The 144179-nt window shown below is 40.9% G+C and overlaps 1 long non-coding RNA gene across 1 annotated transcript; it reads right to left on the reverse strand.

The window, feature by feature from the left end:
• Positions 1–47590: 47590 nt before the first annotated feature.
• On the reverse strand, positions 47591–118953 carry LOC146309493 (uncharacterized). Its single transcript, XR_014772499.1, has 5 exons — positions 118339–118953; positions 91468–91838; positions 69173–69220; positions 50893–50957; positions 47591–48324 (listed from the first exon to the last, which is right to left on the reverse strand). It is a non-coding gene; the product is annotated as an uncharacterized LOC146309493 (long non-coding RNA).
• Between the last annotated feature and the right edge of the window lie 25226 nt (positions 118954–144179).

Consider the following 144179-nt stretch of genomic DNA (forward strand, 5'->3'; position numbering starts at 1 on the left):
TCACAAGTGATCACATAACTCATCTAGTTAGCTTTGCTAGCAAAACTTACATTTAGCTTATATTTCTTTGTTTTTCCTTTCTAAGTACAGATAAAAGTTTAACATGGTCCCAATAGTGTTAGTGTGATGGCCAAGGCCACACAAATGGACAGTTGAGGGTAAAACCATGAACACACTTACCTCACTTCTTTGTTCAATGCACAGGTTAGTTTAATTTGCAGCCAGCCACACCCCAAACAATTCAGGTCCACACTACAGTTTATCTGAGTTATAATTTCTTTATTTTACTTTAGCTTTACACTGTTTAAATGGAGTGCAAACATTTTCACACTGTAAGGTTAGATTTAGTAATTTTCTGTTGTACTAATCATTTTTCTTTGTCTTTTTTTGAGTTACCATGCTGGTGGGGGTGGTTTCCTCCTGGATGGGCAAAAGGTGTGGCACAGGAGTGGAACCTGTTAAATCCTGTGGCCAGCTCATCAGGCCGTACCATCTGCAGCCGTGTCAGAGGGGGTTTTTGGGTTTAGTTTGTTTTTTCTGTGTATTAGTTTTAGTAGATACCATTTTGTTTTCCCCTTTTGTGTTAGTTGGTTTGGCTAAGCCGGTATATATGTTCCCTCACATTTCATTTTGTTAGGTCAGTTTGTTCAGTTAACACAGTTTTGTTGCTGTCATTTTTGAGTATAGTTATATTTTGTTGACCTCTTCTATAGGCCTAATTATTAAGTTCTTGATTTATATTGTTTGGCATTATTTTTGGGGTAAATAAAAACCCTCTTTTCAACAAATTCCTGTTCTCCTCGTTGCCTTACTGCTTGGTCCCTGACAGTCAGTATTCTTATTGAAAAATTTCAAATTAGAAATGAGTCAAGTTATTGGTTGCATATGAAGCAGAAAGTTTTTCATCCAGTCACAGTGATGATGTTTTGTGATATACCTGCAGTTGGGGTCTTGATCATTCTTTAAACAAAACCCTGAGTCCTCTGTCTGGGACTGAGTAAAAGTGCAGTTACTTCTGACAGAGACTGTGACCTTCAAAAAGATGTGTTGAGATCATTCTTGAGACCAAGGCCGATCTCAAGTACTACAACACTAAAATGAGACTGTGGCATTTCTCTGGTGTAGCTCCTATAGGTTCAGACTCCATCAGCATAGCTTTGCACAGAAAGAAATGAACGACCTGCTCAAGCTCCTCTCCTCCGTCTCCTCCGATAGCCTCTCCTCTACTCAAAACATCAATTCACCCTCAGAGTATAAACCCCTCTGTGGATGTTTGGAGAAGGGGGCTCTCCCCATAGTCTACTTAAATAACCACTTCCCCTGGAATGAAAACAGATCCATTATAGGACACTGGTATCTCCTCTCCTACTGGGGCACCTCTCGCGGTCCTGACTGAGTTCAGGGTCTGGGCTTAGTGATGGGCGCTGTGATGGCGGAAAACTGCCCCTTCTCTGTTGACTCAGAGCTGGAAGAGAGTAAGCTGAACTCAGGCCTTGTCTCACTTGGGACCAACCGCACCCCGCTAATGACATCCAGCCCTTGACATTCTTAAAAAGTCTCTGGTTATTAAGGAAAACAAACAAGGACATCAGACTCACTCACTCTCTGTGCTAACAAACACCGTCCCCAAGCAATCTGGTGGATTGCTGGTGCAATTTAATAGTCCCCTGTTGAAAATCAGATCAGGTTATGGTGATTTGGAATGCACGGTGAGTAAAGCCCAGCATTTATCCTGTGAAGAGAATGAAGGAGACAGGCGTAGATTTGATAACACAGGAAGGGAGTGTGCCTACCTGACTTTGAGACTCAAGTTTTCCAGCTACTATGCTGGGAGGAGCAAAGGGAAAATGCATGTCCTCATTGCAAGGGGTTCTGTGGTGGGATGTGGTTCTCATCCCATTGGAGGGAGCTCTTCCACTCCCTCCACCTGCCCCCACATCCCAAGCTTCTATTCCCCTCCTTCCCCTCCTTCCCCTCCCTCCCTGCCCCATCTTGCCACACTTCATTGCCCTGCTAAACGCTGACAATTGGTGACAAATGGACTGCACTGCACACTGTGCGTCAGTTGCCCCGGGATACGGTGGCGGACTCGGGGCAGGGAAGGAGAGCAGAGGAGGAAGGGAGCGGGGAGTCCTTGCAGCAGCAAGGCGCCTGGCACAGGTGGCTGAAAATCAATACAGATCCGGCCTCTGATTGGGCCTGACAGCACAAGAGCAGTGGAGTGTGGGAATCCGCTGAGTGCCACACACAGCTAAATTGGATGATGGAGGGTTAGAGAGCAGAGGAAGAGCAGAGGGGAAAGGGAGGGGCGAAGACACGTTATTCCACATTATCACAATGACATTCTGACATGGTGACAAGGACACGCTCCAAATGCATGCACAGATAATACAGGATAAATGAGAAAGACACTTTAACAGATGGCATCTGAATACTTGCACACTATTCATATTTTGCATGTTTCTGTCGCCTGTTTAATTATGCTGCAGTCCCCAGGGGGAATGACACTGTTCAGGGTTAACAATGCAGCTGTTGACAGTCGCATGTTGAGCCATTAGGAGACTAAATGTTCTGGTTTAGTGCATATAACAACAACTCATGCATGGATATATTCATGCACTTGCAGGCTTGCTTTCTGTCATGCACAAATGCACAGTTGCCGAGCTTGCGGTCACCCTGGTTTCGCCTGAGGCTGAGTGCACGCATAAGTGTGGCACTGTGGCCACTTTGCCGCTGCTTGGCCTCGACATGTGACTGGTCGTTCCTGCAGGCCCAGAGAGGTGCAGCTAAATGAAAAAAGGAAACAAAACAGTGAAACATGAGTCAGTGAACAAATGAATAAATGAAGAACAAGTACCACAAGGAACTCATTTTAAAATGATAATCAAGGCTTTTAAGACTTTCAACACCTCTGTCATGTCCTGGAAGAAATACATTGGCAAGTACACACTAACAATCGACAACATTGTTTCAACACCTATAAAGCAAAAAACATGTTTCTGCATTTTCCACTGTTTACTCGCTTGGTCATAATTCACCAACAGACTTGTTCATGGAATAATTCTAATTTCCTCTGGGAGACAGATTTAGCTATCATATTAAAGGAGCAATATGTAACAATTGTACGCTGGCACAGACGGTATATTAAATAGGTTTGAAAGCCTAATTAATGTACAGTCTATGGTTGAAATGAGTTGTTTCCTTCCACTTCCTCCTCCCCAGACATAGGGAAGCTCAGGTGGGCCACAGCAAGACTGCAGGAGTCCAAGATGAGCACAACATTGTAATCTGATAACAAGTGGCGAGTCCTGCACTGTTAGTCAATCAGCTGTTTATAGCTCTCAATATTGTCTGTCAGTGTAAAGCGAAGTCCACTGCTCCAAAAAACACACTCTGGAGATTGAGTTCAGTGACATATTAACATATTGCTCACTTTAACTGTTATCAATTCCTTCAAAAACATTATTAATAATTTCTTATGACTTATGCACAGACAATTACTCATTTGGCAAACATTCAGCATTAATTTGATCTCTAATTACCATAAAATGAGCAAAGGACCTATAATAGTTCTTCTTAAAGTTTTTCTTAAGTAAATATATTACAGATTTCTCCTTATATGTCAGTGATATCACAATTTAGTTCGGGGAACAAACAGGAAAGCTCTTACAAAGGATAAAAGATAAGTGGCACAAGGATTGAGGTTAACAAACTCTTGCGGGAAAGAATTGACTTAAGCAGTTTTTGGCCTGCACTCAAACTATGATGCAAATCTACACACTGTACTTTCTGGCTGTGGACAAGTTGTTTGTGCAAATTTGAATCTGTACTGATTAACTGAAGCTTAAGCCAAAAGTTTCTTAATCAGATAGTTGGAACCCACTCATGGAGACCCCAGTCCGCTGTCAGTCTATTTGACAGGGAGGAACCTAGAGTAAGTGACATTCCCACCCTGCACCCCCTGGTGAAAGACCCCTCCCACATATGACAGTACAAATTAATCAAGATCCCAGACAAACCCTCACCCTTCATGCAACAAAAGGATTTTCCTCGGCCCTCTTTGGCCTCACCAGGCAATTAAACTACATGTGCAAGTGTATGTGCATGTGCGTATGCTTATATGCAGCTATATCAACAACTGCATCCCATGTCATAAATTCTTGTTCATGCATTAAACATGAGCAAATATCTGTGCCAAACCAGCAATGTATATTTACGTGCGTGTGAGTGTTTGCTTTGTAAGAGTGTGTGTGTGTGTGTTTGTACATGCATGTGGAGGGAAGTGTGTTTTGTGTGAAAGGGGGGCACAGAGGGGCGCCATGATCAGCTGTGTGCAGGTTGCCGTCTTTGAGGGGTGGCTGGGTGGGGGTGTGAGGACATGTCGGCCCTGTGTGTGGGAACCCCGCGCTCCTCACTTCTCATACATTGTTCTCCTGCTCCTACAAACCGTTAATGCCACAAAAGATGCTCAGCCTATTGTGGCCCAGGACAGCTGAGGGGGGAGGGCAATGGGGCGGAGGCAGGCAAAGGGAGGAGGGGTTTGGCCTGAGCCTGAGCCTAGTATGGCTGCCTTGGCTACTTCCCCTCCTTTCCTCTCCTCTTCTCTCCTCTCCTGTCCTCTCTCCTCTCAACTCCCTGTCCTCTCCTCTTCTCTTCTTTCCTCTCCTCTCTTCACTCGGCTCTGCCACTTAGCCCCTCTCAAGAGGATTTGGCCAGGCCGGATTTAGGGGGCCGATGCTTATCATACAAAAGAATTAAACCAACTCAAGGTCCGAGCTTTCTCTTCTAGTCCGCTATGGCTAATCTGAGAATCTGTGAAGGAGGGCTTAGGTGATGTTACATTTTCATTAGACTTCTGATGGCAAACGGGCCACTAATGGTAAGAGCCCTGGGCGCCATTGTGATGCAAATCCTGATTATTTCTTTAATTAAAGCATCAGAGGGGGGCAAGAGGGGAGAAGGGGTGGAGTTGACACTGACAGAACTGCATGTCCTTACCCCTACTAGACAAGGATTCTCACGTCCGTCCCAGACTGGAGATCTGGGGCTCTGGGGGATTTGGCTGGTTTGTGAAAGGCTGGTTGGGTTAGGGGATTGAGGCTGAGCCTTTGAATCTGTGACACAGGTCACTTATATTGCCTGAGAGAATATAATTTTATCTAAGCCCCAAACAACTTACAAGATCTTTGTTTCAATCACCGCAAAGAAAACAGGCTGACAGCATCTCCATTTGAAGTGCACATATTAAATTGGCACCCTGCAATGATCAGTGCCCATCTGAGCTTCTCGCATTTGTGCTCTTTCTATCATATTTTTTAAGTTTGTGTAAAGCAATAATAACTATGTCTTATGTGTTTGTCACACAACAGAAACATGTTATTAATGCAAGATCAGAAACTGTTGTGCCAACACAGAAAGACCTGCGCTACCACAGCATCCCAGATCAATTTGTTGCACTTGATGGGCAGATTGTACTCTCATCTGACAGGACGCAACGCCCAAGACTCCAGCAGGAGGAGGGGAGGAGGACTCAGTGTTTTTGCATAGATGATGCTTCATGCTCATAGCCAAAGTTGACATTGATTCCCAGACATCAAACTTTTTGTGTGAAGATGTAAACCATTTTATCAGCACCATCTTGTTGCTGCTGTTAACATCCAACCTGATGCAAATTCCAAAAATGAACTATAGAATTACCACTATGACCTATAAATGGATGGCCTGTCTAGCAGCTTTATTAGACTTCTGTAGAGCAAGAAGACGGTGACCTGCCAGGTCATTTGAGAATCAGCTTCCTTTCAGTATTTTTTTCTTCAGCAGCAGGTTGTTGGAACTGAAGTGAGCAATAACTGTCAGGTTCTTATGGACCGACAAAGTCACTAAAAGTACATTTGTAACTGATAGTTGGCAAGGGTGGGGGCCGGTGTCATTAGTGAGTCAGGTCATGGGGTTCATATAGTGGCTCCAATGCATCATCGTACCATATTCCAGGTCTGCCCAAAAATGATGTGCATAGAAAGAGTTTGTGGTCTAACTCCACAATTCAGTACTTCACACTTCTCAGTCTTTTTGTACAGTTTTCAGCAACTATTTTGTAAAATGTATAACGTGTTGAGAGGAAAATCACTGAATTTCCTTTATGCAGACTTTAAGGGTAAGGTCACATTACCTCACAAGGACAAAATGTTCCTCACCGCTGTTCATATCTTATCATATTTACAAAAGTAATTCCTGCACCAAACCAAAACCCCAGAGAAGATGGGTTGAGCTGAACTGGAACCGTTCGCAACAAACAAGCAAAACGATTGATAGCTGCGATGACCGTCTGTTACTGCAGGGTGAAAATTAAGACAATTGCTGCTGGTTTCTGTCATGTTCCCTTGAGATGGTGTGCGCCACAAAAGAGGAAGGCAGAAAAACACTGAATGTTGGGTAGATGAGCGATCCACCCTCAGGATCTGTATTGTTTGTCCTCGCCACAGTTCTGGTATTCATGGGAAGACTCTGTGTACCCTGTGCGGCTGTGGACCAGATGTGGTCCTGAGCTGACTGTGGAGAAGGACAGGGACCACTGTTGACACTGGAGACTAGTGATGGCAGTGACTGTAACACGTTACTGTAATTCTACTCCTTTTGGTAGTAACTAGAAATGTAACTAATTACTTTTCTCAAATTAATAACACATTTACAATTACTGAAATTTAAATTGGCTCATTACTCGTTATTTATCTTACCTGAAGCTGCAGACGATAACAGATGTAGCAGAAAAATGCAGCCTATTCCCTGATCTTTGATCTAACATGACCCAACCATACAGTGGCACAAAACAGTCCAGTCAATGTGAGCTTTCATCATAGTATAATATAAACTGTTTATCATATATTTACTAACTATTGTAGCAATGCTTGGTTAACATATCCAGCTTCCTGTAGGTCTTCTTTTACTAAACCATACTGTGTAAACAATAGGCAATAAAAGTGGAACTTCTTATTGATATTGGGTACAATGATAGATAAAAAATTGACACTGGAATAATATAGCTACACTAAAACAATATTGCTACAATACAATAATATAATAGCTACACTAAAATAATATAATTATAATAAAATAATATATTATAGTAATATAATATACTTACACTAAAATAGTAGCTACAATAAAATAAAATAATCTAGTCTGCATTAATAAGAGAAGAGACATTTAAAAGACACACAAAAATTACTTTCCTTAGTAATAAATTACTTCTATAATTCAGTAATTGGTACAGTAATTCAATTACTTTTTGAGAGAAGTAAGTGTGTAAGTAAGTAAGTGCAAATAATTACTAAATTTCAGTAACTTGTCCAACAATGCTGGAGATGCCGGGAAGAGAGAGAGAGAGAGAGAGAGAGAGAAAGAGAGAGAGAGAGAAACACCTCTGATCAGCCTCCAATAGTGGGTGAGAACTGTGTGTGTATATATGTGTGTATATGTGCACACACGTGTGTCATAGTTGGTGGTGAGTGCACGCTGCTGGTGATGACTGTTGGAGGTGGAGGGATGTTGGGGGGATTGGAGGGCGGGAGAGGAAGGGGTGTGTGTGGAAACCCTGAGAACTTTTTTTTTTTCTTGGCGTAGCTGCGCTGCTCTCCAGGACCACGGAGTGTTGCCCCCCTGCAGCTTAAGCCTCTGTCTCTTTTTGTCCCCAGCACAACAGCCTGTGGCATTCCATGGCAGCAAATCTGGCTGTGCTGTCACATGGGGGAGATTAGCCAAACTAAGACCTCAATAGAATGCTCACTTTACTCACCCATTCCAGCAGTGGCCGCCCCCCGCGCCCAAACACCCTCACACACCCAATTTAACCGTTCCTCGTCTAGACAGAGTGCAAAGCGATTATTATTGGCATTATTAAGACTTATATGCAGTGCTCTTTTTGTCATTGTCACATTCCCAGCAGTACACATGAGCTGCCAAGCAATGAGCCCTGTTTCCCACTGTGAAGGACACTTCCGTGTTAGTTGTGTCCAACACGTTCTCATCCCAACTTGTCATAGACCAACGATTTGTCACTGCCCTTCTGCATCTGATACTAAAACATAAGCTACCCTTTAGTGGCTCTATTTGACAGGGCCAGAAAGCTTCTTTAATGTGTGATATATATATATATACTGTGAAGCAGTCACAATTTGGTTAGATTTAAGCACAGAACTACTTATTTAGGCTAAGGCACAAAATCTACTTGGTTATATTTAAGCAAAAAAACTTCTTAGGTTTAGGCACAAATACTACAGAACTTGGTTGAATTTTTAAGCACAAAAAGTAGGTTAGGATAAGATAAGAAGCTCTCTGACCAAAAAGTACAGAGTGGACTAGTAGCTGAAGAGGGTGCCAGTTTCATTTCCTGGGGACTGTCGAGGTACCCTTGAGCAAGGCACTGAACCCACAACTGCTCAGGCCACCTGTTTCTGGGCAGCATTCATCGCACTACCACTGCCACCACAAAAACAGCTCGCAAAATGAAACCCTGGTTCTTGAGTTTGCTAGACAATTCCTGAGCCAGGACGTCTTATACAGGCACGGATGGGTTTACATTAAAGTCACTTAAAAAGCCACTTTTCGTCACTTTCAGCTGAAACGGGTACGGTGGGGGCTGGTGACAAATTGTCAGTATGTGACATGTCGGGCATGAAACCGGGCTGTTGAATCTGTGAAGCGCTCCACCTGGCCGAGCTGCAGCTTCTGGAACCAGACGCAAAATATCTTGCAGTGGATTTACATTTATTTCCTATCCATTTTCTTCAGTGACTGTGGTTTCTCCTGCCTTCTGGCTCCTCCGGTCCACCTCCCCTTCATAATGCAGTTATTCTGGACTTGGTCACAGATATTTAGAGTTATTCTAGCCACACCGCCACTACCCACACACACACACACACACCATCCTTATCTGGCTGGGGACACTTGGAGGAGGATCTTCCAGGAAACGAAGCTCCAGCAGGCTGGAGAGGGCTGTGGCTGCCTGAAGGGACCTAGGATGAACTGGGAAGGGGGAAACAGGGGAGATCTGGGTTGAACAGAACCTACTCCTAGGGGGTACTGCAAGAACAAAGCCATCTGACTGCATTTATAGACAAAGAGGGAAACACATATGGTTCATGTTTGTAGCATGTCAGACTTACACCATTTGCCCCTTTTACGCAATCCCTCCAGCCTCATTTACATATGTATTCAAGCTCAAATGGGAATTATTAGATTAAGATTTACCAGATATATTCCCTGGTTATGTTTTTTTCAATCCCGCTTACATCAGGTTGGAGTTAATGCACTGAAAGGGGACACTTCACAGATTATTATAGAAGACAGAATCTGATGATGGTTATGATTTTAGAGTTAAGACCATTGTTCCAGTTATTGGTTAAGTGAATCAATCTTACTCTTTGGGTTAGCTTTACAGAGATGGTGAAGCCTGAGCTTCATGAGGCCCAGGAGCTGAGGCCGGAGCATTAGTCTGAATTTGCAGCTGGAGACCGGGGGCCACAGTTGCAGCGGCACAGTGAATAATTAGGTTTATTTTCACGTAATGGTCTACTGCCCAGAGCAGCACCATTGCTAAGCATAGGCAAAAAGCTATTTTATCGCTGCCACATAAAAGGACCTCTCTTACCGCCTCCCAAAATGGATGTCATTAATGGACCAGGTCTGGTTCTAAAGGGGTGAGGGTAGGGACATCGCAGGCAGGGGGAGGGTCGATACATCAAGGGAGGATATATAGGCAAGAGCTGCCCAGTCTAAACTGGTGAACCACACAGGCCTCAGTGGCACTGCCTCCCTCACCTGGTTTGCATTATATAGGCAGAGCAAAAGCAACAATAAACCATGAACCATGACGTTTAACCATTAAGCACTGCAATATAATTGCCGTCTAAAGTATATCTGCTCTGAAGTCACATACTTGACACACATATTGCTGAACAGGAACATACAAAATCTGAGCTGCATATAGACCAGGAGGGAGGATACTCAAAACCTACACTACAATACAGTCAAATCACAATCTAATATAAGAGGACACTGCAAGCCATATGTCTGAATAGTCTTGCAAGCTAGCTATGAGCACATAATTCACTGAAATTATACCTCACAAATAACAATATATTGTTTACTTTCATCAACACATAAATATTAAATTCTGATTTTAATTCTGCTTCAAACATGCTGGGCTGATTTTGTTTATTGTATCACTCAATGTGTTGCTTGGTTCTGACGTAGCTATCTGGCAGCTGCAGCGATCTGCAGCCACCACAGTGCACTGCGGCCCAGCACAGACCCAGCCAAGCTTAGCCAGATCTGCGGCAGCAGTGGGCCTTCTGGCTTTTACTGGACAAATTAAGTCATGCTTTTGCGTCTGGGAGACATTGAGACCCAGCGATCATCTAAACCATCAGTGACCCAATACTAGCAGTGACGGGGAGCAGCAGTGACGTCCGTAAACCACATCGTTCCCCATCAAGAGCAAAGCCCTGTATCTCCAAGCCACGGAGAACACTCCAGTCAGTGCTGAGCTCACCTTGCACCCCTGGCTCCAGAGTTGGACTTGAATCTACATGCAAGTCATGTTTGTCAGCGATTTTTGCAATAAAATGCTATATAGCCAAGAAGTGGCAATAATAAAGTATGATGAATAGGTCCAAGATGAAAGTAATAGCTTTGGATCACTGCAGAGCTGGAGGTCATGGGCGTGTAAACGATCAGAGAGGGTGGGGTGCTCCGCCCGTGTAGGTCTATGGGTTTTGGGCGGGTGCCTTCATCTTTCACCTCCATGAGAAATAAGGCGCCTGAGTTAAGTTTACCTCTCTTTGTCAGGCTTTGGGTGCCTGTCAAACAGACAAACCTTAATCACCTCCTCTTGGCAGTTGACCCAGTTCTTATAGGCTGGCTTTGCAACATGGAAGCTGTGGTCATATCCAACATATCCATTAAGTATGGATTAATCCCAAGTCGTTACATCCCCAGGGGCATGGGATTACCAAAAAATCTAGGAAAATAAGGACCGGATTATTGATGGGGAGACCAAGGCATGTTTTTGTCACAGATGACCTCTTGCCACACTTGTGACGCACACACAGAAACACACACAGTCAGTAGCATGAGTGAAGTCAGTGCTTGGCACAGCGAACTAGCGTGGGTACCTGAGATGTCAGGCTCCTGGCTCCACTGATTCAGGCTGTTATTGCCCCTTCCTATTCCTTCAATCCTTCCCACTTTCCACTCACAGCAGCAGTCCTTTGCCAGCGGGGTCACCATCTCACACAACAGTTTCACAATGCTGTATTGTCCGTAATATGCTAATATTGGTGGTAAAAGCAAGTGACTTCATACGAAAGTTGACAGAGGTTTGTGATGTTGCTCAAACAACAGTTTTCCCCCCCTGTTCAGCAGATTCTGCTATCAGGCATTTTCCAGCTGTCTCATGTGGTAGCTTTTTGGCTAATAGCACCAAAATTAGTATTCATGAAGCATTGTACACTTCCTTGCTTGTTTGCTCTCTGCTGTGTTCTCACCATAAATTTGGCTCCCAGAGCAGCAACTCTCATTGGTTTAAATCAGGGATACTCAACCTGCCTTGCCTGGGGGCCACTTTTGCAAGATTATAGGAGGCCAGGGACCATTTAATAAACAAACATGAATAAACATTAAAATCCACATAACTTATCTCTCTTTAAAATTAGTAATTTCCCAAATCAAACAACTCATGAACTAAATTAACTTGGTGCAAGCACTGATAGATGCATTTGATATCTTAGTGTATTTAATAACTGCAACTGCATTTTAGTTATATAGTATTATACAGCATTAAACATAGACCTGGAACTTCTTCCATCATGAAACCACTGAAACGTTGAAATTATTCATAAACAAAAAACTTAAACATAAACTGTTCCTGCAGGTGGCTAGGATATTTTTTATTGTGTGTAACACATATGCAACTTCATTAGTGAACAATTACTTATTAGTATAAACAAAGAAAAAATGCCAGTGTGAGGCAATTTTTCATTGTGAATTAGAAAATGGACGGTGGGCCACTGAGCATCCTATAACAGGCTGAATTTGCCCCTGAGCTTTATGTTGAATCTCAGTGGTTTAAATACTTCTAGTTTTGTGTGTGTGCATCTGCATCTGTGCACATGCCAGATACACAGGCATGATGTTATTATGTTTTTATTCTTATTTGAGAAACCTTTTGATAGACATTGCCCCACAAAAATTTGCAATCTAAGAAGGGAATCTGGAATTTCCACAATAACTTGTGTGACCTTTTGATGTTTGATTGTTTTTGTAGTTTACAGGAAAGCTTTTGGAACTGTCTTTCAGTTCTGTTCTTGTCAAATTTCTGACCTTTTGCATGAAGACACAGACTCTTACTGCAACTCTGAGAAACACATTTACGGCAACTTTGAGGGGTAATTTTTAACTTTTAACCCGTGCTCTAGTCTGGAAAACATGCAACCACAGTGGCAGGCTGGACATGGAATCGGGGTTATAAGCATGCTGAGACAGAAGCTGTGAATCCCCACTCCCAGCAGGTTATAGCTAGGAACGTGTGAAGCTTTGTACTACCCATGGCAAAGGGAATCTACCTCTGGAGGCCACAGGACACTCCCAGCCATCTCTGGAGAAAAGAGAAGCACAAACCACAGAGGTTATAACAGAATCATACACACACGATCATCACGTCACTACACAGTGGGAATGACTGACATGCCTGTGTGTTTAGACTCAGAACTTCCCCTTTAGAGGTTGGTTAGCAATGTGTCTGTATGATATCACCCATGTCGGACAGACGTGACAAAATAGAGAGAAGTGAAAGTGCATAATGTCTGCGTTCAGCCCACAGTGATGATGTCAAAGAGCCTCATGAAGACATCTGATCAGGCTGAGAATGTCACTAACATGAAACATGACTTGGAAATAACATGAAAAAAATCTGATCGTGGTAATTAGATTGTCTAGTTTTCCTGGATTTTATGAGGAGTAACTCTTTAAATTAATAGTCCTATTAAAAGTGTAATATAGTGAGGTACGTGTTTCTGACAAATAGTGAGTCATTCTGTGCTTGTTAAAATGTATTGTTTATTATTTTTTTTATTATCTATTTACTTCTACTTATGTAATTATTAGTTGTATTTTTTTATTAAAAGTCTCCTTTTAGGCAAACTTCATAACTTTGGGGATGAAGTCATGTAGCTGCTGAAGCCTCTGAAGCATGAATAGCCCTCCCACACAGTGCACAATCACCCTCACACAAAAATGTGTCTCAGTATTCACAGATTCAGAGAACTCAGCATGGCCAAGGACTGATTAGATTTTGGAGGTGAAAGGTCAGGGTCACTGTGACTTCACATTAAGTTTCATTCTCCTGAAACACAACATATCAGGAACACCGGTTCATCAAATTTATTACAAACGTCCACTTGGGATCGAGTATGAACTGATTAGAATTTCTAAGTCAAAGATGAAGGTCACTGTGACATTGCACATTGCATAACTCAGGAATCAATATGCTTATTCTGACAAAATTTCACACAAATATGTAATAGGATAAAATTATGATGTGATGACATTTCATATCCAAAAGGTCAAAGCTCAACTTCACTGTAATATCATAATCATTTGACTTTGTTGCATTTCTGGAGAATATATTCCCACACATAGCTTTGTTTAGCACACTTCAATTTTTACCTCAGACTGTGTGTATGTGTGCACAAATTAACCTACAGACCAATGTGCGTATCTAGTCAAAAATATTCTTTGTGGTTAACTGTTGACTTCCTAAAAGGCACATGAAGGAAACAGACATAGAACAGATGGAAAAACACTTTTCTTCAGCTCGACTCTCAAAATGAACCATAACTGGTGTTTTTGGATGGTATTTGAAGTTGCTGTATGTGTGAACATTATACATCTTCCTGGGCCTGTCATGGCTATTGACATTAACTGTAATCCCTGCACTGCCTGTACCTGTCACCGGCCCAGACTCCATACTCACCCCACCAGTGTCACTGACTTAATACCAGCTATTGCGTCAAAAAGTCCTCAAGCAACAGTGCACTCACTATGAGAGAAATACAGCAGTCGTGGTACAGGGATTTTTCCAGCACCCTTTCGTGAATGCAGTGGAACTAAAGTCTCATACCGGGTATCAGTTTCCACTTTCCAGCTCCCTATAATTGAACAAATTGCTTTGAATCAGATTTACTTGCACGGTCTGTTCTTTGTTATATGGGTTCAGAGTGATTACAGGATCATGACTGAGCTTTGCCTCAAATGATGACAAACTACATGGATTCACCTACTAATGTGTTCTGTGTTGGCCAGCTTTATGTTGCTATACTGCTGGCTTGCTGCTGTATGAAGAGCCATGGCGACCAGTTCAGGTCATAAAGGAAAGACGAGGAAGTTCATTATTGTGCAAAAACTTAATGATTAAAAGCAACAACCCATTTAAGTCAAATGTTTGAGGAATGGCCCTTCAGTATTCATTGAGCTCTTACTGGCTCCAGGAAGCTGCACTTGAATTGAGAACAAATGTTTTTCACAATAAAATGATTTGGAAAATGTTTCTCAGCCAAGCTGGTAAGTTATTAATTGGCCACATGCTGCTAGTTACTAACCAGGTTACTACATTTCCTAAAAATGTCTTATTGTGTGATCGTTTGCCAAATGCATATGAACCTCCATCTGAACTCACACTTCTATCTAATATAGTTTAACAACGGTGCACATTTTACACACATTCAGATACATGAAAACAAACACACAGAGTATATTTATTGCAAAGTGATTGCAGCCTGTGATGATACACTGGATGTTGTTGGGTTGTCTGTCCCGTTCTTGTGAACATGATATCTCAAAAACATTTTAATGGATTTTCTTCCAGTGAAATTAAATTAAATGAATAGATTTTGGAAGGGCCACTGTGACCTTACCACTCTAATGAATGCAATATCTCAGGAACATCTGGGCGAAATTTCTTCAAATTTGGGAAAATCATCCACTTCGACTCGAGGATGAAGTGAGTAGAATTTTGAAGTCACAGTTCAACGTCACCACACAAAACATGTTTTTGGCCATAGCTCAGGAATTCATACTAATGCTAGTGCTAATTTGACACCTTGTTCTGCAATTCACTCGATGCTTTGCATCAATCCTCTGCAACAACAGTCTGTAAGTGAAGACAGCATGCTTCTCACTGGAAATTATTCCCTCGAATCATACATGTCAATATAGCAGTAACTTAAAGTTTTGCCAACAAATACGCTTCAGTTTTTTGTCTATTTTTTTTCTCTTTGAAGGTGAGTATCTTTATTGCAAAGTGATGGCAGCTTGCGAGGAGACGCTGGTTAACAACAACAATACATCCACTTTTCATGGCCAAGCACATCACCTCAGAAAACCTTTAACATTTAATTTCACCATGGAACTTCAGAGGGACAAATATTTCAATAAAGCTTTACTTTATATCATATTACTTTATTGAAAAGAATAATTATCTTCAGTTGTGTAGTGAAACATGATAAAGCATTTTTTTTATATTTACTTATTTCACTGGCCATTTTCTTTCTTTCTTTCTTTCTTTTTGAGGCATAGCAGTAAATGCAGCATGAAGTTTCTGGCTTTACCAGTGAGTGTCGTTTGAGGAACAATCAGGCTTACACTTTGCATCACCAGCTGCACTGTCCAACAACAAATCTGCTCCCATGTAAATATCAAATGAAGAACAAATGATTAAAGAATAACAACAATGCACACAATCCACAAATCTTGCGGTTCATTACAGTTTATACCAATTGCCAGGGCACGCTTAATGAAACTTGGATCTACTTGATCTTCATCATCACCTTCTCGGGACAACAGAAGTCTTTTCTTGCAAATATGTTATTCAGAACAGTATTTTGATGATAGTGTTTTAAATGTATCACACCAGGGTTAAAATTGATGCTCTGGGAGATGCTCGTATAGCATTTGAAAAGACAAAGAAACATGACTTTGAGTGCAGTGTTTCATTTTGCAAGAGGTTTGTGGAGTTTTAACAAAATGGTTAATTCTTTTAATTTTTGTGTTTAGAGTTTTGAGAAAACAGCAACTTTCAGTTTAGGTCTGCGTTCAAAACTCAAATGCAACTTTTGAATGGACAAACGTGTCCAAGCAAATTGAAAAGAAAACTGTAGAAGCCCCAGCAGGTCCTCTTTTCCCATAAGAAAACCACTACAACAATGTAAATGCAGTAATACTGTTCAATGTAACAATAGAAGTGCCCTGAGTTTCTACTGGATAGACATTCCCATGGTTTCAGCTGTCCCAGGTGCCTGCCAGGATGTTGCTGGCCCATGCAACAGACAGCGATTTCCTCCCAGGGCCAGGTGATTGACAAAGACACAACAGGCCACAGAGCCAAAACGACCCACTGCTCTACTGCCAAGCACTCTGGGTAATACTGTAGTGCCATTCCCATACTAAACAAAAGCGACTGCAGATAGAGAACCATATCAATTTCAGTTTTAATGAGCACCTTCTGTGCTCAGGGTTAATAAGTAGAGTCAGCAGCTATCATCTGAGTGGTAACCTTACGGGAACATGAAAAAATGCATTTTATGATTGCGGTTGTTATTCTAAGAGCAACGTGAAATCAGCCGATGGCAGATTTATAGTTTGATAATGACAGTATAGTTTATATGGAAGTGAGTAAATTATATCTCTAAGCTATCATATTTACATCAACGGTGTACAAAATAGGATTGTGAAGTGACGTGCATCGGAAGTTCATGGCAGTAAAAATGTAAAAAGCAAGCGGACGCGACAGAGAACCCGACCCTGGGATTTTGGGCTGCCTTGTGATGTAAACAAATGCATGTTATCCAACTCACAGCAATGAGACGTGACCAAACCACCCTCCCATGGTGCATCATCTCCAAGGATCACTTCGAGGTTAGATACCATCAGGCGGTAGCGATAGCATCAGATGCAGGCCCCCAAACATCCCTCCGCAAACAATATCGCTAATTTGTTCCTCTCGCTGTCTCACTTCCCCAGAGTTCCACTTAGAGTACGTAAGCTTTTGTTTTGTCAAGCAGAGACAGCGAGACAGATTCCTTGTCAAAACTCTTTTCCTTCAGGCCTCTTTCATGAGGAGTTTGACTTCCAATCTGTTGACTGCACTGATGACTCCACTCATCTGTGATGATCTGTGTGTGTGTGTGTGTGTGTGTGTGTGTGTGTGTGTGTGTGTGTGTGTGCATGACTGAACATAAGCCTGCACACTTCCTCGCAGTAGCTGTTGAGCTCATCAGGTTTGGAGGAGACGGCTCCTCTGACAGGTGTCGTTAAAGTATGAGTAAGTGTGTCTGTGCGCGGGGACGCTCACGGGCTCACAGTTGCCTATTATTAAAGAAAACATTCTGCAGTCACCATAGCGATGGCAGCGCTCTGAGATGGCTGCTGGGAGTGCTGACAGGCCCGTGTCAGAGCAGAGTTTCCACGTCGGATCACTCCATCTCTCCACCCCTCTTCACATTTCTTTTGTCAAACCGGTGAAGCGTTCTCTAATGCTACTTTTCTTCCTGCCCCTACATATATTGTCATTTTTGTTCTTTTCACTGTACTCCCCTCTGTCCACATAGCCTTTGCTTGGCAGCCCTACCAGTTTCTAACACACAAACACACTATTAGAAATAAGGGCTCCAAAAGGGTTCTTCCTGAGGGGTCAAGGTTCTATGCAGAACCATTTGCTTTTGAGGAGTCATTTTTTGAAACAGCGTTCATCAGGGGTCCTTTCAATCAAACAATCCTTTATAAAAGAAAGAGGACTTCAAACATTGAAGAACTCTTTTGTGGATGGTTCTTTGTACCATAATATGAAAGTGTTCTCAGTAGAATCCCTTGGTTGGGTTCTAGATAAAACCCCTGAAATTTAAAAAACATCTTCTGTTGAACCCCCTGAGTATGTTCTAGATAAAAAACCTTGGAATATATAGGGAAGCTAAAATATCACCCCCTACATAGTCCCTGAGTGTGTTCTACATGAAAACTATGAAAACTTTTGAAATATAACGAGATTCTCAGTAGAATCCTATGTTCTAGATAAAACCTTTGGAATATAAAATGGTTTTGGGAGAACCCCCTGGGTGGGTTCTAGATAAAACTCTTTGATTATGAAAATGTTCTTGACAGAATCCCATGGTTGAGGTCTAGATAAAACCCTTGGCATATAAAAACATTCTCTGTAGAACTCTTTGAGTGGGTTCTTGTTGGCACCCTTAGAAGATGGAACGGTTCTGGGTAGAACCATTACACCATGGAGAGGTTTTCTGTTGCAACGAGGGGGTTCTGGGTAAAACTTTTCACATGTATTTCTAGGTATAACCCTTTATTTGTTGGGCTCTCAGTAGAACTCTCTGAAAGGGTTCCAAGTGGAAACCTTATAGGATCTACCAGAGACCAAAGAAAGTTTTCTTACAGGGGACAAGCTGAAGAACCCTTTATGGTTAAAGTTAGCGTCTATATTTCTACAAGTGCACACCTAGATTGGTTCTCCAGAGACAGGCAGCAGCAGGCAGAGCCACTTCAGTTTTCACACCCAACTCCAGGCAACTACCGTGTCATCTTAAAGTACACCGTCATATTTACCATACAGTCCCATTATTTCACACTAAACAAAGCTGTCATGTCCACCTGTCTCCATAGATCAGAAACAAGGGGAACAAGTTTGTGCCTGAAAGGAACACAGATGCAAAACTGTACTCACATGAACAAACCTATTATATTGTAGAAGAAGTTTAAAGCAGCTATATTTAAGTGTTCTTGCACTTAATGAACGCTGATCTGAGAAACTGAAGAACTAAACAGAAGAGGTTCGATTTGTTGCATTCTCAGAGTTAAACTGGCAGGTACACGCTTAGAAATAAGGGTTCAAAAATAGCCCCTTCTGAAGGGCTGAGGGTTAGAAGCTGTATGTCTCGGAGTGTATAGACCAGCATTCAAGCTGTCAGTCTCTTCAGTAGGCAAATAAAGGTGACTTGAGACACTTGTGTGAGCGTGGCATAAAGTAGCACATACCGGTTCATGTGTCTCACCCACCCAGCACAGTTTACAGGGCACAGGCTGTCAGCTTATGTGTTCTGCATGACTCAGATTTTCTGATTAGTGGCCTGTTTGCATAGATACAGCACAGCAAGAAACAAATGGACCTGAGGAGTAACTAATGGCGTGCTTAAATGAAAGGAATGATTTAATGAAATTGAAGGTTCAAAGTACGGTCAGTGACAAGTGCCTTCAAAGTCTCACATCAAAACCGACTGTAATGTATGTGTTCATGTGTTTGTCTGGTCACATGTGTGTGAGAGGGATGAGCGTGTTTTAGCCTAATTTCATCATTTCAGCAACAAGACGTCTAAAGAAAAATCCAAACAACATACAAAATATTTGTAGGACACAAACTTACTTATATGTCACAAACAATTAATCATCACTTTTATCACTCAAACAGAAAAAATGGATATACCTGATTAAATTACGTGACTTAACCACTTTTCTGCTCTTTTTGATATAAATGCCTACTTAAATTAACTTGTCATGTTCAATAAGCTTAAATTATTAACTTACCAACAGCTGTTCAGTCAGATGAACTATTAAAAAAAGATCTCCTCTCAGAAAAGTCAGTTCTTCATTTCAGAAAAAGAGCTTACAATTATTACATTCTCAGTGTTCGTGGGAAGGGACTGAATTCAATAATGACTACCATAGTTTGCAATGTTTTTATCATTCTGAAAATAAGCAAACATGACTTAAAAGTCTTGAACGTGTATTAGAAACACACAGTAAGTTTGCATCAAATATATTTTCTTCAAACTATAAAAAAAGAAGGCTTCCAGGAGTTTTAACTCTCAAACAATGCATGCTGGAAAGTGTGCTAATGTGCTGCTCATCTTTAGAAACTTAATTTAATGAGATGATTGGACACTACGGTACATTCATTCAAGCCAAAACACATCAAATAAGAACTTGTTTTTACATTCTTAAGTCTTCTATAAAGAAAAGCTAGATTTTTTTTAGGTTGAATTAACTTGATTAAATAAAAGTTATATATATACATGAAGTTAGTGAGAAAAGATTAGTTGACTCCACTAAATTTCCATATGACTTTTTACAGTATATATATTTTTCCTCCTACCTGTAATGTTATTGAAAGTATCAGTCTAGACTGAAACAGGGTTTTGGGGATATTAGATGTAGAGATGTCTGTCTTTTCTCAAATATAATGGAACTAGATTTCATGTAACATTAGCATCACTCAGCTAGCTAGCATGGTGAAATGGTTGGTGGGTGCAGCTTTATAAAAAGAAAATAGTTCCCATGTAAAATTGTTCACAACAAGGTTTGTGGATTATCTTGAGTAACCAGGTCATGATCACTGTTTAGTTTTTCATTGTATATTTTTATTAATTTATTCTTTTGTCTGTGTGTGTGTGTGTGTGTGTGTGTGTGTGTGTGTGTGTGTGTGTGTGTGTGTGTGTGACTCAGCAGCTCATACCAAAATGATTAATAGCACTACAGGCCAGAGGAAAAATATGTATTCTGATTTGGGGGTGAACTGTCCCTTTAATGGAAATTTAGATGCAATTTAGATGTTAACCGTTTCACCTCCTGCAGGATTGGGTTCATGCATGTCAGTCAACACATGAGCCCTGTGATATACTGGCAATGTTAGCAGAGTTTTCCTTGTATGGATATGCAATTGTCAGACATTTGTAAATGTAATACAGAGTTAAATATGACAGATAAATGAAGCATGTATGTATGTTGTGGTGTATGCTCAATCTACCATCAATTTGTTTGCCTGGTGTTCTCACGTGCATGATATTTTTGAAACACTACAGCAGCAAATGCAGTATGTATTTCATTGTACCTATGAAGTAAAAAAGGAACACTGCACTTCTATTTTTATGGGTGGTGTTTTAATTCAAGTCAAGCATCAGAACACCAGCTACAGTTTGTTGTTTCATTTCTTTCAAAGTTTGTTGTAGTTACAACGCAAAAGAAAACAGTGTTGATGTAATGCACCTGTAGATGTGTTGACATGTCACCTTGGTGAAAGATGACAAGTCTCCACCCCTTTCAAGTGGGCAAGCTTGTCAGACTCGGTCTAATAACATAACTGAGGGGGTGATGGAAAAGCTGCGTGGGCTCGGCGTGGATTATGTTCCTTAACACATATGATGCAGCCAACGTCCATACAGACATCCAATCAGACAGCATTATCTTGCTATGGGACTAATACACATGTAGGGATTAAGAGACGAGCTGTACCTCGCTGTCAACAAACCTGTCCAAACAATGCATGTCTATAAACGGCTTATCTATCTTTGATCTGTTATGACTGATTATGACAGCGGAGGAAGTTACAGTCACACCTTCGCTTGTTCAAAGTCTCTTAATATCTTAAATAAACTTAATATCCTATATTGATTTGTTATTCAGTGTTGTCACATTGATGCTTATTATAGTTTTGTCAAGCTGAATTCAAGCTAAAGTCAAATTTTGACTCTTGATTGCAAATACAGCTGCTGACCTACATTCAACTGAGTACAGTACAAAGATATTTTATGTTCAAACTGATTGACTTCATTGTTCGTTGAAAATATACACTCATTCTGAATTTGCTGCCATGCGTTCCAAAATGGTTGGGATGAGGTCATGTTTACTACTGTGTTACATCACCTTTTCTTTTAACAACACTCAGTAAGCATTTGGGAACTGAGGACGCTCACTGTTTAAGTTTTGAAAGTGAAATTCTTTCTCATTCTTGCTTAATATACAACTTCAGGTGTAAGGTCTCTGTTGTCATATTTTGCGCTTCATAATGCACAACACATTTTCAATGGGAGACAGATCTGGACTGCAGCCAAGCCAAACTCTTTTACTACAAAACCATGCTGTTGTAATACGGTCAGAATGTGTCTTGGCATTGTCTTACTGAAAAAATCGTCTGGTTGGCAGCATATGTTGCTCCAAAACCTTGTACCATGTACTTTTCAACATTAATGGGGCCTTCATAGATGTGAACAGATTGTCCGACAATGATTTTCTGAAGAGATTTTGAGCTTATTTGGTATCTAGTTATGTGAGTTTTCAATGCAGTTTTTGATGCAGTGCCATCTGAGGGGTCAAAGGTCACAGAAATTCAATCTTGGTTTTTGGCCTTGTTCCTCACATGAAGGGACTTAAAACTGCATGTTGAGAAACATTGCTCTTAAACTGTTGGACTATTTTCCAACACAGTTTTTCACAAAATGATGAACCTCCATCCTTGTTTGTGAACTACTGAGTCTTTCAGGATAATAATAACCAATCAGCTGTTACCAGTTAACCTGTCAAATCTTTCAAACAGGTGTTTTTGAGCATTCCACAACTTTTCCAGTCTTTTGTTCCCTCTTTACCAACTTTTATGAATTGTGTTGCTGGCCTTGACATCTGAATGAGTGTATATTTGCAAAAACAATAAAGTTTATCAGTTTGAACTTTGCTGTACTGTACTCAATTGATTACAAGCAGAAAGCACTTGTAAATCATTGCATTCTGTATTTATTTAGGTTTTACACAGTCTCCCAGCTTTCTTGGAATCAAGTTATAATTTAATGTAATTTTACACAGCATCAGCATTTACTTTTGGGCTTGCTGCCCTGCACACATTAATTTTGCTCCCCCCTGATAGGAAAGAATTTGTGCACCTCTGCTCTACAGAATATCTGTCATGTCTACTTCAGCATTACTTAGACATGACGACATTTTTTCTGATTAATCTGTGTTTGAATTTTTCAGGAGTTGTGGTAGCAGACTCACCTTACAACATCCACCCATCTTCCTCTGTGTAACCTGTCAAACTTTACATAGTTCTCTTTTATTGGTATCCTGGTGTATTTGCAAGTCATGGTCATGCAAAAGGCAGATTTGTCATAGTGCAGCTACGTGATTTATGAATAATTTTCCACCAATGTGAAATCATCACCAGTGTGTTTTTACAAGCAGGATAATATCATAAAACTTTGGCACCCCCACCCAAGTTCTTTCATCTCAATCTCTTTTCCCCCCTTAATTTTCCTCTTAATTTTTTAGGCGCGTGGTAATAAAGTAGCTAGTAAGAATTGGAACAGCTGCAATCTGATGACAGATTCATGGTGAATTTAGGAAGAAGCTTTTCAAGTGACGCACAATGAAATTGTTACATTTCGAGGCATGAATGGAGTTTGGAAACCTTGCTGGATCCAATCTGTTAACGAGCCACGACTGTCAAAACACTTATGGACGGGGAACAACAGCAACACGTTCACTTTATTTCTCTTAATCACCCACCTTTGCTCTCTCACCCAGCTCACACTTGCAAGCCAACACATGCAACTGTGCAAACAAACACACACACACCATGCACAGAGGCATCAGATACAGAGCTGCTGACAGTTCCTTTGGACTGATACTCTCCAGCTACAGTGACAGGCCAAACAAGTCTGAGCAGCGTATATTCATACACTTTTCATTACCCTTGGCCTGAGGCCTTCGACACAGTAGGCAGTCGCAGCAGGGTGGGGCGCACGTAGCTTTTACTGTGGCACCAGACCTGGCAAGAAGGCAGCACAAGACTCACACTGCTCAGCAGTAGATAATGAAGTCCTTCAGGCTGGGCTGCACCAACAAAGAATATGTTTAATGTTTTAATTTTAAATTATGTTGCACCAAACTCTTAACCTAGCTTTCAAGTAAGAACAATTAAATTTAAACCACACTTTAAAACTGAGTTTAGTTTTTACTCCAAATCCAGATTAAATTTGAAAAACCTTTAGACTCCAGTTTACCTTATTTAACTTATTTAAACCTAAACTCTAATTAAAATTAATCTTTGTTCATGCAACCCAGACTTAGACTTAGCACATAAGAGTTCTTTGTTTTAACCATGATTATTTTGACAGTTCTGTATTATTTTGCTTATGGAGGTGAAGGTTCAATTGCTTCATGCTCCATAACCAAAATACCTGAATCTCAAATCCTTGAAAAGCTTTGTAAAACTCGAGACAGCATACACTTTCTTAAGTCACCAGAGAAACGTTTTATCACAAAGAACTGCACCATTCCCTCTTACTGATTACAGCCATACATGACATCCCATAATTTGAATCTTGTCTCATTCCCAAGTGGTTGTGTATCACCAAGACAACATCTATATAAGCCTGTCCTCCCAGTGAACTGTGCTCTGTGCCCTGACGAAAGCGAAGGGGAACAACAGCCCTCATGGCTATGGGACAGGTAAATTGCACTGCGAGACAAGGGGCTGTTTGTGTGAGACAGAAACATGACACGTACTGATGCAGGAAGTGAGGTCTTTTTTTTTCTCCCACTGTAAAATAAAGAATTAAACCCTGGGAAGAGGGAGCATTATAGAAACAATACTGGCACCTTTGTGTCTGTGAAGGTGTTAGAACAAGGTAATGTATGACTGACAAGCAATATGTTCTCAAGCCGTGCATGTCTCGTCACGAATAAAAGTGCAGCACAGTTTGTACAACAGAGGGATATTACCGTTCAACACTGTATGGTACAACAAAATTGTCCTTGGAGCTTTCCCAGGCGGTAACCGAGCTGTGGAAGTGTAACAGTCTTCTGTGTGCAAGTCACTGCAGAGCAGACATGGAAGGAAATCTAAAGTTCTCCTCTTTCCTATTTACAATTGCTTGGCATGCGCTGTAGCACTGGGCAACACTGTCAGACCAAATACTAAAAAGCAGGATCCAGCATGCATAATATCTAATTTGTAGGATTCAGCTATTTTATTTTACCCTGCTGCCACTGATCAGCTTCCTCTTGTCCCCTGAGAGAAGTCCTTGTGTCTCTGAACACGTAAACTAACACCCTCACCGTCCACAGTAAATCACTGTGTCTTTATGCCTGTCTTATCTTATTGTAAAAAAATACTTTATGTCCAGTTTAACAAGACAGCAATGAAGAAACGTAAGGAATATGCTGCCTTCTAAGAAAGCTATAGTTTTGGCTCAAGAGTCGATACCCTTCTGTGACGTGTAACAGTATCTCAATATAAAACTCTGTCAGCCTTACCATACAGGCCCGTCTGGCAGCATTGCTGTTATGCTAACATATTGCGTCATAGAACCATTTTCTAATGCCAAGATGCAGAGACATTAATGATTTGTGCTGTGTGGGAAAGCTGGTGCAGCATTCATGGATGGGATCTTGAGAGATTCAAAGATGAGTAATATATGACCGTGATATAGATACCATATGTTCTGCTGCCTCTCCACGAGACCAGGAGCTTGAAGGATGATGAGGTGCTAGAACGTCAGATCCTTGACACTCAGAAAACTGGGTGACAGGGGAGAGAGACGGAGAAGAAAACGACAAGGGGAAAGGAGGTACGGGTGCTGAGAGAGATTCAAAGACAGTTCCCATGCATCATGCCAAGTATTAGGCTGGGGCATACAGTCTATGACCTCACTGCTCTGCGGCTGGGTAGAGCTGCTCGGCAACCTCACTGCATTAGCTCCTCCACTTTTGTGGTTTTGTTTGGGACGGATCAAGAAAGCCCAAATGGAGCACAGAACATGGAGGTGGGCTGGCAGCCCAAAAATGAGCCGGAGCCGGCCAAGTGCTTGTGGTCGTCTAGTCAGGTCACCCCTGGTCAGGGCAAAACATCGCCCCATCCATCCAGCAAAGACGGCTTACCCTGGCCTCTGTAATGGCTGCGTCACAAGAGAAGAGCCCCTCTCTCTGACCCAGGCCCTTAGTATGTGCAACCCCTTTGGACTGAGCTGCCATGCCGCTGCACTGGTGCAGATGCTGGAGCCGGAACAAGGATCACAGCCAACTGGCAGTGGAGGTGGAACCACTGCTCTAACCCTGCACTAATGTGAAAAGTAAGGCTGTATGTGAGAGCAAGGGAAAGGGCCATTTTGGGATTAGGGCACTGTACCCTTAGTGGATAAAGTGAAGTGGTGATAGAATACATCCTGGTGACACACAAATGGAAAAAAGAAAAATGATGAGGGATAACTGTATAAAAAATGAGCAGGAGATGTGCTGGGCAGGAAAAAAAAGGTGCTCCAACCTAAAATCCTGTTAAACCTACAGTGAGGCTGTTAAGACTACAAACCATCCTTTGATGGTCCTGCTCCTAACCCTAACCCTCAAGAACTGAACACATTCCAAAATATGTAGTCATTATTCATTGTAGAATCCTGAAATATCTTTTGTAAGAATCTGGATCACATCTGGACCATGTTTGGAAATTTCTTGATATGCTTTATACCAGGTCAAATACCTGGTATATACTTTGCCTCATACAGTAAAATGTGTCCAACAGTATCCAACATGAATTTCATCAAATGTGGATCCTGTCCAGGCAAAACCATCTCTGGATTCTGGGGTGTTTTGCACAGTTTTGTCCCATTTCTTAGTTGCAACTGTTAATTTGACAACTGATGAAGTGTGTGTGCAAATTTGAGTTTGTTGACAAGCCTTAGATTAGTAGCTAAGGTTAGTTGAGACAGTCCATTGTAAAATGCTTTGCGGGTAGTCTGCTGTCACGGATACTACTTTCCCTATGGAGTGAATAAATTCTATCCAGCTAACCTGTTACCTTGGTAGGTTGGTGATACAGAATGAGTTTGGAGGTGGTGAACATCTTGAAGGACCATTAGAGAAACTCTTGCTTTCTGCTGATATATTTATTAGATATCAGTGTTTTGTTTTTGATGCTATATTTTGTTGTTATGGCAGTGGACAAGAGGAGCAAAACAAAACAGAGAAGTTCCTTAGCTTGTTAATTATGTAACAGCTGTACTGTATCTCTCTTTTTAGGCCATTTGTTTTATATTATTTGCACATCCTGCACATCTGTATGCAGTGGACCTGCCTACTAAAATGTGGTTTTAAGACAGACATGTGATGCAGGTTAAGCGTGTAGACTACTGTAGATGAAGTATAGAAATAAAGAGATTACGCTGTGCATGTGTGAATTGATTTGTAGGTTTGACAATGCTCGTGGGACGTGTGGCAACATTCACGTCATGCTTACAATAGAAAGCTCTTTCTCTCTTTGTAACTTTTATTCCTCTCCCACAGAGCTGAACTGTGTCCAGCAGCTCTATCCAGCTCTAGCAAGGATGCTAACCAGTCCCAGGTGCTGTCAGAGCTAAGCTAACACAGTAGGCCCACCTAGACTGTGAGGCCTTGGGTTTCACCTCAAACCGCAGGCAGCCCTCACTCAAAGATCCAGACTATACCATAAAAGTGCTGTGGCTAAATCGAGCTAGCCGTTGTCCAAGCACATCCCGTCATTTATTATAAATCTATCTATATTTCCATCATGCACTATGAGTCTCAATCGCATTTCTAAGTTATACGGACTGAGCTTGTTTTCTCTTGTTAAGTCCTCTGTAAGCTTTGAACAAAAGGGATTGCTCAATGCTCCCTGCCAACCAGCAGAGCAGTAAATAAGAGATTAAGGGATACCAAGCCTGAAACCATGCAGGCTCTTTCAAACCGAGATATATTTGTTGTTTTCTTTCATTTTTTTTTTTTCGTAAATCCTGATCATGATGAACCAGCATAGAGTTACAGTCAATGTTCAGACTTCCTGTATTACACACAATACTTCCTGTTTCTTTTTAAGGTACACTGTATGTGTCTGGTTGATAAAAATTAAGAGGCAGGCCTGACCAGACTTGCTGCTCTGGAAGCTGTCGACATATTTTTTACTCTTCAAGAAATGTATCCAGTAAGCACCAACCCAGATTTCGATATTGACTTTCAGTTGAAATCGAAAGTTCAAATGAAATTCGATCTTAAAATCTGAGATCTTTTTTCAGCCTTTTTTCAACCAGCTAAAATGCTGTTACAACAATGTCTCACAAAACACACTGTTTAATAATACTGATAATATTTATAGTTGTAGATTGAAAGAGACAAGATACTGATAAGTGTGAAGACATTTCTCCAAAGTCATAATTCACTGGAAGGTGAAATTGTGTCTACACTAAGATGTAATTTCAGTGCATTTAATGTTTCATGTACAAACTAAATACAAACTATACAGGCTGTGTGCTGCCAACAACAAGCTTCCATGCTGTTTGCTGTTGAAAGGTAAAACAATGCAGCTGCTACTTTGGTGTTTGTAATTCTCTACCACCGTTGTGCCATGACAGTCTGTCAGGTGTGGGTGTTCGGTCATTGCCTACATGGTCTTTTGCCAGCAGTGTGTGAGAGCAGTGTACTTGCAGACACAGGCAGGTGAAGGGAGGGGTGCAGCAGCTACGTGCAAAATGATTGTACAGGGGCCAGGCTGAGGGGACAGGAGGATGCCATATGATAAATCTCCTATAAGTACACTAGGCTCTGCCACCATGCTTTGCATATAGCATACATGTTGTGCACGAGTGCATACCAAGAACAAGCTAAATATCACGTAATCCCTTCCATATCACTTCGATCGCAGCCCTTCCGAGTGCACACACTCGTATAAACTCCCCTCCACCTCGCCTACAACCTCCTCGAGCCCTTTCCAACCCTTATCTCTCCTTCCTCCCCCTTTCGTCTTCTCCTCAACTTTAAGTTGCCACCCTCCATGAAACCAGTGGTTCTAGGCAGCCGCCAAAACGGCTTAATGACATCATGTTTTCCACAGCTACTATCGCCCCCATTACCCAAAATCCTGTTCGACAGTGTCATTATCTCACCTGGCATCGGGCCCATGACTTGTTGCCTGTGCTCCCTGCCACTCCCCCCCTCCATGCTCCACTAAAATACACAAGCACGTACATACACACACATGCAAACACACATTGCCACCTCTACCCTGGAGTCTGAGCCAAAGCCTGCAGCAGGCAGTGCTGTGAGAACATGTCCCCACACATCCACTTTCTTGGAGGCCATTTTAGCCTGTTTAGCTTGTCTAAGCCTGAGTGGAGGAGACAGCACAAAGCTGTTTGTCTTCCAACACGACAGGAATCTTTGTGATAACACTTTACATCAGCAACACCATGCAATGAAATGCACGGGGAATGGTATACATCTCTGTGACTTCAGCTTTAATGCAAAAATTATGTCACTGTGCCAAGCAGGTCCCACCCCACAGCTGCACAGCTTTTGGCCTATACTGGAGGCACAGACACACATCAGGGATGCAAACCCTCGAAGACACATACCCCAACACCCAAGGAATATATTCTAATCATTGCAAGAGACACGTCTCTATTCCAACATAATGAGGTAATTCCCTTCATCCTTTTATGTCTTGCTATCCTAACCAGAGCTGTATCACTTCATCTTAAATGTTTGATGATTCCATTGGGTTTTTATCTCTCTGTTCCTTTTGTCAGGGTCGGCCACAGGCTAACTGATGTCATCTGATTGTAAAGTCTGATTCTTGTAGTGTCTCTATCAGCAGTCATCTTATTCAGCTACTGTTTGCTTTTGCATCCCACACAGAGACGAGTCTCTTGTCAGCACTCACATGACATCATGAGTGAGAGGCAGCTCATTAGGGTGTGAATTGTTGAGGCAGGACAGTGTTATTTTTGTGCGTAAGACAGAAAGAGAAGCAGGGATGCAGAGGGAAAGAATCAGCAGAGACGCAGAGCACGCAGTAGGTTGTGAGTTATGGGGAAATGAAACATATGATCCCTTTTAAAGCCGTGTCCTGTGGAGAGGAACCCTGCAAAGAGCAAGGTAGAGACTTCTGTCATCTCTTTCACAACAAGGAACCATCCTTAACCCTTAACAAATACAGGGATCTGCCTGATCATGCAAACTACATTAAAAAGCTGCAGATTAAAGTCATTTTAATGCAATACCAACATTAGGGAAATGTTTGTTTGAATCAAATGTGGAATTCACCAACGGCTTATTCAGGTTTATATTATATTTACATAACAAAGTTTTCTAAGTGAAAAAGCACCTAAAATGTCCTAAATTTTCACCCAGACTTTCCGCACAGCTGTTATGGGGCTTTCTTATCTGAACATGTCAATCTAACGTTAAATGTCTCATTGAAAGTGCTGTCTGAGTTGATTAGCGGGTGATGACTGACTGCGTGGGCGAGGAATTAGAAAGAACATGAAAAACAAGAATTGTTACCTGCCTGTCACTGGGAGTTCTACATTTAGAAAAAGAACAATAAAGCACTTCCGTTCATGCACCTCTGGCAAACATCCATTCACAAATAGTGCTCAGTTATGGGGGCTGCTGGTGACGTGACCAGTGTTTGTAACAGACAGTGAGCAAGGAAGAAAGACTGCACTGAATTTGTATGTGAACTGATCAAATTCAGAGCCACACAGAGTATGTTGATGTGGGAAATCATGTCAGTCCTGCAGATAAACGTGTTGTTATAATGTTTTAGATAAGTTTAGTTTAGTTGCACAATAAAGAGACATAACAACCAATATAAAAGATAGCAGTTGCAGTGCAAGAGAGGCAGGAATGGTTTATTTACAGTCCACCGCTATAAAAATATAAGATTACTGCAAAACAAGCAACAAACAATAAAGAGCATTTAACAAAAACTATCTATATACTCAAGACACACAAACAGAAGAAAAGATATAAAAAGTTTTAAAAGGGGGTGGGGGGAAAAAAAAATAGACGTGCATAAATGAATAATGAAAGTCAGAATGTCAGAATGTGACATGGTTGTCAGAAAAATGGTTCTGAATTAATAATATTTTTGTTAGATACGAGATGATGTGAGATGGATGTTTTCTTATTTTATTGTTAGGTTTGATGGTTTGATAAATAGTGGTAATTATGTGCATGTAAATATACTTTGTCAAGTATGCTACTCACACTTCACATGCAAACATCAAGTAAGCTGTCATAAACACTCTGATCTGGGGCTTGTGTTTCAGCATCACCACCTACAGTCCCAAATATTTTTCATTTGTAGCAGTGGGAGTTAGCTAATTGGATTTTTGTGGAGCTAACATTAGCGGCTGGTCTAAATGTTTCTTCAAATTAGATGTTGAGTTCTTGGATGATGACAGTATTTTCACAACTGAAGGCAGAACTCTCACTGTACTGTGATGTTGTTCCTCTTTTCTGATTTCAAGCCAAAATAATGGTGAAATTTCCAGCCAGTGAAAGCATTTTTTCATAAGAAAGAACTGACTACAAGTGGTGTTGTGAAATGCGTGTGCACTGTAGACGGTGGTTTGTTCTTTATTTTAAAATGTACTTTAAAATTGTAATTCTGCAGTTTTACTAAATGTATCTGTAATCTGATTATACCTTTTTGCCTGTAAATGTAATGAAAATTGTAATTATGTAACTCCATTACATGTATTCCATTACTCCACAAGCCTTTGTACGTGTGTGTGTGTGTGTGTGTGTGTGTGTGTGTGTGTGTGTGTGTGTGAGGGAGAAGGTGAAGTACTGCATTGCAAGGAGGCAGTGGGTGGTAGGGGTGGAAGTGCAGTGGAGATAATCCCCGGCTTTTGCCCTAAGTCCTGTGCACGCTGGGCAGATCAGGGACTGAGGGAGGAGTGGTGCTACCCCGTGGCAGTCACCCAGCCCCGAGCCTTCCACCTGACCGGCCTGGCAGCCCTGCGGCCTGCAGGCCGGGAGACTCAGCCTTCAACTTCCATCATGAGCTGCTGAACAGACTTTGAGCCTGCTGTTGGCGTGACTGTGTCCTAAACTGCCCTCTGTCCACTCAGCATTAGCATGCTCTGAATTTTTGCTCACATGCAGAACCTCTCTTTCCTGGTCACCTCAAACGCTTCGTCATACTTCACACTTTAAAGGGCCGTTGTATAGCAATTGTGCATCTAAAAAATGAGTGCTGCAGTTCAAATAGTGGGTTGGAGCCATAGATGGTATATTAAATAGGATGAAATCCTATTTAATATACCTTCTAAAAGATTGTTAATGAGTTCTTACAACTCATAAACAGAGACTTACTCATTCAGTGAACATTCAATATTAATTTGAACTCTAATTTGCATGAAACAGGGAAACTAAAACTGTTATTCTGTCCTGGAATAGATATTTTAAAGCATGGCGCCTCGGATTTAGCGTTGTTGTATGTTTCTTTAATCTCTGATGATATATGTTAACTTTATTACAAATCATGGTAAATATATTACAGATTTCTCCTTTAAGTTTCATACTATTTGCAAACAAGTGTCTTGGGGCATGTAATAATAGCAATTGTTACTACTGAGTGAGGATGAAGAGTCTTGTGTATCAATAAGCAGGACAGAGCAGGTCAGTGGGTTAATGCGTTCAGTATGGCTATGCGTTTGGCCCTGGGGAGAGATGAAGTTGAGAGGTTAGGCCGGGGTCAAAAGGTCAGGTAACCCCAGAGCACTACTCCAGGCCGAGCCCCGATTCAGCTGGAAACCCTGAGGAGAGACCCCTTCAACCCACACATCACCCTGCATGCAGTTAGGAGCACCAGCTGTTAAGAGGAGTAACGGAGGGAAGGAGGGAAGGAGAAGTAGAGAGGGAGCTCAGCTGACAGGATGTGCTCTGCTCCCAAGACACTCTTTCACTCCCATCCATCCATCCCACACTCTGTGCTTGTTATCAATCATATTTCATGTTCTTTTAAACTATTTCCCCCCATAAAAGCAACATTTTTCTGTAGTCTAAAACAGCTATAAATAATGCCTTTAAATGGCTTTAAATTACACCAATTTCTGGATATGAAACCAAAAAAACACATTGTGGTGTCACAGTTAATTGATCCCCCCAGTGGCAATAAACTGTGGCTCTTCCTCAGCCGGTCGTAACCTCTCTGTAACCCCACCGCCACCGCTGTCATTATGGCCATTACTAGAGCTCTAATCATGTGATATGCGAAGCTTGGCTCCAGCTGTGAAGCCACAGCAGCTTCACACCCATTGTCCATCGGCTTGCTGAGTGACTCCAGCATGCCCTGGTTGTAAACACATAAACAAGAGCTGAGCACATTGCTATGCTGGAGGGATTCTTTAGATAGTTGAGCTGAATGTTTCCCCATTCTACGCCACAAGGTCACTGTTACTTCCCTCTGTTTGCTCGATGAAGAAGTCCCTTTCTCAGGGGAGTTCCCAGGTGCTGTAAATGAATCCAGGGTGTGAAATGTGAGATGACTGTATCAAAACAGGAAGGACTTGCCTGATTCTTAGTATACTATGTCAAGTACAGCAGTGTGATCCGATTAGATTTGAGTTAGGTCTCTTAGGTGTAGTCTTTAAAATGTAGATAGATAGGGATTATTTTAAGTGGAGCACTTCAAAGTCAGTGTATAATCCACAGTAACTGTGGTTGGCAGAGAGGAGGAATATTTTCAATCAACAATGTGCAAAACGTCTTTCATAAAAAACAATGTGGAAAATACACGTTTCCATGAGCCCAGTGGGTTGGGTGTTGGATCACAACAATATCTGCAGATCAGCTGGACGCACCACCGCAGACCACCCCAGGAGGAGTGGAGGCAAGCCGGATATTTAATATATAGCCTTTGGTTGAAACAAGTTGTTTCCCCCTGCTTCCTCCTCTCTAGAGTTGTCAAGGAAGCACAACATTGCAATGTAAAGCAGTTATCTTGAGAACAAAAGTGAAAACAGGGGCTTTTTATGTTTTATTACAGTAAAAATATTCCAGATTTCTCCTCTGAGTGGCTAAAATAAGTTTTGCTGCTGACCCTGTCCATAGCAGTTCACTGCTTAGCTGCTGTGCTGATACCTCTGTCTGTCTCTCCAAACCACGGGTGTGTTGACAGCTATCTACTGTAGGTAATACATACAGCTCCACTTCAAATGATCTGAACTACCCCTTTAACAGGTGAACAAAGGTTGTTTAGCTGAGTGAAATTAGGATAATTGGATGATTAGATGTGATCCTAACACCTAGGTGCCAAATTACATTCACCTGCAAAGATGACAATGTCATTCACACTCCTTCAGGTGTAAATGGGACTGTTTGCTAATGGCCGTTCTCAGGATGATTCAATGTGGGAATGCTTTTTATCCACCAGTGAGCACAATGAAACGTCTCATAATTGCATCCATGGAAAGAACTGAATCATACTGTGCAGTAATTTACCAAGAAGTTTTACTCAAACACACCTGACAGAAGTACACAAACAAAGCAACAAATGCACAATTAAAAGTTCCTGCATTTTCTCAAGCGAAACAAAATACACAATCATCAGCCAGTGCAGGCAGCATTTTGGCACGATGGTCTTGCAACCAGATTTTCAGAAGGAGCTGCGCCTGCTCTCCCACACAAACATGTCCCCAGAGAGAAGACACACGGAGCCAACTGCTGGAAAATTTTGCACACTCTCAGCTTAGTCACATCAGGCAACCAACCTAAAACACCACTCACTGTCAGCGACTGATGTGTGTTCGTGCAGGCCGCAGAAAATCTAAACGTGCCTCAGCATATGAGCGTGTCACACAAAACATCCATATTCAGAGGGTCTTTTTGGACTGACAAAGTTTTTTTTTTTTTTAGCGCTACACTTTGCCTGATCAGGTTGTATTATGTTGTCCATACATTGCCACTGACAGACGCTACTGCTGCACTTTACTCATGAACTCTCACTGACTGGACAAAGGCCAGTGCAATGCTATCCCCCATCCAAAATAAAATTCCCTTAAATGAGTGAATTCATGTTTGTTTCTGAGCACAGTGAAAGTAAACTCTGTGGAGTAGCTCAGCTCAATTACTGTGTTGTTTTAGCAAATGGACTTGCTGAGTCGTGTCCAAGCACTTTTGAACTGCTAAAATTCACAGAGTTCAAATTCTAGAAATACTCCACAGATGGTTTGAAAATGTCAATAAAATGATTCATGATTGGACTGGCTTTGAAATTAGCATCATTTGGAGGACATTACAGTGTCACACTTTAAAAAGTTACAATTATAAAATCCTTATTGCCTACCCCTTACTTGCTATTCTGTACCATCTGCATCATTAATAAGTGTCTAATTTGCACAATGCAGTGATTTAAATCAACTTTGTCCAAGAATTTGTATTTCTTGCAGTTATTATATGTCATAATATGGACAGCTGCACATGTGCATTAGTCAAGATTTCATTACTTATGATCAACAGTTATGAACTGACACACTAACGCAGCCAAACATCAAGCAAGTGCAACAACACAAGACATAGCAAGCCAGCTAACAGCACTTGCCTCTCCAACAGCCAGAAGCTCAGTTCAGTCTGTCTTGCAGCCTTTTATTTCACAAAGCTCTCGCCAACAAGTGTAAGCCAGTCTGAGGGGGCTTTCAAATCATCAGGGACCCGGGCCCAGATCCGAGTACACCCTGACCCCAAAGTCTAGTTCATTTGATTAGTGTGAACACTGCATATCACGCTCGGGCACTGATCAACACGCAACTTAAAAATGTGGCTGGCGAGCACTGAGAACACTAACCACTGCTGAGCTCGGTTATGTTGTCCACCTGCGGTTCTGGTCTGCTTTTACAAATTAGTTTTACACTAATGACTGTATATTTTATTACATTTTGAGTGTGAAAAATAAATTACACTTAATTATCACATAATTGTGAATTTAGACATAAAGCCTATCATCCTCTCCTCCACTGACAGTGCAACTATTTCAGGTGTTTTTCACGCTTCTTGGCTTCAGCAGGTCCGTTAATTCCACTGCTGACACAAAATTATAGATCTTTTATCCTGGATCTCTGAAAGCAGGACTTCAAACTCCAAACTCAAAAAAATCTTCTGTCTATTCTTTAATGTTTGTTAGTAGATTGTTGCCCATTGTTGACCATCCCATCAAATAAACAATTAATATGAACTATATCTGATGTGTATGTAAAAAAAAAAAACATTTTGAGGCTCTCAAAATGGGTCAACTACTGTTAATAATTAAGTAATGTGTGAATGTGATAATTATGTAATGTGTTACTCATCTTACTCACAATGCAGCCAAAAAGGATTAAATATGATACAAAATGATCATGAATGGTGTCGACCCCAGAGCTTTCGAAGAAGTAGGAAGCGTTTTGAGTTTCTTTGCGAGGACAAGAACATTCTGGGGCTTGCTGATAAGATCACAGAACGTCAACTCTCCGGGCTACATTTCAAGCAGGATGAAGAGGAAGACAAAGCGGCCTTTGAAATACAAACACAAGTGAAGAAAAACCCTGAGTCTGCAGTATTTTGATCATCCTCTGTTTCAGGATAAAAAAGCAAGCCTAATTTTGTCTTGGATTCCTCAAATTTCTCCCTGCAGGATGCATGCTGGCGTTGACCTTTACCCTCTTTGGTATCATTATCAACCATTAACAGCCTAAATATAAACTCAATAAAATCCGACCACAGTCAGAGCAGCAGTTTGTGTGGCTGTTAGAATATTTAATTTGGCCTCGTTCACTTTTCAACGTATTGTATGAACACGGGGAAACAGAGTGTGCCATGGTCCCTGACAGAAGGTGGGAAAGGAGTAGATGGTGGAGATTTTTTTTCTGTATCTTTGTTATGTCCTTGGCTTTGAGCAAATATGGGTGTCCAGCAGTTATCATGGTGTACAATACATGTGCAACAGGGGTGAAGCGGCAGAATCAGGAGTGTGTGTTGGTGCTGAGGGCCTCACTGGCTATGTAAACAGGGCCTGACTACCTGAGAGTTGATGGCTATCGACGATTGCAGAACGAGGAATGACAGGACTTATCTGGAACTGGCATTGGCCATGTGAGATATGTGTGTGTGTGTGTGTGTGTGTGTGTGTGTGTGTGTGTGTGTGTGTGTGTGTGTGTGTGTGTGTGTGTGCGTGCAACACCTACAGTGTGTTTTAGGTAGTTTCAGAACTATGGTGGGCAAAAGTACAGACTGTGTAAGACTGGGAAAAGTAGAAGTACTGATTTGACTTCCCTTTCTGTCACGTCCCTCTGTTCTTATGTTTGTTTTGTCTTGTTATGTCTTTTACTCTGGTTTTGTCTTCTTATATGGTTACGATGTTTTCTTTTTTCCGGTGATTTTCATCTTTTTATGTTTTTTTGACCTCGTTACATCTTTGACGTTGTTTTTGTCTTGTTATATTTTTTCATATTATTATGTTTTTTTTGCTTTGTTGTGTCTTTAACATTGTCCTCATCTTGTTAGGTTGTTGTCGTCTTGTTGCAACTTTTTCATCTTGTCAAATGGTTTTCACCTCGTTATGTGTTTTACTTTGTTTTTGTCTTGTTATGTCATTTTTTTTTATATCATTTTCATCTTATTATGTTGTTTTCATCTTCCATCTTATGTCATTTTCCTCAATTTGTGTCTTTTTTGTCTATTACATAATTTTTTCCTTTTTGTCTTTTTTGTTTTGTTACATCTTGTTACATAATTTTTTATCTTGTCATGTCTTATTGTTGTTTTTCTTTTGTTTTTGTCATTTCCATCTTGTGTCTGACATGCATGATATGTACTGGTGGATACACTAAGGAATCGTCTTTTCCATGTGTAATTGTTCCATCTATTGAGGATGAAATCTATCTTGATGTTAGAAAGGCAGAGTGCAATGATGCAAAATAAAAATAAGCAATAATTCCCCCTCAAATGCATTAAAACTGAAGTAACAAGTCTGTTTTGAAAATGTTAGAAGTAGAAAGTACAGACAAAAGTATTAAAATGTAGAAAGCAAAAAGATGTCCAAAGTACAAAGTATCTGTACTTGGTTACTGCCCTCCTCTGATGAGAGGTTCAGATTTTGTGCAGGAAAACCACATTGCACACAATACCACTGCATGAGTGACAGATTACCGCCATCTTGTTTGCGCTAACATTGTGATAGATGGCTGTTTGAGTTCTTGTTGTTCCTCACCCCTCTGCCAACTCTACACATCAGGAAACGAAATTCATGTGCTGCATGTAAAAAGGAACTTTGTGTGTGAGGGTTAAGGGGTCACTACTTTCTCTGACCAGAGGATTCCTGTTGTGTAGGAGGCAAAAAACAGCCAAAGACAACATAATGAGATCCTCAGTGTAGACAGTGTAATCACACTGTATGGCCCTCATTCAAAAGGCAAACAAAAATCACTGGGCCCTTGGTGCAATATCATCAGGCAGCATCAGCAACCTGCATGTAATGAAAATCACCATTTTCACTGATTTCTAGGGAATTCATGCTTAAAACAGTCCCTCGAGGAGGCTGCAGTTTTACAAGAAATGACGCAAATTCAACCAGTTTCTGTGAATTATGCATGACTTTCCAATTTTGTCCAGCAGCTTACAACTTGTCCACAAATTTGACCAATCATCACAGCTCTCAGCGAGTTCCACCAATCATAGCGGCACCCTGTGCAAACATTATACATCCACCTCTCAATGAACTTACTCAGTGTTTTACTATTTTCTTTGCTTTTGGTTGCAGGTTCTGAAAAGAACACAAAGTCTGTCATTGTTATTGACATTTATCAGTGCTCTGTGCACTTTTATATTTTAGAATTTTGTAGTCTCAAGGTGCACGACTTCATTTACAAATAAACTTTTTGTAATCCTGAGCCTTTTTGGTAATGTGCAGAGTGCAGGTTGGCCTTTGATTTTAAGATTGGCCTTTCATTGGCATTTCATTGCAAAAATAGCTAAAAAGATTGCAACATATATCACATTTTTTTAAGAAAAGCTGCCATAAAATCAGGCATTAGGTCACAACAATCATGATCATGGTAGAGCTTCTTTTAGCCTGTGCTCTATATGAGATTTCTTTGAACATGTATGATGTGTCTGTGCTATGGGAGCTTCTAACAACAGAAGGGAAGCTTTGCCTACTTTTTTAGCGGCAGTAGAAAATAGTGATTTTAAAGGGAAGGATTTTTTTTTAATATTATTCTGCAGTGTTCGGTCATGACTTTCCAGAAACACAAGTAAAATGTCTGAGCATGTGCAGGAAGTGTGAAACACTTTTCAGGAAAACACATGTGAAACAGACAGCACTTAGATGTCATACATTTACATTTCAGTATGTTGCATCAGGACATTTCACATCAGCATATGTTTTTCATATCTGCTTTTAGGGAAATGTTCTAATGATCAACTAATGCTTTTCCCAACACATAAAATGAGATCAGATTAGATTTTATTTTGATAATTAAACATATATAAAAAAATAAAGAAATAAAGAACTTATTTGTACTTTTACTTATTTTTAAAGAATAAAAACAACAAACTCATCATAAACAATATATATAAATAATGGAGTAAGAGGAAGTGAATACTTGTCAAGTCCTATCCCCCCTTTTAAAAAAAATATTTCATCAATAAACTTCAAACTCATGAATATTCCAGCTTTCCTCCCCAATGTTCACTACACAACTCCATCAAATCAAACAAACAACCAGAATACAAGACATCATTTGAATATAACATTATTAAAATTTAAATATTTTTAGTTTATAATGCTGAATGCATACTAATAATGTGGCCAGTTCACTGTGACATTTCTTTCTGACAGCCTCACTTGAAGACATCATTTGTCCCTGCAGCTGACAGGTTGACACCCTCTGTCTAAATTCACCAGAGGCATAATGAGACATCTCTATCTGACTGTGTTTCCCAAGGTAAACTCCAGAGCTTCTAACGAAGTGGACAAGTACTGACCTGACCTTTGACTTGACCTTTCTTTCAGAAAGAACAGAAATTAACACCACTGTTAGGGAAAACGCACCTCTAAAAAAATTTTAGCCTTCCATTTAAATCAGATCCTTCCTCTTTGCCAGACAGTAAAGGTCAAGCCAGTAAAGCTGCTGAATCACCCCCTGCTGGAAACTTTTCAGGTTTTCGAGTGAAAAAAGGGAGAAAATAAAAAATCATTTGTCATCATTTTCCCTGTCGGACAGATTTGGCTCTTTGGCCAATGTGGGCAAAAGTTCAAACGTGGTGTTCAGCGGGCTGGGAGTGACGTTCTCACCAAGCAGGGACAACCCAGACTGTTTGAGGTGGTCTCTCAGCTGGAATTCTGAATCCAGGAGTGAAATGGCCTGTCAGTGTGATGTATGATGTAGAGGGGACAGAGGGCTGGCATCCTTAACTTGAGAATGTCTACCAAGCCCCTTCAGTCCACGCAGACAGGCAGGAAGCGCACATGAATTCTCTTACTGTCTCACTTCTGTATGATATATTTGCCTGAAGAATGCGTCATAAAAAAGAAAATAATAATGCCATAAATTAAGTTAAGAAGCTGAATTAAAAGGATGGCTCAGATTACTGGAAGTGGGGTTGTTGGAAGTACTTATCCACTGTCAGTCTATTACTTAAAGACGATGCAGCACGTCTGCACACCCTCAGTTTAGAGAAGCAAACAGGACCTAACAGAAACTAAAAAAAAGGACAGCTGTGGATGAATTCATTAGCAAAACACATTTCAGCCACTTAAAGGAGAAATCTATATCTTTGTGCTTTGAAATTTCTATTTCAGAAATCGTCATTGTATAAGCCTAACATTGCTCTCTCTTGCTCAATCAAGAGCAACCAAGCAAGAAAGAGCAATATTTGGCACGTGTAATGGAAGTTTTCCATCGGAAAAGGCTGTCTGATGGCAAGGTAAAATTGTGGAAATCATCTAGATATAGCCTACACTTAAACTGATGCTGAATTTTACTAAAAAACATTTTGCTGCTGACCCTGCCCACAACAGGACAATACTTATCGTCTGTGCTAGAGCTCCTCTCTGCCTCTCCAAACAGACTGCTCATATACTATCAACAAGTACCTCACACAACCCCGCGTCAAATTATCCAGACAACTCCTTTTATCAACACTGACTGTAATTCATTGAAAACATGACTCACCCAGTCACGTTTGACCTAAAACATAAAAACCGTATGGCATATGACTTAATCGGAGATAAAATGTTGATGATTACTGGCTTCACATTTGATATTGTACTGCTGTAGTTCCTGTCTATAAATATTTCTCTTCTTGCGATCACTTCTCCAGAGACCAGACGCAAGAGACAAGTTCTGAATCAAAATGTGCTTGCTCATAAGGTCAAGCTCACATCATTTTTGCCACAGTTGAAAGTAAAACCAAATCACCTCTCTCACTCTCATTACACCCCCCCCACCCCTTCACTCCACACCATCTCGTCCAACCCCACCCCCAAAACTCTCCCACACCCCCTTGCCCCCGCCCCTCGCCTTGCCACTGCCTCTCTGCATTGATGCTAATAATTACCACTGAATGGATCTGCAGATTCCCATGGATGTCAGTGGAGCCTTTGGCCTGTTCTGTCGCTCCCCTCCTCCTCCTCCCTCCTCATCCTCTCCTGCTTCCCGAGTCTCCCCTTCCTTTCTCAATGGGGATTAAGAGAGAGGGAGAGAGGCGAGGGATGGAGAGGGTGAGAGAGGGTGCTTTGCCAGACTGAGGGATGGTTTCCCATGCAACTGCCTCATCGGTGTCACCTTGCCAATCAAGGCTGTCACCATGAATAAACCAGAAACACTGCTGTGTGTTTTATGATTTTTGGGAAGCACATGAGCTTAACGTCACTATGAATTTGCTCTGTATGTATTGAAGTTCTTACTAGGGCAAATGTGGTCATAATAAACTCAAGATAAATCCCAAAGGTGCAACGTAACTAAGTAGAAATACTTTATGTACTTTATGTGTTCTTTGTGAACTTTAGATTTTTCCAGTATCTATACTTTACTTGAATATTTATTTTTCTGACAACTTCTTACTTCATAACAGGCTTGTTACTTCATTGTTAATACATTTATATGAGGGGAAGTATTGATTACTGTGATTACATCATTGCATGCGGCCTTCCAAACATCTAGACCAATTTCACAATAAATGGGTGAGACAATATCAAAGAAAAGACGACTCCTTAGTGGATCCATTGGTGCATATCATGCACAACAGACACAAGGTGATGAAAACCACGAAAAAGATGTAACAAGAAGAAAATGACATGACATGAAAACAATACAACACGATGAAAAAGACACAAAAATGAAAACAATGTACCAAGACCAAAAAGGATGTAACAAGACGTAACAAGATGAAAACAATGGAACAAGACCAAACAACGCAAGGAGATGTAACACGGCGTAACATGATGTAACATGACACAGCACAATCTAACAAGATGTTGCAAGATGAAAACAGCGAAACGATGAAAATCATGTAACAAGACAAAAATGGCGTAACAAGATGACAAAAATGTAACACAGCGTAACAAGCCAAAAACAACATAACAAGACAGAGGAAGACAAGACAAGACAAAACAAACGTAACAGCACAAAACAAAGGAAGGTCACGACTGCAAAGAAAAAGTGAGGTTCAGTTGGCTTTGCACAGAAACAACCTCTAGAGGAGGAAGACTTTTTACATTTCAGAGACGCTACTTTTTCATGTTTCCGTGAGTAAAGAACTTTTGTGTATCTGTTCTTGTGGACTTTTGGGAAATCATAACCCTAATGTCATGATCAATCTGCTGTTTATGTATTGATTAAGTTCTTTCTTGGGCAAATGTCGCCATAATAAACTCAAGGTAAATCCCATGACACATAAGAAAGTAAAAACCTGTTGGAAAATAGGTTACCTCTATAAAGAACAATTGTGGAAAATACAGAGAAAAGGGAAAGTAGTGGATTCCCACCGTTTCTCCTGTGCAAGCAGAGCTGAGTGGATCGACGTCATGGTCACTGGGAGCCCACGCACCCTCAGCATGCCAGAGGTAACCGATACCCAGTCAGTGCTCATCCAAGCTCAAAAACCCACTAAAGCTATGCTTTCTTCCAAGGAAGTCCAAGGAGGGGCCAAGCCGGCACACCACAGTTAATCACATCACACCACAAGCAAGAAAGGGAGAGCATGAAAAGTGTAGAGAGGTGCACTTTAAAGTGGGTTAGAGACTTGGCCTGATGGACAAGATAAAGACAGAAGGCTACATGGGAAGAACAGAAAGAGAAAGTTATCTTACTTTTTCCATTAAAACCAGCATGTAGCACTATCCTGCGTCATACATGACTCTTTAAAGCAATATGTAACATTCAACATGAAATGTGGATCTTTTCCAAGACCAAGTAGTAATTGTGTCATTTTTTTTCTTCTGATGCAGCTCCAATTTGAGGAAATGGTTTGGAGTGTGCTTAAAGACGTCTATGCTGCAGGAGTGTTTGGAACCAACAAGGTTTGGCTCCAGGCTGCATGTCAACCTCACTTCAAATTATCCTCATTAACGACAATTCCAAGGGGAAACGGCCATTTGTATGTGTGTGATACTCTGGTGTACAGGGCCTGTAATAGTCCTGGATGCACATCAGCATGAAAAGTGGCATTTATTAGTCAGGGTCACAGGTTGGACCGAGCTGGACTAGGCAGCCAATAGCAGCTCTTTTGGCTCTGATACTGTGGGAGAACCCTGGATTTGTTACTTGACGTCAGAGACCGATGAATGGAGGAACACCCCAATTACTGGCTTTTTTCAAATTGTGGGTACATAAGAGGGAAAAAGGAGTTTATCTACAAAGACGTGCCATGCATCTCTTACTAAGTTAAAACTACATTTTAATTCAAGAGATTAGGCATTCTAGTATAAAAGTGGCATGGATAAAGATACAATAAAACTCAGTTCTATTAGTAAGTATGTGCTAATACACATGCTTCATTAATTAAATTAAAGCTTACCTTACCTTGACACAACTTTAAATAAACTTATGTTGCACTTTTTCTAAGCAACAGACTTGAACAGACTTCCAATTAAGTGAATTAAAGTACACTTTAATAAAGGATACTAATAGTGTATTACGAAGGACTTGAAAATAATTATTCTTTTATTATTTAGTATTTGCAATTTAGTACACCTTTTAAAAGTGCACCACTGTACAATTTATAATGCACTAAATATTGCAAAATTGGTATGTTAAGATAAAAGTACAATTTACCTGGGAATTAAGGGCAGATTGAGCGGGCATGAATCCTCTGCACTACAACAATGTCTTCATTAATTAGAGAAAATTAATCATGTCTTGTGGGTTGTGCATGAGCTCACATCCCTCTTCAAATGCCCCCCTCCTCCACCCCACAAACACACACACTCCCTCCTTGAACCTCATGAGAGAGAAAGTGAGACACAATGAAACTTGCACCAAAACTTGGCAGAGCTTCAAGTGAGAGCGCAGCGGCCGACACAAAGCTCATGCTTGACATTAAAAGTTTGTGGCTTGACACTTGCTGGAATACTTTTCTTTATTGCAGAACGTTACATCAACACTCCCTATAGGGGAGAGGAGGAATGAAGTGGGAAGCCGCCATTATACCCAAGACAGCGTTCCTCATCCCTCCCCTTGTTCTCGTCTCCTTCTATCATTTCCCAAGACTGTTTACCACAAACACAAGAGCAACGCTGCCCGAGCTCATTATGGACAGCCAAGCTGCAATATACTGCCAAGTCCTGCCCCACAGCCAGGGCCTTGCTCCGTTGTCCTGGCAACCCAGCATCCAAGACCATGGAGGGGAGGGTTGGTTGTGTGCTGGTGCTGGTTGTGATGTGTTGGGAGGGGGGTTGCATGATGTCATCCTATGGCATGGAGGGGGCCAATCAAACCCTGAGAAAATTATGTCACCTTTTGTTGAGCCGGTCCATTCAGGGCTATAGAAGTGCAGTGAATTGGGAGCTGCAGAGAGGTCATTTTTCCCCTGAGCTGTGTATGTGTGTGAGAAAAAGCGGGGGAGAAAAAAAAAGGTGGTTGGGGGGGGGCAGGCAAGCAGGGAAGTCCATTGTGAACATGCTAATGTTGTTGACCATAAGCAGGGCCATAAAGATGTCATGAAGCTCAACTTCCAAAACATCAGCGTCGGGGCCTTCACACTCCCTTTTCTTTTCCAGATGGCGATGACCTTGTCCCGCACAAATTTGATTCTTAATATGATCCCTATGATGCTTTGAACAACTTGTCAGAACATCGTCAAGCACCAGAATAAAAGCCTGAGCACGCTGCAATGGAGCCTAACCCGGTCTGCTTTGTTTCACGGCAGAGAGAAAGACAACAATAAGCAACTCCTTGAGGAATAATTACCCCCGTAGCAACTCTGCCACCCCGCACTCCTGCACCCATGATCCATCCCCAGCCCCCCATCCTAAGCTTGAATCACAGCTGAAATTGACAGCAAAGTCACTGCTGAATTGAACTCACTTGAAGTGGAAACAAATTTCTCTTGCATCACTTTCACTGTGAAAAGTATGTCTCTTCCTGGAAAAATCTTGTCTCCATTATACACCAAAACAGTTTCACACTCTTTCTTCTAACATTACTTCCTTCATGTCATGCCAACCCCTACTGTAGTTACTTGTTACTTTCTTATGCAAAGCAATAGGCTAATGTAGGGCTGTAATGGCATGGAGTTTTTCTTACCACATGAGAAAGCAACATATTCCCGCAGGAGGGTAGTTGACCACTCTACTAGATTTTTTTAAGCATATTGTTACAGTGTAGGTCCTTTAAGGAAGAGGGCAGCGCATAGGTGTGTGCGTTGAGGGAGAACGAGCAGCAGGCGAATGACGGTACCGATTGCAGAGGAGCAGAAACTTGGCAGTAAATTGTCAATCTGGCAGTAAATGTACAGAACAGATTACAGTGTTCCAGTTAATAAATGCTGCAGCTTCTCCACACCAAGAAAAGTCTCGTCTGTTGTGTTCCACCTGTTGGGTTAGCCCTGAAGTAACTGAGCAAGAAAGACTAATGTTAAGCTGATGCTAATGCTAGCATTGTACCTTTACAGTGTTGCTGTGGGGTAACTGCATCCAATTCAGAAGTCTTGTAATCCAGCCTTAAGTGCATTGTCTTTTGTGGATCCTAAGTCCAAAAAAGAATGTTTCTTTGTAGTTATTACTCAATATTTCTGCCTTGAAACAGTTGTTAGCTGCCCACTAGCAATCCAAGATGCCTTGGGTTGAGTCAGTTGGGTTGAGTCTTGATGTATTGATAGGTCCGCAGCAGACTTCACATGACCGCAGTGTTTGTGGCAATGTGGTTATCGTCACACTGACCTAGCCCAGACATTCTCAACCAGTGGGCTGGACCCATTTGATGGGCCTCAGATTGTTATCTAGTGGTGCTGTCAAATGGTTAGATTATTATTGATTTACTTTATGATGGTTGTGATGTGCTCATAAATTCACATAAATAAATAATAAAAATAAAATGTAGAATTTCAATGATCAGCTACATTTTAAAATCACCATGAAAATCACAACCCATCATCAGGTAAAGACCAACATGTTTTGCCACTCTTAGGTACATTCCCTTAGATTTTGAAACAAAAAAGTGATGTAGGAGACAACCCAGTTTTTCTTTCCTCTTCTCTTTTCACTTTCTTTGGGAAGGTGGTCCCCTGAATTTATTTGAACTTTCTTTTTTAGCTATTAATAACAGTTAGTGAGGGCTTTAAGTTGAGAATCCTGACCTAGACTTTGACATTAAGCACTTCTCAGTAATCATACAAAAAAAGGTTTATAGAAACTTAACTCAGACACAGCACACAGTTTCCATGATGTCATCTTTTTCAGGCGTTGTGATAAAAGTAAATGCTGTTTTTTTGCGTATCACTTCAAAATTGACCAATTATGTAGACTGGTATTAGTGAACTAAAACCCTGTGATTCATTTAATCAGCATTTAAATGTCAAAATTTTCCATTTTCACTTTAAACTTAAAACTTTTGCTCTACTTCTCATAGCCTGAGCAGTAAAAAGGGAAAGAGTGATACAGCTCCTAGTAGCAGATTGGCACGTACTGGCCCAACTATAATGAAGCCAGCATGACAACCAATAACAGCAGCCACACATATGAAGACACATAACAAACATCATCAAAGTATCTGCAGCTCCGGTAAGAAAATAAACAGGCAGCAGCTTGGATACAGTTTTTTTTTTTAACATTTCTGCTAATCGGGTTTCACAGACACAACAAACATTCTGGGCCTATAAATCATCAGGAAAACCAACACCTTGACAGGATTATTAAACCAATTACCACAAGCTGTCAACATGTCAAAATGAAATGCGGTGTCAATAACAGAATTTTTAGTTACCATTCATCATGGGCAACTTGATTACAATGGCTTCTTTGTGATCACAATTACAAGATGTCAAATGATATCATGACATTTCCAGTGAATGAGTAATCTCAACCTTCTGAGCAATCTTAATCATGATGATTAATTACATTTGCTATAAAAGATTATGGCGAAAGATAGTCTGATTGTTGAGTTTCATCCCCAGGTTGTAAAATACAAAGGCTTCGGGTTCAGGTTGGGTGGCTCATCCCAAGCAGGTCCCAAAGCATAATTACCTCGTGGTTTCCCCGCCTCTTCTTTAAGTCAAATCTAGATAAAACATTCATGAACTTGAAATACATTTAAACCTATATACGTCACCGTTTATGTGGCAGAAACGGGCTACCTATGAGAGGAGACGAGTGTATAACGCCGTTTGTTTCTTACTGTTAAGAGACTCCAGTCTGCAGCGTAGTTCATAAACTTCACTGATACACCACAGAACTGTAAAGAAACATTAGGCTTCGTGATTAAAGAAATTTTTTATCATGTTGACACTTCTGCTCATGAACATGTGTTCGTATTACACCCGTGCCCATGATTAGGCAGTTTTGGTGCCCTCTATACAGCGTGTGAGGTGCCCAAATCAATCAAGCCTCTGTATCTGACAACCTAGGAATGAGACCTTACAAGCTATCTTTCTAATGCAACTCGACACTCTCTTCACCAGATAAACTTTGTATGCGAATGCACTGGTGTAAAGCCCTGCCTTCAGTCTATAAAAATAGAACTAAAAAACGAAAATAACACACCATGTTTTCCATTTACAGTTCCAGCGCCTGTTGATGTTGTATCCAGAATAACACAGTAGATGTCACAACTGCAGTGTGTGAGCAACAGCACGAATAAACACTGAATATCAAAAGCAGATGTATGTTACGGGAAAATATTAATCCAAGTTCAATTTAGAAAAAGTCAAACAATGTGTAGATCCATTGTGGTAACTCCGGTAAGTGTACGTTCATTGAGCTGACTTTCCTATCGAGCAGCTCTCCAGACAGGGTTGACTGATCTGTTCCATAATGTCTGAGCAGCAGAATACACTCCACTGTCCCGCTGAGTTTGTGTCACTGCTTCTCCAAGTCTCCAAGCTGCTGGCGCTGGATCCTGAGAGTGAGATTGTCAGTGATGGAGCTCACGCTGTTCGCAGCCATGCCAGGAGCAAACATCTGCTGCAGGGGATGCTGGTCCACGGTCCAAACCAGGATTTAGTGTGATCCTAGAAACATAATACAGAAAATAATGATTGACTGAGGCCAAAAACCACTTGATGCTTGAACACTGACACATGTTTCTCATAGCCATACTAAAGAAAATTAGAGGCATTTAATCTTTTCTGGCAGCATTTTTTTATGTTAAAAGTAACAATGACCAGAGATGGGAAGTAACTAAATACAAATACTTTGTTAATGTACTTGAGTAGATTTTTACATTATCTGTACTTGAGTATTTAGTTTTCTGAGAACGTCTTACTTTCACTCCCTACATTTTAAAACAAATACCTGGATTTACTTCTTACATTTTCAACACAGACTTTAGTGTTAATGCATTTGAGGGGAATTATTGATTATTTTTTGATTTCGCATATCAAGTTGAAAACAACAAACAAGACACAACGAAGAAAACAATATAACGTAGCATATAAGATAACATATCACCTAACATCACGTAATGTAACAAGACAAAAGAAAATTATGTATTAAGACAAAAACGATATAAGAAGATGTAAAAGTGAAAAGGACATAAACAAAATAAAGAAATAAAACAAACATAACAAGATGAAACAGAAGGAGAGGCCTGACCACAGAGAATAGGTGAGGTTCAGTTAACTTTTTGCACAGAAACAGTCGGTAGAAATGTACTTCTTACTTTAACACATTTCAGAACCTGTACTTTTTTGACTTTTACTTGAGTAAAGAAGTTGAATTAGTACTTCTGCTTTTACCAGAGTCTTTTTCATATGTGTATTTGTACGTCCACTTGAGTAATGAATGTATGTGCTTTTGCCACCTCTGAAATAACTAACAAACTCGTGCTTGCCTAATTCCTTTGACAGATTTGGCTGCTTTCAGAAATTTTCCACACAAAATAAGTCTTAAGGATTCAAACTGAAAGTTCCAGATGAACCACCCAGAACCTCGTCCACAGCTGAAATTATCACATTATGAGTGGTGGCAAAATCAAGCATGTGTGTTTTACTTCCAGCAGTGTGGATACAAATCACCAGGCCTTCTCACGGTGCAGCTGGAATGAGCTATTTTTAAGTCCAGTACCAGAATTAAGATTTCACCCTCGTATAACTTCAGGCCAAATGAGTCCTGATTAAAAAGATGTGCCTTGTTTCAATAATTTAAGAAATTAAATATCGCTTTTATCTTGAATCTAAGTGTGCAAATAGTTAAGGATGATGATGGGAAAATCATTTTATGTCCGGAACAACAGCTGGATGATTATGTTGTTGATCAGTGTACAACATCTGCTTCTTTCACAATAACGTCAAAACATGTAAAGTGAGGTAATGCAGGTAGGTGGCCTCCGGACAGCTTGTACTCTGCTTCACCTGTGCTTGTGCGTACAAAATGACACTACGCCGCCCCCACACACCATCCACTCAGCCCTGTGGTTGTCATGGCAGCAGAGTGGTGCGACCGGCCTGTCCCGCCTGTTCTTCGCCCGGGGAAGGAAGAACATGTCAGAGGGTGAGTAGTCATCCATCAGTGTTTCTCATCTTCTTTCTGCCTGTCTGCACCTCTGAGCCTGTTTACCTGCGAGGAGTCACGTTCCACCCGCTCACAGGATGCAGCTCCACTCTTTCTTACTCTCCTTCTCCTGGGCCTCACAAATCATCATATCTTCCCAGCTTGCAAAGATACAACCACTCTACTGCTTTTTCTTATTATCTACTATCATTCTTTGTTTGTCTGCTTTTTCAGCTTCAAAATTCAACAATCGCCCTTTTACCTGATTTTGTCTACCTCACCGTTTGCCCTCAGTTCTGGTTTTTCCCTTCCCATGATTCTCTCCTATGCCTCACCTTGGAGCAGAGCCCGTAGAGCAGCATCAGCATACAGAACCAGGTCCCAACCTGCCTCTGAGTCTCAGCCTGCCCGTGTACGCCTGTCTGCGCCTGGGGCTGCGACTGAGGCCAGCCCCTATCGCTCTCCCTCATCAGCACATCTACTGTACCTGTCTGCTGGCACCCTGCCATTTACACACACACAGTTCCCCTTCATTTACCCAGAGAACCTGGTTGGGGAAAAAGAGAAGATAATGCAAGCCTAAAATCTGTAGAAAAAGACTACTCATGTTGGGGTCAAGCATGTTTGACCTCCATTGAGAACACCCACCGCTACCCTGGGAGGTGCACGTATACAGTGCCACTCATTCAGCCTGCTGGCTGCCCCGCACAAGCCCATCAACAGGTTTCTTTGAAGGCCACCGACTCTGTGGTGGGTCATCAAAGCATATCTTCATTCTGTTCCACTGAAAGGATCTGAGGCTCCTGAGAGACGCCGTGTTTGAAGTGATATCTCTGTGCCACTGCATTCTTTACCGTGCTGTCATGACTTGAGTTACACAATTAAAAAAAGCAAGAACATGGGCACGAATCCAGTGCCACCACCCCGATCACGTCTCGCATACATGTGAAGTACCACGACTACCTCTGTTTGATCAGCGGACGTATACTTCGGTTGTTTATAGCAACTGTCAGATCATAATAAGAGTGTAGTGTGAATGATCACATATTCCGCTGAATGAAGATCAAACAGAAAACAGTCATCCCTACCTGCTGAATCTCTTGGGATCATGTTTCCATTAGTCAGCCTCTTCTCAGTGCTCACCTGAGATCATCTGAAAAAGATAAAGGATGGGGAAATGAGATGATTCAGAGAGGAGCTCACTCAAGAGTAGACATAAAAGTCGGCCAAAAACCTGAGGATTCAGATGTCATTTAGTCCAGCCCTGCCCAAACTTGCATCAACACTCCAAGAAAAAATTATTTTCTCACAGTACAATGGGAGACAAAGCAGTTCCTTCCTCTGTATTCAAAGGTATGATGAGGTTACTGTGCAGTGTAACCTTTGTGAGGGGTCAGATCTCATAATAAATTTGAAGAATTGTGAGATGATTAACAGTTATTTAACATTTAAAATTGCATTAATTTTTTTCCCCAACATATCTTTATTAATTTATATTTCCTTGTCAATTACTGTATAATTTCACCTCTTCATGCCTCTAAATATCAAATAAAACATGGAGAAAAAACTGGATGCCTAATGAATGACACAGAACCAATGACAATGGGCCATATTGACACAGCGCATCAGTTTAATGGGGTATAAATCAGGAAGGCTGGGAACCATTGGTATAGAGGGCCAGCAGCCGCAAATGCATTTAAAAATCAAAGTTACTTAACTGACTGCGTAAATGCATAAGTGACAGAAAAAAGTCATTGCTCCACCATCAAGAGCTAGGGCTGTTTTCTTGAACTCTGGACACTGAATGCATTTACATGTGGATTAGTATCCTGGTTTTGAGTCTTATCCTGTTTGTGACTTTGGAACATGAAAAATTCATATCCCTGTGATTACAACAGCATCCAGGTTTCGGATGGTCTGCCTGCTGTCAGCCACTATGACAGGTTTCAGAAACCTGGAAAAGGTGTTTCACAATAGTCTGGTTTCTATCAGGGTTTCTTAAAACCAGGTTTCTGTAACTCAGATAAGCGGTTATGTGTGCAAAACATAACCAAGATACTCAAAAAACCTGACCTTTTCTATTCACACATGAGCAAAATTGGGCACTGCTTTATACCGGGGAACTGACCAGGTAAAGTCAGTTTAAGGACATTTGCGTTCTCACATACAGGATAATGTTAACATTAGTTCAGGGTCGCAGTGCATGTGTGAAAGGTACTTAGGAAAATGCCGTCTAATTCAAGCTTAAGTAATCACTCAACTTGACTACCTTGCTGTTATTTTTGAGGCTCTTGGTCAACCAAAGCTGGTTTCATAATGACCACATGACTCAGACCTTCTCCAGTATCTTCACAGAACATTTAAAAAGTCAAACCTGAAGTAGCAACATAGATCACTCCACTCTGTTTTATGTTAATCTAAGGTTTCAGTGGAGCTCTGCAGAAGCTGGCAGGTCAGGAGAATGGAGGCAGTCAAAGTGGCTTTTCCATTGTACCATTTAAAATAACGTGGTGTGCTGGTTTTATTTTATAAGGTTAACAGGTTCAGGTAGATATTGGATCAAGAAACTTTCGTTTCTTGATACAGACATGTTTAAGACCGAAGCTGTGCTCTCTGGACCGATGACAGCTCCGGTCCCCTCTTCATCCATTCGCGGACAAAGGTGCTCTCTGCTTCTGAGTTTCACTGTCCCAGACCTGTTACCTTGGCAACAAATGCACTGTTTCCGAGTGACACAAAGCCTGAACCTAAGAACCTCCTTTCAGGTTGAAGGCTCCAAGAGTTGAGGGGAAAACAGCAATAACAGGACGGCGGGGAGAGAAACTGAATACCGGCAAATTACTTCCCAGAGTTTCTGGAGGACATGGTAAAATGATTCTTTCTTTCCTCTCCCTTTTAAAATACCTTTCCCTGGCACTAGGCACCATAGGTAGTTGTGTGCTGGTCCCATTTCTTTTATATCCCTTCTTATATTTCCGTTTTTTTTCTAGCTATCGTACTGAGCTAAGTGAGTTATCATGTACACCGGCCGGCTGGAGCAGCATGTGGCTGGGCTAAGCCTTCAGATGAGGTAATGTTCAGAGGGTTAGCGAGCCAGGAGAGGGGTTGGTCAGGTCTTGATTAGCTCAGGGGTAGGGGCTCTCTCTAATATTGGAAACCCCTTTGTGTGGTGAGAGATTACTACCTTATGAAAAACTGCCCCTGCTGACACGCCTGATGGGATCAGAGCTTCCTGCCCGCTGCATCGTCCTGCTTATGAGCTCTCCTCACACAGCAGAGAAAACACATAACCAAACACCAAGCGCACACACTTGAACCTCTCGGAAAAGACAGACATGAACACTAGGAGATCATACAAGTACATCCCTGCAACACAGCATGATAGCTAATATGCCTTCTGCAGCCTTCGCCTTCTCTTAAATACAGACAAAACAAAATGGATGGTCGTCAAGCAGAGTTTACCTCAAATTGCTCACCCCCTCAAAACCTCCTCCTTGGATAGAACTCCAGAACTCCTACAACTTGGTTATCAGACTCGATAATTTGCTTTCCTTTCAAACACAACAAACTGCCCCCCCAATTCAGATCAAGAATTGTTTTTCTATACCATAATAAAGCATCTTTTACCCACGCTGCAAAGCACACCTTTGTTAGAGAGACAATTCCTCCCATGTGCTTTATTGTCCCTTTTAGTGCCCCTCTGAACAGTCATCACTATAAACTGTACTCTCTAGTCATCTTACTATTAATTCATACCCAGCAACTGATCCACTGGTATCAGTTCATTTATAAAACAATCATTGGTAAAATCCTTCCATATCTCCTCTCACTACTCAACATCTCCAACAATAACCACTCAAGCAATTTCATTAACATGGTGATCCCAAAAGTTTGAAACCCCATTTAACCATTTATCGTTCTAGTTTGCTTCTCCTACTGACTGGAATGAGACACAAAAGAAGTTAAAATTCCACAAGTCTATACCATTTTGTTTGTTTCTTGTTCTTTATGTATCTATTTTTTATTGCCTCGTATTGACTTGTCTTCTGTCACTGCGTCCTGGCCAGGTCGTCAATGTAAAAAAAGAAGTGACCCTTCCTAAGTCCTACCTCTTTTGGAACCTGGGTCAACTTTCTCCTATTCTTACTTATGGCAGTAGAATGTGGTCTAACTAGCTCTAATCTACATAGCTACATAGCTATATTATATGTGATAGGTGCAGATTTTTCCCCAAGAAAGCTAATGTTGGAAAAGCACTAGCTTACTTGCTATGTAATCTACATCAACTGTTAGGTAGCCAATTACCTTATGCTTTGCTAACATTAGCTAACTTAAAATGTGACTATATGTAAGAACAGGAAGGGGGAAAGTTGACCAAGGTTCAGTTGTTCAGTTTCAGTTAAATAGAGGTAAAAATAAATAAAAGACATGTACCTGGACACACGAGTAAGCATACACATGGCTGCAAACGTCACCTCCTAGGGCCCCCACTCTTCCACTTGTATATGTGATGACCACAACTGATGACCCCCAGATGGAAAATAACCTGCATTTATTAACAAGGCCAGATGACACACAAACACACGCTCATGCATGCTCACTTGCTTTTACTGTGGTCGTCTCCTCCGGCCACTCTCCAATGAAAATCACATGATGGACCACATCCAGCTCTGAAAAAACAGCCGAGAATCTCCACCCCGAAAAAACATCAACAAACAAAGTTAAAAAAACAGAGAGGATTCAGAGGCAAAGCTTTCAGGGGATTTGATCCCAGCAGTCCTCTAAAGGGGGCTGAGGCTATAGGATGATTTCAATTATTTGATATAATTTCTGATGGTCCATTAGTTCAAAATAAAGCTCTGATTATAAGAGATGTGTAAACAGAAAGTTGCAAACAAAACCCGCATCAGTCTGAAGCAGGGCTGTACTTTTTTCCAGATGTGTAATCGACTGTTAATTAGCAGTGGCCTTACTTTCATGTAACCTTTCCCAAATAAATCTTATTTAAAACCAAGAACAACGGAATAAAAGCAGCATTCTGGTTTGTTCAACCACACAGCAAACTTCAACACCTTTCTATTTCTACTGTTCAGGAGCCTACACTAACAAACGCTCATATTTCTGGAGTGCACTTTGTGAAAACAAATAAATACTTGTAGGTGTGCACACACACAAGCATGCAGGCGCACAAGCATGCATCCACACACACATACACACACACACACACACAAACCAGTCAGGGACACTGGCACAACCTTGCGCCAGTGGTCCTTTAAACCAGTCATGTGAAACGACCCGTTGCTTTCTGCAAATCAGATTACATCTCCGAGCTGAGGTCTGCAAGTCCACACACACATTTAAAGCTCGGGGCTCACCTCCATGCAACACACACATGAATACATGCACAGCTTAATCAGATTTTGTCCCACAAACCCTCTCGTCTTTATAAATGAGCGCAGACTGCAGGTATGCGCGATGCCTGGAAATACTGGCTCAAAATGTGCATAGAAACTTGAAGGATACAGGAAATATGCAGCATGTATGGATCATATACTGTATACTAAAACAAGAGTAGCTGAGGTCACATATTCTTTTGAATAAGAACAAAACAAAACAATTTCTTTGTGCAAGGAAAATCATAGAGGGCTGTGATAAGCCTCCTTTCAGCAATGCCCGACTGCTGTTTGGCAGCTTTGCTATGGAATGAGCACATGTGGAAACATGTTTATAGTGTGTTTGGCAGGAATGCGAATGACAGATGATTTGCAAATGATTCAAGTCCTATTCAGGTTACCCTGCAGTGATGTGTTAAAGCAGGAAAATCACACTAGTTTCTTCTGCTTAAATCAGTGCCTGGTTCAAGTTTAATTAGATTTAATTATTCCACTGAGTGATTGAGTTAACAGATAAATGTGAATGGCTGAATAAGCACAGTAATAGTGATAAAACATGGTGATTATGCAAACACTATCAAGCTGTTTGCTTGCTGTTTGGTGCTGAACAATTTTGAGTTTTGCACACTTTAGCTGCAGTCTGAGTTTTTTGCTCTCAGTCTTTCGATCTAAATCACAATGTAAAAGGTTGGCAGGCTGCTGCTGCTGGACTGGTCGGCTTAATTAAACCCAGGCAGTTGGAGGAAGTACAAGTCTCTGTCCCTACAGGATCTACATTAAGTCTCCGCTCTGCTAATCAGAAAGTCCTTCAACTACATCAGCATGTCCCTCTGGCCAACCAAACACCAAATCTCATTTGTCTTTACAACTTTTTAAGGAAACTTGAATTACTTTTCTATCAAGCCTGGAAAATCAATCACAGCTGTCTCCGTGTTCATCTAAATCCTTAAAAAATGCTAAATATATGAGCTGTGTAGCTTATTGTCCTTTTGCCCTTGGTGCCATGGAGGTCAGGGGGTGGGAAGCTGTGGGTGGCAGGAAGCTGAGATAGTTGTGCCTACAATGGGGTGTCAGGACTCTGTCAGTCAGACCAAGTCAAGTTCAACTCAAGCGGGTCATTCTCTCTTCACAGTGACATCTGAGAAGACCAGCGATGGAGACCGGCAGTGCAGGGAATGGAGGAGCAGAGGGACCGCGCCCTGGCTTAGATTGCATTGGATGCTCAGATAAGACGACAGGAAAGGGCAGACCGGGGCAGGGCTACTGGGGAAGCTGGCTGGGGCTACTGTTACTCCAGGAAGAGCTCACTCATCCCTCAGATCACCTGCCACACCTGTGGAGGCCAGGATTCACTCAGTCACACAGTGCTACCAGCCAAGAGTTGGGAATTGGTCACCAAAGCCTGAGACTGGACTCAACGTAAACCAGTGAAGGGTTTTACACGTTTTAGCCAGAGAAATACAGATATGTTTCCACTTAACATTAATGGCAACCATTTTCCAAACCTGATTTTTAGATATGAAATATTCCATAAGAGTCCAAAAAAATGTTGTTTTGTAAATTGAAATAAAAACAGAATGCAATGCTTGATTATTCCTTTCACCCTATTTACAATTGAATACAGTACAAAGACATGATCTTTCGTTTTCAAACTGATAAACTTTATTATTTGATACCAGCAATAAATTTCAAAAATGTTGGGACAGGGGCATGTTTACCACTGTGGTACATCACCTTTTCCTTTAACAACACTCAGTAAGCGTTTGGGACCTGAGGAGACAAATTGTTGATGTTTTGAGACTGAAATTCTTTTTCAACTTTTATATTCAAGAAATGAACAGATATGTATTATACTTCTCTGTAGTTCAACATTTTTACTTTCACTGCTACTTAAAATCCTGCAACTACAATGTGACAACAGCAATAGGGAGGCAGGTTTCAGGTCCCTGCATGTTACTGCAATTAATGAAAACCAGTAGCACTGACTGGCTACAGCATCTACAATGTGAGGATGTGTAGTTCTTAAAACTGAGAAAACTATACATCCTCATATCCTCATTGTAAACTAAATACCTTATGGACCTTGAGGAGCAATGTGGTCTCTGGTAAGGAGGTGTTTGACATGTATATAAGTGAAAGAATCGATTGATTCATTGATCAAAAAAAAAAAAAAAATCAAAACACTTGCTAAACAAGTAGGTAATGTTGTGATGTAACTTGAGAGACATATGGTGAGTCTTACAGCACACATTCCTGACAGCACACACACACACACCGGTAAAAGAAACCACAATGTAGTATCTTCATCTGGAGTGCATTTCCTGTCCTTTGGGTTGGCATATGGCCGTTTTTTCCTGTTTTACACCCATTTATCTCTCTGTTGTTGTTCCCTGCCTGAGCATCAACAATTGTCTTACCACTGGACACGGGACAGAACGTTAGGGACAAGTACCATGACCTGACTTCTATTCTGCATGTTGAAAATCTAAAGCGCCAGGATGTACTCCCCACATCTGGAAATATCCTACATGGTGGATTATGCTGGTTTAGGATATAGCTTTGACAAGCACAGTTTCCAGTTTTGCTTAATTCTCTCACCAAGAAACAGAGAGGTGCAATCATCAGTGTCATACACTGACCCAAAACTCAATCTGGAATGAAAATTTAAGAGGATAATAAAATTACATCAAGCAGCTCTTTAATAAGACAAATTTGACAGCTCAACCCTCCGGTCTTAGCGAGCATACTGTGGAAAAAACCTAATTTGTGTGTCAAATTTTACAAGGTGAGAACTGAGGGGATGGTTCCATCCAGCAGCAAAGTGATGATGGATTGTTTTGCCTGAAACAAAAAAATGTCACTAAATGATCTTCTATCACCTTTTTAACCCAGTAGAGGTAGTGACCAGGAGTGGTCAAAGGAGCTGTGAAATGTTAGTTTTAGAGTGAAGGTAAACAGCCTCTCCCATGGTGGGCCTGTACCCTACACAGAGTAAGCACATGTTTCCCATTGTGGTTAAAAGGGAAGGGGATTAAAGTGCAGTGCAGCCGGAGCCACAGCCATACACCCCATGGTGGGATCACAGTCCTCTCAGGTCTTTCAGTACTGCTGATGCAGCCCAGTTGGAAGTGGCTGGTGTGTAGGGAGAAGCCGTGGCCAGATCTATCAGATGGACTAGTCAGGGTCCTCCAGAGCCCAAATTTGAGGCCTTTCTTTGGGGCCGAGGAGGCAGGCATGTTACCATGTTGACAGAACCGCCTGACAGAGGCTAGCAGACATTCACACAAACACAGGCGAGTAAGGATTATGAAAAGGTGTTGAAACCGAGCGGATTTTTCTTTGCAGAGGCCCAATACTATCCCCCTATGAAAAAGAGATCACCTTCAAAACTCATATTAAATACAGAAACAGAGGTAGAGGGGAAGAAGGTGAAGGCAGACTTAGACTGAAAACAAAAGCAGAGAAATCTGGTTAAAGGTCATTGGTTTTGGCTGCCAAATATTCACCTCAGGGCCTCAGGGTCAAATAGGCCACATTTAGGTACCACAGGGGACAGTTAAAGCAGGAGACTGTGACTGCGCAGCCAATTAGAGGACACTTTAAAAAGGCAAATACTACAAGGGACATTGAGGAAGATATGCATAGTGGAGCATATCTGCACTTACCAAAAACTGCCAATTAACCAACACCCCATGAAGCTCAGCTGTGACCGCTTCAGCTGGACAGCTTCCATGTGCAGCGAATAAAAACACTTTCCTAGCAGGGCCAGAAAGGATGTAGAGGGAGGTCAAACACTGCCTGAGCATTTACCGAGCTTGACTCAAGTTGGTTTTAAAAAAAATCGGACAGAAGTTATATAAATTAAAGTTTGAGACATGAAAGCTAAAACATTCATTTTGAGCTTCTGACCTGGTAGAAATCAAACAGTAAAAAAATGCATAAGAGAGTGTTGCATAAGCCTTTGAACACTTTTAGAAATTAGAGATCATTCGATAATGGATTTTAATAACAATAACAATAGTTTGGAGCAGGATAAAACCTCTAGTCGACACTGTCTCAAATGAACAACCCTTGATTTTAGCAGCTGGATAACTGTGGAACTGAACTTCAGTGACAAGGTAGAAAATGCCTAAATAACTACATAATATGGATCACTAAACATTACACCACAGAAGTGTTCTCTGTAGGATCTCTGATAGGGGTTTCGAGGGACAACCTTTCACAGAAGGTTCTAGTTACATCTCTTTGTTAGTTTTTTTGGTGGAACCCTCTGCAAAATGCATTCTCCTATGGGGACAAGCCAAAGAACCCTATGTGTTTTTTTTGTTTTACGAGTCTACACTTTGCATTTGGCCCAGTAGCTTCATTGATGGAGCGTGCATCATGTGCAGCCCTTTGCTGCATGCAGTGAGATGAAATTCTTACTCAGACAAGTTTAAGTTAAGGATCCAAAAAATTATGATGCCTCATTCTTAACCTTTTGGCCTCGAAGCCTTCACACATAAACATACATAATTACATGTGTATGTTATATATATCTGTCAGTCTTATCACACTGATGCATCTGTACATGTTTGTGGGAGGAACCGGGGAGCTGGGATCTTGTGCAGGGCCTAAATTGTGTGTGCAGACTGTGCAGGACTTTCTCACCCACAAAAATATGGTGGGTGAAACAGTACGGCATGTTAATAAGCATGTGCGTGGTCGTGTTTTGAAACTGGAAACAGATTTACGTAGCGTTCGGGATCAGCTCTTTAAAGGTCACACTGAGCAAGTTCGCTCTGCCCAGTAAACCCTGTTCCCTCTCTGATCCAGGTGACTCTCGGCCAATAGTTTCACAACACACGTAAGCACCACTCTCTCCTCCTTCATGACACCAGTAATTTCCAATTGCAATGACGCAACGCTGACATTCGGCATCTTTGATTAATTAGTTCCTATAAGGCTTTTGGAGTGTTTCCATTTGAAAAATAAATGACACTTCTTGGAGCCCTGAACTGTGAGATCCAAACACGCCTCCAGCCACAAGCACGGCCGCAGAGCAAGACGCCCTGGCATGGGATAAAATATCAGCCACTGTGACAGAGTTTTCCTGATGACACTGATCACAGCCGTACATGGGATGGTGTTAGAGGGGATATCTGTCAAACTCCCTTGATTACAAACATCCTTCAGCGACACATGTGAAATGGCGCACACACTTAAAACACACATGTATGCATAAACGCACAAGCTTAGAAGCACAGCAGAAGTGTGCACATACTACCTATGCCTGCGCTAACACACGCAAAACTCCTGATGTAAATGTCAGAGACTGCGACGGTGGAAAAAGGTGGGATGAGGGACACATCAAGGCTAATCCTCCCTGGGATTAGGAGCGGGCAAATATCATCAATAACAAACAAATGACTAACATTCACAGTCTGTGTGGTTTACAAGCCCTGGGGCTCCAGCTAGAACCCAGTAGGGTCTGGATCCAATCCCCGCTGTTTATCAGTGCGAGTTGTAGCGGCCACTTATGAAACCTCCATGACAAACAGTCGGGGGACAAACCCAGAATGGCGTACAGAGGAGACCAACCAGTCACTCCTCCCACTTTGATTTACAGCTCAGACCTCATAACGTTTCACTTGATATTCAGACTGAAATACCGCTACATTATTCACTCTGACACGGCCTTCTTGTTAGCCATATTTAGTGGGGTGACACTTGGACTTTGCCCAAACGATCTCCAGTGACTGACACATATCCTACATAACTTTCAATCAACACTGAGGCTGAGTTAGAAAGCAGGTTTAAAGATATTATGTCAGTAATATGGAGATCGCATGTTGTTTATACACTGTAAACAATCATACTAAGATTTAGTGGAAGAAATTAATCTTTTTATACAAATTTAATTTATTCAAGTTGATTAAGCGTAATGTTTCCAGTACTTTTTACATAAGACTTGAGAATGTATAAACACGAGTTTTTCTAACTTTAAGTCTTTTGAGTTGAAATGAGTTGAGTGAACGTACTGTGAAGAGTTAAATCAACTCATTAAATTGTTTCTAATGACATCATCATTTTCCAGCATGTCTGTTAAAGAGTTAAAACTCCTGAGACCCTTATTTTTATTGTATTTTATTGTGATTGTATAGATAAAACATCAGATTATGTTGAGCATAAGTATATTCAAATTCAAGCAAATTCCTGGCCTTGAAAATAAAGCTTTTTTTCTAAACTTTCAAGACTTTGTATGAACCTTTAGATTCACCTGTTGCCCTAAACCAACATGTTCCAATTTGACATAGTTTTGATATAATTATGGACTTAACCAGAGAGGCAGCCAAACACCAGACCAACACCAGACTGTTTTTGTTGTTTTGTGTTATTTAATAGAATTTGAGATGTGAGCGGCAGGGCAGACGTCTGACTGAATGATGCTACAAAGTCCTCATGCTCAAGGGCAGCAGGTATTTTATGACATATGAGGTTAACATGAGGAAGACAGCGGAGCAGCACACCTGTTTAGCATTATTGACATAATATTGATCACTTGTGTAGGCGTCACCATGGAGATTACTGCAGAGGAATGTTGGACTGATAAACTAATGGGCCATAAATTCCCTTAAGTAATAACAGGGTTGGTTAATTAGCGGAGTGAGATGAAACTGAGATCAAAGGTAAAGCAGTGAAAGCAGGTTGTAATTCAGTCGGTGCAGGTTTCTGCTATTAGAAAGCAGATCCTGGCGAATATGGGATTTTTGAGACTGAGATTGGTGCAGATTTCAGAGGGGAAAAACTGATCGATTACTGATACAGTGACTGATAGAGTGAACTTTCTATGAATTTTCTTTGTGAATTGTGCACCAGTATGCAAAGGTAGCTTTCTTAAACAAATATTTTTATTAAAGAATATGTAAGTTGCATCATCTTAAAGGGACAGTTCACCCAAAATCAAAAATACATATTTTCCCTAGCCTGTAGTGCTACTTATCCATCTAGATTTTCATGTGGGAACTACTTTCTTTCTGCAGTAGAATCTACTGGCACTACTTTAGAAACTACAGGAACTACTTTCTTTCTACTAGTAATAAAGTGGCAGTCTCTTGAATGAATTAAATAGATGTTGAGGAAATAAAGAATAAAATAAAATAAAATAGCTAAATAAGCATCAGTACTGTTCAGTTTCGGTCAGTTGCTGAGTATTTTAATACTGTCAGAGCTCCTCTTGTCCTCATAAATGTTCTTCTTTTTATTCACCCCAAACACCTGCATTATATGTTCTGTAAAAAAACAAAACAAATCATATTGGCCAACCAATATATTGGCTGGGCTCTATCAGCAAATAGTGCTAAAAGGAGAAAGGCCTTCCACTGGAAATGCAGACAAAGCATGTTTCCTTCCATCTCTTCAACCAGCAATGTTGTCTTCTGTGACATCAGATGAGATGATCCACAAAGTCTGAACCTGGGTAGATGTTTGGTGGCCTTAATCTCGCTCTGTATATGGGTGTGTGTATTTGTGGTGTGTGCTGAGAAGTAAAGTCTTCCCTTTGCTCTTAATCCACCTATTTTGTTTCGCTCCGCTGTTCAGATTCAAGGTGGAAAAGTGCAGAGACTGCAACGTTTTGCCTTCTCAGTCTGTCTGGCCCGCAGCACTTTTACCTGCTGAGCCCAGAGACTCACCAAGCCTGAAGGGACACTGTTGCTTTAACCCTGTCCCCAGGCATGTCCCTGGGCCGCACAAAAGCCATCTGGGGTGCGGCTGAGAGCTTTAGCAACAAAATAACTCTTTCAATCTGCACTCTGCATGGTTCTGACTGCAGGGCGTTGAGGTCGCCAATACCAAGGCTCTTACTGGACCTCCTCCTCCTTCGCCTCCACCCTTCTAATCCTGGCCTACATGACTGACTCCAACTGAAAGCACCACACGCCAGAGGTGGGAGCCAAAAGCACTGTGAGATTCAAAAAAGACCACCTGCTCATCAAACTAAATTGCACTCACTGAAGGCAATGGGGAATAGAGAGAATGAAAAGGAGGGGAGCAAGAGGGAAAAAAATAAGCAAGAATGAAAAGAAAGACAAGTCACTGCTCTCCCTCTGTGATCTTGGCAGACAAAAGAACAAATTACATTTCTGCGTCATGGCACCCGAGGGTCAAAATTGGCGTAGGGTCCCTCTCAGCGCTGTTTGTGTGCAAGCATGTTGATATAGGTTCCATCAGTTCCCACAAAAGAGCCAGAGAGGTACACAGGCCTACCTTTCAGCCTTTCATCTTGGCTTCTTTTGTATTCCGCTACACTTGTGTCTGTTGTCTCTCCCCTCTATTGGGCAGAATTGACTGTTATTATTCCAAACAGCACTATCTTTATTAATGCCACAGGTCTCAGGACTGTGCACTCCCAGGGAGCCGGGTCTGGAGAGAGCTGCAACCAATCTCCCTAGATAAAAGCTCAGCGGAGAGCTGTATGCAAGCCAGACAGCTCGGACAGGCCTTTATCCTCCCTCCTCATTCTCAGAGAGAGGTATAGGCCCTACAAAGACTAAGATATGGCTTTAATCTTAGCACTTTCAGTCAGACGGAAACATTTGAACTGAGAACAGCTCTCTACGAGGATATCAAAAGTCACTTCGGGTTGTTAGCTGCTACTCAGAACAAACAAAGTGCATTATTATTAAATATATTTTTATAATGTTCAAAAATTGCAAAACAAAAATATCCATAATAAGAAACTTTTGAAAAGTTTTGGAGTCACAAACTGCTCAGGTTATAAGTCATGAAACTTTATCTTCTGGTGCTACAGTTCATGAGTGTGCCCTCAGTTTCTGCCGTGGCCGATACCGTTGGTGGCTCGTATCTACTTGGAGCTGAGGCCATTTCCCGAAGTCAGCCAAGCATGACGAGTTATTTTAAAGGTGGTGTGGAGAGCTGACGTGTGGCCAGGCCAGGGCAGGGCAGCGGCTGGGGTCTCGGCTTAGTGCCTCAAGCCCCTCGCTCCAGTGGTCACACAGCATCAGCTCCCGGCCCGAGCCCGGACACTGATTTATGGGACAGGGGGATTACCATCAAACCAGCCGTGAGGACCACCCAGATGGTGGCACAGGACGACGGCCGCACAAACACACACAGGCACGCATGCACGCAACTTCAGACATACTAATTCATTCACGCAAGCACTTCTATGTAACTTTTTACACAGATAGTCCAAAAAATAATGACTTTAAAAAATCTTGCTGTTTAAGATGTTGGTAACACATTTTACAGATCCACAATTCATAGTACGTAGCTGGTAATTAGTGAGTAACATATTTGAAATTTCTATTGAATTACACCAAAATTACCATTAACAATTACCACAAAATTTCAATATATTTTACAAGAGATCATAGCAGTAGTGAAACCATTTACTTAACTCAGACACATCATAGTTATGTCAAGGCAGCAGGGAATGAACATTATATATAACTTCTGCACAATAGTTTCTGCGTAATACCCACTAATCATGCAACCTTAACTTCCACAAATTTCTGCCTAACTTCTGCTGATCATGGCAGCCCGACTGAGCAGGCCACTGAACTGTGGTTAAGTTGCTGCAGCTTAATTTCCAGCCAGCTTCTGCCTAAGTCCAGCAGACCAGTAACAAACTGGCCTGTGCAACAATAAAAACTAACAATTAACTGGACATTAAGCTTTAACAATTCAGTTATGCAGAAGTTACATATAAGGCAAGCAGTTGCAATTAATCCCCTGCTGTCCTGACGTGAATATTAAATATATATGAGGTGTCTGTGTTATGTAAATGGTATCACCTTTAATCTGATTTGAGGGGTAATTTGAGTGATATTTTATAGAAATTTCAAAAATGTTACTAATTACCACCTACTTAGCTGAGACTGGGGGCCTGTAAAATGAAATGTTATCAGGATGATAAATATTAAAAGTTAAAACTTTCTGTAAATGATCAAACATGAAAAGCTGCACGTCATTTGTAATGACTCTTTTAACCACTCAAGTGCAGTGGGAGGGATTAGTTTACTGAGGCTTCCTCATTACCACAAAGCGAGGGAGCCAGCTTTGCTCATCAGGGTTAATATGAGTCTACAGGATGTGCCTGGTTAGAAGTAATTCCACTCAATCACGTCATACTATTTCTTCTTTTTTTTTCTCACTTCAGTTTGCATAATGCACAATTGGAGAGTGAGTACTTGTGTAATTTTCTATCACAGCTGAGCCAGGTCCAAAACAAGAGCCCTGCATGTACAGTAGTTACAGATGGTGAGCGGAGGCCAGACTCAAACTCTGGCTTTCATCAAAACTTTTGTAAAGTCTCTGAAACTGGTGACATTCAACGTGATCGTGATGTTTAATTACTTCACTTTCCACTTTTCTCGATGCAGGTCTGGACTGCTCTCATTTTCACTCCGAATGCATTTACCATCCTTAATACTTTTCCACCAAGTCACATTTTCGTCCAAGAGCATGTGCAAATACACTGAGCAAAAGAGGAAAAAAGGAAGAAAAGCACATATTTCTCACTTGCCAGGGCACAGCACAACTCAACCTCAAGGCACCAGTTGGATGAGCCGAACAATAAGAGTCAATGACAAATCGGACGTGGTGCATTCCTTGGGCAAACACTCACCTCATAAAAGAGAGACAGGTAGGCAAACACTCACCTGCCCTAAGCTAATAACGCGTGTGGAGGCAAACACACAAACACACAGTCACACATGCACACACTTGAGCTTGTCGATATGTTGAAACAATGATGGGAATTACACTGTGAACTGAGTTAGTATAAAGATAGAACCAGATTAGCTCAGAACACCTAAAGGATAAAAAAAAAATCACATCTCAGAAAGAGCCACGTGTAGCATTTTTCATAACAAATCACCAAACAGGAATGCAAGAGATTTGTGTTTCTTTGTGTCGTATTACTGTGCTATGCTCTTAGAAATAAGAGTTCCGAAAGGGCTGAGGTTCTACCTTGAACCATTTGCCTCTGAAGAAACCTTTTTTGAAGATAGGTTCCTTTGTAAGACAAAGGGTTTGATGAAAAACAGTTTTCATCCAAAGAACCCTTTTTGGAAGAAAGAGCTCTTTAAGGGATTGTTAAAATCTCCTCCCTTGGTGGTCTCTGGGTAAAACCCCTGTAATATTAAGAGGTTCTCAGTAAAACAATCTTGGTGGGTTCTAGATAAAACTTGTGGAATATATAAAGGTTTTTGCTAGAATCCCTTGAATGTGGACTGAAACCACTGGAATATAAAAAGGTTCTTGCTAGAACCTCCTGAGTGTGTCCTACAAAAATCCTTGGAGTATAAAAAGGTTCTTGTTAGAACTCTCTGGTGGGTTCTAGATAAAACCCCCGGGAATATAAAAAGGTTCTGGATAGAACCCCCTAGAGAGGGCCATGAATAGAACCATTACAACATATAAGGGTTCACGGTGGAACCCCTTACAGCAGGTTCTAGGTGAAAACCTCTCACAGATGGTTCGAGGAGTAACCCTTTCTGGTGGGTTCTACGAGGGTTCCAAGCGGAATCATTGCAAAAAGTTCTACCAGGAACCAAAAAGGGTTCTCCCATGGGGACAAGCTGAAAAATCCTTCATGGTTCTAGTTAGCATCTTTATTTCTAAGAGTGTAAGTGAAGCGTGGAAATAGACCGGTACACGACTATAATGTATATGATAAGTCTACTCTGTTTAAGGTTTCTCTTAATCATTGCGCTGGATAAATAAACAGAAAATGAACTATTTTAACTGAGGCCATCATAATGGCTGCAGGAGGAGGATTAAGGTGGCTTACACAGAATGTATTTTATAATAAGTTGCACATTATAAACCACATGCCTGTATGTAGCCGCCTCAAAACCTGTGTGTATGTGTGCGTGTGCATTTCTGATTGTGTGTGAGAACAGTGTAAAATAAATGTCTGCATTCTTGTGTGTCAGGAAATCATTGATGACTGTGCTCACTTTCCTACCAAACAAATCACACATATTTTCCCTCAAGGTCTTCTTTCCCAGCAGAGCAAAGCAAACCTCCAGTGACAGCACTGCGCCGCTCAGTAGGATGCACCCTCGACACTTCCTGACCATGTGACTCCCTCCAGCTGCCTTTTGATTGGATGCTCAGAGGCGGCGAGGATGAAGAGAAGAGGGGGCAGTGGTGGCGGAGGGACGGCGGGGAGCTGGCTGGCAGCGGACACATGAGAGAAAACAAATTCCTGCGCCATCGCCATGGAGATGAGTCAACAGCAGGTCGGGGGGGGAGCAGAGAGGGCCGGGGGTTGTGGGGCACAGGCTGACCTGCTGTAGTTAACAATTCATCCCCGTATCCGGCTCCCAAATGATTGGGCAAACACGGAGTGCTGTGGAGTCAAAAGGGCCCCAAGGGGCTGAGAGAGGGGCATCACCCTGGGGTGACATGCTGACAGGCACACACTGGTTGGTAGAGGGTGGACCAGCTGAAACAGGGCGCAAAGGATAGGGGGCACCAGTGGGGAGGGAGGGGGACTGATGGGATGTGGGAGAGGGACTAAGTACATCGAGTACCGCAGGCTACAGCACAGTCACAGTATTGATGGCTGTGGCTAAAATGGCATTTTGAGAATGAGAACAATCTCTATTTATCATCTAGATTGTTGATATGATTTGCTGACTGTTTGAGATATGGCTGTAGAGATGTCTGCCTCCTCTGGAACATAATGGAACTAGACTCAGCTTGTGGTGCTCAAAGTGAATGAGGAATTATAAATAAGGAGATTCATACATATAAAATTACATATTAGCTGGCACATCATCAGCTGTGTCATTACAGACAGGCAACGCAACAGCATGGCAGGCCGTAAACTTTACAAGGCTAGTTTCTAGATCAATACAAACATGAAAACTAACTGTGCAGGTGACAGGCTGTCAGCTACTTCACCCAAGGGCACCACGGAGCACACAGGGCAGGTAACACTTACCACGTGCTTGTGTTTTTGCCACAGGCAGGCTCAGATTGCTATTATTAGTGTCTGACAACATTATAGACAGGGTCAATACAGTGAGGGGCCTATTTTTTTTGAAGAGTAAAATATGTTTTGCAGCCTTGGGAGAGCTCCGCTGTGCGCTGATTTTTAAAACTGAACTACTTTCTTTGACTGTGTGAAAATCACACATATTATCACATCACAGATGATAAAGAAGTGCGTTATAAAGGGCAAGTCTTCCTGGTCAAACATACATATGAAGGCTGATCTAGGACTGTTGAATATTCGTATTGAATGGCAAAATCTTTCTACCAAATTACACCAGCCAAACGTTTCACCTTGCAGTGGTCCACAGTGCGTGGCAACACACTTTGTGGAAGGTAGAAAGACATTAGTTTCTACATGAAACTGTTTACAATAAGGCCTGTGGACTATCTTGAGTTGTATTGTGCCATGAAATTCTATTATTTTCCAGATTAGGCAGACATCTCTGCAGCTGACATCTCAAAAACTCTGCAACTGACACCAAAAATATTTAGATGAATCAATAGCACTACAGCTAAGAGAAGAAATGTGTATTTTTGATTTTGGGGTGATTTGCCCTTTAAGAAAACCACAACAAATATCACCCAGTAAATTCTGTGTAAATGTTTCGTGTTACACTAAATGATTAAAAACTTTTGTCTACCAGTTGTGCCAACAGTGAGAGCAGGAGTTGCGTCAGTTTTATGAGCCTAAACCACAGTAACACTAAATGTGCTTGTACGTCTGCTTTGTTATAGATAGTGAAAACATTTAACACATCTGGGAAAGCCACAGGGGGTGCAAAACAAAACGCTACTGGACCAAAAAACTTGGATATGAGGACATAACATCACATTATGACAACTTAGCTCAGCCACACAGTTAAGCACACGGACACAGAAGACGTTTACAGGAGAAAACTGAACACTGAAACACCACAAGCACACTGAGACTACTCGCAATGCCTTTAGAAACATTTATACTCACCAGAAGATCCCTGGTTGACATCTCAGTCCAAGAATTCGGAGTCCTTCCCTGTGAAAGAGAAAATCAAAAGAGGACAAACGTCACTTCACACACCAGCTACAGTATATAGTATTACATTGCTATATCTGCTTAACTCCTCACTCTCCATTTGTTCAGCTGGGTTCATTTAGGCAAAACAGTGTTAGAGCATGTAATATGAGGTACGAATGGAAAATGGTTCAAAGCCTCAACCCACAGGACCAGGTTCCAAAACACTGACCACTCTACAGCGGAGCGGCTTCACAATAATGGGTCAGAGACAGAAATAACAGCCGAGCGACGGGTGGATCTCATCAGTGTCACATCATACAGAGGAAGAACCGCAAGCCTTCATTACTGCACTTCTATTAGTCTAGACTTTATGTAGTGTAAGCTTTTGTCTCAGTCAGCAGAAGCTGTCATATGTAACTTTATGCACTGTCACGGCTTGGTCTGCTCCCCAACCGAATCCCATTATCCAATTGGCCATCTTTCTTTGAAGGGTTGAAATGCCACCATTACAACAGACCTTTCACTGGGCAGCGGTGCAAGGAGGGTGTGTTAGCAGAGTGGACCTGTTACTGGTTCTCCACTGCTACTCACGTCATAGCACAGTGTTTTCATAAACACTGCTGAAGCATGTCCTTCCTTTACAGGGAATTAGGATCCTCTCTGTAATAATCCACCCAACAAATCTTATAAATGAAAACCAGGACTGCATCATTTATAGCGTGCCTGTCAGAAATAAAGTGAGGAGAGAAAGGAAGAAAAACAAGGGGAAAAAAGTAAGATGATGATAAAAATAGCAGATGTTAGGAGTCACTTCTCGAAAGGTGTGTCATTCGGGGAGTTTGGGACGAACTTTTGGCCGTGGCTGAGCTCTAAATTTAGCATATTTACTAAAATAAAAAGTGAGTTCAGTCACTGGCACTGAAACTTTCTCCTCTCCATTCATGACCTCAGTGGTGCAGCCCACGTCACTCGTGACGAAATACAAACCATATAAAACAACAAAAAAAGACCTCCTCAAATACTCGGAGTACATAAGGAAACAACCACAATTTAATGTTCCCTGTAAATGATCCTATTATGGCAATCTGAGTCCAAATCAACAGAAAAATATGGCTTGACACATTCTAAATTTAGAACAGAGTTTGAGCATACATTACTGAACCTTTTACATAACAACTTTAAACAGAACACAGTCTCTACTTCTACCTAAAATAGAGAAGTAAAGCATTTTAAAGGGACAGTTTACCCTAAAATCAAAACATGTATTTTACCTGTAGTGCTATTTATCCATTTAGTTTCTTTTGGTGTGAGAGTTTGAGAAACATTGGCCATAAAGATGCCTGCCTTCTCTCAAATGTAATGGAACTATATGTTGCCAAAAAAGACATTTGAAAAACTCAACAGCAGGTTTTCCAGAAATCACGAATCACTCAAGAGTGAGCAGAGTCATGTAAAGCTACTTTCACCCTTGAGGCAAGAAAGTAGTTCTGGTAGATTCTACTGTATGAAGAAAGTAGTTCTGGGAGATTCTACTGTATAAAATAAAGTAGTTCCCGTAGATTCTGATGTATAAAACAGTAGTTCCAGTAGAGTCTACTGCAGAAAGAAAGTAGTTCCGGTGGATTCTACTATATGAAGAAAGAAAGAAAAAAGAAAGTAGTTTTGGTAGACTCTGATGTATTAAAAAAGTAGTTCCAGCAGATTATACTGCAAAAAGAAAGTAGTTCTGGTTGATTATATTGCAAAAAGAAAGTAGTTGTGGTTGATTCTACTGTATAAGAAAGTAGTTCCAGCTGATTAGATTCTACTGCTGAGGGAAAGTAGTTCTGGTAGATCCTGCTATCTAAAGAAAGTAGTTCCACAGACTGGTGTTGAATTTTTGAAATATATTTTTTGGGTAATTTAAGCACCACAAGCTGAGTGCCATTACTTCCCCTTATATTGGACAGAGGGCAGACATCTTTGCAGCAGCAATTTCTAAAACTCGGCAGCCCGCACCAAAACTATCTAGATGGATACATCACACAACAGGTAAGAGTAAAAATATGTATTTTGGGTTTTGGGGTGAGCTGTCCCTTTAAGTTTCTATGACTGCGTCAACATAAAGGATGTATGACACATGCAGAAAGCTACTGTGTTTGTTTACTGTATCCCTACATGCCAGAGACTGAGCCTGTGTGTGGCAGGCTCGGGAGGATGCCCCTGGGCCAGGCTGAACAGTAACTGAAGCAGAAGTCCCATCTAAGCTCTAAAGCATGCTAGTATCAGGCCTGTAACTAAAACACAAGAATAAACACGGGCGATGTTAGGGATTACACCCTGCAATACCGCCGCAGGAAAGCCACAGACAGCACAGGTGTAACCATCGCCACGGACACATTCTTCCCCATCTCCGTTCTGCTCGTGGAGGTCTGACTGACAGCTCATCATCGACCCGTGTTGGCTGTGTGAAACTTGTGTAAACATCTGTGGGCATTTGTATGCATGTGTGTGTGTGTGTGTGTGTGTGTGTGTGTGTGTGGAGCAGCAGGAGCCACAGGTGAGCAGGACACACACACACACACAGAAGGATTACAATAGCCTAATGTCATGTCAAAGAAGCCTTGCAGCACAATACCACACATTCTTTCAGAGTGTAAAATCTTTCCTTCAAGAAATTATAGCATATTAGCATTTATCTTGTGTGATATGTGCCACTATGAAAACTTTTTGTTTTTACAGATCATGCAAATGCAAATTGTGAGCAATATATATATATATAGCTCTATTTGTGTTTTTTATTTATAGTTATTTATAATTAGTAAAATTATCTGTGGTAGTTCATCTCTGCCCTGATATGCTCTTTTGACTGGATGGCCCAAATGGGGCGATGGCTTATTTATTCATTTGAACTGAAATAAAGTACTGATTTTAAACGCATTGTTCAATTATCAAAGAGAACTGAGCGTTATGTACCCTCTGTCAGCACAGATGTCAACTCGAAAGGATCTGACAGAACTGATGGTTTTGACATAGTTTGAGTTGACAGACATCTGGGACACGACTTTAAAAGCCCAACATTTTCATAAGAAATATATTTTAAAACACGGATTATTAGAATAGCACCATTGTACTCCTATTTTTTTTAATTGTTTGAAGTTTTCTGGCATAGGGCAAGTTTAGAAATGAAAGAGGACCAAAACATTTTATAAATTTACATATATTTTGTATATATAAATCCTTAAAAATAAATAATAAAGTTTTGTTTTGGTACGTCATGACTTGTCCTAATTCTCACAAATTGGTGGTATAAATATAATTTTGTATATTATATACTGAAGAAAGAATACTGACCAATATATTGATAAAGGATTTTTTTTTTTTATTTACATCCTATTATTGTTATTGGTATTGGCCCCAGAAATCCAGTATCGGTCGAGCCCTACTTTATTTTATTTGTCTCACATTCCCTTGGGCGTTGAGTGTGATCAGATACATCAGTTTTGAAAATCAGCTGATACATATAACGGTAAATCAAAGAAAATTGGTTTACACTGATAGGATGTTGAAAAAACTAATAAGGACACGTTTTCTGGAAAGCAAAAAGAATAAGATTTAGTTAGAGCAGCAGGGATGAAGGGAGAAGAAATTATATTTCGTCAGTAAACAGCACCCTCTAGAGCAACACCCTCCATTCAATCCTGCACCTCAACTCTCAGCGTTGTTCTTCATAAGCAGCAGAAAATTATACTAAAATTGTAGAATTATCAGTAACAATTACTACATCTAAAAAGCCAAAAATACTGTCAGCTCCTTTAATTGTTAAAATGAGAAAGTCGGACAAGCTCACAGACTTATGATTGTGTTTTTTTGTAAAAGATACCAAATAGGCAGGTTGTCTTATTTCTGATCCACATGTACAATTACAGAAGTGAGGTTAAGGCACTCATTTTCCCAGTGTGAGTTGATAATGAGGCAGGCCGTTATTAAGATGTTTGCTTTAATCGTGTTCAGGGTTATTAGGGGCGGTTTACAGTACACAGGAGAGATTAAGGTAGGCCACGCATGACGGAAAGAGCTGAGGAGGCCAACGATAAGCCAGCTACCCACAACTGTGAAGCAGGCTGAGAAATATGAGCGCACAGTAGGACATGAAAACCCAGCAAGACAAACCCCTCTCTTTCTCTCTGTGTCTCATTCGCCCTCTTTCTGTTCGCCTCAAATCACGTTACACAACCACAAAGGAATGCCTCATATATCGGAGACAGATTTAAAACAAGCGGAAAAGAAAAGAACAGTAAAGAGAGGATCGCAGGGGGATCCGTGGAAGCAGTAGGTGTTGTTTGGTTCCTTTCTGTCTGTATAAAAGGACAACATGGCAGGGAGCTTGGCAGCGCTGTAAAGGCACACTGCAGTGACACACAAGCCCAGACACATACCCACCTAACTACTTCACACATGCTTACATAAACTAAATCAGCCCGAGACACACGGTGCACCAACCAGGGAGCACTACACGTTTCCTCTCTGTTTTTCCACGCCATTAATAAAAATAGACATTGTACTGTTTCAATATGTTTTGTTGGAATTCAGGGAGCACTTGAGAATCCATCATTTTACGAGCTTTAAGAACTTTCCCACAGAATTCCCACCGATTTTCCATGTATCTGACCCGCACACATTAAAGTAGCGCCCAATTAGGACGTCACACGGGGCCTGAAGTGGGGCACTCATATTCTACTCAAATATGACACATTATAGCACCCACCACCCATATTTATGAGACCCACGCTGCATTAAAAAACAATGCTATTTCCTGACATGCAGACAAAGGAGAGCCATTCAAGAAATGCAATTAAACGTAGGCTGGGTACAGAACTTAGGGACTTTTATGGTACTAAATAATTTGTTTCAGTATTATTGAGCACCCAAAAAATGACTTCTCATTCAAAGCCAGTGTTCGATACCTGAGGAGTAAATCTTTTTTTTTTCCATGTTTTCTTAAACTGTTTTGAGTGGAAAAATATCATAAAACAAAATAATTTAAACAGACAACTTAAGTTTAACCATTTTGTGGTAAAAAAGGTTTCTATGTTTATGTTATTAAACTGCAAAAAGGGGCTTAAAACTTAAACTAAGGATTGGTACTGCAATGTCTAATGCAGTTTTCATTTTCATTTTCAGTTTTCAACTGTTAAAAAAGATTTTTCATGATACCAGAATTTAAACACAATAAAAGATAGTAAATATCTCTGCACACAGTGTTAGTAAAGAAAAAAAAAATACTTTGTGATTTTTCTATGCTGTAAGCCAAATTTCAAGCAGGGCAATAAAATCAGAACAGAACTGGGCTCTTCAGTCAGCACTTAGATATTTTTTATAGCGTCACTATAAAATATCATACAGGGATTTGATGGAGTCAACTAATCTTTTCTCATTGACTTCATGTAAATATACAAAACTTATTCATTCAAGTTAATTCAACTTAAATTTCCTAATATTTATTTTCAGAACACTTCAGAGCTTAAAAGCACAAGTTCTTCTAACTTGAGGTCTTTTAATTTGAAATGAAGAGTTGAATGAATGTGCTATACAGAGTTTAATCAACTTGTCAACTGAGTTTCTAAAGAAACGTGACCAGCATGCATTGTTTCACAGTTAAAACCCTCCTGTTATCCTACTTTTTTACAGTTTGAAGGAAACATATACTGATGAAAAGTTACAGTTTGTATCTAGAACACCATAAAATAAGTTAGTGATAGTTGCTTGTTTTCACAAAAGCTTTGCAAAAAATGATAAAAGTTAGCAAGTTCAATACAACTGACCTCAACTTGTCCTTTAAAATTTTAAGGCAGCCTGGACTCTAACTTTTTAAAGTTAAAACAAATACTAGTAATTTTTAAAGTGCTCCTTATTTTTAATACTATGGAATGTATAATTAACAGATATTGCATCCTTTTAAACTCGTAGAACTGATCTTTCACAACCATAGTTGACAGTATCAGGTGGATCCACAGCTTTAGACTATTTAACCAGTGAGATTAAAGCACTTTGATGCAGAGACAAAAGCTGGATTTGGTTTACGTCAACATCATCCGAGTCTTTGTTTCCACATTTCATTCAGTTGCACAACAAATAAACCACAAAAATCTAAGATTAAAATAAACATTTCACACATCCTTCTGGACTTGCATGCTTTGACTGCATTAGTTAAAGGTGTGTGTGTTTGTCTGTGTGTGTATCAAGTTAGCAGAAGGTCAGAGTGGTGAAGTATTAGAGCACTGTTTGCTCTCTTCCATGTACTCTTGGGGACCAGCCTGTTTGAGAGTTTGAACAGTGACGTGTGAAACCCGTAAAAAACAGGACATAGCAGCGCTGCTCTGTTTGCTTAAGAACACCCAAAGAATGGACTGCCATTACAAAACAAATCCCTCTGCCTGCATTCCTCCTGTCCGTCAAACTCTACCTGTTGAACAAGATATGACACAGAGCGGAAAAGGTAGTTACAAGAAGATCTACTTCGGGGTGAGATGACTTGCAATTTGTTCCGAAGTTGTCAACTCTCTGACCTTCATATCTGACCCAAAGAAAGAGGCGTGCATCCACACGTTTGCATAAGCATTACATTTTCTCTTCCTTTCTCTCTCCTGTAAATATAAACATGTGCACACTAATTCTTAGACACATATCAGTCCAGGAGCCGCAGGAAACATTTTGTTTGTTTTAACGATAATGAGAAATAATGGAAATGTTGTAATTATCATGATTATTTCAAATATTTCTGTTTAATTATACTATGTGACAGAATTCAGGGAGGAATTGATTAAGGTATCAGTAAACATGTTGTTAATATGCAAACTTTCTTTTACAGAACGTAATGCAGATTGTTTTTATTTCTTAGCTTTATAGCCAGTATTTCATGTATATTTGATCCTTTTTCTTAATCCAGATTTAACACAATCTGTGTGTGTGTTTATGATTATTATAAATAAAAGTGATATCCTGGCTTTATTACATCTTTGTCACATCTTTATGTTACCCACTTTTGAGGGATCATGGCAAAAAGTGTGTTTCAATATAGTCTATGGACAACACATCGATATCTGAATTTTTGTACTCCAGTCTTGGTAGTAATAGTGATAATTTAGCCAATAAAATCACAGAATTACAGTTAGCATCTGTTACTTTTTTTTGCTAAAGACTTTCATTATGTCTCCACAATACTGTAAATCATACCCTGACAGCATCTTTTTTTTGTCTGTAAAACAATATGACAGGATTATTACCACAGGATACTGCATGTGATATTATTGGAAATCACCTTGAAAGCTCATGCCGCAAGAATAACTAAAACAAAAGATAGGGAGAGGTGGAAAAGTATCAGTACGCATGAGATACACACCCTTGAGGTGGGTGGTTGCAGTAGCACATGCAGCATCACTCCTTCCTCCAGTTGTGTCTGTGAGGAATTTCCTCAGAGAACTGAGTGAAAAAAGTAAAGTGAAAACTTTCCTCAGCATTTACAATGCATTTTCACACATTGCAGTGGATGCAGTAACTCTTCATCAGTCTCACCTTTTTCTTTGCACTTGAAAATAAATTTTGGGAGTGGTACATAAATTGGGAATGCAATGCACCATGTGCTGATACAGAAATTCATTTCTGAAATGTGATGGTATTGTGCCTTTCTCAGTTTTATAAACTTAAAAAAATGAATAAGATTGGCTTTATCAGAAGGTGTCACCTCAAGTGTGATTTTCAATATGTTCTAACAATTTCTACGCTAAATTACTCATCAGTTGCTAGAAAAAAATAACCAATAAATAAAAGCAGCAAATAATGATTCTTTTCATTATTGTTTAGTCTGATGATTTTTTTTCTTTAATTTTTCTTTAATTTTTTTCCATTAATTGTTTGGTCTATGAGACAATCTAGTATTTCCGCCTGAAAATTTAAATTAAAGTAGCCATGAAAATACCTAACACTTACTTTTGATGCCGACTGTAATGAGTCACAATACTGCATATTCGTCTTAAATTTTAAAACAGCGAAATAAACAGACAGTTTAATAATGGTGTCTTTTTTCTGCCTTCTGTCCAGCATCTGCTCTGTCAAACATTTTAATGATGTTTTCAGCAGAGATGTCCAACTTGCTCTTATGTAACATGTAATTCAGCCTATGAAAACAAACTGATGGATCTGATAGTAAAGCAGGGGTGACACCGGGTGGAAATCAATCAACTGGAACATATGAAAAGGGGAGAGAGGCACCACAAGATTCCAGCTCCCTCCCCTCCCCTCCTCCTGCTGCCATCATCCTTGTAGCGGCGGAGCGACTGGGAGAACTGGATGTGATTTGTATGTGTGTTTTTGAAGAGGGGTGCTCATAAACAGCCATGAAAGGGGCCCCTCTATTCAGCCCGCCAGCAGAGATGCGCTTCACTGGGCCGGCCTTTTGTCTTCCCCTGTTCACAAAACCTTAAGCATAGAAAAAAAAAAGGGGTTGATTCTCTCGATGTGAGCAGGCCCAAATGATGCCATTAGATTGGGTGCCCGCTTTGGGTGAAAAAGGCTTCAGTAGCGTTTGAAGTGATTTAAAAGATGCAGGAGAGAGCTGCCCGCAAATCCTGTTTGGGAATAACACTGGAGGAGAATGGGGAGGTAAAATGCCAAGCCAGTGACCATTCTATAGTATGCAAAATTGCTCTCAACTCCATGAGTGCCGTGGATGTTAAAACAAAAGATGCGGAACATTCCTTTGTCACGTGATGAGGGTCAATGTGCTGCGGTGGTGCGTGGGGTCAGGAAGTTCACCAAACTTCCCACGCTGCCTTGCACCATGAGATCGCAGTTGAAGCCTGTAACGCTCTTCATTATCGGCGGGGGAATTTTAGTTTCCACAAGGCAAGTGCCTGAGCCTGTGCCACACAAGGGATGAGCAATCAGAAAAAACAATATAGCAGACTTCCTCATCAGCATGACGAGGCAATAACAAACACATCACACACCCAGGATGGAAGAATGAGTGGGAAACATAGTCATACAGAAAATTATTAACTATAATCCCAGAGAAAATGTGTCAGGTATGTTTGTGATGTCACAGCGATACAGTACAGGTATCTCATCCACTGATACTGTAACACTATAATGCAAAAAGACAAAACCTTTCCACTCGAGCAGACGAGAATCGTTCCGGTGAAGCAAGCAGGTGATAATTTGACAATGACACTGTGCCAGCCAATGCCATTGTGCGGGGCATGTCATCATGGTGCCCGTTTGTCGACAGCAACCTAATAGGCATGAGAACCTGACAGTGTCAACAAAGGGACGGTGCCAAACAAAACCACTTGTTGTGAGTGAGAGGGCTCCTGAACAGGCTAGGTCCGGTTCCACCACACTCCGCTCAGCCCTCCTTTCCACTTACATTATGTCTCCCTGACATCTCAGCTATCAGGAAGAACATTGCATGTTTGTTTTTCTTTCGCTAATAATGTGCTATTTTCGGCAGCCACCCACGCTTACACCCACACGTTCTTTTCAGTGTTCAGTGTCAATTCTTTCTTCTATTTTTGTACAGTTTACAATTTCTTTTGTTGTTATTGCTGCCTGTGACAGACTCACAAGACCAGTGCATGGCATTTCCCTGCTTTCCACTCATAACCTTGAGGGATAATAAGTCATGTAAATACTAATTGTGCAGGTTTTCATCATTCTAAAATGTGTGAAAAAATCTGAAAACTAGAAAAGTGCACTCAGTTGAGTGCCGATCTTCACCAGGCAACCCAAAAAGGATAACTAGATATAACCCCTTTGAAATCATAAACATTTTGATTAGTAACTGTAATTAAGTCGCTGTAAGGAAGTTAACATTTATTTTGTAATTTAATTACATATAACTAGTTATGTGCACACTAAAAATTGTTAGTCACAGAGGACCTGTCATGAATGTGCACAAAAAGAAATTTGGCTTTTAGAGATTAAATTATAACAGTAATGGATGGATGAAACTATGTTTATGGCAAGAATCATGTTAAATACTTCTAGAAAAAGGGCATCTTACATCAGGGTTTGGCAGTCTTGAAGAAAAGGGTACCAAACTAAGTTGAAACTTGATAGGCAGTCGAAATACAGGAAAATTTAAATTTGTAAAAACCTCAGTAGAAGTTATTAACACATACCAGGTGAGCTGACAGTGAGTTGGTTGGAACATTTAGTGACTCAAATGGGTTCCAAACTGATGGGTTTTCCCCCACTGGGCATATTTGTCAGCTGTCTGGCCTGCCAAACAGTATCGCCTCTGATTGCACATGACAGGGTCACGTCAAATGCCCTAAATACCTTACTTATCAGTGCTCGTTAGTAACACAGTTGGAGAAATTTGAGATAAGGTTTCTGCTGTAGACTACAGTCACCTCTGGGATGTATGAAAAGTTTGCTGAAGTTGTTTTCTTCTCGACAGGTGCTCATATCTATAATGTCTGCCTTTTTGTCTTCCACCCAGGAAAGGATACAGAAGCCACACAAATGAAGTACAAGTAATTAACCAATGCTGAGGCTTAAACGTTGATTAGAAATGGTGTCAGGAGAATTGTGAACTTGACACCACTACAGCTGCTCCATGAGAGATTCAGAGCATTATGTTTCCAACATAATGTACTGTACATGGTGCAAGATAATATAATGAAAAACACAACATTAAATGCGTTTATGAGAATGATATTAGTTATTCTGTTCTTCCTGAATGTAGCCTCACTCGACAGATTGCACCAGTCAATCAATCTCTGATGCCAAAATATTCCTGGAAATTGCCAGGACTGAACTTATACAAGGACTGCTCTTTTGAAACAAACATATTGTGTGCCACGTCTAAAAACATCAAAATCTACCCGTCTGTCATTGAATTAAACAGTGAGTTGAGCCTATAAGTCTAATTTAAACATGTATTTATTCATTGGCCTCCAATCCCAAGTAAACCTTGCATCGCGGGTATCAACTCGGTCAACCCATTTCAACCAATAATATTATGACATCCACCCATCAATCAATTATCAACTTTTAGCAACTCAGAGCAAAGAGACAACTGGTTAGAGCATGGTTTGTCTCCATTGGCACTTTTGGACGCACCATGCTTAACTGTGCCACACTTATTAACTTTTCCATCGCCATTTTTAACGCACTGAGCTGTGTCGAGGTCAAAGCATGCCCGACCTGCCTCCAAGCGTGCTGTGGTGACGTCTTGCCAACTGCTGCCAACCTGTGATAACTCCCCCTTCTTCCCATCAAACAAACACACGTAGAAAGACTCTTCTCCAGTCTGTGCAGGACAGCAGAAAGAAATGGGTTTTTAAAAGTGTGTGTTCAGCTTTGGAGCTTCTAACTAAATCTCTGTGGTTTGAAGTTTAGTTTCTCTCCTGCGTCGCTGTTTGTACTTTCAGGTTTCTGCTTTATCTTACTGTTTCAGGTTCACTTTCAGGAGAGGATTCGTGTTAAGTTACTGCTGATGAAACATAAGATTTCCTGATTTGGCTGCTTCATAATAATAACAAGTAAAAGCATTTAAATAACAAAAAAAAACGGATTTCTATTAGGAAAACTTTGAAGCAAATGAAGCTTTAAGCTGCTTCACTTGAGCTGATCTTGTCTTCGGTTACAAGACACACCTTCAAGCAGTTAGCCCTGTTGTAATGAAGATGATAATCTGTGCCACACCAAGTCAAACCAGCACAAGGTTCAAATCAAATTCCTCCTGATGTTATGTCCCACCTGTCTGCCTATGCTATTTCACTCAGAAATGCATATAGAAGCTAGGTACACTCAAAATGCTGTTTCAGACAGTAATGTTACATGGATAGTGTTCAAATCATTAACATGCAAGGCTATATGTGGTTTCATATTTTAACAGTGTTCTTGTGAAACCAGGTAGCATGTTCTCAAAGAAATGTAACTGGGGCAGTCCCTGGAGAGCATGATGTCAGTGGAAGTCTTTACCAGGATGCTGATATGGGTCCTGTGGGCTCCTGCTGATAAGATTGAGGAGGAGGTCATTAGACCCTCAGCTAACTGCATGTCGGCTAACAATGCTGCCTCAGTCCCAGCTATCGGCCAATCTCACCACAGACCACATGTGGGCTTGCCGGACACAGGTAATCAGGGCTGTCAGAATGGGACGAGCTCCTCTTGCAGAAACCATCTCCACCCTGGAGAAGTATTTCTACTGAATATGCAGAATACAAACTTTCACATTTTATGATTTTTATCAGCAGTAAGAATTATCATGGTAGTTGCAATGAGCAGTTATGCAAGGACTCACTTTGTGCAGCATCTAGCAATGTCAAGCAAACATTTCCCACTTCTCTCTGTCTAAGAAGTGACCCTCCTTGCACAAGCATCGCCACACACTCTCTGTCGAACCGGTTGGTGGCGAAATCACTGTTCATTGTGATGCCTGTTGTCATGGATACGCCCAGGTGTTGCTCACGAGCCAAAGCAGAATCAGAAAGCCAAGGCGCTCACTAATCCTTCTCCATACCACAGTGTGTCAATAATCAGGAATGTACTGCCTAAACTAAACCATTGTTCCTCTGCCAACAAAATCACAAATATAAGCGTTGACACTGCCTCTGGGCACTGCCGTCTCTGGGACTGGAAAAGAAACGAACTGAAGAGGAACAACAAGAGTCAGAGATGGAAGAGGGAAGCTTTGATATCTCTCCAGACAGCTTAATACTGTCTAAATCATAAAGCTTTCTACTACAGTGCACGGGGGGATGTATAGTGTTGTACTGTTGGGGATTTGACTAAAGCAGTTGAGTGGTAGCTTTTTCATACAGTAGGACAAAGTCGGCGCTCCTGAGAAGAGCAGCTGCTGTCAACAGTTGGAAGGCTTTGAACTCGCACTAAGCCCTGAGACAGCAGGAAATATCCTCTTCACTCCTTTGAACTCAGCCCCATTAGAGTTCAATTCAGAATATAAAATGTAATAAAAAAATAATCTCACAAGGATTTATACAAATGCACCTGACAATAGCGTCTGATCTTTGTGGACAAAAGCTACCAAACCAAACTAGCGGTCGCCCACTGTTCATCTGTCGTGGAGTCAATTTTTATTACTTTGCTCCATGATATGTGGCAAGCTGCCATTTTAAGAATGACTGGGGACTCTCTAAAAGTCATTTATCTTTTACATATATGTCTCACTTTCAGGAGGTGGAATGGTAGCTGACACGTTAAAGAGTCATCTTGACAAAAAAAGCAGCAGCAACTCAGCCGTCTTACACAAAACCGCAACTCATACTTTAAGATGAGACATGCAGACATGAGTAGTTCCATCATATGTAAGACAAGACAATGGCTTGCCTGTTGTCTCTCCTCCTGTGTGTGTGTATGTGTTTTCAAATCCTGCGGCATCATAAAACAGAGAAGCGCAGAACTGGGCGAACGGATGCGGCTGGAGTGGTGAGACCACTGTGGAAGGCCCCGGCACTGAAAACGTCCTCCCGAGAGCTTTTTTTGTGTGTAGCGGTTAGCCGCAGCAAGTTTTCTTTCCCCGAGATGCAAGGTCTTGCTGCAAGCCACAACAATGAGCATCTTTGTCAAGCAACACTATTATCTTTGCACATTACTGTAAATGACAGGAGAGGGTACGCATCGAAGATCCCATTTAATGAGCTCCAGGTATGTGCTTGTCATAAAACAAGAAACTAATTTAAACATCTGCAGGGCTGAGCTCTGAGCTGCAGAAAGTGGTTTTATAGGCTTTAGCTCTGAGGAAATGAGGCCTACAAAATCTGATCAGTTATCCTAAATGTCATCTCTAAAAACGTAGTTATCATAAATGTCAATCTCAAAAAATGTAACATGATATGAAACAGAATTCTTTGGAGACAAATGTAAATTTAAAACAGTTTATGTTAGGGTGCAATCACCCATTCATGAAATGTTTACTTTGCTGCTTTTTTCCCATTTAGGAAAGTGAAACAGCTTGAAACAAAAGGTTACATGGATGTACAGTTGTCCAAATACCAGGGCACCAAGGCCATCAAATAAAACAATTATTTTAAGTTCACGGAAATTATGTAATGACTTTAACTCAAGAGTCAATAATGGCTTTATTTTTATTCAGTTTTCTCCTAATTTGTTAACATTAACTGCAAGGACAGGGAAATCAGTCACAGTTGGGGATACAGAGAGGTCAGTATATATAATGATGTCATACTACTGGTGCACAATATTCATTTTTACATTTTACAACAATTTGAGAATGTTTTACAAGAGTCAACAACACAGACCTAATGACTGGGAACTGCAACAAGAGGAGGAGATATGGAAGCCCATTCTACCAGTGTGATGAAAAAAAGGTCCTGTAAGTCATAACAATGAGTTAGTATCTCAAAGTAATGAGGAACTTTCTCTAACTATTGAGTCAGTGTCTCATAGTTTTTCATTGAGATACTGACTGATTTTGAGCAAGTTTTTTTTTTCCATTATAAAGACTTACAGAATCAGAATATTGGCAGTGATGGACTTCCACAGGAGAGACAGCACATGGACAACAGCCCAATTGAAATGTTTCATAGGAGAATAAATGAGCAGATCTGTTGCTGTAAAACAGACACTGCAGTCCGCAGTGCAAACCACAGATTTTCTTACAGTTCATACTGGGCCGGAAATCTAATCCACCACCGCTTATGAGCGCAGCATTTTACTTTATGTTGCACAATTGGAATCTCAACAAAAGACACAGGTGTCTAAAAAGCTTATTAACAGGATAAAGGCAGATGAGATCAGTGAAATCAGCTGGGGCAGCGCAGGTGGGGTATCAATGCCACTGTGGCTACAGGGCAGATAATTTTTTGAGAGGCATTAGGCGGCAATGGCAATCGTGAAATTCCTGCCCTAGTGTAGCCTGATCTTTAGCTGCAACTGTGCAGCAATACCAGTTTTAAACAGAATGAATAAACAACAAAATGAATAAAAATACTCAAACCATTCGGTATAGCCCTGCTTTTAAATTAATGTTTTGGGTTTGTTTTCTGCAGTTTGTGTGTTTTCAGTGTCAGTCCAACTTTACATGGCACAAATTACTTAGAAGAGAATGCAGGAAGTCTTGGTGTACACATGAACATGATGCAATCATTTTCAATCATATACATGCTCTGGAATCTGACTGAATCATCTATAGTTGGTGCATGCACCCCGAAGAGATAAAAACACAGATAATCTTGTTAAGTCAACAGGTCACAGGCAACCAGACAGGCAGAGGCACTTGACCCTCTCTGCCAGATTACAGCTCAACCTGAACTTGACCCCGCTGTCACCTGATTTAAGAGCCTGCATTTTAGACGGAGCTGGTTGGTTGAGGATTATCTGACCCCAGACTTGTAGAACTTGGCCCTCCTTACTTGGCAAGTGCTCACTCGTCCTGATGTCATGTGTCTAATTGCTCTCGCTGCGTGGGATGTGAAGTCTGATATAAGGTACATTGTTGACTGTGTGCACGGGCTTGTGTGTGTGTGTGTGTGTATGTCATCAGGAACCAAGCTAACACTTGCCTGCAGCAACACACACACACACACTCATGTCTTCACCCGCCACAACCTATCATTACCGCTGTCACGTAGCCACCTCCGCAGCGGGCCTCACAAGCCCCGACAACCACCGGCACACACACCTGGAGGGCCAAACACTTAGTTCCCAGCTTTGTGCTTCGTAAACACAGCCTTTTAACACACACAGAAACACACACACATATATATAAACACACACACCTATTCATATCCTGCAGCCTCAGCTTCTACCTTGCCCCTCCCATTCTCTGTAAAGTATGTCTCACTTTTCTATCTCCCCGACCGCAAATGCTTTAGTGCTATTTAATTTATTTCCTTTGTTATCATTTTCCTCACCAGCTGAGTGAAACAGCACACAAACTGCAGAGCCAGGTTGGCAGCTGCTTCCAGGCTGCTCCTGTGACTAGACAAACAACAGGCCACAGTGTGTATTCCAGAGCAAACACAGTACAGAGAAACGGATTCCCAGAAGATGAACGGTACAATTCAACAAAAGAAAAGGAACTTTCTAATTCAGTCTCAGGTAAAACAGATTATGATTAAACAAGTCTGACATTTAACTGCAATGTCTTCTTCTTGGATGTGTCTTCATCAATGTTTGCTAGGGCATCTTGAGAGTGTACACGGTTGAGAGAACACATAAGACCACTGAACAAACATGTAACACCTGAGCTCAGCCCGCCTGCCACACAGGCGTGACCTTTACAAAAGCTGTCACCGTGACAAATCAGGCACAAGAAAAACTTTTGAAGATCCCAGCCTGCTGGTTTAGGGCTGCTCAGAGCAAACACACACTTCAGTCAGAGTTAATCAAGGGAACAATGGAGGACCTCTGGAACGTGCTGCCCCTACAGAAGCCCTTTGAGAAAGACAAGAGTGACTGTGGTGTTTGACCTCCTTTGTCATGTTACAAGGTTGTCTTGGGCCTTTGCTTGCTCTGCACCATGTTCTATTCAGAGAGAGCTTAGTGTGTAGCAGGTTCCTCTGATAGGTGTGTGAAACCTGAAACTCAAAACGCAAACTGTGCTAACGGAGAATCCAGAAAAACAGCATGTCACACCTTAGAGGCCTAAATTCCCAGACACTAAAAGCAGATTATCTAGACCTTCAATGCTTACGAATGTAGGAAATATGAAGTAGTTTGAAGCATAATTTGCAGAGCATGTAGAAGGTCATGGCTCTTTCTCCCATAGGCCCATGTCTATATAGTGTTTGTTGTTGTTGTTGTTGTTGTTTTTTCTGAGTGCCAGCATTTTTTTTTCAGTTGTCTGCTTTTTTTCAGGCAACCAACCTTATATTAGATGGGGACTCATCACCCAACTAAGAACATGGAGGAAATTGCCTTTCTATTCTTTTTTGTTTGTTTTCTGATGACTCAACTTTTGTCTCTGCAGTCCACAGAAAAGTTTTCCAATGTGTCGAGTGTTCAGCTCTCAGTACTTTCGTAGACTCACACTGAGTCTCTGTGGTTTGAAGTTAAGTCTCTCACCTATGTCGCTGTTTGTACTTTCAGGTATCTGCTTTATGCTTTATTCTGCTGTATTTTGCTGTTTTGTTTTCAGCTGGATAGGCATTGTGTTAAGTTACTGTTACAGATACTGGTACTGTTCTATACCAGCAGTTCTCAAAGTTTTTAATGACTGAGTTCAATTTAGATAGCAAGCATGTGATCGAGGGCCACAAAGGAAAACCCATGAACTTGTCGAAAGGTTTGTGATTTGCCTCGTGATAACATCACATTCCTTAAGCACAGAATTCACTCATTTGCAGACAAGGCAGCTCACTTAATCTGCTGATTTCCAACAAAGCAAGAGTTGATCCATTTCTTCTGAAACCTCGTTTTCTCCACAACAGCAAAGTGTTTCCTATCTTACTTGCACATGAAACTGATAGCTTGTCCATCAAAATCAATGACTTAAGCAAACACCATTGCATAGTTTCCATGCAAGCAGTGGCTTTCTATAAGTTGTCATTCCCAACTTGACAGATGGTACTGAAAGTACTGAAATGGAATAATATAATGCGTGCATTTCATATCACATTTGTGGGATGTAGAAAATGTTTCCAAGGGCCAGCATTGGCTGGCAACCCACACTTGGAAAACCCCTGATCAATGCAATCACTTTCAAAGTGGGTACCAAAGATTAGTGTCACCAATTCAGTATCCAAGCAAATGTGAAACATGGTCGCAATCTCCCCCTCTGTTCCTGAATTAAAACATTTAAGAATATCCAGGAAAGTGTTTTAAGGATATTATGATGTCACAGTGAAGTTGACTTTTGACCATCAAATTCTAATCAGTTCATCCTTGAGGCCGAGTAGATATTTGTGCCAAATGGAATTAAATCAGATTTGGTATTCACGAGAATGGGATAGACGGCCAGACAACCCAAAAACAATGTGCCTGCAATAGTGTGTGCATGTGTGTTTCCTATGTTCGTGCGTGTACTGTGTGTTATGAATGACCTCATCAAACCCTAGAATATACAGCAGAGGGGTCTGGGTAACATCAGGTTCAAGCTACGCCACAGAGCTCCGACGGTGTCTCCCTGCTTCATTTACATACAACAATATACAGGTCCACAGCCCACTCCCAAACACACATACACAAACCATTCACGGCATGTTAAACTCAATCTTACTCAGAGTGCGTCTGTGCACAAGTGTATGTGTGTGTTTGCTTGTAAGTGGGTTGAATAAAGGGCAAGGTTCCCAAAAAACATGTCATCTTCATTCAGTATGGTGAGCATTGTGTTTCAGAGGCATTTAGTGAGATGGTACAGTGGTTTTGCTGCTCAAATTCAATTAAGCATCGCTACCTTTCTTTTTTTATCTGTTATTTTTGTGGCTGCAACACACAAGGGCAGACTGGTGTGAACGTATTCCTTCATTTCTCTGCTATTTGAGGTACAATACATGATTGCTGTGAGAAATATGCAGAGCTGTCTCCCGTCAGAGAACTTGGGGAAAGATCCAGCCGCAGGATATGTGTGTGTGTGTGTGTGTGTGTGTGTGTTGTGTGTGTGTACAGGCAGAGGGCTCAGGCATGATCAAACAAAGCACATCCAGGTACAGTATGCCATCTGTACTCCCCCTCCGCCCCTCAAAAATTTACTCTCCCCCGCCCTCTCCATCTCCACGCAGTCTTTGCAGTATATGGAGTGTCAGAATGAAAGAGGCCTTGTCTAAGAGGCTAATCCTTGGGCGATTAGTCAACGCGTCTCGATTAAAAGCTGGCAACGCTGCCACGCCTCCATCCCTCAATCCCCCCAGTGGAAATGGCAGCCCACAGGTGTCCATACAATATGTCTCATTAGAAAAAAATGGGTGTCTGGAGGTGGATCTGGGGTGACTTTCACATGAGACAGCACATGAGAGGAACGAGGCAGGAGGAAAGCCTGAACAATCCTACACAAAAAGGATTGATAGGGGCTGCAGGAATGCCAACACAGCAATTTTTCTTTTTTTTTTTTTTACATTGTTTAAAATCCCACTTCCAAAACAGTTGGGATGTTGTGTAAAAAGCAAATAAAAGCCGTATGCAATGATTTGCAAAAACTTTTTATCCTATACTCAATTGCATACAGTACAAAGACAAAATATTTCATGTTCAACACCTAGAAAGCGTTCTGTATGCACCTTTCAGTATTAATGGGGCCTGCACAGATGTGACAATTTGCCATGCCATGGGCATGAACACACCCCCATACCATCACAGATGCTGGCTTTTGAAGTTAACGCTGGTAACAATCTGGATGGTCCTTTTCCTCTTTAGCCCTCTTTACTATGCCAAGGTTAAATGAGCTTTTTTTCTTTCTTGAAATGCAAGAACCTGAAAAGAGTGAAAGACTTAGAGAAAGAAAGAAGTGGCACATATACAGTATCCTTGACAGATTATCCCTTCATCAGTCGGTGTTTTCTGTAAACAGCCATTATGAAGTGGAAGGATTGAGAGCAGAGACAGGTATTTCACCTAATCAGCCTTATACAGCCTCGCTTTCCAGCAACATGAATACCTCATCTTAAGGGTATTCCCATGCCAGAACATGCCACCAATGACTTAATTATTCTGACTTTGATGAAACTGAACATAATCAGGTATACGTAAACTTTATATGGCAGTGATCAGAGAGAGCAACAGTGCATATTAAAGGAGCAATGTATAAGCTATGACCACCTGCCCAGGTAACACCAGAGTAACTGCTAACCACAAATACTCTTTGCTTAAGTGTGTATCTTGATACACACACACTTTTGTTATGATTATTTTTACCATCAGCTTCATATTTGTCACAAATACTGTTGAGTTGACGTAATTACCGTAATTACCACCTAACTATCAGTGGTTTAATTCCACCGTTGTCATTGTGAGTTTAAACCATTTTTCTTAATCTGCTCCTAGTTAACCAGTGGCAGCTTGAGTATCAGGAAATGACCTTTGGCCCTGGGGACAGACTACTGTACTTCCCCAATCACATCCATCGTGTGCCTAACCTTGAATGAAAGCTCTGAGGGGGCGGGCTGTGTCTTGGAGACCGGACACAGAGAGGAATCACTTACCACTTTCCCCAAGAGACCCCAGTGGACTTATACAGAGGAGGGATTCAAATAACAATGGCAAGAGGGAGGGGCTGGATGTTTCCTGAGATCACATGTTGTTCAGACGACCACAGCACTTGCCAACCAGCCAGCCAGCCAGCCAGGCCGGCTGTATGCGGAGGTCCACGGGGTGAGAACACACATGGTTTGAGTTTGGCTCTGTGTAGGACCGGGAGGAAAGAAGGGGCCTGGTAACAGGAACCCTTCAATTCTCACTTCCTGCTTCTGCTGGAAACGTGATCTGAGTGCCCGTCGTGCCCATCAACACAGAGCGCAGTGTTCACCCGGCAGCCGAGGGGATAGCATGTTCGTGCAGGGGGCACCCCATCACACCGAATCAGCCTGTCAGCACCCTGAAACCCTGAAGGCTGGCGTTTCCCTAGTGAGCTGGGGGGTGCAAAGACAATCCCATTCAAGCTTGCTGCCAATCTGCCACAGCGGCAGGTTAGATGACATTTCTTTGTTTCTACTTGAAGTATTTTTCAAACAAAGAGGATTATAATTAAATGTGTTTAATTGTAGGACTGGATCAATACTGGACTTTTGGCACCCATGCTAATACAAACATTAGGGAGTAAAAAAGTTCTGAATCGATATACAGTATGGGCGAATATTCTATTCTGTTCTGTTTTTAATATTCTTTTGTGAAACACCTATGTTTTGAAAGGTGCTATAAAAATGAATGAATACTTTTTTTAATTCAGACTCAAAATAATTTTGTTTTTATTTGTTACCTTTACACACAGCATTTTTTGTAAATAGATCCTTTTTCTTAAATTTTGTGCTGAATATATATTGTGCTCTATTTGCATTTTCTTTCATTTATAGTTTTTTATAATTGTTTTTTAAAGTTTTTTTGTTGTTGTTGTTTTTTTGTTTTAGTGCCCTGGTATCATTTTAGACAATAAAGTTCAATTACAAATGGTAAAATATCTTACCTCCATTACATTACATTCATTACATCTACCTTTGTGGAATCATTACAAAAATGTGTGTTTATCCATAGATTTTGTGTTCTGTATATTATATTCTGTATAAAGTACATCGGCTGATATATCAGTATCATAATTTATTTTACCCCCTGATATCAGTATCATTGGCCCCCAGAATCTAGTCTCTGTAGTTCCCTAATTATAAGTAATTATAAATAAAAAACTAAAATGAAATATAAAACTAAAAAAATGCATTATGTTGCCTGTGATAGGCTAATATCAGGTGATAATATCAGCCAACCTTTGCATCTGTCTGTCTCTACTGAATAGAGTGTATCTGTCTATTTTATTGTTGGAAAAAAAGTATTATTTTGTCAGCAGCAGCACCAGAAACAAACAATATCTTAAGTGCCATTAGAGTAGCATTGACCTGGTCTTCAACTACATACAGTAGAGAGATATTTACAGCTGATAATTAATGTAGAAGCAGAAGATATACATGGGTGGCGCATGGGGAGAGGCCATAATTACAGGCTTGTGCAACCGTCTTAATTACCTTTACTCCCTGAAAGCCAAATCAGTGTCACTTAAACAGCTCCTGGAGGAAAGAACTCCAGTTGACCTTGCTGTCCCTCCTTGACAGCGGAAGATGACTCAACTCAGAATACCACAGGTTACATTTGGACAAGTAAATACACCACACTAATAAAACCAGTTGAAAGGGCCCACATGTACGCACCAATCACCTGGGTCTGAACTAATAAATAAAACCTGAGACTAAGAAGATAGTTTCACAATACCAGGGTCACAATATTGCAGGAAATGAAGCAGCTCCTTGTTGCATGAGGCAAGGTGTGTGCTGTTGTGTGTCCATGTGTGCTGTGTGGGTGTGTGTGTGTGTGTGGGTGTGTGTGTGTGTGTTGCCAAGGCCCGAGCTTCATTGTTTATGCTCTGCTGTGTCTGGGTCAGCGGGGCTCTTGACTAAATTCTTGCCCCAGCATGCAGAAAGTTTTAAAAGTGTTGTTGCAGGAGGAGGAATGATTACATTATAAAAATACACCACACCATATGTCCTAGAGAGAGCCCAAACCACACGATGACATACAGTAGAATCCAGCGGGCCTTTAACCCTGCTGCTGCACCTCACCAGCTGACACAGCCTCACCGCGGCTTTGGGCGATCCACTCACCTGAAGTTATTTCCAGAGAAAGAGCAGAACGGAGTGACTTCCAAGACAGCAAATGCTTATTCAGCGAGTCTCCAGTGGATGGAAAAATGGGACCGAAAGACATCACAAGGGAGAGTGTGTGCTTAAGAAAGCCTTCAGTTAGCTAAATGTCTGGTTTTCAATCATCCTCTGTCGTGACCCCAGATTTGGCAAGTGTGAAGTCCGACCAAACACATTAGCAGCTGATTTTAATGACGTCCACACTCCCTTCACGTCTCCTTCCTTTTCTTGAAGATGTGCCAGTCAGTGCAATTAGCCGGTGTAGTGTGTTTGGTTAGGGTGAAAGCATGCTCCTGGGTCTTGATGACACTATTCAGCTACAGAGTGAGGCACTGTGGGAAAGACACCGACAGAGAAGAGTAAATGCAAATGTAACTTTGGCAGGAAAGGTCATTAGTGCTAATTCACACATACATAAACACGGCACAAGCAACTTAGGCTACAATTTTGTTTTAAAATACGTATGCTTTGCTATGTTTTCACCTCAACACTACACCAACACTTCAGAATCCGTAAAATGGAGATATTTGGAAAGGCTGCTGGCCGCATTTCAGTTTTAAAACTCCAGGGTTGCGATTTTATCTGGACAGGCAGAAACATTTGACTTTTAACTTTTGGAAAAAGATGAAGACACCCATGTGCACTTCCTGATTGGGTCTTATAAGTCACAATATATCACACTGAAAGCTTACAGATGCTGGTTTCTGCTTGATCGCTTCAGTTTTCAGGCTCTTTTATTTACTTTTAGTTTTAATGTTTGTTTCAGATTTAAGTATTTGGAGCTGAGTTTGGAGTTTGTAGCTGGTCATCCTCAGTTACCCCATACTGGACTTTGCTGTCACCCTCATTTCCCTGCCTCATCATTTTTGTTCCACTGTCCCAGTATGGTTTTCTGTTTCCACCGGCATACACATGCCCAGTGTATGTGAATGGTCATGTGTTTGTATGAACAGAGATTTAGTTTTGAAACAGTGCCAAAAACGCCCGAGATCATTTTCATTTTAGCGCCGTTTTAAAATAAAAACATGGTATTATGGATGAAGCCTAGAGCTGGCTACACAGCTTTTGCATACAAAGTTGCCCCTTCTGCGTGAACCTTCCCACACAAGTTCAACCTGGTTGGGAGCCAGTCGGTTACCTCGATCAGAACCTCGCCCTCTTTCTTCCCGTCTCCATTTCACTCTCTCTGTGCTCTCCTTGTGTCTCATAACAAGACGGAGCATGCTCACTGTAAACCTCTTGGGGGGTGAAAGGGATTGGGAGATTAAATTTATTTTGAATTCCTTCCCCTTAATGTGGCAATTACCCCCCCCCCCTTCCCTCTGCCTCACCTCTTCTCTCCTCTCCCAGCAGCACAGCACGGAGCCTGTTCCAAAGCACATCTCGTTTATGTTTTGTACACAGAAAGCGTTTCGTTCACCTCCAGCCGAATCTCAAACTTCACAGCAGAAATGGCCAGTCGCTCATTCAACTCAAGGTGGATTACATGTACTTTTAAAGCTGAAAAAATGCTGAATATGTGCTGAATATGATTTTTTTTAGTTTGAGAAGGATTAGAAAAGATACAACCAAAATCACATTTTCTGCAAGGGAAAGTAAACACTGACTTCAAGATTCAAGGAAAGACAAAATGTCATTCTAAATGTAATCTAATGGAAGCCTAATTTTGTTGCAAATTGATTTTCATTACTTCAGAGCGAAACAATTTATAATTACACATATACACTCTTTGAAATAAAGGTGCTAACTAGGCATTTAGCTAACCCTTTCAGAGAGTTCAACCAAGTTGCCGAAATAATAAAGGGTTATCGCTAAACCATCTGTGAAAGCTTCCACCAAAAACCCCTATGAGACATTCTCTGCAGAATCTTTTCAAATTCTTAGTGTGCTTACCAAGGGGTTTATACCTGGAATCATCTGTGAAAGGTTTCGTCCAAAACCCTCTGGGAGGTTCTATCTAGAAACTTTTGCACCTTTCAAGGCTGCTACCAGGAACTCACCCAGGCGGTTCTACTGGGAACCATTTTATATAAAGAGCCTTGAAAAAACCCTTGATGAGTTCTTAGAGAATTTCAGCAATCCTTGAACTTTCTTCCAGAAACGGTTCTTTGGATTGAAAGGGTTTTTTTTTTTGTACCATTCCTTTTATAAAGGATTCTTGACAAATGTTTTTTTCAAGGTTCCAGGTAGAACCACAGAGTACACTGGTATTTATTTCTTTGACTTTAAGTAATTTACTGCCGATTGAAAACTCAGGGCTTCAACTAGTTAAACTGGTCTGGTGAAATGAAATTTTCCTCAATGAGCCAAAGGTAGATGGCTAAAAACTTTAAAACCATAATTCTATGGTTCTTAATCACACTGCTTTGCCGCGTCATAAGCCAGGTCATTTGTGTCTAATCTTAGTAAGCAGATCAGAAACTGCCTGTGTGTGTGTGTGTGTGTGTGTGTGTGTGTGTGTGTATGTGTGTGCCTGCCGTGTGAGATGCTGCACTGCCATTTCTTCTGCATCCAAGACAAAGTTCAGGAATGCCAGGATCAGCAACGTTACAGTTACAAAAGTGTCTTATCGCAAACACTTGTGTAACAGCAGCAGATGGGGATGTGAGATTTCTTGACTCAATTTTTGTGCCACTTTTCAGTGCTCTGTGTCTAACCTCTCCTTTGGTAAATGAATTCAACCGAAAGGCTCCATTTCCCTCCTTTCTTTGGTTGGAGGGCCAGTCACAACCCCCCTTTTCACTGCATTTTCACACATTCAATGCATCCAAAATGGTCCCGTTTTCTATCAGCTAAGCTTCTTAATTGACGCCTCTATACAGGGAGGGATTAGCTGATAAGAGGGGGCAAAGAAAGAGAGGGAAAGCAAAACAAAAAGAGGAAGTGAACGGTCAGCTGAGGAGGGGGAGAGTGGCAGGACACCACAGGATTACCCCTGTCATCTTCTCCGTGATAAAAATACATCTTCAGATGTGTGGGGAGAAGGAGGAAAGACTTTGTGAGGCATCCAAGAAAAACGTGTGCTATCAGGCACTTCGGAGGCACCCTCTCTCCGGGAGAGAACAGAGGAAGGCCCCTGCAGTGAGGATTCAGTGTTTCCTCCACCAGTAGCTACAGTTAAGACACTCTGAGGACCTGAAACTCTTTCCATAGGCCTGTCTTCGATGTTCCCTCACAACGCTTGGCTCACATATCTCCTGCTCTCTGTTTCTTTATGTTACTTTACACAGCTGCCCAGGGCCCATTCGTGCACTAAATATTTTGTCGTCACGTCATGCTGCAATGTTCTAATCTGTTCTTTCCATTGTTTGCTGAGTTGCCAGTATGTTCTATGATATTCAGAACAAACAAGGAAAGTAAGGTTGTAAAATAAAGTTTCGTGCTGTTGTGAGATCTCTGAACTCTTTAGAGCAAAGCTGTAGTATGACTAAGTACAACAGGGACTGATATAGTGTATAACCTGTGAGCACACACACATACACACACACACACAGTCACAGAGTGCCAGCTGTGCCACTGACGTAGGTGGAGTCCAAGTATCAAGCCAACACAGGCCTTTATAATGGTGCTAGATTTATAGGTGTGGTGCCTTGTGTTCTATATCTAATTACAGATTTTTTACAATGATAGCATGTTAAGTGAAATGTAATACAAGAGCGTTAGAACCATTGCTTTGACCTAGACATAGCAGCCTGTGAAGCCGTACCTTTTAATTTCACCATATAGGGTTTCAGCGGCAAAAAGGGCTGATACGGTTCCTCCTCAGGGCGCAGAGGTAATGTCACTGGCAGAAAAGTAGACAGGAAAGTTTTTTTCTTTTTAATCTTTCAGTCTGTCCTCCTCTAAATCTGCCTCTCAGGCTTATTACTCCATTTGAGCTCACTCGCTCCCAGAGGTGGGAATATAACTCAGTGCAAATACTTTGTTACTTTATTTAAGTAGATTCAAGTCTGTACTTCTCTGACTTAAACTTTTTACTTTCACTCCCTACATTTTACAAATATCTGTACTTTCTACTCCTTATATTGTTAAAAAAATGTAATGCATTTCTGGGAATTATTTATATTTTATTTTGCATCAGTGCACATCACCTTCCCAACATCAAGACCGATTTCACCTTAAATGGATTGCACAACAACACAGAAAAGATGATTCCTCAGTGTGTCCATCCATGCATATCATGCTGGACAGTCACAACAAGCCAAAAATGCTGATAAGGATGCAACAAAAAGAAAACAACATAACAAGACAACACAGACTTAACAACACGAAAACAGTTAGCTTTTCACAGAAACAGCCAGTAGAAATGTCTCTTACAGGACTATTTTTTGCTTTTATACTTTGAGGACATTTCAGAGCCTGAACTTTTACTTCAGTGAACTCAACTTAAGTGAACTTTTACCAGCCTTTTTTTTTTTTTTACATGAGTATCTGTACTTTTACCTGAGTGAAGAATATATGTTATTTTGCCACCTCTGCTCTCTCCTTTCCTTTTCTCTCTTTCTCTGCCCCCTCTTCTCTCAAAGGCGCACATTTCTTTTATCTTGTATTTGACAAACAAAGGTGCCATTAAGTTGCATGCCTCCTAACAATATTTAATTAGGTTAAAACAAGTAGAAATGGCCAACTCATACTCCAGGGAAATTCCAGCTGGGGATGACAGGGGAAGTGGGAGGGCTTTGGCGGGGGTGAAGCAGTGCAGGAGGGAGGAGGGGATGAAAGTCGAGCTCCATCTCTTTTTGATGGATTGGTACAGACACGGGGGACACTTTACGCGCTGTTTATTTGACCATGCTTTCCGTACGCAGGTATCATATTAAAAACCACAAGTGTTGGGAGAGGAGTCAGAAGAAAGGGCGCCTTCCTTTCCTCAACAATACCTAAGCTGTTCGGGCTGATTTATGCAGCGCAAAGGTCTCAGCGAGGGGAGAGAAATACACGCTTTCATGTGTCACTCACACTGTCTACTGCCACTGATGATCTGCAGCAATACATCGAAGCTGTCATGTATGTAAACACACGCGCACACGTAACTACACTTGTGCATCTGTCAGTTGTGGCTGTAATCTTCAATCTGACACCTGGCGATCAGCAAACAATTATGAAGCAATCAAGCAAGCAAATCCTGGTGGTGTAAAAAGGCCACAAGGTGAAACAGCTGGCAGATATTTTAAACCAGAAGCACTATTAACTTCTAAAGTACAGACTTGTTAAATAATATTCTGACTTATATTAAACTGGATACAGTACAAAGACAAGATTTAATGTTCAAACCGATTAACTTTATTGTTTTGTGCAAATACACACTCATTCTAAATTTGAAGCCTGCAACATGTTCTAAAAAAGTTGTGACAGGAGCATCTTTCAGCATTGGTGGGACCTTCACACATGTGACAGCTACCTTGCCGTGGGCATTAACCCCTTAAATAATTTTGCATTCTCAGAGACAAAAACAAGCTATTGTGTTAGTGTTGTGTCAGCAGTATTAAACATCACAATGCGTCAAACTGTGTTTCAGCTGAGTTCTGAGGAATCCTAGTCTCCATGTGCCCTCACATTTGCAAAGCAGATGTCTTGATTAGAGCGTAGAAAGAAAATCTGTCATTCCCTCCAACAAGACGAGGGACATAAAAATGCACAGAGACAGTAAGGTTCATAAAATCCGCAATGTGTTCAATACTAAAACCTTTTTGTTTTCTAATAACAACATAGCAGCCTAATGATGATTCAGCACACTGGACATCAAATTGTACAATAAATGTGTTAGAAAATACTGGATTCAGTCCAAGATGATTAGTGAAGGAAAGTGAAGACCACCCCTGTTTGCTATAAAAACCAAAAGCTATATAAAAACCATGGCTCTAGTGTCCAATCACATATCATAGATCAGACTGTTTATGAGACAACCTGTAAAGACCAGAGGCAAAGGCTCAGCCACATGTTTTACTGCTCTGTTTGAATAATCACGTACAAGTAAAACAAACAGCTACAGAGGGGATGTTTAGCAAGGAGCTCAGGATCCAACTCGGGGTAATAAGTGTTCATTAGTTTTAATGGCCTGGCTCCTGGACCAAATGAAATGAAGACCAGGAGACCACATCCAGCTAATGTAAATAAACCAAAAATCTCCTCCACTGTCTGTCTTGAAAAAAATTTCTCTCACTTTCGTCACAGATTGGGTAAGACTTAAAGCAGGAGCTGGAAGATTATGCAGCCCTGACCAAAAGGTAGTTTGTACTCTGGAGTAGTTACAAATTAAAAGACGTGTTCACCAAAGAAAAGTGCAGCGACACTTTTTTCCTCTTCTGGACTGTTTTGTTTTTAAGACTGCAAAGAGTTAAAAAAAAAAAAAGTGGGGATTGTTTAATCTTCAATAAAAGTTTAAGAAAATATATCTGCAATGACCCACTGGATCTGTTTTAAGCCTATGTTAGTCCATTAAGCAGATGCTGGAGTTTGGTGGCACATCTTGATTCCACCTGAGCCTGGAGAGAGGCAGAAAGGCAAGCCCAGTGGTCCAGATGGCCCCCCAACACAGGCCTGAACATAAACATGGCTTGGGTCTGGTTGAGGAGAGGGAGACCCCGTTTATTTATGGACATGTCTGGGTCTGGGACACAATTATAGAAAGATAGATAGAGGAGGTGAGGGACAAAGGGAAAGTGAGGGGAGAGTGGTGCGTCCAAACTTGCACATGTGGACAGCTTCCAATATGTTCAGACAGTTGTGAGATCTGGCCCACCTAGACTGTAGGTGCTGGATATTAGCGTGTGTCTGTTAAATGCGTCTATGTCCACATACTTTCTTATCTACAGGCTCAGTCCAATGTACAAACTATAAAGTAAAATATCTTCTCAAACTGCAGGGTGAAAAGCAACAGCATGGTCATTTGAAGAACCAATCAATCTCTCTATGACGTCAAACGCGCCACAAACAAGTCCATGGAGCCAGAGGTACTGGCTGCGGGGCGGCAAAAGTATAGTGAGGGTGTGAGGTAAGGGAATTCAAAGAATCCTCCCGTGTGCTTACCGGTAAAAACCAAGCCCACTGTAGGTTTATGAAAGTATGGCTGAGCGAGGCCCTTTTCATCTTTGCTGCACTCTCCTCAACTGTATCGCTTCAATCTAGATTTTTACAATAGGGCTTTACAGCTTAATAACCTGGCTACAGAAAAACCAGACATCATAAGGTGTTTTTATGGCTCTTGTAGCTCCTTTATCACTGGGCCAAATGTCATTGCTTTACCGTACAGCACAGGGGCAGGGTAGTTCTGCAGAAGAGGAGCTAGACAGTTATTCTGCTTTGATAATCGCTGCGGGATCCTTGACAGAGACCTGAGAAACTGTGGAAGCCTTGATGACTAGATCACTGGCTCAGGCAAATGCATATGCACACAGTTTGCACTCAAAGACCGCAGCGTAAACTACACTACAGCACATTGCCTCACACAGCCTGGCAGCTCATGTGTTTTCTGTTGCCTCTCACAAAACAAGTTACACATTGGATCAACCCTTATGGGAGGCTCTGCAAATCTGCAAGATGTTTGGTTGTGAGCAAAGACAAATCACTCTCACTTATTTATTGCATCTAACATTATTTGTCATAGGCTTGGGCGGCATCAAGGTATTACGATACTCCAGGGAATTAAGAAGGCGTTATTTTTAATACCGTCATAAATACAGACGCTTCTCTTTCTATTGATGCAATGATGGTGTGATGTACTGTCATGCACAGCATTTGGCACCAGAGGTCAGTCTCTCTACTGGTGGACAAGGCAACATGGCGGCTGGGAGATAAAATTACAGGATTAGTAAAAAACTAGTAAAAAAGAAAAATGCCTGTGACCTGGATGAATTTTGTATTTAGTCCCAATGATAAAGTAAGAGTAACACAGCGTGTTAAGTGTGTAACTTTAGCAAGCATAAGAGAGGGCAGTTGACAGACTAATTACTGTTTATGGTAGCAGAGAGTGAAGGTGAATGCGCACCAACTGGAGGAAAAGGTAAGCAGTTACGTATGTTGTTGGTCTGGCAGTAAAGGTTGAGGTTTGAGTTTACCAGTGTCAAGCTCCAAGGCAGAGCTCCCACTACACCTGTGTTTTGGGAGTATTACAGCACACTGGAGTACAATAGAGTTGAGTCGTTTTATATAAGTTTTATACAAATACCACCATAATATCATATACCCCAGTAAAAAAGTCAGGAAGGTATGAAAAATAGATAACAACCAAGCCTAATTTGTAATGTTGGGTAATCACAATGTTGCTCAAAGGTACATATATGGGTGCTATAAAAGTGTTTTAACTATTTCATGGTGACCTTAATAGTTATCAGATATTAATGTCACTGTGACAGGCGTCTGCTTGTTCTTCTGCCTCACTGTGTGAATGTTCTCTCCTCGTCTCGCCTTAGCATAGTTACAACATTGCATAAGGCAATAAAACTCGGGCTAGGTGATTAGCAAGGTGGCCTGACAAAGCATGCACAGACTCACACACATACACACACACACACAAACCGAAGCATAAACATTACACAATCACACCAAACATATGAGCAGCTTCAGCTAATTAAGACCACGCTGCCTTTTAATGCCTGTTTATATCTGACTCTTAAATGAATGCTGCCCCTGGAGCTCCTTCCAAAACAGCTCTGTCAAAGAGCACAGGAGAGGAGGGGGGGGGAGGAAAGGAGGTGATAGAGAAGGTAGGATGAAAATTACAGCAGGAGGGAGGCTGGCAGATAAATTTGCCCTGCAGTAAAGTTTTCAGAAAAAACAAGGCTAAAAAAAATCAAGAAAAGTTCACTGCTGACTTAAAAAAATGTCGATCGGAAAAGCAATTTAGTCTATTTCATTGGATGATTAAAGAAATCTACACTAAGGCAGTTTGAATAGGCAGGACATTTGAGGCATGAAGATTATCAAACGTGCTGGGCTATTTCATTTCTTTGATCTTCATGATTCAGTGAATGATTGAACACGAGCGAGGGAAAGGGAACTTTAATACCTCTCAATCAGTACCATGTGGGGCTTTATTGGTGTGCTGCTGCCATTCTTGCTGCCTTGGCGGGCATGAAGGACACAGAGACCCAGGGGGCACAGGGACTGGCCATCGTTCGCTCACATCGTTAAAGTCGATAAGCTGGCAGCTGGCAGGAGGGAAACTTGCCATCAGTAACCACCAGGTCCCTGACCACTTCACTCACATTTTCCAAAACCTTTTCTCAATCTGCTCTCCCTGGTTTGACCGGACTCAGCCCTCCAGAGCGCAGGCCTGCTGGTCTCATGCATGGCGCCGCAGTCTTGGAAGGGATGGAAAAGTCCGGCCTCACCTGAGTGACCTCTGCCCTGTTCCTCAATACCACCAAGCCTCTGGGTAACAGTAAACATGTGAGACCAGCTACTTTAACATAAATACTTCCCCATACCTCCCAACCATTACTGGCCCCACATTACACTTCTGTGGCATCAAGGTATTACAGAATACCTACATATTAAGAAATCCTGATGGTATGATTTTCAGTACAGTCAAAAATACAGGCACTCTTCTTGCTATTAACCTAGTACGAAGTTGCTGTATTGATGTTTAAATGTATTGTATTGAAACATGCATGCTGAGTGGTGGAAAAGGTGAGCACTGAAGTTGCCAGTCTATGTATGTATGTTGACAGAGTACAGGTAGCACTGTAGTACAGTCGAGTTGAACCATTTTACACAAGGTTTACACAAATACCACCATAATAGCATATACCCTGGTAAAATGTCAGGAAGGTATGAAAAAGTAGATACCACTCTCATGCATGGCACCTCAGTCCTGGAAAGGGTGGAAAAGTCCAACTTAACCTAAGTGACCTTTGCCCCGTTCCTTCAAGGCCATCAAGCCTCTGAATAACAGTAAACATGTGAGACCAGCTACTTCCACATCACTCCCTACCTTTACAGGCCTCACAGTGCACACAACACACAATTAATACAGTGTATCCTGGTTTTACAAATGTCACAGTTGTAATTATATTTGGTGGTGGATCGCCCATTTAACGTGCACAGATTTTGGGGTTTCAAGTTGCAGCTTGTATGGACTTGGGGATTAACTGAGAAGGTGGCGTTGGCATATGTGTGTGTGAGAGGGAGAGACAGATGTCTGGAGGAGGCTAGGTTGGCAGCGTTTGCAGTGGAGAAGTGCAGGCTTTGTAAACGAACAGAGGAACACACACAAACATACGCACCCACCTCACACAAACTGCCCTGCTCACACCGCACTGAAACCCAAGCTTACAACAGCCGCGCACCGCTGCTAATGTCCTCCTTGTGTGTACATGATGGCGTTAGTGTGTGAGTGCACATGTGTGTACACGCTCAGAAATAAAAGTGCTAACTAGAACCATATAGGGTTCTTCGACTTGTCCCTGTAGGAGACCCCTTTTTGGTTCCTGGTAGCTCCACTTGGAACCTTTTCAGAGAGTTCTGCATAGAACCTGACATAGAGTTTTAAAATGTGAAAGGTTCCACCCAGATGTTGTATTCAGAATCTTTCCAAACTCTAAGGAAGCTAACCCAGGGGTTTCTGATAAGAAACTTTTAAAAGTATAATGGTCTCATCTAGAACCCACCTAGGGTGTTCAACCAAGAACCCTTTTATATTCCACGGGTTTCATGCAGAAACCACCCAGAGAGATCTGAAAATGTATTTTATAATGGGTTCACCTATAGCCCTTTAGTCTTCAGAGGGTGCTATGAAGAACCACACTGAATTCTAATGATGAGGCAAAAACTATTGAATCTGTATATTGTGTCATCCATCATTATAACAATCTATGTTATAGTTTCCAGTGTTGTAAATTGAGAAAATATATTTTAACACTTGTTTTCAACAATCCTTGAAGACCCCTTAGTCTTACAAAGTACCCCTGATGAACCCTTGGTTCTTCAGAAGCAAATGGTACTGGGTAGAAACTCCCTTCAGGAAGAACCCTTTTGGAACCTATATTTCTAAGAGCACATGTGTCTACTCCAGCTTATACTCCAGTTGAGCTCCAGACTCCCTCTCCACAGCTGTCCACGCCCCAACACACGTGCACCCCATTTAGGCTACTGCTGATTGAGAGCACTGGGGGTAGCAGCATATGGGGAAGACGCAGTTATTCACTTTCATTACACTAGGGTTTCCCCTGGTTTGTAATTGGGGTATTGCCAGTGTTAGCCAAGGAGCCCCAGTTACAGTGGAGGTTACCTAGTGGAAGGGTGAAATAGTGTTGAGCAGAGAGATGTGGGGGTGCAACGGAGCTGCTGCCACTAACAACACCCCATTAACATCAACCACAGGGAGCACAGAACCATAAGAAAAAGTTATAGAGAAAGGCTCACCATGTAATGCTTTATTGCACTGCTGCAAAATGTGGTTATGCGTGTGCATTCTGAGGTTTAACATATGAAAAATGCAGCTAATGAACACATGTATTTCTAAAGCCTCGCTTGCCTGCAAAGTACAGAAAGACAGAGAGTCCAGAGTCAATGATTAACTTGAACAGTAGACAGAGGTTTACCTATGCCATCGACCAGACAGACATACACCCAGACTTCCTCCTTTGTATCTCTTCAAAAGCTCCACCTTGACTTGCTCACTCCACCCACTCTGCTGTGCCTCAACATAGCGTCTGCAATAAACAACAGCTTGGGAAAAACATGGATCTCTTCCCCTAAAGGCAAGTGAGTTCCTACAGTACCTGGCTGCCTTGGACACGTCTGGTCAGGTTCTCAACTCAGCTAGCCCGCGGTAGCTGTTATCAAAAGCTGCTGAAGGATTTAGATGATCGATTATAATGAGAGATGAGTAATTTTGGAGAGCTTAGCAGAGATGGAAAAGATAAGCAGCTGGGAGTAGTGTTGCAACCATCAACTTCTGTGGTGGGTTAGCAATTGGCACTCTGAAAATGAATGAGATTTGACGCAGGTGCTAATGTCAACATGCTCTCCACAAAGACCTGAAAGTAAACTGTGGCCAGTGTAAGCTTGCACTTTCACTGAGAATAAACAGAGAAGAAATGAAAAAAAAAAGAACAGGAGCAGGAGCAAATAGTGGCCAACAGCTCTGATAAGCCGACAGTTTGGAATTTGATTTTGGTTTTGGTAAGATTGTAAGGATTAGATAAGAGAGATCCGGAGGAACTGCACACAGTGGATGAAATACAAAGGTTACGTAGAAGACTGTGTGTGTGTGTGTGTGTGTGTGTGTGCTTGTGTGCAAGCTTTTCTGTGTGTGTCCATAACTTCGTAGTGCAGCTTTTCAAGGTGGCTAAAGTCCCCTTAGTGACAAACCCAAAAGGAGAAATCTAATTAGCTGTAGACTGTGAACAACTTGACATATACTTGGACCAGTTCAAGAGGAGTGGCTATGTGTTTAAAGTACAAACACACACACAGACACACACACACACACACACACACACACACACACACACACACACACACACAGCACTGACTTGCATTCATTTCCTGGCAACTTAACCTATCCCTACCAATAACAACCACTTGCCTAACCCTAACCTTATCTAACCCAAGTCTTTACCCTAAAATGTAATGGTTTATGTTATGGGGACTATAAGGAAGGCTCATGTCCACAATGTGAATGTGTAAACAGATTCATATAAGTAATAAGTAATGCATGTCCACACACATCCACTGAACACAAATACACTGTGCTTTAAGGTGCCTTACTGCACATTTGCAAACAAGAAAGACAATGCGGATGCATGAACTGAGTGAAATTTATATCAAACGCTCTGCATGTGCACACAGTTGCACAACACACAGATTAACGATTCACTTACGATTATGACTTCTTCCCATGACACTCTTTCCCATAATCTCCATCTGACAGGAACCTGCATAACTGCATATTCTGAAATCTGATTTGCTGAAAGCAAATTGGTCACTGTTCAACAATGTAGTGTACACACACTGAGAGGAAACGGAAGACCGAGCCTTCCAAAAAGATCAACAGAGCTCTTAAAAGAAACAGCGATATTAAAAGGGAAATTCATTCAAAAGAGCCAAATCATATTTCAGCGGTGGCTATGAGGAGCTGAATCTGCAGTGGTCCAAAACAGATATGAAGACTTTTCATTATGTAAATTTTACAACGTCAAACACATGCACAAAGCAATACCAACAATAACTATGAAGTAGCGCTTAGGCCTGGACATAGTGTTCACAACAAAAATAGTATGAAGACTCACACTCTAAAAATTCTCTTTGCAAAGGTTCAATAAAGAATCCCAGGTTCTATGCCCTGAATCAGAGAACATTTTACCACAAAAAGGTCTTCATCTTATTTAGACATGTCTCTTGCTCTGTAACCATCTGTTGCATCATTTCCATATAAAATACAAACATGCACTACTACTACCAGTTAACTAGCAAAGTAGTTAAACTTGCTAGCATTAACCAAAAACTCAAATGAATTAGGCGGATCACCAAGTATTATTTAGTATGAAATACAGAAACTAGCTCCATGCCTTCTTTTAGTTTAAGAACAAATATATTTTGTATTAAAGTTGGCTAGTGACAGTAAAAGTTGGCCTGGTGTTAATGTTTGCTAACACACCATCATTTTACCCACATTACGTGTTACTCTTTAAATTTCTCTGTCAACATTAATGCTCACTCATTTTAGCATTATTGCTAAACTAGCAAAGCAGATTATATGTGGGTTATCCCTCGTTACCAATTTTTTTCTTCCCAACATTTATGTGTAACAATACTCAAAATACAAAATGCAATTGGTGTTCAACTTATTTAGCAAAATTATAGCAAATGTTGTGTAATAAAAGACCTATTGCTATTAGTCGATGAGAAGCGTTGGAAAAGTGAATGGAAACAAGTGAATATTTGTCCTTCCTGCTGGAAAAATAATTTTCCAACTATTAATCAATTATCAAAATGTTTGCATTTGCTTTTTCTTGAAAAATCTATGTATGTACCAAAAGGTTCAATATAGCATTACTTGTTGTAAGAGTGGACACATACAGGACACCTGTGGGAACAAAACTGTAGGTGGCTTTATACTTGTGCCATTACTGCCACCCAAGCATAAGCTGCCCCACCTGTTCTTTAACTATGTCACCTGTATCTTTCTCTCATTCATTCTGTGTTCTGTAATGTCTGAAGTACACAGAGGAGGAGTGAAGCCAACAAAGAGTTGCAGAACTTGCCAAGTTTCTGTATCATGATTCAAACAACCATCGGCAGCTGGACTGGTTGTTCGCTGCTTTCACATTGTTTGCACCTGTGCTTGTTTTCTTGCTGAGCTACACGGCCAGACATTTCAGATATATTTCCAACTTTGCCGAGATTATTCTGTTGACTTACTTTGAGCAATCGACATGACATTCTGTAAAACAAGTGACTGTGCTGGTTCAACAGCACTTCAGCTTGCAAGGCCAGAAGAGGGTTAGGAGCGACAGATGTACAAAGTGAACAGTTGGCTTTATTGAAGTTCACTCTGGGTTTATCAGTGTCGGTACACACAGAGCCACACGGACACTTTGATCTTCAAAGAGAGATGAGCACGAATGAGGGGCAATAAGAAGATAATAATGCCAATCTGCATCCATTACTCCATAGATCACAGGGTTACTTCAACATGCTAAGTAGCTTTTACTTTCCAGAAGGGGAGACATTTTTATGTTACCACATTGCCATCTAGTGGCTAAACTTGAGACTAGCTATCTGTCTACAGTACAGAAATGTGCTGAGAAGTATTCAGACCCTTTACTGAGGTTAAGTCTTACAACACTGTGAAAATACTCCACTACAAGTAAAAATCCTGCATTCAGAACCTACTGAATAAAAAAATAAAAATATAATAAAAATGTAGCTATAGTATCAAAAATAAAAGTAGTGATTATGCAGACAAATGGTCGACTGTCAATCTTTTACTACTATATGTGACGTTTTTAGCAATAAATATTACTGCTGCATCAATGTGTATGTTGCATTTTACTTTAGTTTATTTGATAGGGGCAGCACATATTAATGAATGTCCCTGGATTATAGCAAAAATGATCATTTTCATCCTTAGTTCCTAGGCAGGTAACAAAAAACAAGACATAACTAGAAACAAACTACTGCTGATGTTTAAAGTTGAACTACAATTAACTACTTTATATACTGTTGCATGGTTTAATCTACAGTGATGGCATTATATTCTACAAGATCAGAATAATGTTTGCAGGGTCACTGTTCTGTGAGAACCATTTCAAGAAAAGAAAGAAAAAGTCAACTTTTCATGAACTCAGAAAAAGAGTTCTGTTTTCAGCTTTGTGAAAATACATTCTCTAGATGTTTCCAAGAGGGTTTTAAATAGTTTAATCATCTTAACAGGTAAGAGATTGTTTCTAAATCCATAAAGGAACACTTGATCTTGCAGTTTATCACAAAGAAACTTTAATCATCATCCTTGGAGATACATGTTTTTGGACAGGAAGGATATGGAAAATTGTTATCTGAAAAGTAACAAAGTAGTCAGTGGAAATTTAATTCAAAATCATTTGCTAAAACCATCATTGTGGATGTTGAAGAAAACAAAAGTAGAAAATTGGTCTATGTGCAGAAGAGCACAGTGTCTGCATGTTCACAGTCTTAAGCAAGAGCGACACCTTGTGGGAAAGGTGATCAACTGTAGTATGGAAATACAGAACACAGAAGAAAGAATGAAGCTCTGTTGTGAGATGCAGCCAAGGCAAAAAATAGTACAGTTTGACCTCAAGATATGTTCTACATAGAGCTCTAACTTTGTGTCTCATGTGAGACGTGGAAAGATTTCTGTCATGGCACCAAGGAAACAGCACTGTATTGTAAAACTGTGTTTCAAAGAGTATGGAAGCAGTGGAGTCCTCCAGTATGTCTCTGGACAAAGATCAAACTCTGACCTCTAGTGGTGTTTGAAAGAAGTGATATGCTATTGTTGCTTAAAGATACCAAGTGCCATAAGACGGATCTGTCTGTCTGTCTGTCTGTCTGTCTGTCTCCTACTTATCTCCTACCTCCTACCACATATATCCAAAATAATAATCATTACAGTGCTATAAACATTATGCATTACGACATATATGTGCATTTCTGGACCTGTTTAACCTTGTGCTTATGTTTTAGTTCAGATACATACTTCCCATCTTCAAAATAAATGGAGTGCACTGAATACACCTGTTGGATTGAACATGCTGAGAAAAATGCAGCTATGCAATAACTATGTTTATACAAAATGTAGGATAGATAAAAGAGCTATGGGCTTAAAAACATTAGGCCAGAACTTGACCAAACCCAATAGATGAGCAAAAGACTTGTATCATTTGTTTTTGAGAATTCTTTAAGGTCTCGTTCATGGAGTTTACACAAAAGTCACTGTTAAAATAGGGCTGCACAATATGTTAAAAAAAGAAAGATATAAAATAAATATATAAATCATGTTGTGATTTTTTGACAGATATTGCAAAATGATCCACAGTTAGTGGGAATTATCACTTTTGAAGCACAATTTCCATTTTCACTAAAAAGATTGAAATAAAAATAAAGTCATGATGATAGGACATTTGTTGGAGTCTATACCAAACAAACATGTTTTCTTACATTTAGATTTGTAGGCCAGGGCATCTCTGCAGGATTATAATGATGCTTGTCACACATTTTTCCTTTATCAAAAAAAAAATTGCGTGGGAAGCCAATGTTTACATTGTCAAAGTTAGAAAAGTACAGTAAGAAATATAGGGACACCTCTGTAGCTCAGTTGATAGAGCATTTGCCCTAGGCACTTTTGTTGTTGTTGTTGTTGTTGTTGTTGTTGTTGTTGTTGTTGTTGTTGTTGTTGTTGGTTAAAATTTGGTTCCCAGAATCAGCTGACTAAGGGGGCTTCTCTAGAGGGCAGTGATATTCAACTTGATGCCCAATAGGGTTTTGGGTGGTCCTCAATCACTGTCAAATTCACAATTAAAATAAACTGATTCACACAGTTTTTCCCAGGAAGGATAGATAGGTATGACAGTTTTGTATGATGGGATTCTGTCTGTTAGAAACAGAGAGAAGGCTGAAAGTGCAGTAAGATCAGGAGATGACAACTTTTAGCTGAAGAGTGGCAAAAGTTGCACAGAAATGAAAATAGTATTTCATACTAAAATCTCTTAAATATGCTCTTCACACAGAAGCAGTTTATGGCATATGAATCATACAACATTTGGATGGAAATTATTATGTAGCTACAGTAATTAAATGCAATAAAATATCCTTGCACCAACTTAACTTATGTTAATTTTAAAATTAAGGAATTTCAAAGAATGATGGTTTATAATGAGTTATAACCTTATTAATAATGTTTGTTTATTAAGCGGCCCCTGGCCAGTTGAGTATCCCTGCTCTTGGGTCTCGGTAGGTTAAGGCTTTCTTATGGAGTGCATCAGGGTAATTTTATTTTAGGTGATTATAAAACATGAATTCAAATGCTCTCTTTTGAATCTTTATAGCCTAATTAGAGGGTATCGTCTTAGTTCTGCTGCATTATTTATTTGGAGTTTTCTTTTAAACATGGAGAAGAAAAAGAAAAAGAATCCTGCAAACAGAGTCTCAATTTGGTGTTTTTTTCCATTTTGCAAAAGTGGCTGGACTCCAGACCTCACAACCACAAAAAATAGGGAAGGATGTCCAACTTGATGTTCCGCTTGATGCCGTTAAAGGCCCTTATTGCCCTGTCTCTCACGTCATTCAGTGAAGTGTTACTGCTGCTGTGTTGTTAATGTTGGCCCCGTGTACATACTGTTTTTTTGAATGTTAGTGTTAGTTAGTTAGTGTTAAAGTTAGATACACTGTCGAGGTCCAGGTCTGAGTTGGTGCAGAACATCAGGGTGCTGCTGTAGCCCTTCTTTTGTTGGGGACAAGAGCAACAGATCTTCTGCAAACAGCAGGTATTTAACTTCTGCGTGTGCTCAGCTCCCACCAGACACTACACACTGTTCTGATGCCCTCGCCTTTTCATTGTTGTACATTTTGAAGACTAAAGTTGCATTTTTGTCCCTCCTTACCCCCCAATTTTGAAGTAAAAATCATTTTTTGCCAAACTTGACAGCATACTTGTGGTTTACATTGATTTACATTTGATCTAACTCTAACCCTACATCTTTACAATAAACAATGATGAGATTTCTTCTTTACATTTAATGTTATTTGGCTCAACAACAAAAAATGAACGCACACAGTTTGCATCCATCTTTTCAAATCATGCTGACTTACTACAACAAACTGCATTGAGTTAGGGGGAATAGAGTTCTCTCTAAAATTAACATCATTTATAATGTAATTTGTAGCATTTTAAAGCGGTATGTACTTATTCTTAGGTCTAATTTACACACAATATGAGGCTGGCATAATGAGCAATATTATTATGTCAAGATAACTCATAAAATAATGTTTGCAACTTAAATTAAAAGAAAAACATTTATCTTGCAACCATGCATTTAATTAAGTGGTGGTAACAGATCCCAATAATTTGTTTTACTAGATATGAGTGTGTTATATAATGTCCTTGATCACTGTTAGAGCATAATGTAAATTTGAAAGATCATTTTCTGTTTATATATTTACTCAGCAAAATTATTACCTATTTTATATCTGGGCAGAACTTTTTTTCATATTAGTGTCGATGATTAAATTTGTGTTAACAGTTATAAAGTTTGTGATTATAAAATGCTCATTGGATTTTTTTTTTTTTTTTTCCTAACTAATGTTTTCAATTAGCACCACATATCTTTAGTGGCCAACAGAAGAAATGCAGCCCAGTCAACTATCATTCTGTCACTGCTATAACTGTCCACAAGGGCGCAGCAGAGTCTAAGAAATGCACACCTCCAAACATCAACCAGAGAATGCACTCCACCACAGCCACCTTTTTTCAGTGTTTTCACACAGTAACGATTTTATACAGACAAAATGTAATTCAATTTTCATACAGGCGTTTTGCACAGCCCATCATCTTGTTATAAAATTTTGATTCTCTCACAAAATCCAATCAACATTTGCCCACTGAGGAGCATGAATGTCTCTTGTCCTCAGCCTGCTGAATACGTGATGCTCTGTGATGACAGTCTGGTGTCTGGACAGCCTGCAGTCCATTTAGCTGTCATTACAGCACTTAGGCTCTGTATGCTTATCTGTGCCTCTGGTCAGAGACACTGACAGCCACTTCTTCAGCTTCCACAGCATGTCTGTCACAAGCTCAGGGCTTGACCACACAGCACACAGGCCTGCTGGGAGAGAAGCAGATGAGTATCTGCCCCTACAGCTTTTGTGGCGTGATGATTTCAGTGCACCTTCTTAAATGTTAACAATCCACCTTAATTGCACATTTTACGGGGAGACGGGTGTAACTGGGCCTCATCTAATCTCTTTTCAACAAAGGAAATAAAAACATACACTGAAAGCTTTCAGCGTCACACGCATCTCCTACACAAGCGCATGATTTAAAGCGCACACACAGACACACACAGTCGTCCGAGGAGCCTGGTGGTCTGCTGTGTCCCGGGGAGGTCACGCAGGAAATTTCACGCTCCTCTTCACACTGAAAATGTCTCCTTTATCCTCCCCACTGAGGAGCAAAGAAAAGGGAAGAGGAGTGAAAGAGTGGCTTGATTAAAAAAAAAAAAAAGAAGAAGAAGAACCAACTGCTGAATGAGGATGGCTTTCTTGTGTAGGTGTGACTCACTGAAAACGCAGTGGCGTTGCCACGACGACCCACACCCAGCAAAGTAAAGGCCGAATATGGTCACAGGTTTGGTGGAATGTGACATTTGTGAGAGCTGAACACAAAGGGTGGAATTTTCCCTCCAAAACGAGAACACGAAAAGAACAAGAGAGGTCAGTTTGAGAGAAAACAGGAGGAGGAATGTCTGGTATTTAAAGCATCGCTAAACTGAGATCAGTTTGAATGATTTAAATGCCAGGTAAGTCAAAAAGACACTATCATACAACTAGGGGCTTCATGGGGACACACATCAAAAAAAAAAAAAAATCCAATGACACATGCTATTTATTGAAATTAAAGTTTCACAATGGGGACTATTATTATTAATATTATTATTATTATTACTACTACTATCAGTAGTGGTGGTAGTAGCAGTATTACTATCATTTTTATTCTCATTTTGGAAGTTTTTATGTTGAAAATTCATGCTCAAGACCCCTGTACTTGTGTAATGGAATACTTGTGCTGTATGATTGTGGCTTGTGACATTTGCATGTACAACAGATAGTGCCAAGAGCCCTCATTTCCCATGATGCATTGCTGACAGTTTAAATTTTCTATTCTATGCTCCAAATTTTTGGTTTCGTGTTGTTTATTGTCATTTTGTGCAGGTTTATTGTTGTAATCTTGAGCGAGGTGGCTAATTTCACCTCAACTGCGTTTACAATAATACTAATATTAATGTTAATTTGATATGCAAGGTGTTATACAGCATTCATTTCATACTACATAGCATTGCATCTACAAGTATAAAACACACAAGACTGTGGAATTTAGATCACAATGTGGATTGGTGCAGTTTGTCTGATATCTGAAAAGGTGCAAACACTCCTCGTCTGCATGTATTCCAGTGTCTGCCTGTTCTTAGCATCTCTTATTCTCTACTCCTCCTCAGATCCATAGTGAGGTGGGTGGTGCATGCAGCCTTCCTGTGGCTGAAAGGATCGCTGTCTGTCTGCGTTCAGGCTGACAGAGATGCCCCTGTGCTGCACTGTGTGTCTTTGCTGTTTGCTCTGTGTGTGTCGAGGGCATGTCGGGGGGAAAAGAACCTGTCCTCCACCCATCTTTCTCCATTTCCACCGTGCTCCCTTTCTTCTACGTTCCTGCAGCTGTGGTCGTGTGCTCACGCAGGAGGTCAAGGGGAGAAGGGATAGCAGGAATAAATGAAACTCAAGAGGAAGTGTGCCAGATTTTATCACCCGATGGGGAATGGGGGGCCATACGGCAGCGGGGAGTTAAGTTAAAAGGTCTAACACACCAGGTGCACTTAAAGAGGACTGGCTTTGAGTGTCAGACCCAGAGGCATGATTGTGAAGAATCCCCCACTCATGTTCACCACTTCCTCTAAAGCACCCCACTACACTCTCACTTAAGCACGAGCTGTCTGTCTCCTTCAGCCTCCCACTTCCTGATAACTCCCAAAGTGGAATAACACCCTCCTCTACACACACACGCCACCCTCTAAGTTGTGGTTTCTCTGTAGGAAATCAGCAATCTCCTGCCATTGCCCCAACAGCATTTACTCCTCCTCTCTCCTCCCTCCTCCCTTCTGTGTCTTTACCCCCACCCCCCCACCCCCACCCTGTTTAAACAAAGCATCTCTCCCTCATGAGCATCATTAGACAGAGAGGAGACAATTGTTGGGAAGAAAGCAGCACACAGTCTGTGGCAACAGGCCAGAGGAAAACACAAAATAGCTAATTAGTCTGAAGCGGTGGTCTGGTATCATGGAGGTCTATAGCTTTGTGTAGCATGAGACATGCTGCTGTGTTGTGTTTCCTCACTACGATGGGAGGAGCGGACACCTCAGTTTGGCATGCTGAAAGTAAAGGTTTGGTCGATAAAATGTCCACAACCCAAAGATATTCAGGTTATTGTCATAGACAACTACAGAAACCAGAAAACAGTCCAAATTGAGAAGCTAAAAACAATGAATTTGGACATTTTTTTTCTTTAAAACATGATTCAAAATGATTATTCGATTATCAAAATAGCAGTTGTAATTTAGCAGTTGACAAATAATTGATTAATCAATGCATCTCTATATGAAGCAATTATTCAGTTAAAAAACAATTATTTTGTTATCGGTTTAGGTAAAAAAGTCAAAATTCCATGATTTTAACTTCTTCGGTGTCAGTGTTTTCTGGTTTCTTTATTCCTTTACAACAGTTAACTGAATATCTCTGGGTTGTGGACTAAAAAAGACAGTTGACAGCGTCACTTTGGGCACCGATTTACATATAATACCATTTTCTGACCAAACATTTAATTGATTAATCAAGAAAATTAAATTTAAAATTATAAGGAGATGACCCCTCACAAAATGATGTTATGAAAGCGCTTTTAACCCAGACAATAACTAATAAAACCGGCACAATTTCTGACACACTTTCCTGTGAGAATTTATCACAAAACTTCTTGCAGCTAAGAAAAAAAAAATCACAAATGGAAGGAAAAAGCACTGAGGGAAAAAAAAACTTTACACAGTGATCCCAGCTTTTCAAAACCTCTCTCCTTCTTCTCCCTCTCACACACACATAAACACATAGGCACAAACACATACACCTCGAAACAAAGGTGCCATTTTACTCAGGAAGGGTCAGCAGTTCTCTCCATCAGACAGGGGCTTGTTCTTGGTCAGAGGCTGCTGCCCAATCTCAGGCCACCCTCCCCTGGCTCCACCGGCCCCCTCTGGCCCCCCTCTGGCCCCCACCACCCCGGAGACAAGCTCCCCATTGTTCCTGCACTACTAATAAATGACAGTTCTCCTGTTCAGACAAACTTTAGAGCTCATTCTAAACACACACACACACACACACACAAGCCAAGTGTAAATGGTGCTCTGTATGGAAGGATACACAACAGTCTGATATTTCTCATGGAGCTCATTAAAAGGTTATCTGACTCTAATGATGGACAGATATTTTTTCCTCTCTGCCCCGCAGACCTGATGAGGTAATGCTGCGGGCATATTCGTTACAAAAACAGAGTGTAATTAATGCGTAATAGATGCTTTCCATTTCACTTCAGCGGTCAAAAACGGTCATGACATCAAGGCTAAGTTCACCAGGAGGTCACACTGCTCAGTCAGTGTTGTCACCTGTGTGCAATGTCACACACACACACACACACACACACCAGATACTGAGCCTGATCAAGGCCAGGGACCTGAGGTGAGACTTAAGTTTTGACATGATAAATCACCACTCAACTTAAGCTCATAAACACACCATTAACACACTCGACCACAGCAACTCGATCTGTTTACCTTAACCACTGCGCTGGGCACTATCGCTCTCTGGCAGGCCTGGGTTAGCGTGCCTGGGGGCCCGATGCACACGTCGACCGCCGGGGCCGGCCAGCTCCTGATCTGGACCACAACATTTTAACAGTGGTGCTGCTTCAGCATCGTCTCAACGCTGCATGAGGTAATTTTCCAGCACTATGGGCTTGCGTACAAACATAGGAGTAAGTTTTTAACATCAAGGATCAGAGTGTAGAGCTCTATAATAACTGAATAACACCACCCATGTGGAAAGAGTGTGTGTCTGTCCACCTGATTTATCCAAGTAAATGTTTAAGGTAATGGAAACTGGTGTTACTCATCTAACAGCCCGCAAACATGTGAGGAGCTCAGTAGTTAGCTCATTATTTAAACCAGATGCTATTTGCATCTGGTTTGGAATAGCCAATGTGGCTATTTGCACTCTCTGTGGAATGGTGATTGTGACTATTTACATCTGAGTGTATATAGCTTTGCATGGCAGAGACACGCATCCAGGTGTCTGTAGCCAACAATGCTACTTGTGCCTGGGGTGTAAATAGCCAATGTGACTGTTTACACCTACATGGCATGATCTCTCTCCAAACTTTACCAAGTAGTTTTGTTGCCTGAACCTAACCAAATTGGGACTGAAAGGCAGACGCTTTTTGCGCCTGGATTGGAATAGCCAATGTGGCTATTTGCACCCTGAGTGGAATAGCCAATGTGGCTATTTGCGCCTGTGTGTATATAGCTTTGTATGGCAGAGACAAACACCTAAGCATCCTGAGCCAACAATGCTATTTGTACCTGAGGTGTAAATAGCCAACATGACTATTTACACCTACATAGCATGATCTCTCACCAAACCTTACCAAGTAGTTTCAGTGCTTAAAACTAATCAAGTAGATTTGTTGCCCAAACCTAACTGCGACTGAAAGGTAGATGCTTTTCGCACCTGGACTGGAATAGCCAATGTGGCTATTTGGCTAATTGTACTCAGCGTATAAATAACAGGTGTGGCTATTTACACCTGCATGGCAGTAACAAACCATTATATTTTTCTCTATCTAATCAAGATGTTTTGTTGCCTAAACCTAGCCAAATGACTGAAAACTGAAAATACTAATAAAATGCCATTCTCCCACAGGAAAGAGTTGCACTTAACCCATTCATCCACCACAACCTCTTATTAACTGTGAATCTGTTGCTCTTTATAGCTAAAATAAGGGAGTTGGGTGTGAATAGCCGAATAGCTGCCATGTGCCTATTCGTACCACAGTACTACGTTATTTAAAACAGATGACAATACAGCTGAATCTGAACTCAAATACATGTAAGTGATGAGAAAGTTCCTCGGAAATGTTGAGTGGAGTAAATACAGGGTTGTTAAGTGAGTCTGACCCTGGTGTGTATACGGCTCTCTACTGCGGTTCACCACAAGCGTATCATATGACAGCTCAGGCAGCACACTCAGCCCTGTGAGAAAGCACATTCCTGCTTTGCTATCCTCAGCTACAGAACAAGACATAAACAAAGTATCCAAAAGAAAAGAAAAGAAAAGTACATCTATTGAAATGAGTGAGAGATGTGGGTGTATGAGAGTGGGCGTGCACGGGTCTATCTGTGTTTATATGGTGCTTCTTCCACAGCACGGGGGTGATGTCGGCAGTGTGCAGGACAGATGCAGGGCAAGCCGGAGGGTCACGTCAACAGACATGCTCCCGCTCGGCCGTTCAAACAACAAAAGGAGGAGGAGGAAGAAGAGGCAGAAGTTGTGAGAAGAGGAGTAAAGAAAAAAAAAGCCCCAGTGTTTAGTCAAGGCCTGCTCACTGACACAAAGTCTGTCTTTGTCTGCCTCCCAGGGTGCCAGATAAAGGAATTCTTGTGTGTCGGGGGCTCTGACCGAGTTTATTTGACACTTCAGCTCCTTTTGTGAAGCAAGTGTCCCACCGTCAATGCTGGCCATGAGAGTCACTTGGCATTAGACAGAGGGTCCCTCTTCAGTGGAGAAAGGGGGTCTTGTTTGGAGAAGATTTTTAATGGAGGGGGTGTGTAGGGGGGTGCTGAGTTGTGAGCAGTGCTCTGCGCTGTATACAGACATATAGTGGGGCTCTGTCCCCCGCCCCAACAATAGGTGGAATTCTTCATTGCTAAGGAAGTGGACAACAGGACTGAGGAGTGAGAGCTGAAGGGAGGAAGCTTTATCGGATATCTTGCACGAACACACACCTACGATGCCATTATGTCACAGTGTGCTCGTTAAAGATGGAAATGTCAACATGCAGAACCAGTACAAACACTTGGCTCGTATGATGGCATATAAAGCGAGTGTGAACACATGCACCTGTAGAAAGCATCTAAACATCATCCAGATATGACTGTGTGCCAACTAGCATAGAGCTGACATGATAAACGTCAGGTAGCAGTAATGACAGGCACCTCACATGGCATCCATGGAGACAGGTTTACTCTAACCTGAATGGAGTCAGTGTGGGAGAGGTGGGTGGACCACATGTTGGTCACTGTGCCCACACTGTTCATTTATTTTGCTGCAGCACCTGGTCTTTCACAGCTTATGACAGCTCATGGCTCTGAGAGTGGTCTGTGGACACCTGGCGCTACAGGTGTACGGTGACATCCGTGTACGGACAGGTCATAAACATGTGCATTTTGTTGTAGTTGTATTTTAGAAATCCAGAGAACTACATCAGCTTGAGTGTGTTTTGAGGGAGAGACATGTGTCCGCAATGAAGGCACAGAATAACGGAACAGTGTTACCTAGGGCTGGGTATTCGCAATACGATACCTATCCTGATACAGGGGTTGCCATTCAATATCGCAATATATTGTGATACTGTAAGCAAGGTGATATATTGATTTTTTATCTAATTTTAGCTGCACTAGCTGTATTAAATCAGTTAAGATACTAAATAACAACAAAATGAACCACTGCCACGAATCTTTACATGCATCAAAATGTCTCAATCCAACGTTCTTGAGAATCGATACAGTATCACAAAAAATAATACTGCGATACTCAAGTGTATTGATATTTTCTTAGTCCCCTGGCATTATCTCATGCTGAACAGGTGAACCTTTGCTGTTGTGCTCTGCTTGGTGTCAGACTTTGGTGCCAGTTCTATTCCTGTGGAAAACACACACTGAAACCCAACATATCTACACTGTATAACCTTTGATAAAGAAGTGCTTCTAAAACACTAAAAACATATCCTTCAGAGAATAACGTACAGGCAATTATTGTTGCTGCTGTTGGACTCCAGATAGCATGATTGGCACTGCATCTCCCATAAGCTTCAATAGAACTGCCCTGAGGTCTGGAGCATAGTGTATTGTATAATGATGTAATGACCATTCCTTCCCTTTTCCCCCCAAATTTTCATTGGGTTTGACGAGGGATGTTTTTTTTTTTTTTTTCATGAAACACGCCCCCCCGCCCCAGACAGGACTTGGTGACAGTTGTCCTGAGGAGTCCCTCGGGAGAGGCGACTGATTGTTAGGTGTAATTTGGTTGTGGAGACGTGGGCAAAATGGGTGTGTAGGGAGATAACGGCAGAACCTTTGGTCAAAACAGCCATTGTTGTTGAACGTTTAATCACTATTTATTTTGTTTGTTAAAAAATAACGGCTGAGAATAAGTTATCCCTAGCTGGGACCCCTCTGGAGCTCCCTATGCGCGTTTTTACAACTCAAAAACAAATGACAGAAATGGACTCAGCCCACAACATTTCGCTGACAAACAGGTACAAGTCATTTTCTCACATACCTGCCGGATGAGGAGATGCGTTCTGTCATTATCCAAATTGCGTGACATCTGCTGAGCATCGCGTTCAAAATATAATCCAGGATATTCCTTGCATTGTGCCAAAAATCCACCACAACAAATACCGATATCCAACTCCATATCACGGCACTGGCCATCTATGACACTGGCCACACGCGTTAAGTATCCCAAGAGGCTCGTCTGTCCAGCAGGAGGACAGCAGGAGTAATGGACACCACTCATCCCGTGTGAGAGACAGTATTTCCTTAAATCCCACAGCTGGACTGTTGTATCCATCAGCTGTCGCCATCTTCAAGTTTTACCAATAATGATAAAAAAAAAAAAAAATAATAATAATAATAATAATAACAACAACTCCTCCACGTGTGTCAGCGCTGTAACGGCAACATTTAATCCTGGTAATGCGTCCAAATAAAATCCGTGCGTAAAATGACCGGTGCTTTGGCAAATCAAGCACATCGATCAGTGTGATTATTTCCAATAAGGCATAAAACAAGCAGGTTCCTCCTCATGGTCCGGTGCTGTGATGATCCAACACTGTAGCTGATACGATGCGGACCCGTGAAGAGCCTGAGCCGCACTGAGCCATAGTTGGAGCAGTGCAGCGCAGCACATGCTGCTCTCAGCAAACGTAGGCGCGCAAAGCATGACGGTACGTGGAGTTTATTGCTGTTGCTGACAGGTACTTGAGAGCAGGAGAATCATATCACCATAACACATTAAAAATAGCAAAAGAGAAAAAAAAAGTTATTGTGATGATTTTATACCGAACAGTTTAGTGGCAGTTAATCCGAAAGTACTGCATTATTTCATGATACTGGAAATTTCACTTACATTAAATCAACTCTGCTAATAAAAAAGGGTTTCAGATATTATCAGTCACACTAGTTTTGTTGATAATGTTGATTAGTATTGTTATAATGGGAAATCATATTATATTACTAGGCTAGCGGAATCAATTTTATCTTTTAAATCCTTAAAAAGATAAGTGTCCACGCTGTCTTGAAATAAAAGTTGACTGAATCTGAAAAACAAGTTCAGGTAATTTGTGATGATTCAAAACAAATAAAAATTTCTCGTAAAATAACCTTAATACTAATTTAGTTGTACTTGAGAAAACGTGTTCAATATATATAAGATATCAAGTTGACAACAACTCTTCAGGCCACTGACAAACATTACAGACAAATTTGATTTCCTTTTACATTTTCACAGTTTGAAAAGTCTGTTCTTCATTTCACACAAAGAATTCACAGCTGCAGCTGCTCCTGTTGGACAAACAAAGACAATATGTGAAACTGCTCCCTGTGAATTCATTACATTTTACATCTAAGAGGAATGAATTCATTACTGATATAATACTCATCATATATGTTTTCTTAAAACTATAAAAAACAAAACAAAAAAAACGAGGGTCTCAGGAGAGTTTTAAGTCTCAAACAATGCATGCTGGGAAGTCTGCAAATATGACAATCATGTTTCTTCAGAAACTTAATGAGTTGACTGAACTCTGTACAGTACATTAATTAAATTCATAATTTCAAGTCAAAAGACATCAAGTTAGATGAACTCATGTTTAATTCTGAAGTGTTCTGGAAATAAATACTACATAAATATAGTTAATAATTAAATGTCAATTTTAAATTGAATTAACTTGCATAAATAAATACAAACAGTATATTGAAGTTAAGTTAATGAGAAAAGATAAGTTGATTCCACTATATTCCTGTATGATTTCTTACAGTGTATACACTGATTTGATGTTGGTGTGTTTTTTTAATTTTGTCTGTTTACCTTAACTTTTATCTTTTATTACATTATTATTATTATTGTTGTTGTTGTTGTTACTCTTTGTAGCAGTCAGGTAAGTTATTATGTCATGAATACAGGCTGTTATAATCATGTTGCAATCACTCATCAGGTGTCAGATTGATCCTGGGTTGCGTGTGAGCCCTGTGTGAGCAGCGTGAGTGAGTAATAATGATCATCTGTCGCTGTGCTGAGATACAGGGATGTCGGTGCCTTGAATCACCTTCCCATGAATGAATCTCTTGTCTTTCTCACCTCACTTTCATGTCCTAACCACCTCCAGGCTTGCTTGTATTTCTGGGATCATAGCCTCCCTTAAACGTCAAAACACGGACTGGATTTTTGGGAATGGAGCGCAGCCTCAAAGACTAAAATTAGAACATAACTGAATTTACATGTAGGCCTATACTTAGACAGCTGAATGAGACTAATCATGTTAAATTGAATCCTTGAATGCGTGTCAGAACAAAAATGCTCAGTGTGATATTTGCCTTAAGTTTCTCATATGTTTGACTGTTTAAAAAGATCATTTGAATTTGAATTACACTGATTACTGTCATGTTATTTTAAATTGATAAAACCATTGTGCACATATCGTATATGACAATATGAATAATAGTGTCAAGAGGACTAAGAGAAGTACAGAGACGATATAATATACTTTCATTTAAAACATCGTCCGTATGTAAGAAATCTAGCATATTTTTAGAAAACCAAACTTTCCACACAGAACAAACAAAAAACTACATTTTGTCATTCTATAATTTATATACATATGTTGGAAGTGAATCTTTTGACCTCCCGCCAAAAAATATTATGTGTAATATAATGAATAAAGTGTATTTCCTCTCTGCTACACCACTATTACTGATCTCTAATAACAACACACAGTGTGCATTGCATTTCAAGCAGGTGAAGCTCCACTCCACCTTTTCCTTTACTCCCCATTTGGCTGTGCTCCAGTGCAATCCTGGAGTACCTGAATTGCACGCGATTCTGTCAATTGCAGGTACTTGATGGCTTTCTTGTGTGCCGGGGTTGAAAAGTTGCTGGAGGTTTGCGCACAGAGCATTGCGTGACTAGAGCTGGGGATGAAAACACAAAGACATTGTTTTCAGTGATCAAACCCCCTTTATAGTAACTCAACAGCATTCCTGTCTTGCATTCCTAAGCCACCGCTGCTGTGTGAAGGTTTTTTTTTTCCTTTTGAAAAAAAAAGAAAAAGAAAGAAAAGGAAGGTTACACATTTTTATCTGGTTCACCATGCTGACCTCGCTTCTTGCACAAAAGTCTGCTCCCAAAACTCATTAATCATTGATCAAGGCTAAATTAAAGTGTTAGTGGAGGCAATTACCTTGCAGAAGTAATTAAGAGGTAATTATCTCTTATCTGAAATGATGTGATGATGAACAACAGAGCCAGTAGTTCCTCCAGCTTTGATGCTCAGCAACAGAGACAAATGCATTATACATTTTTCTCTGTTTATGTGTATGTGCATAATGCACGCCTGTCTGCAGGCTCACCTACTGTGTGTGTGCACAAGTGCCTGCAAGTGTGTGCACACTTTGTCCATCCTTCTCCTCCTCCATGTCTCTATTCACGCCAGTGCGTGTATGTAGGTATGCGCTAATGTGCACACAAATGTTTTCCAGATTGGTGTGACAAGGATAATCATATCCAGAGAGCACAAAACCACTCTGAACGCTGCTCAGATGGGAGGGGGGGGGCGTACATCAGAGAATCCAGGGGAAACAAAGCTGACTGAGTGAGGAGACTCAGATATTTTAAGCAGCATAAACAAATTGCTTAGAGCACACATCAAGATGCAAATTGGGAAATATGAGATGCAGGAATACAAACATGGATTTTATTCAAACTTAAGCAAACACAGCTACACCTTAATTAGACACCATACACTCATATACACATACCAAGCTGTACTTTGTATCAAATTAGACAAAAGCTAGAAATAAACAAGTCCTTTATTAGACAGTATTAGACCCCTATTGGATTTTATTTGTTTTTATTAAAGGGTAATTTGGGACACAAATCACATTATTAGCACATATGTGATTTCACTTCAGTTTACAGTGCATTTCTGTTGTAATTATCCTCTAAGAAAGTCTGATCAAAGGTATAATAGTGGAAAATAATGCACTTTGCAGTACAGTTTTGTCGTAATGTGTAACATGGATATGTGAGAATCTGCTCTGTCAAATAGCCCAGACACGCAGCACAGTGATCACCTGGTGGTGGTGAAACAAATCTAATATTTACTGGAGGCGATGACCTCTACGACTTCTGTTTTCAACATACAAAACATAGAGAGGAGGACAATGGAGTCAGTCATATCTCCAGTGTGTGCTCTGAGAGTGATTAAGACTAGAGGACATTCATTACTGGCCCGGCTCAGACAGAGAGGGGCTTCAGAGCAGAGCTCTTGTGTTGGACTGTTTGGATGTCCTATCCCCTTGTATCTCTTTGACTACCTCCAACACAAGGCTCTATTCAACCAGACTGGGAACAAATGTTTCCTTATGTGGCTCTGAGTGCCCAAGCTCCAGCGACAGGATAGTGAGCAAGAGCCTACGAGACCAAAAGACAGAGAAGGTTACAATAATGCAGGCCATACCAGAGCTATTTAACTACGCAGCCCATCTTATGGTATGATGTGAGCTGGGTTATTAGGGAGGGATGGGGGGGCAATGACGTCATGGAAACGGAGGGGTAGATGAGAAATGACAAGTATTTCCCAATAACAGCATGGCCTTTCACTGGCATGGCCCCCACCACAGGCTCACTACGCTCTCAGAAATGTGGGTCCAAAAAAGGTTCCTCCTGAAAGGGCTGAGGATCTACCCAGGACCATTTGCTTCTGGAATATGAAAAGGTTTTTGGTAAAAATCTCAGAGTGGGTTCCAGATAAAACCTGTGGAATATAAAAAGTTTCATGGCAGAAGCCCCTGGGAGAGTTCTAGATAGAACCTTTTAAAGAAAAAAGAAGGTGGAAAAGTTTTTAATTGAACCCCCAGAGAGGGTTCGGGGTAGAACCTCTCTGGGTGAAACCTTTCACAGGTGGTTGTATGTATAACCCTTCAAGAACTCTCTGAAAGAGTATCAAGTGGAGCCTTTACAAGAAGTTCTACCAGGAACCAAAAAAGCTTTTCGTATGGGGGTAAGCCAAAGAACCCTTTTTGGTTCTAGTTAATACTTTATTCTTAAGAGTGCAGCCTGCCACACTTGGTTTCCCCTACTTATTTTCCCACTTTCCCACTTTTCATGGGTGTTATTATTTCTACATCCGCCTGGGAATTAATTTGGTAAATATCAGCCAGGAAACCTGAGGTTGGATTCCATGTTGGCAGCTTATGTAATTTCATGTACAGCCAATAAGCAGACTTCCGTCAGGTTTTTGGCCTCTCCGTGGGAATGGGCGAAGCGAAGGTAAACAGGGGTCACGGCGAGGTTTCAGAGTGACGTAAGTGATGATTAGTCATGTGAAAACTGGTTTTAAAAATGGCTTGTGCATGCACTATATAATAAGACATAATGTGGCGTGTACCTCTTTTCTATAGAATCAGCCAGGATAAAGAGCTAATCCTCTTGTGCTATGAGACTGATAGGGCTGGACTCCTTCCAGCACCTCAGGGAGTCAGATCTGTGGAAGGGAGGCTCTTTCAAAGAAAACCATGTAATCAATGAACTCCCCTCCCACTATGTTATTCTTAACATTCGATTGGTGCTAACCGTAAAGATTTGGGTCAAATCCCTTCCTTTATTCTGAGCGCTCGTCATCTCCCTTTATCCCTTGCTCCCTACAGGCCCTCTCGCCCCGCATTAAGATGTCAAACTGCAACAGGGGTTCTAATGTTTACTCAAACATGTTTTCCCACTTAAGGAGAAATTAAATGAACTTTTGGCCTGGACTGGCTGTACAATACCACTGACATGTGCATGACTCATTCCTCCTTCCTGCCCAACACACACTCTCTTAGACTGGGCAATGGGAGAAATTTCTGTGGACAAACACACCCTTCAAGCAGACTAATGTGACCATGAGAATTTTTCAATCTGCAGGTGCCTTGGTTTATTGGGTTTCTGTGTCAAAGAGCACACATTAAATATCCAACGCAAAGCTCTAATTATCTGCAGAATTCTTAATTTCCTGCAGGAAAATACCATGCAGGGAGTGTGCAGCTGTACACACTGGTATGCAAATTTCGTACATGTACATGAGTACAATTTTTATAGATTCATGTGCTTTGAGATCCATACATTTTGGCTTTGTAAATCCCCAAATGGCCCATATTAAGGTTGGTTTGAGGTTAAAATTTGGGTTGCACTTTATTTTACTGTACACTCAAAGGGCGTAAAAATCTTGAAACAATATGTTCTTTATTAGACAATATTAGACCTTTTATTAGAGGCTTATTAAACTTTATTAGAGGGTAATTTGGGAAACAATCCAACAGAACTGTACCGTAAATTAAAGTGAAATCACATATCTGCATTACAGTAAGCAAGACACAATGTATTACAATAAGTCTGTGCAGTCACCCAAAGATATAATTCTTCTATCTCCATACATTTGGCCTTTACTTGGTAGATCTGAATTACACATGTTTTTTAAATGATAAAGTAGCAGATATGTGATTTCAGTTTGGTTCACAGTACAGATTTGTTTTAATGTGTCCCAAATTTTCCTCTAAAAATGTAATCAGGGTCTAACAGTGGGAAACAATACACTTTAGTTTACAGTTCAGTTCAGTTGTAATGTGTCACCACTTACCCTCTAATAAAGTCTAATATGGGTCAAATAAACAACATATTATTTCTAGTGTTTGTCTAATTATATACAAAGAATGGTTTGTTACGTGTTATTTGGGTACTGTAAAATAAAGTATGACCAAGGTTTGATTCAGGAAAAGGTGAAGGCAAGGCGAAGGGTTCAAATAAAAGATCTACTATGACAAATATCTGTATCACGTAGGTGTACGCAAGCTTCAAGGTGTGTGTGTGTGTGTGTGTAATCTCAGTTGCAGGCTGTGTGTAGGCAGCTGGGAGTGTGGCAGGGCTATGCGTGACTAGAAGAAATACACCTGTCTCTGTGCTCAGGTACGGAGGGGGAGCCGGCACGCAGGGGCCTGCCAGACGAACAATGCTCCCTATTGTACCTGCGCTCTGACTGCAGACGCTCACAGGAGAGGAAGCCCTGAGCTCAGTGTGTGTGTAGCTCTCTCTCGCTCTCTCTCTCTCTCTTTCTCTCTCCCTGCTCGCACTATCACACGACATACACAGTCAAATTATTTATAGTACACATATTGTGCTGACCGCAGGCGCCCTGGGCTAAATCCCAATAACTCTGCCTTTTACACGCAAGCTGCCAGTCAGAGCTGTGACTGACAGATTTGACTTCCAATCAAAGAGAAGAGACAGAAAAAAAGGACAAAGGTTGTGTTTGGTTAAATGCAGAACTGTCTTGAGAACATTTTGCATGCACGTCATTATTAGGTTGAATGCAACATGTGGTATTTTATACTCCTCATTAAATGGATGTTAAAACAAAGGTCACAGTTTATTTTACACTACAATAATAAAATATAACAAGCCATACTCTGTATCAAATTACACAAAAACTAGAATTGTATGTTATTCATTAGACAGTATTAGACCCTTTATTAGACCCTTATTAGACTTAACTGTAGTGTTATTTACAGACACATTACAACAGAACTTTACTGTAAACTCAAGTGAAATGTGACCCTCCAATAAAGTCTAATAAGGGTCTAATAAAGGGTTCACTACTGTCTAATGAAGGACATATTTCCAGTATTTGTCTAATTTGATACAAAGTACGGCTTGTTACATCTTATTTGCCTACCATTAGGTGTGTCATGTCTAATTAGGGTGTAGCTACTGTCTAATAAAGAACATATTATTTCTAATTTTTGTCTACTTTAATACAACGTAGCTTGTACGTGTTATTAGTGTACTGTGAAATAAAGTGCGACCTAAACTAAAGTGCTACAATGTGGAAACAGTCTTTTGTATAAATCTGGTGTCTGCATTTCAAGGTTTGTCATAATGAAAACACCCACACACAGACATAATTCAGAGGAGACACTGTAAAGGTCTATAATAATAGAGAGCACAAGACTTTCAGTATTAAGCCACGTTGTGACTATTGTTAAGTAAGTCTATTATCAGTCCTACGCGAGCCCGGGTTTGTCCAGGCTTTTTGTTCTCGGAGGAGATAAGGCAACCTTGAGATGGAGAGCCAAGATACTGTAGATGTAGAGACAGCGGGAGACAGACAGTCAGACAGAGAAAGCGAGAGAGAGGACGCCTGTCGGTAAATCACTGGGGCTCTCTGCGGTTTCCACAACAAAGGCTGAGTCTCATTTTGTCTTGATTTGTTGGCCAATTAAGATGAAAAATGAACAGGGCAACCACAGAGAGGGTCCGGGGACGAGAGGGAATGCTGAACATCTGCTTTCAGAAGTTTTCGGCTCTGGGTTGAGCTTGGATGGACACAAGTACCCCTTCTGTCAAACAGAAACTCCAGCTGCTCCACAGATGGGGTCAGTTATTTGGTCCCATTTGGTGTATAATGTGTGGCCGCAATAGAGTCCGAGCCTCTTTGATCCATTTATCTTTAAGTCACAAAGGCTTTCTACACCTCGTTTACGTGTTTTTACATGGAAAGCTGCTCTGCAAATGCCATCGTTTAGTTATCTATTCCTGTTAAATTCCTTGATGTGTGTGTGTGTGTGTGTGTGTGTGTGTGTGTGTAACACCAGCGGTATCTTACATGAGTGTGTGTGTATGTGTGTGTGTGTGTGTGTGTGTGTGTGTGTGTGTGTGTGTGTGTGTGTGCTCACTGACTAACGCAATACAGTCTTCATAAAGGTAGTATTGTTAAGTTGCGTGCGAAGCTCATGCTTTAGGCTTTGGGTCCCCGCCCACCCCTGTAAACCACGGCCTTTTTTTCCTCTCCTTTTTTTCCCTTCTACACCTTCCCCTTTCTTTTTGTTACAGGTAAACATTTGATGTCCGCACGCAATCCCCAGAGAGTCTCCTCCCCTTGTTCTCTCCTCGGCTCCCTGGCTTCCACTCAGCGTTACTCACACTCTCTTTCTCACTCACACACACACACACACACACACACACAGACACGCTACCCTTCCCTCCCCATTCTTATGACATTCCTGTCCTCACTGACTCAGCACCTGTTTCCTATGGAGGTTATTAGGTTTGTCTCTCCGTCTCTGTGTTGCTGACAGACTGGCCACATTTTTTGATTGACTGGAAACTCTTGACTGCTATCAGGCTTTACTGGAACCTTGTGCAATTTGAGTTTGTTCTGTCTTATTTATCTTTAAAAGTCCTGGGACTTTGTCCCACCTAAAAACTTGTTTGGAAACATTTGTAATGTAGTTTGTCCGTCAAGAGCCTGGATCTCTGTGTGACTGTGCAATCAAAAAATACATAATTTTGTCATCATTTTACAATATTTTTCAACCGAAAATCATTTTTTCCCTCTTACCTGTAGTGATATTTATCAATCTAGATTGTTTTGGTGTAAGGTTTGGGGATATGGGCCATAGTCTGCCTTCTCTGCAGTTGGGACTAAACGGTGCTCAGCTTGTGGTGCTCAAAGCACAAAAAAAAACTTACAAATACCTCAAAGCAATGTGTCTTTCCAGAAATCATGACCTGGTTACTCAAAATAATTGACAGACCTTGTTGTGAGCAGTTTCATGTAGAAACTATTTTCTTTCTACCGTCTACCAGCTGCATCACCATGCAGAAGGAAGTGTCCATCTACTCATAGATGAGACGTTACAGCTTAGCCAAGGAGGACACCATTGATGTTTATATCTCGTCCATGAGTAAACGAATGCTTCTAAGGTGATGATATAGTTAGTGTGTGGAGTTACATACACATAGTTTCTACATGAAACTGCTAAGTACAGATTCTGCGGATTAAGTGGTGATTCGTAATGATGATAATGTAAATTTCATAGTGAAAATGCAACCTTCATAAAACATTATCCACACAGTCAGTGCGTTCAGAACATATAAAAAGGTTGCCTATGCAGACTATCTTTTTCTAAGGGTACCAAAGGAAGAAAACAATTTGTGCAAATACATAAATAAATAAATAAATGTAAGGAGATTGTGTCAAAATGGAAACAATCTGTTCAGTGAAAACTTTGACCACATCTCACGCCCTCATCTCAATTCAAAAATGCTTGTGGTGTGTAAGTCGAACCAAAATGACTTACAAGACTAATTTAATCTAACATCCCTCATTTAAGGAACAAGGGGGGAAAAAGAATTGTAGTAATAATGTGGTCATGTCAGATTGATACCACCATAAAGTCTAAAAGCCAGAATCTGTGACCGTACGGGGCTGTGTTAATGCCCATGGCATCATGGGTAACCGTCACATCTGTAAAGGCACCACTGATGCTGAAACTTACAAACAGGTTTTGAAGCAACATATGCTGCCATCCATACAACATCTGTTTCAGAGACGTCCCTGCTTATTTCAGTAAGACAGTGCCAAGACTCATTCTGCATGTGTTACAACAGTGTAGCTTTGTAGTAAAAGAGTTCAGGTATGAGACTGACCTGACTGCAGTACAGATTTGTCTCCCATTGAAAATGTGTGTTGCATTATGATGCGCAAAAAAAATGCCAACAGCGACCCTGGACTGTTGAGTGCCTAAAGCAAGAATAACAAAGAATTCACTTTCAAAACATCAGCAGTTAGTGTCCTCACTTCTCAAATGCTTACTGGGTTCTGCTAAAAGAAAAGGTGATGTATCACAGTGATAAACACGCTCCAGTGACTGGAACATGTTGGCAGGCATCAAATTCAGGATGACTGTAACAATAAAGTATACCATCATAAAGTGTAAAGTTTATATGAACATCAGAAATCTTATTTTGCACCATATTTAATAGAATATAGGTTGAAAAGTATTTGCAAATCCTCACATTATGTTTTATGCTATTTTATTTATGTTTTGAGTAAAAGAAAAAAGAAGAGAATTAATACAATACAGTGAAAACTTTGATCACATCTCATGTCCTCATCAAAGTTTAAAAATCCATGTGGAAAATAACTTACAAAACTTATTTAATCTAATTTCCCTCTTTAAAAGAATGAGAAAAATATGTAGTAATGTTACAAAAACAAGAAAGTTCCTGTCAAAAGGAAAGAAATCCAATAATATTTAAACTTTGTAGAATAAATATGAATCCTAATTCATGGCAATGGGAACATGTTGGTTTCATTCAGCTTTTTGACTGATTCATATCATACAACAATGAACGCACTCCAATCACTTAAAAACCTCATTAGTTTACTGTTCCATGTGTTGTTGCTATAGTACATGGTTTCGAGTACAGCTTACACAGAGACGGTATGTGTGAATAACATCCAAAATATTTATTGGTGCGTGTGAACGATTGTGATCTAACAGATGTTGAACACTGGAGGAAGGTAATAAAACAAGTCCAAATCTGGTCTGTGTGCTCCAGCTCTGCCAATCTCAGTCACGCACATCCCTCAAGCTGCACTGCACAAACTACGAGACTGAGGGAAGGTCTGACTGGTTCTGACACATCACGGGCGACCATCATGTCCAAGCAGAGAAAAACACGAGCCTCTCTGCCAACGTTACCAGCAGCACATATGCCTTCAATCAGAGCTAATGAATGTATGGGCAGAGAAGAATCTTTTTAGCTTGTTAGCAATGTGAAACACACCCACACACACATGGATGCATGTCTGCACAAATGCAGACATGCATCCATGTGTGCTGCATATTGACAAACCTGGACAGCGGGGTTAACTTAGTGCAGACAAACTCAGATTGTTTGCTTACCAAACCTACTGCATTCTTCTTGTGAACTAATGATTTAGTGATTCAGCCATACACTGTAATTTCCGTGGTTTTATTGTTCCTTTTTTCCACAGCTGGAGATGTATCTTAGTTGCTTAGCAACTATCGTTGTCTCTATCAAACAAACTTCAAAAGTGGTCTCGAGTTCTGTTAATTTTCCTACATTACAATACAAATAATTATACTAAATCATCTTAATCAGTAGAGCAACTGAAGAATTTGAGGAACCTAAAGCAGGGAAGACGATGCATATAACAGTTCTTATCCAATAACCTCTAACTAACTGAATAGCTGTATTAGAGTTCTTAAACTTACATATATATCAAATTTATTCTATATCATATTTCTTAAAAATACCCTTTCTTACTATAAATAGCAAAGAAATCCTATTGACACCTACTGTAAATATTACAATAGTATATTATAATACATACTACATTATGTTGTATGCTTCTTTATGCTTTTATGTTTTAGAGCAGCACATTTCCAGCCTTTTCTACCAGGTTTTAATTATTTTATGTGTTGGTTCAGGGAGGAAATTTGTTATAAATGTTACATAAAATGTTCTAATCTTATAAAATACATTGAACTGTTCCTTGTTCTGAGAATTCTAGATTAATCTAAAATTGCTATGAATGTAAGCAGTGATAACAGTTTACAATAATTAGTGCCATGTTTATCGATAAATACATAATTACAATGTACGAAATGTACGTTTTGGCATGATTTATTTATTTTTTTAAAGATATCACAACAGAATAAATGCATTACTATCTATAATTGGGTATTTATCATGAGAGATTATCAAGTTAGTAGAGAGAATTCAAATGGTTAAAACAACTGCTACAACAGTACTAGTAAATATGGAATTATGACTCTTCTCGTTTTAAGATGACTTTGTACAACTGAAGTTTAGCTGAGTCAGGCCTGTTCGTTTGATTTGTAAAAGTCAGACTGTCAGAGATGTCCCATGCAGGCATAAAAGAAATTATTTCAATCCCTACATTGTTGTGTCTCCTATGATAATTGTGGCCGCTGCTCGCTTTCATCGGGAGCTTTTGGCTCCCTCCAGCCAGCCCAATTAGCAGCCCTGCTGAGGTGGAGTGTATTATGCAAATACAAGCAGTTACTGTACCAGCATGAGCAGCTCCCATGGGTAGCCTGCAACAAGGCTATGTTAAATGAATATTAGATTTGTTGTGCCTACAACAAGTTACCTATTGTTGTGCTGGCCTTTCTGCTGCTCTGGAAAAGCCATTCAAACAAGATAATCTGTCTGCGTCTCGTCATCGCAGCGCACTGTTTCCCCGTGCGAGGACAAAACACTGAGACAAAGGGGCTATTTGATTGGGAATATGAAGCAATTGGTGTGGGTGAATAGAGGGATACTTCTTACGGTCTCCACTGTTTGACACCGGATCCTTCGATGCAACGCTGATCCAAATGAAGACAACAGAAATTCTCAATTCCACCTAATTTATTTAATCGCCACCACATTTTCTGTAATTTCCACTCTGCCATATTTTTCCTCTTTTTCCATTTATTCTAAGCTTTGAGCTCAATCTTGCTGTGTCCCGTCTGTGTCCATTGTTTCACGCTTAGTTCATCTGTTGCTCTCTGCTCTCATTGGGAACAATTGCTTTTGTCCACAAAGCCAGTGCATGTCCTGGATACAAGGTGTGACAGTTGGGTCAGGGCTGTGAAAGAGCTGTATTGTCTCTCCTCACACTGCAAGGTGACAAACCAACAGTGTGGCACAGAAATGATGAAATATGCTTTCTCTGTAAACTGTACCACATGGTTGCTGAAGGAAGCATTGTTCCTTTCATTACCTGCATTAAGTGGTTAACAAATATTATGTATCCATAAAACCAGGGGTGGGAGAGGTACTCAGATCCTTTACTTAAGTAAAGTGATACCACAGTGTGAAAATGCAACTGGTAAAAATGATCTGTCTAATAATTTAAACAAAACTGATTCAATATGTTCTTTATTAGACTGTATTAGACCCTCTATTAAACCCTCGTTAGATTTTATAGAGGGTAATTAGGGACACATTACAACAGAACTGTACTGTAAACTAAAGTGAAATCACGTATGTCCTACTTGAGACGCACATTCATATGTAATTGCACTTTAGTTTACAGTACAGTTCCATTATAAAGTGTTCCAATGTTCCAAAGTCAAATGGGATCTTAAAGTGGGAGAACAGCACACTTTAGTTTACAGTACAGTTCTGGGTAGCACTTTATTTATGGTAATGCACATCATAAGCTGTACATTGTATTGAATTAGACAAAAACTTTTAATGTTTTTTATTTTTTTTATTTGACAGTATTAAACCCATTATTAGACCATTATTAGGCTTTATTAGAGGTAATTAGAGACAAATTCCACTTTGGTTTAAAGTATAGTTCTGTTGTAATATGTTCACTTTAGTTTACAGTACAATCATGCTGTAATGTGTCTAAAAGTCTAATAAAAGTCTATGTTACATCTTATTAGTGTACTGTAAAATAAAATGACTATTACAGATGTTTTTTGATGCATTTTTACTATATTGGTGTTATTTTTTTAAGCAGATGTTAAAGTTTTGCTGCAGCCCTCTGACACAATAGTTTTGTTTTGTCACTTAAAACCATCATCTGTGATCCACAGAAAAAAGAGTCATCCAGTCACACAGGCAGAGACAGACAAGTAATGGGTGTGTTGTAGCACATCGCGTGTGTGTCACTTTCTCCCTGGTCATGTCAGGCAGCTGTTTGTAAACAGTCCTCCCCACACCCCAGCCAGCTAATGACAGGGTTGAGCTGGGATACAATGGCTGCTTCCTGGCACGCTCTAGCAGAGAAAAGAACAGCACAGCCAGAGAAATTAATACAAGTAACAAAAGTGTAAAAAATAACATCGAATTCTTTTTTTTCCTTTGTATGTCTGATGTGATCCATCTATTTGCATCTATGAAAATTTGAGAATGCGTCATGTGTGGAGCATCTTCTAAATAAACGTGGACAGGGTTGCATAGGATTACTTTAAAAAAGTATTCTGATATAACTACTAATTACCTGTTGAAATGTGTAGTCAGTAACCTGGCCCAAGTATCACAGTATTAAAGAAATGTGACTTGATTTTTTTTTTTTTCCTCAATAACAAATAAGTGAAATAATTTAGCCTTGTATAACTTTTTATGTTTGCTGGAGGTTCATAAATCATTTAATATTCAGTCCTTTGTTATGTGTGAATGCACATTTACATCAATAATAGTAATTATGTGCATTTAAATGTACTTTGTGAAGTAAGGCAAAACCCAAGAAGAAGAAGAGTTCACAAATTCCATTATTAACCTCACCTCTGAGATAATTTAGCACCATTACCAGTGTTGGTTTTTGTCTTCCTTTTGTTTGCGTGTAACACGTACCGTACATGTTATTCATCACTTGTTGTATGCCTCAAATGCTTGTATCAGTTATTACAGTACAGCTGAATGGAGAATTACCATTTGTGTTGCCCTTTCTGTTTCCGTGCTATGAAGGAACACCCACAGGTAACACATCCAACAACCACTTCAAAGGAACAATAAAGAGATTCTCCAACTGGCAAATCCAGTATGATTACCATTAACTCTTATGTTGCCGTTATTGCATTCTGGGCATCTGGCAGCAGATCACACTTTGCAACATTTTGCTTGCGCCAGCTCCAAAGAGGTGGTCAGGAAACAACGCTTAATATGTGAATACCGCGCCATGGAGGCCCGGCGCATGGAGTCACTTTAGCCTGCCTTTGATGTGTGAGAATGCTATGCTGAGTTCCAACTTTGCTTGCTGACGCTGACTCACTCAACCGGGAGCTAGCGTGACAGCTGAGGCAGGTTAATGTGTTCCCCCTCCAGACAAACACAATGAAATATGACTGAGTGACTGCTGCCTTAAGCGCCGACATGAAGCGGAGGAAAGACAAGTCCTCTGTTTGAACATTTTGGGGGTTTTATTAGCAAGTCCTTTGGGCTTATCTCATCATTGTATTTAAGAAGTCAGAGCAATTAGTGTGATATAACACACTTACTGTATGACATTTGTGCGTACATTAGGAAAGGATCATTACAGTCCATAACTACATGTTAATGGTCTGCATTTATATTATATAGCACTTTTTCAGTCTTCCAACCTCTGCCTGGAAACAAATCATTCACATACATTCACACACTGTGGGCTATGCCTCCGGGGGCAGTTTGGGATTCAGTATCTTGCCCAGGGATGCTTCAACATGCAGAGGGAGTTGGGGATCGACTGAGCCACAGCCACTCGATGTAAATCCATCCTGGGCCTGGTCAGAGAGAGTGCACTCTGTTTAAAAGCCATATGAGCGTCAACATTTATGCAGTTTCTAACTCTATAGGGCCACGTATCATTTAAAGATTTTTACCTTGACTTTGAACACTAATTTTTTCAATGTAACTTTTATAAAAATCTATTTTAACAACAACAAAAAAATGATTATTCATTATGGAAGAGATACCCACTTCAAAGAAAGAAAGTGGGAGCAGCTGGAGAGACTGTATTTACTCTGCACAGTTTACTCAGCCTGGATACTTGGACTGACATGAAGAAACTGGAGGAATATCTGTACAGTGTTGGACAATATAAAAAGGACCATTAACAACAAATGGTAGCCTGCTTAATTAAAAGATGAAAAAGAATGGGGTGGCTGTGTAGGTGATGCTTGCGGTACTGAGAGATAGTGGCAGAGTGAGACTACTTATTTTTTGTGAGAAAGTAAACTAGTTTGAGTCTGACAACCATCCTCCATGCCAACCTGTCTATTTCTCAGCCTTTACTGGTCAGGCTGTAAGCACCACCTTGTTAACCGTCACAAACGCTCTCTGCCTTGACTCCAGGTTATCAATTCCCGTGGTGGCAAAGAGAGGAAGCACAAGGGATGATGTGTGATGTGCACAAATTTCACCTGACTCCATTTTATGTCCAGCAAGTAAATGCGGAAGCTAAGAAACTTTTTTGGCTTGTGTGCCAGGTGAGCAACTCTTACTGGACCGTGTCATGTTTGCATACTATCTCTAGCTTGTTAAAATGCATCTGTGTTGTAACATTAATGTAGTATTTTCCATACATGCACAGCCCATCACCAGCATTACTGGATCTTAGTATAAGCATGCTGTCTCCTCACTGATACTGATGAGATTTACTCCGTAGGTACAGAAATGTATATAATACTTGATATGATCAAAGAAATTCAGTTGGCACCCAATCCTCAGCTCTACATGATATGACCATTCAGCTCCTCAAACACAATGGAAGTTCTTTCAAATGAGTTAATGCCAACTTTTAATATGCCAAATGTTGACTTTAAGCTGCAGTCTGCTCAAACTTTGAGCAGACCCAGACAAACAACATACAGATTTGTAAAGATAGCACCGAAGGGTACAAGTGATTCTATTGTTAATTGAAGACCGATTGTAAAAACAATAGCAGTGCAGCATGCAACGTGTCTGGTTCTGAAGACAAACAGCAGCTGTGTAAATCAGCTTTGTTGGTTTTCACACACACACACACACACACACACACACACACATCTGAACTGTTCATTTCTGTCTCTCAGATGGAAAGTAACACACACCTTAAGAGAAATAGTGTTTCAAGCTTACAATGGTGCATTTTATAAAGTCAAAGACTTTGCATTTACATTTACAGTTTTTGATCTCTTTATGGAAAAATGTGTTAGCAACTTTGCAACATATTCCACATCATCTGCAATACACCCACAGCACGTTACTTTGCACCCGTATAGCAAGACAATGTGGGTTTGAGCAAGAAGCAAACCCATAAGGACCGAAAAGCTTTTCAGAATCATATCAACACAAAATCACTTAATGTTTATTTAGTCAGAAGTGTAAACCATGCACAGTTCCTGCTGGCGGATCACTGAAGAGGTGGGGAACTCTAGAGGAAAGACATGGTGGTCCCGCTAGACTGAAGTGAAGGAGCTCAAAAGGATCTGAGGGCAAAGGGAAGCGGTAAGTTAAGTAGTATGTGGTGGTGGTTTGCAGAGGTTGGATGATGTGTTCTAAAGGAGCAAAGCATGTATGTGTTTTGGAGTGGTTGATGGGGGCTGAATGGGGCACTTGTTAACGGCATAGATTGCAATACACAGACTGCTGGTGGCCCCTTCTTTCTTTTTATTGTGCAAATCATAATATCTCTTCTGACAGGAAAGGAGAAACCGGGGCAACCATGTTTACAAAACAGTTCCAAAAGAGTTGGGATGGTGTATAAAAGATAAACAGTATGAATTAATGGTCAATTTTACTAGCTTTATACATGTATATCGTGTTTTTGTACTGTATTTAATTGAATTCAAGCCAAAAATAATTTGCACATCATTGCATTCTGTTTTTATTTAGGTTTCCACAGTGTCCCAACCTTTTTAGCATTGGGTTTTATAGAAAAAGGGTTATGGTAAGAATACAAAGAGAGATCCTGCCTATTCATGAGAAAGAGACACATGGTGGGAGCACAAAGAACAGGTGTTGCTACACAGCTGAATTTCCACTCTCCTGTTCTCTCCACCTCATCTCTTCCCTGTGACTGACATTTATAGCACTAACAATGGACTGTTAACCTCACAGTAGCTCTTTATGATGGCGAAGGATCTGCATTTTTATTAGGGGCAACTGCTGAAATTACTGCTCATTCTTCTCCCGCAGCGCTGCGATGTGTGATTTCTGCCTGTGACACAAAGTCCAGAGTCTGCTGCCAACACACTGAGGATGACGCGGAGGATTGGTTCACCTACTGAACACCAGTCAGAGCAGATTACTGGGACAACAGTCAGGTGACCCGTGGCTTCTCTGGGTCAGAGAGTCAACCAGGCAACTGACAAATGTAGAATAACAAGTAGGCACACTGATTTTGATCTTAAATATGAATGCAAACTACTACATACAAACTTCTGGATAATGTCTGGTCAAGAAAAGGGAACACATTGCTGTGTCACAGATAAACCAGTGCAGGGTGATCCAGCAGGGAGTCAGGGATCTTGTGTTGCACTGGTGACATCTTCATTTTAATAACTATTTGAAAAGGAACTGCAGCAGAGCAGTATTATGTTTCAGATTTACTAGAATACAGTATTTAACTGGGCATTTATTTCTAGTAATACTCTATAATTCTAATGCTGTGGCCAGTCACTTACTTTAAATGTACAGGGGAAAGTTTAACAGTTAAAAGAAACTTTTTTCACTGAATAAAGGGGAAAACTTGAGCTTGTCCACACCTATCATTTAAATCATGTGAAACTGTGTGCACCCTAAGGAAAAATTCCAGGTATTTTTGCTTTAGGTGTTCTTTCTTGTAAACAGTATTATTATGCTAGATAGGTGTGTTTGGTTTGATAAAATCATACTCACATGTCAACAGTGGTTGACTGACTCATGTACTCACGGTAGCTATAATCATTTTTTTTTCTTTCCTGCCGGAAACTGCTGCAGGTGCTGCTGATGAGTGAAATGAAAATGTATCTGTGACAAATTATGTTAAAAAATAGACCCCAAAACATTGAAATGAGGAGATTTAGAAAAACAAAACACCACCAAAGTCACCTTGCCTATGCGAAGCATCCATCCAAACAATATATGTGTGAGGGTTCATAAGAAGAAAGACTGAGTCAGTGTGAGAAGGTGAAAAAGAGATGTACATGCCTGCATGCGTATCTGAATGTATGGATATTAGCCTAGGTGTGATGAGCGAGGCCGCATCCAGAGTCATTCCTTTGTTGTGTGCGGCAGCTTTGCCCCGAGGGCTGCAGCAGTGTGAGTGTGAGCTACGTGGTGCTCTGGAAACAAGAAAAGCAGCTCTGTTTTTGGATGGCTGTCTTGGCTTTGTATGAGCGCTTGCTGGCACGCAGTCAAGATCCTGCCCCTAGAGAGGGAAGATTAATGACAGCTAGTCACGGAAAGGCTTTACAGCAGCAGAGAGCAAAAGAGAGGAATAGAGTGGGAGAGGGAAGATGGGGCGAAAGGAGGGAGGAGGGGGGAAAACAAAGGTGAGGAGCCGCAGTGTTGACGTGGGAGTGATAGGAGCAGGTATGAGTAAAAGGCGTGTGGGGTTTTGTGTCTGCGTGTGTGCATCACTAAAGAGCCGAGTACAAACACAGATTAAGACAATCCTAATAAACTTGCATAATAGTTGTAAAAACATAGTGAAGACAATGACTGGATGCATTATCCCTTGAATTTCATCACACTAATCCAGCTAATGTCCACATGACAGATCTGACAGCCACTTAACTCACAGAACCTCACCCTCCTCCTCCACCTGTGATCCCACTCTATATGCTCAGCACCCCTGCCAAATCCTGGGGAGGGTGAGAGATAGGTAATTACGCAGGTTTTGTTTGGTTATGGTCTAGACGTTACATCTATTCCCAGTCCGGTAATGACACTAGAACAGACAGTGCTGTGAACTGTCATCTAGCACATTGTTTTCCTTCACCAATTGTGATGTATTGCACCCTTTGTAAATACTATGAAGGGTGGTGACTTCTTGAAATGTTAAACTTTGTTTTAACTGTCATCAATAACCCTGTAAGAGGAGTCAAGCTTTACTGAGGAGACCAACATTTCTTCAGTTATATTGCGTTTATACCCAAATTAAAGTTTTTTTCAAAAGTGGCAAACCTGCTAAAAATGACCCTTTTACCAATAGATGAGTTTGGCTTTCTGCTGTTTCTACTGTTTCTGTTTCTGTGCTGGAAAGCCGAGACTCAACTCACGTCTGTGCAGGAGAGCAGAGAGAAAGGCGTATGTAAAAGTGTCTGAGTGTTCGGCTGTCAGCACTTTTGTCACTTAAAACTGAATCTCTGTAGTTTGAAGTTTAGTTTCTCTCTTGCGTTGCTGTTTGTACTTTAAGGAATCAGCTTTATTTTTATTGTTCCGTGTTCACTTTCCGGTCTTGTGAAGTTAATACTGATGAAAATCCTCTTCAGCAGAAATGTTATTGTGATATTTTGATGTTTATCCATCTTTCAGATGCTCGTCTTCATCAGTTAAATGCACATCTTCAAGCAGGTGCAAACTCTGCTGTGTTGGGCTGATGTGCTGAATTGAACCAAAGCAAGCCAAGCAGTGTGTACATGAGGAAGGAGCAAAAGAGTTGTTGAAGTTACCAATGGAGGTGACAAGCTGTCATTGCCTCTGCCGAAAAGGGGAGAAAATTACCGTCTCCATTGCCGATTGGAGCCGGAGCTGATAAATACCCGGGAATGAATGCCAATTGTATCCTTTCCAGACAAAAGCCAGATGTTAGCGTTTTGTTTGACCAGTGTAAAAGGAGCTTTACTGAGTGTAAATAACCTGAACAACCACTTGTGCGCAATGAATGGACCAAGAGTTGAGGAGACTGCGGTGCCGCTAGGGCTGACCTCTCCCTGTTTCACAGCCCAAACCCCAAACCAAAGTCCCTGGCTCCAGTGCAAGCCCAGGTCACGGTGAACTCACTCTCCTCATCTCCTCTTTCATTCCCTGACCACACAGCAGATGACCTCACTCCTTTTGAGAGTCCCCAACAGACTTAAGTCTTTGTATCACAGATGAAAAATTATCCTGAGCAAAGTTCGCCTGATGGGACCAAAGATTTTGCAAATTGAGACAATTGGACAAGAGTGCGTGTCTCTGCTTTTCAAAGCTGTTTACTTCACTCTGGAGACATGCTGGATTCCTCCATCATAATGCATGGTAAAATGCTCCATTTCATGGTGCCAAGCAATTCTGACCACAAGAATGAAGGGAAAATTATTCTGTAAAACCATTTTTATCCACAGAACATCTCTCTGAGCAGAGAAAATTACTTCATAAGACAATGTGTTGAAATATCAAACTAAGGGCTGTATGCAGCTCACACTTTCTGACAATAATGTTCATATGGGACAGTTCTGCAATATACAGTATTTTACCAAAGACAATGCTCAGTGGCAATGCTGGATGTAGTGAACTAAAGCCTAGACTATGACCAGACCATAATCATTGTGGCCTTCCTTGAATATTCATCATGACACAGATGTTTTTCTAACCTTAAAGGACTGTGTGTAAGATTTATGGGTATCTATTTGCAGAAAATGGCAGAAATGTGATATTATTTTCATAAGTCAGTTTTCACTAGTGTATAATCACCTGCAAATATTAGATAATTATTAGTTTAGATTGAGCAATTTTTATTTACAGAGAGTGCGGATCCCCTTCCATGGGGTCGAACATGTTGCTACAGTAGCCCAGAGCAGACAAACCAAACACTGGCTCTAGATATTTTTTTCACACTTGGAAGAGGACAGTGAGGTGAGTTGATTGCTGTCTGTATGCTTAGGCTAGATGCCACTAAATTCTACACACTGGTACTTTAACACTAAGTCGTTTGGTTGCCTAACACTAAAAGGGAACTGTACTAATTTGACACGTCCAGCTCTGCTCCAGGCTAGTCTGACTGTGCCACTTGGGGGCAAGTTGTGAGGACGTTTACATAACATCCCTTTTAAGTGCATTTGGCAAAACTGTTAGCAAACAGTTGCTTATTTACATATTTAGCAGACAGAGAACAAAAATATCATCCATGTGAAGTAGGGTGGCCAGATGATTCATACATGATCATTTTCAGGACAAACAGGATAGGATTCGGGGTTTGTGACAACTGCTCAGAATTTGGGACTGTCATGAATTTTTCAGGACGTCTGGTCGCCCTAATGTGGAGTCATGTCTCTGGCTACCTGATGTATGTAAGTCTAATATTCACTCAATATTTTGGGTCTGTCTTCTGTCTTGTCCCTTTTCCTAAGGGAAATATATGGCTCTTTAGCTACTACTTGTTCACTAGTCACTAACTGTGCCTGTCTACTGTTTTTAGAGCTTTTTCACTGAAAAGAGTTGTCTCCTGGGCCCAAAAAACAACTCTATGAGAGCAAAGAGATTGAATCAAAACAGTAAAGGTGCAGCTGGACAACAAAACAATGAGCTGAAACTCACTATTAAGCTCCATTAAAGGCAATGAGAGCTGCAGATTCAGGTGATTGTTTGTAGGATCATCGCTATGAGCAGCTCCTTTCGCATTATCACCTCGTTTTCAAGATATATCGTGATAACAAAAATATAGCTCATAGCCACAACAGCTATATTGAAGGACAATATAGAAATAACAACATTACACCGGACTGTGTGTGTCACTAGACGTCCTTTGGGGGGTTGCAGAATTGCCAGTGTTTGGTAAGAGGGTTGTTGCATTTGCAATTTGTCAAAACACTGTGCAGCGAAAACGTACTATTACTGCCATCACCACATTAGTAGTGCAGCTTAAGAAAACTGCAAAAGAAGGAAATCTATCGTACATCAGTCACTGAAACCTTTCAGTATTTCCATTTGTGCACCTGGAGGAAATTAATTTAGCTAAGCAAAACAGTCAAACCCAATGGTACATTTCAGCACCGTTTTATCTGGCAGACTATACAATACATACTCTCTGCAGCTGTGATATCTCTGAATCAGAGCATGGATATCTTTAACTGTTGGTTATCTACAGAAGACAATGGTGCATCTGTCAACAAAGATGTTCCCAGCCAGGTATACTGGCACTTAAAATTGGCTTTGTAACCATGGGGCCGCTATACATATGACATTTTCCCATGTCACCTGCCACCCATTGTGCCGAGATGACCAGGGAGAGAGCAGAGTGGGCGGCAGGGAGAGAGGGAAGAAGGGAGGGGTGCTATTGTTGGCACACTGCTGCAGTTCTGTAGGCTAGGGAATGTGTAGAGGTGGAGAAGGGGATTAGAGAGAATAAATATTATTCTTCAACAGAACTGCTTTGAATCAGTGTTGAACAGCACATTTCAAGTTGTATGGATTGGATGAGATCATTTAGGGGAAAATGCTGCTATGGTGACAAATACAAAAAGGAGCGTGGGAGTTGTTAACAGGAAAAGTCAGCAAAGTTAACAGGAACGAAGACAAAAAGAAGGTGAATAGGGACTGGGGATTAACTTAACTCCAGTGCAAGTAGATTCATGGCAGGCAACTATAGAGACAATATGTTATTGTTATGTTATATGTTATTGGGACAATTACTTTGCCTTTCTTTTAGGAGAGACACTGGAAGCTTTTAGAGGCAGTGTAGCTAAGGCTTTGACAGGTTAAGGTTGAATGATCAGACTGGGGGCATCTATGGGTGGAGATGTCTTAAATAAATATTAAGGCATGCTCATGCTGATTTAAAGCTTGAATTACACTATATTTTGAGCAACTCAATCCCAGGTGGAGCGTGAGTTGCTGCCCCAAGCCCAAGGATCTCATCTCAATCTTGGGGTATTGTTCATTACTGACCATTGGTTGGATTGGTGCAGCATCAGCAGTAATGCAGAAATTATACTGGACCTGAGCCAGAAGGAACACTTTCAATTTACCTGCCGATCTATCCTGTAGTCACGGGCTTTAGGAAGTGACCGAAAGAAAGAGGTTTCGGATACAGGTGGTCAAAATGGGGAGCTCAGACATCTGGAGGGAGCGCGGAGCACAGCCATTTACTCCGTTGCATTGAAAGGAGCCAGCTGAGGTGGTTCAGGCATCTGATCAGGATGCCTCCTGGATGACTCAGTTTGGAGGTTTTCCGAGCACATCCAACTGAGAAGAGACTCAGGGGTAAACCCAGGACTCACTGAGGGATTACATATCCCATCTGGCCTGGAAACACCTCAGTGTTCCCCAAGAGGACCTGGAAAGTGTTACTGGAGAGAGGGACGTCTGGAATACCCTACTTAACCTGCTGGCTGGATGGATGGATGGATGGTTGGATATATTTTGAGCATGAAGGGTTAAACATTGAGCCACATCATACTTGGTGACCAACAGAATCCAAGAACTGCATAAAAAAGACTATTTTATTAATTTAGGCTGATGAAGTCTTCCAATGCTTGCTATGTGTGACCCAACAGCTGCTGTCAACTGAAAACCCAACATTTCCTGATTTTACTTCTTCATAATAAAAGTTGTGAAGGATTTATTGGCAATTAAAAGGAAATTCACCCACTAAAGTCGAGCGGTCATTAGTTACATACACACTTTAAAGCGGGTGCAAACTGGGCTGGGCTGATGCACCGAGTCAAGCTGAGCAGCACATGTGGATGGAAAAGGATCAAAAGAGTCATAGAAGTTACTGAAGGAGGCGACAAGCCTCCATTGCCTGCACATAAAAGGGATATTGCCCAGCCCCACTGTACACCAATACATTCCAAAATCTTCCCACGAGATTAGACGTACTGTAGACAGAGGTGGGCAGTGAACCTGTTGAGATTTAGCTGAAGTGGTCATGGGCTGATACAGTCCACAGAGTCCCACAGAAAATAAGAGGGGCGATGGTTGGTCCTGGGTTGCAGGGCACAGAGAGGGCAGTGTCTAGGGGAGAGAGGAACTCTGATAGACGGGCACAAAGGGACCATTGGTTTGGCCGAGACGCAGCGGGAATCCAGTTGGAGTTCCGTGGGAAGAGTTGAGCTCAATGAGACAGATCTCTCTCTCTCTCCCTCTCCTCAGTGAGTTTGTGATGGAGAAGAGGAGATGGAGACATCAACAAATCCCTCACAAGCAGCTCTCAATAATTCAGTGCCAGCATAATTTCAATCCAAGATGACATAGGCACCAGTGCAATCCTGCAAGCGTGGAAATGAAGAAAATGCAGGGTAACAAAGTCCATTTAAAAAGAGAAGAAATCGAACTGAACTTCTGGAATACATTATGAGTAATTATTAACATGCACTTTTAATGAGTTCTGTTATTATCTGTGCTGCTGGACAGAAATGACAGAAAAGAATAAAGCACTCAGCGAAGTAATGAGAGTTGGGTTATTGATCCTCTGTTCATCAATACCTGGAAAAGGTTCTTTCTGCCAGAGCCAGATTCAGAAAATGAGACTTATCCCCTACAGCTTTCCTCTCTTAATTTTATCTCTTCATCATGACCTAAGCTGAGCTAAGTTGCATTCCAAAGCACACACCAATTCCCATGAAATAATAGCATCAATGATCCAAAACTACTACAGAAATCCCATTGTT

Source organism: Lutjanus erythropterus, chromosome 19, assembly GCF_056507025.1.
Source record: "Lutjanus erythropterus isolate fLutEry1 chromosome 19, fLutEry1.hap2, whole genome shotgun sequence".
NCBI classification, from domain to species: Eukaryota; Metazoa; Chordata; class Actinopteri; order Lutjaniformes; family Lutjanidae; genus Lutjanus; species Lutjanus erythropterus.